Below are 144,179 nucleotides of genomic sequence, written 5' to 3' on the forward strand. Positions count from 1 at the left end.
GAATTACGCCAGTGTTGGAAGCTACTATGAAGCGGCCCTGAGCAGGATTTAAATTTTACTAATTGGCTTTGTATGTTTATCTGTGAGTCTGTCCTAGGCCTCGGCCCCTTGCCTGGCAATGGGAGCTGATTCATAGTAAGTGAATCTTTATGAATCACTGGTATTGGCTAAGGCCTATAGTTGCCTGCAAGGCCAGAGATACCACAAAGGGCAAGAGAGGGCCACAGTGAAGGACACCTTGGCTCCAACACTAATTAAGTAAGTAGAGACTGCAGCTGAAGGAATTTCACCCCTGCAGTCTCAATCTTACCATAAATGTCATCCTAAAGATACGATGGTTTTCCTAAATCATCATAATTACTGCTTGGAGAAGTCTTTAAAGTGACTCCCAAGGTCCTGCTCATTTCCCACACTTTCCTCAGTTTCTCCGCCCTTTGTTTTGGACCTAATAAATATGGGTGATCCAGAGAAGTCTTTGTCTCAGCTCTCAGAGTATCGAGCTCAGCTAAAAGGTTTTGACCCTCCTGGAGCCCTAAGATCATTCCACTTGTCTCATTTTATTTAAGTCTATGCCATATATTTGTTTGGGAGATTGAGGATCTAGGTCAGGACCCGATATGCCAGTACAATTAGTGGACTAATTTGGTAATCACACACTCAGAATCCTAGCATCACATGCTTTAGATCTAGCCACCTCTGAAATGCCCCACCTATGATCAAATGAGCCTTTAGGGGAACATCTAGACACAAGCCATGATAGTCTCATACTATCAAAAAGAAAAAATGGATATTTATAAATAAGTATAAATAGAGAGAATACTTGTGATCTGAACACTAAAAAATATTTGTGAAATTTTAAAAGATATCAGTAAATAGAAGGATATTGCATGCTCATGAATTGGAAGATTTGATATTTGCAAAACATCTTATTACTTTGATCTACAGTTTTTAAGCAATCACTATCAAAATTGATGCAACTTAAGAAAATACTCAGAAGTGAAATAAATCAGACTTACATGGGTAAACATAACATTGTCTCCATATAAAAAACTGAAAGAGTGGAAGATCATAAATGTACAATAAATATCATAAAAGTGGAAAAGGAAGAATCTGATCAAAAGGAAAGAAAAACTGGGATGGAGGAGAGGAGAAAAGAAAGAAGACAAAACAATGTATATATTCTTTTATAAAATTTGTATATAATTATACTACTAATGTCTATTAGTTCATCAAAAAGAACAGTTTGTGCTTTCACTATTTTATCAATTTTTCATGTGTATGTCTTGAATCTGAGCAATTACTTTTGAAGATAACAATAAGCAATGTAGTAATCATTATTAATCTCCAAATTATTTTGTTTTGAAATTATGTATCATTGTTTTTATTTTTTTTTCTTTAAAAAATTCTCAAGACATTTTCACATTTAAAGGAAATAGACATCTGTTAGAATTACAAGAACTACAAGTAAGCAAAATAATCTTGAAAAAGATTGCGCTAGGTTTTCATTGACATATTGATTATCATTTCTCTTCTGAAATCTTGTTGGAATCCTCCCTGGCACCACAACTTTTGCATTCTGTGTGACTGTAACACCAGGATCATGTGGATGATCTCAGCTTGATAAGTAGCCAGGACCTTTGTATCATAGTTACAGAGGCATTCAAGTGCCTGCTTGAAAGGGTGCTATAAACTGAACACCAGGGAGACAGTTTCCTAGGTGGCCCTCTAGAGCAGGGTGTCCTAGAGCTGCTGTTTTTAAAACAAAATCTTTTTGAGCCTGAGATGGGTGGGATCTTACAGACCTGTGAATGTTTTCAAGGCTTGTTTGCTATTGTTCTCATTCAGAATACCTTGCTTTGTATACTTTGCTAATCATTTCAGCAACCAAGTTTTCCCTGGCTAGATCTTCAGAACTTTGCAGGCAGTTCCTCTGGCCACAGGCAAAAGTTTTCAAGTCATTCAATTTGGCATTTGCTCCTATTCCTCACTGTAAACCTTACTAACAACATGCTGCAGCCTGAACATTAGGTTGTCTTGAAATTTACACTGCCATATTAATTAGTCCTCTGCTTTTAATCTCAGTCTCTCACAAATTCTCTGAGAATGAGCAAACTGTAGACAAGCTTTCTGCAACATACAATGTGCATAGTCTTGAGTCAAACTGTTCACAGTGTCCATCTTCCCAACTGAAACATCATGAGCCTGGCTTTTACTATGAAAATTTCTAACACAATTCTGGTCTTCTGAGGTCTGACCAGAATCTGCCATCAATTATGGCTAATAGCATCTCAGGGCTTCTGTTGGCAGCATCTCCAAACCTTTCCAAACTTCTCCCCACAAGCCAGTTACAAAGGCTTCTAAACCACACATTTAGGTATAGATTCCACTCCTGGTACCAAAGTCTGGCTTAGTAAATTTCCCCATTGCTGAGACACAAAAAATAATACCCACAACTTCAAAGAGAAGTGGTTTATTTTGGTTTGAAATAGAAGTTTCAGTCCATGCTTGGCCATCTCCAATGCAGAAACTGCGTGATGGGAGGACAAGTAGGGTAGTATTTCACATTTTATGGCAGACAGAAATAGAGAGAAAAGGAAGAAATTGGATAGGGAGGCATATCCTTCCAGGTCACACCCCCAGTGACCTGAATCCAAGTGAGCAAGAGTGATGAGGTTTTTTATTTTTTTTTAATCTAACCTATAACAACAAAATAATTCCAAATTAATCAAAGATATTAATATAAGATCCAATACAGTAGAACTCTTAAAAGAAAACAGGAGCAAAGTTTATGCTATTGTATTTGACAATGACATTAGAAGTCCAGGTAACAGAAGTAAAACTGAATGAAATTTGCCATATGAAAGTTAAAAACTTCAGTACATCGATGGGCACTATCAACAGAGTTATAGACCCAAATGAATTAAAAATCATGAACATATAAAAAATCTTACAAATCTAAAACCATAAAACCAAACAACTTAATTCAAAATGATAAAGGAACAGGAATGGACATTTCTCCAAAGAAGATATATACATGTTCAGTATCAAGTAATCAGAATTCAGAGGCAAATCACAATCTACAATGAGATACCACTTCATATACACTGGGGTGGGTGTTATTAAAAAAAAACACCAGAAGTAACAACTGATAACAATGAAATGAAGAAAATGGAACATGTGTGCACTTCTGATGGGAAGGTGAAATGGAGCAGTCACTCAGGGAAATAGTGGCTGATTCATCATCAAATAGCTAAAAGTAGATTTGCCGTGAAACACAATATATATATATATATATATATATATATATATATATATATATACCAATTCCAAAACCAATTCTTGTGCTCACTTGACAAATAAGTGCATAAACAAAGAGTTGTATATGGGATGGGGGCTGGGGATTTAGCTCAGCGGCATAAGCACCTGCCCTGCAAGCAGGCAGTCATGAGTTCAATCCCTGGTACTGATAAAAAATAAATACAAAAAAGAGTTGTATATGTATACAATACAGTGTTTTTCAATCTTAAAAAGAATGAAAATCTAGCACATGCCATAACATACATGAAACTTTGGAACATTGTGCTAGTTTAAGACAATCATAAAAAGAAAAATTCTATATGAAGTTATTTATAAGAGTTTCACAGAGTGATAAAATTTACACAGAAGGGAAAAAGAATGCTAGCTGGTTAGAGAAAGGAGGACATAACAGATTATTATTTAATGAGTAGACATTTAGTTTGAGAAAATTAAAAAGTTCTCTAGATGACTGGTAGCAGTTGAATTTTCCTATTTATTCTTGTCTCTGGGAAGTGGCCATAAATTCTACCTCTTTCCATGCAGACTCCAGGGTTCCAGTCATGGACATTTACAGTGTGTGTTTTGTGGTCTAAGTCTTTACCTTGCTAAATCCCTAAGCATTCAACCAACAACTGGCCTTGTTTAAAACACAATTATATTTTATCAGTAGTACAGAAATAGTCTTCTGACATCTTTTTATTCCTCCCTGTGCTCCTTCTCACAAAGCTTGTGACCCCAAAGGTATAAAAAATATCATGCTTAGATTCATAGTTGGGAACACTCTTTTTTTTTGAACAAAGGGTCACTTAGTATGCACCTCAGGTTGTGTAGGCCCTCTGATCTTTGTTGAAAGTACTCAGCTCTGTTATTTAGTGTAAAAGCAGTTATGGATGACACAGTAATGTAAATAACTATGTGTGCCTCCATGTCAAAAAAAAAAAAACTATTACCAAAGCAGGTCATTAACAAATGTAACCCACACTTGATTATTTTTAAGACTTACCAATGGATTTTCACTGTCTTTAGAATAAAATACAAGGGATGATAAAAATATAGTGTGAAAGTTTAAATTTTAAAAATCATTAAAAAGCATATTGCCATTAATTCCTCCAAAATACTCCTCCTTGTCTAGCACACACTTATCCCATTATTATTCATATACTCTGAAGCAGTTCTGAAGTCTTCTTTTGTACAATCTAAAAAATGCAGCGAACACTGCTGCCAAGTGCCATTCATGGAAAGGCAAACATACAACACTTCAGCACACCCTCACCCACCTCGCTCATAGGATCTGGCACTAAGCAACCTTCGCTCTTCCCCAAAGTACAAATCATCATGCAAAGTAAACACCTGCATTGATTAACATGGGTCGGTAACACAGTGAAACTAACATTGAAACAGACTTCTGGACTTGCTTTGGAAAGTGCTGAGAAGAATTGCGTAAGTGTGTCTGAAGCAGGGAAAGGACTTTCAGGCGGATTAGTAGAACGTTTCTTTTATTGTATTAGATTTTGTTTTTTAGAAATTACTCATTCACCATATCCACCTTTCAAAGTTCTTTAACTGTATCTGCAAGATTTACTCGACTTTTCTCTCTCCTTTTCACTGCTGGGCTCTAAGATGTCCCCTGATAGGATCATGGTGTTGAAGATTTTTTCAGGAAGTGATCATGTCATGTGATGCAAACCTCATTCATTTAGTAGTTAATCTGCTGGTGAGTCTGCAGCTGAATGGGCCCTTAGCAGATGGGGACTTGTTGAAGGGAGGGGTCACTAGGTGTTGTATCTTGTCCCCAGCCTGTTTTCCTCTGGTTCATTGCCTTTTCTTGCTTCCTGGCCATGAGAATATGGGGTGCTTTCCTCTGCCCCATCCTTCCACTGAGGTGTTTCTACCTTAACTCAAGACTGAGCAATCAAGTTGACTGATCACAGCTGAAACTGCTGAAAATGTCAACCAAACTGGACCCTCCTCCCTAATACTGATCTACTGGAGTAGCTCGTCAGAGCTCTGGATTGACTAACACAATTTCCCAAATCTTGCTCTACTAACTTTATTTCTCTCTATACAGTGGGCACATATTTCTTCTTCCCCTTCCAATTATTTTAAAACAAATTTATTGTCAAAATGAAGCATATCAACTCTTCACTCTGAGTGAGGCACTCTTCTTGGTTTGCACAGTTGGTATCTTATAATTCACTCTTTTCAAATAGTAGCATTTTAAAAAGACCATCCCAGACCACCCTTTTCAATGACCTTCAGCGCTATCACTCTCTGTCAAAACGATTTAGTTACACTGTATACTTTATAGTGCTTTCTTTAAATGAAGTGACGGTCTCTATGTGGATGGTCCAGAGTATATACTCACCAGTACTCCACCTTCCAAGTAGACAGTAAAGCCTTGAAACAACTAGGCCAGTCCATTTCCTGTGGCCAGCTATATCCTTCACATGTAGCAAGTCCCAGGCAGATAGTCAATGTGTGAAAACTTGTTAATAACAGAAAAAATATATAGATACATTTCTAGGAGATGTTCTTATAATTATTTTGTGCTTTCAAAATAGAATGGACCATTAATATCAAAGTTTAATATATCTAATGGGTAAATCCCACAGACCATCTCTACTGGCAGCTTAATAACCATGATAACAAACCTTGCATTTTTATGTAATTATAAATAAAAAATTATTTATTTTGTACATCAAATTGTGCAGTATAAAATTAAATTTCATTGTTGTAATCATTTATCTTATACACTTCTGATAGTCCCCAAATGTTATAGTTTTAAATATTTTGCTATTATTATGTTACAAAAAAACCAATAAAAATTTCATGAAGTATTCAAATACAATAAAGCTATTACTCTTGTTTTACTTCTTAAAAGTTGATGTCTATGTTATTATCATTTTTGTTTTATCTTCTTTTTCATTGTTTCTGTTTTACATTCTTTAATGTGTTATTATCCCTTCTTTATATTTACCTTTATGTCCTTTTCTATTGTAACATTGTCATAACTTCTATAGACGCATTTTAATTTACACTTATTAAAATAAGTACTAAATATTTGTTTGCTCACAGATTCTGACTTCAGAATAAGTGAGTGATCCTCAGTCTCATTTAGTTGTTTGTTTGTACAACAGATGGCAATGAGCATCCTTCTTAGGGCTGCCCCACATCCTGGGAGACCACTGAAAGTACAAGCTGTGTGTTGGGACTGCGTTAGCTTTTGCTAATGAGTAGCTACAGCAGGAGAACATAATCTGAAAGACAGCTACTTCTTATGGCCAAACCACTCCAACTGTCTAAAAAAATGATTTCACATTGAACAGCACAACTATCCCAACAACTTTTCATAAGCCGTAGAGAGCTTGGGATGCTCCATTCTTCTTGACTTTCTTTGCTGGCTTCCAACTAGTTTCTATCCTCGTTAAAATGTAAATAGAAACCACCCCTGATCAGTGTATAATCTAACCAGTGAGAACTTCAGTGAGGCTAATATCCAATTTTGTATGTGTGACATATTCCTATTAATCCACCTCAAAACTTTATTACTCTCCTTGGTTGGCATGTGACACTGTTGATTTAAAAAGCCTTATACACCATTGTTAAAAGACCACTATTGTTGCTCATACCTTCCATTGTGGATCCAGGGAAGATTTGCTCATTAACCCCACTTACGCTGTCAATGTTTTAATTCTCCATCTCCTCATGTTGATCGCACCTTGTTGGCTCAATCTTTTCATGGATCTGATATTCACTCTAAAATTTAGTCGCAGCAATTTGGTTACATTCTCTTCTTTCTTTTTATACAAGAAATTGATTTAAAAAATCTTAAAATGTTTTTAACTGAATAAAAAAAGTTCTGTAGTCCTGAGGTCTCAATGAGGCATATCTTTCTCTGGCATCTTTAAAATAAAATTGCAACTCACAACAGAATGGTGTACATCCATTTACTTGGAACAGTGTGAATGACAAAAATGAGAGTTTCGTCACCCAGAAATGTAGGGGGACCATGCCATCTCTGTAATACGGCACATGTGAGATGTGTTTAGATTCTCACTGTCCTATCTACAGTTTTCCGTATACAGCAAAACATCAACAATCATTTTGCCAGCAAAATAATTTTTTAAGCCATACTTTTAAACACATCATTCAACCCAGGCAAACTCATTAGTGTCTTGATTAGCTTCACTGATAAAAATTACATGACTAATACTTCATGAAGTCTTTTAAGTATTAGATTTTTGCCATCGCTTCAATGGTCCATGAGGAGTCAATATTCTCATTATCAAATTTTATAGTTTTAGCTGTATCCATGTTTTTCTCATTTTTTAGCTTAAAGGGTGAAGGAGACATCTCACAGCAAAATAAATCCCCATCAGTTTATGTCCTTCATATTTACAAAGGCAGTGCTGTTTAATTACAGTCCTGTTGGCGCCCAAGCTACAGTTCAGAATTATTCAGTATGAGGCAGTAACTGAGTCTTTGATGTAGAGCCCTTAACAGGAGACAATGCAAATGACATTTACTAGCAATTTTTCCCCCATTAATGAACAGTACTTCAGGGAGTGTAAAGGCAAGAAGCATATAATTTCTGAACTATTTAAATTGCTAATTAGATCTGTACAGGAGGTGTATTCCTAATGCAGCCGATTACAAGGGCTCCTAAGTGTTTGCCTTACAGTTGCTAATTACTGCAGAAGCCAATTAATTGCTGTTGACTTTTTGTATTCTTTTGCATATCGCCAGTTAATATTTACATTTATAATGAAGACAAAATTGGCAAACACTGTGTCATTTTGTAATGAACAATTCCAGTGTCTAAACAATGAACACATTATCCTCATTTGTGCCTGAAGAGTATGGCTGATTAGCATATGTTCTGTGCAGCTAGAACATTGTTCTTTCTTCTCAAGAGTGAAAACATCACTTACGTGCAGGACACGCAGGTGCAAAGTCTCCAGGGCTCTGGGAATTGGTTCCCACCATATGCCACATATGTAACAGGCAACAAGACAGCAGGCATATAAAAGTACAGGATTGCAGTGATCTGGGCTTCTTTACATAAATGTGTTAGCTTTCCATTACTATAACAAATTCCTGAAATAACCAGTTTTTGCATAGTAAAAGTTTATTTGGGTCCATGGTTTCAAGATTTTAATTCTTGATTTGTTGGTCTCATTGCATTATGTCTGACAAAACAATATATCATGGTTGAAACATGTTGACAGAACAAACCTGTCCGGCGCCGCGTCTGTCCCGCAGAATGAGGCACACGAACACTTTGTCTCTGCAGGCTCCTTTATTGACTGGGCTACAACCTCAATACACGTCCGTCCTTGACGGCTTCCTACGTGTTGTGCGTCGGGCACTTCCTATACTTGGGCTTATATAGCTAATGTTATCCAATCATGGGATTACACGTGGGGACAGGCGATTGGGCGGCAACAAGGAAGCAATCAATCATTACCATATATGGCGGGGACAGTAAGCCGAGCAAGAACCAGGAAGCAGGATGTGTGCGCCATCTTGGGCACACGATGAGCGGGGGAGCAGCGAGGCGGTAGGCGGACGCCATCTTGTGGCTATATTCTCATGGGTAATACGGCAGGCTCCCAACACAAACCCACCGACCTAATGGCCAGGAGGTGATAGAGAGAAAGATAGGTCCAGTTCTCACTGTCCCCTGTAAGGGCAATTACCTGAGGGTTTCCCTAGCTCTTAAAGGCATCCATCCAGCATCTCCCAGTAGTGACATGCTGAGAGTAAAGCCTTAAACATATGGGGCTCCAGATCCAAACTGCAGCAGTTAGTATGAAGCAGGTGCTATGGAAAACTACAATTCTTTAGCACCCTGTATTTCTACTCATACTTATGCAGAAGAAGTTCTCATACTCCTGCGATTTCTCATTATAGATGCTGCAAAGGGAAAAAACAAATTTTCTGGTTTCCTTCACAACCATAATTGAACATGAGTTAGGGTCCATCAGTTGAATGCAGCTTTCCAGGTCTGCACTCAGACTCATACAGGCAAAGAGCACAGGGAACATAGTGGCTTTCCTGGCTGTGATTGCTGTTAGGAAGGATGGCGCAGTGGCACTATGACATCCACTGTTAGGTGCTCAGAGTCCACTCAGAAAAGAACAGCAAATAGCCCAAGGGAGGGCACAGGGAGCATTTTTAGGTAATGAGTTTTCTGGCTTCGCAGTCTGATGCCCAGTCCAGATTGGTAATTTTGAGGGCAACTCAATCACTGAGAAATTTGTTTTTCTGACAAAACCAGCCAGTTTCTTTTATTGGCTACTAAGAAAAATTGCATGCATTTGCCAGTTTTACAAAGGGTAGAAGACACATCCATGGCTGAGAGTGCTGTGTTTTATGTATTTTTCATCTTTATTTAATCAAATAATTTATTCAGATGCCACCTATTAAGACTTAAAGAAAATGCAGAGGAATCCATCTCTAGCTTTGGATTATAATGAAAGGCAAACACATAAACCACACACACAATGACATATGCCAACTTTGTCTGTGTTTTACACCCGCCAAGAAAGTAAGCCGGAGATAATTCTTCTCTTAACCAGCATATTTTCAGGATATGTGTTGTAAGCAGCAGGGGCCCCAAGTGATTTTTTTCAACCAATTTTCCAGCAGTAAAAAGGTAACTTCACCTGGCACACTGCAAACAGAAGAGAGGAGAAAGATGATTTTCCCCAAGAGCAAAAGTCCCCCAGCTCATCCAAGGTGGTCATGTTGTTCTGTCTCCATGCATGTCAGTATTTCCTGTAACACTGTGGACAGGTACCAGAGACAGGGTTAAAAAAAAGGAATAAATACATAAATAGAGACTAAAGTAGAGACGTTGAGATTAAAAATCGAAAGTCTCCAATAGACAAAAATACTGAAAAGAAGGATCTCTACTCACTGCAAAGACTTTTTAAAAAGCATGGTAAATATTCCAGAACATAATCTCCAAAAGTAGAAAAGCAAACAGCTCTGATTTGTTTTTTCGCCTTCTCCTTAGTATAAATACCACTGCCATGGCTAATTTCAATTTAGACGAGATTTCGCTGAAGACCGAATTGGGATATGTTCAGTAGCACAACATATATGACATTTTACTATACAGATGCAAACATAAGTAACTGGAAGAACATAAACAGCCACAAAATGTGGTGAAATCATTGCTAAATACAAGTTTTTATATTGTTACTCATTTTAACACAGCTCATTTAATTATATAAGCTTGTATAATTTAACATACAGTTTTATTTTTAATAACTGTTGCTCAAAATTCCTATTTTTAGCATTTCTTTACTAGGGAGCTGGCTTTGGTATACCACTCCAGTGAGCCACAAATGAGTGGAGGGGTCGGGCTCTGCTCCTTATTCCACACAGCTGAGTTTTGTTCATTTTCAGCAAAGGTTTCAGGATATACTCTGCTTTGTTAATCCTTTAATGAAGTCACCCTGGGTGAGCGGTGTTAATCTGACAGTTACTTCTTTCTTTAAAATGCTTCTAGGATCACATGTACTACTACTAATACACTATATGCCCCTGTTATTATTACTGATCCCATGTGTAGTTACAGCATTTACTGTGATGAAGGCTTACCATGTGGATATTACATTATTTCCCTGTACAGGGGAAAAGAAGTTAGCTACCATGTACTTATAACCAAGTTTTTAAACATTTTCAACAATTAGTCAGCATGCAATCAAAATCATAATAGTCCTAATGATAGGAAGATACCGCAGCATCACTGGTCTCAACCTGATTAAAATGTTCACAAGTATTCAAACCAATACAGTACTCAGACTGAAAATAATACAAGGGAATAGAGACAGACAGAGGTAAATCTGTAGACTTCAATATTCAGCTTTAAATACATTATGACATGTTATGTGTCCATAGATGAGTACATTAGGGTTTGTTATACACATAAACACACACACACACACACACACACACACACACACACACACACACACATTCTATTGGTATTTTAGTTTTATTTTTCAAGGAAAAAATGAGGATTTTAACATGATTTGGAAGTCCTAGCATAATCATTTCAAAGCTACTCATACAGTTTTCAAGATGTATTTGTTGTCACTTTGCCTATTACAACAATTGGTCATAGCTTGATTATTTCATTCTGATGACCAATTTCTTAATATGGAAAAAGATTAAAAATCACAAAGTCTGGGCATTAATGTGATTTAAGGCCAAGAAAAATTATGAAATATGTTCAGAGTCTTGACCTATGGCAGTGGTGGTGAACCTATGGCACATGTGCTATTTGTTTTTCTTTTAAGATGCTGGTGCATGAGCTGGTTTCTAAGCCTCAGTGTTCAGGTTGAGCTGCAGTGTCTGCAGTGGGTTTTCAGTTGCACTTTGGGCTCCGGGTCTCTAAAAGGTTCATCACCACTGACCTGCGGTACGCAGAGCGGACCCACAAGAAACAGCAGGCCTGCTGCACACTCACCCGCAGAGCACACATGAGCAGCCTGGCCTCCTGGGGAGGAAAAGCCGGTCTGCAGCCCAGTTCCAGTGCTCCCTTTCTGAGCTGCTAGAAAGGCTCTGCTGATTATGCTTCAACTTCTTCCTTTCTCCACTTCTTCAAGTTTAATTTCATGCATTAATTGCTCTGAAATGTCTTGAAGCAATGATACAGCCTCATGTGTTTTCTTGCTATTTCCAGACAGCAAAACCAGAGCTTCTTAGGAATAGTTCCTCCTCTGATGAGGCCACACGGATGTCCTGCCTCTAACGTTTCACTGATGCGAGAACACTGTGATAAATCAGCTTCCCGTGCAATTCCAGAACCTAAATGTGCAACATCCATCAAACAACTGTTTCTGGTTTTTTGCCCTCAGTGCTGTCCTTGGTTCCTCCCTCTGAGCAATTAAAGCAGGCTGCACTTTACCCTGTTCTGGCGGCCTCTGTGTTTCTTTAGGTCCTAAGCTTCTGTCTACACCTGCTATGGGTTTCCTCCTGTGGCCCTTTTTCCCTTCATGAGTCACACACACTCTCCTAACCTGTTTGACGGGGCCCTTCAGCCTTAGTGGGAAGAGTCTACCTGTAATCAAACCTAACTTTACTATGTCATTAAATGAAATTTAAAGAAGTACAAGAAAAGATTATTCTGAAAGAAAAAAGAAAAATACAAAGAAATAAATCACAAACTTAATTGCTTCAAGCAGAGTCTCTGTCTCTTGCTCATGGGGAAGGCTTCTTGTCACTGGGCAAGCCTTTCTCACTGGACTCCTCCACCCTCTGCACTGATTCTCTGAGCGCAGGAAGAAGGATGACATAATTCGGGTTGAAACGAAGGTCGCTTGGAGAGCTCCCAGCTATCCAGCTATCTAAACTACCAGAATAAAGAGTCTGAGACTGCCTCTTGAATTTAATTTTCTGTGTCGTCACACATCCAGTGATAGATGTGTGAGTTTCTTGATGAGTCTCCCTGGCGTCCCTGTGCACAATGAGTCTCCCAGACATCTCATCTGTGCTTTGTTCTCACCATGCATGCGCTTTGTTTGGAGCTGGTGATGACGGATGCATGTGACACCAAAAACCTCTAAGGAATCACTCAGACAAAAGGAACAGGAGAAGATTAGAAAAAAACAACTGGCTAGAAAGAAATTGGCGGGGTCCAGCAACAAAAGTCTACTTGCCAACATTTAGTTTTCTGTTAGGTCATATGTTTCCTCCTAACTAAACTTTATTCCTGGCTATTTATAGATATAAATGAATTTTTACTCTCCATGATAGCCAATACCTTGTCGTTTCTGGCATTTGACTGTCAGTCATGGGGAAAAGCAAAACCTTGTACAGAGAACACTCAGATGTAATTGCCTATGAGTAGAAAACAGAAGATATACTATTTTTCTACACTGAAGACCAAACCAAAACGCAACTTTAGATAGTTGGCAGATATCCCACATATTGCTGGACAGCTGCACATTATTTACAAGGGTTTCCAAAGTTTAAGTACTTTCAAATATTCACACTTCAGTTCTCTACCTTCAAGTTTCCAGATTAGCTGGGAGGTCCATAATCACAGCTTCATCACCTGATTTCAGGTCTGAATCTCAAAGCCTAAGGCTCCAGGCGCAGTGCAAGCCCCTTCGCAGTTTGATTTTTCTTAGGCTTAATGCCTCTTCCCACCTCCCACTTTTGTGTGATTTTTATATCAAGTCTCCATGTGGTTGCATTTAAGTTCTATTCAAGTTCAAAGAAGTCAAAGTGACTTTCAGTTTATTGTCACTTAGAGCCAAATTTTGCTTGGTGTAGGGGATTTAGGCTTTAGTTTATGTGCATATGTGTTTTATGCAGCCATGGGTTGATATCCATGGACATGTATGTTTATAGCAAACATTTTACTTTTGTAAATGAAACTCATATTTTGTCTACGTTTCAATGACTTTAAAGGTCCAAGATCTGTAATAATTTGTATTTTTGCCGAACCATTCCAGCTCCATGGGTCACAAGTGGGATGAATAGGAGCAACCAGGTCAGTGGGTGCACCTGGGTGCCTGACTGATTTCAGACTACGCACCAGCAGGACCTTAGTATTTTCTTCTAGTCCTGAGGTGCTCAATAACTTTGGTCAAAAATTATTAAAATTCATCTGACAATACAAGTAACTGATATGTGAAATATAAAGATGTCTAAGAATGTTTAAAATATTGCTAATTTATGAGGTGAAAATATGCACAGGCAACATAATTCAGGAAAACCTAATTCAGACCTAGCTAATAGCTCACAGAAACAAGGACATTAGGAGACTGAAAGTACCGATTTTATCTCCCTTCAAAGTCTTAAGCAAAGGTTATAAACTGTAAAGTTCCCAAGACCCAGGAACATAGCAATATCCATGTACAAAGGAAATCAGGTGCCAAGGACATCCAGGGAGACCAGGCCAGGCAGAGGGGTCGTGCCTGCTCACTCTGCCCAAAAGGCAAAGGCATCCACACAGGGTGGGTCTCCCCTGTCACCAGAGAACTCTGAGAGCACCTAGGGCCACCTTCTCCCGCCTTCTCCGGAGACTCCTGCTGAGTGGTGGGATCAGGATGACCGTTTCCAGACGGCTTTCCTGGAGCGAGGTCCTCTGCCTGGCAGGAGGATGTGGTCTTCAGGGGCTTCTTGGTGAGCTCCTGATGGTGGTTTCCTCTTTGCTGTCCAGAGCAAAGCAGGTGCTGGGGTTTCCCACAGGTGCTGGAAACTGCTTCCCATACCTTGTGCTCTTGTGGCTGGAACACACACAGTGGCCATCACTCACGGATCAGAACTGATCCACATGGCACTTGAAAGAACGAGGCATGAAAACAGACTTCCTAGCTGAGTCAGGATCCTGTGTTACAGAGGAAGAAGAATGTACTCGCTAAAACCAAGTCCATTGGTGAGTGACACCAAGATATCCTTCCCTCTCAGACATTCCATGTAGGCTGTGCCGAGGTAAAATGTCACTCCTTAGCATGCTGGGATCCTCTCGAATATGCTGTGGGGAAGGCAGCTATCGGCAGGTTTAAGGGTGAGGGGTGGGAAAGTAAAAAATTACTCCAAGCTCTTCGGGACCACTTTAGAGGTGAGCTGACTTCCCCCTATACTGCTTCTTCTGTTTAGTTCGGTTTTTGCTACAGGTGGCAACAGTCAAAATAAAAGGTCACATGTGGACTAAGCACATTCTAACTGTTGAAAAGGAAACCCTTGCTTTGCTTACCCTGCACTGGGCCTCCTCCCGCGGAATTCAAGGGCGCCTTCTATTCACAGGCGCCCCAGGCCAGCAGCCTCAGGGTCTGAACTGATTCTCGGGGTCCCCTTCACAGTCATTTCGGTTTCGGGGACTCTGTGGCCTCAGGACGCCCATGCACAGCCCTGTTAATGCAGTGCAGCTGGCAGCAGCCTGCACCATACTGTTAACCATGCTCAGAGAGACACTCTGAGGAAAGGACTTTTGAACCACTGCGAAACACTGGGCCAACAGTGCACACTGCAAGGGCTGGTGTTGATGATGTGTCCTTTATGGTAACAGTTCTTTTTAACCTTAGTCACTGTAAATTTTGATCACTGCTTCATGCATGCACACAAACTGCCATAACTAATTTTAATTGTGATGTATTCTTGGGATAAGTATATTTTGGCTTTTTGTTTGTTTTGTTGTTTTTGTCTTTTTGAGACAGGATTTTGCTATGTAGTTCAGGCTGGCCTTGAACTGTAGAGGAGGTTGGCCTCAAACTCACAGCCTCTTCACACACAGCAAACTCACAGGCCTCCTGCCTCTGTCTCTCCAGTGCTGGGATTACAGGCATGGGCCATTCTGCCTGGGTTTTGTTTTTTTGTTCTAAACTATTTGTTTACATAACAAATAGTTAGTAAGCAGCTACTAGATAGCATTCATCTCTTCTAGGCATATACAACAGAAAAATAAGTCAACACTGCCCCGAATTTAAATTCTATCAGGGAAAAGAGATAACTGACAAATATAAAAGTAAGTATGTTATAAGCATGTAAGAGTCAAGGAAGGACTGAGATGGAAGGCCAGTCGGTGGCGGGCCAGGCGTATGACAAAGGCCTAAATAAAGGATCTATTAGAACAAACAGCAAGCAAGAAGGGAGGAAAATGTGTCCACTTAACGGAGGTGAGCTCCAGGAGAAAATGGACTTGCTAACAAGGCTGTGAGATTCCTTCCAGAGGGAGGAGGAGGGACAGGGCCTCTGCAGAGGAGAGATGTGATCTGATTTTCAGTTTTAACATAATCACTCAGAGCAGCTCTGTGCAGATGCCAGAGAGAGGTCAAGAGCAGAAATTTATCAAATTAAAATGGAAATTGTCTGCCTTTCTGGTATCAGGCCATAATGCTGTCAGGGCCTCCGTTCCTACGTTCCTAAGACAGGAAAGTGACTGATACTCAGCTCCGAGGATTCCAGAGGGGCAGGGGCTGGAACATTAATGGCAGCAGAAGAAGCCTGAGAACAGGTAAGACTTTATCTATTGGGATGTTCTCCACCCGTTGCAAACCATCACACACAGAGGATTTGCTTCCTTTTCAGCTGTGGGATTTTACATCCCTTTTTCCCTTTGAATCATCAGTTCTTTTTTAATTTAAAAAAGCAAAACAGAAAAAAGGATAGAAATGATATAGAATTTCAAAAAATAGGAAATTAATACTAACTAATATATTGCATATTATCTTAGAAATAGTTGTTCAGGTTACAAGATTTAGGCATAAAAAAATCAAACAATGAAAGCACAAACAGTTCTTTTGAATGAACTAACAGAGCTTAGCAGTATAGGTATCTATCTTGTACATATATGCATACATACAAACATGTATACACACATACATGTAATATTTTCCCTTCTTCCTCTCTCCTTTCCTGTATCCCAGTTGCTCTTTTGGTTTGAGCACTTTCTTTCCCTTTCATTATCAAAATATTTATTGTACATTTTGTATCTTATTACTCTTTCAGGTTTTTATACTAATGAGACAATATGATATTTACAAATATGAATCTGATATATTTCACTTATGTGTATGGTCTCAAGTTGCCTCCATTTACCTTTAAAAGCCTCAAAATTATCCTTATTTGTAGCTGAGTACTATTCCATTGTATAAAAATACAGCATGTTTTTCATCCATTCCACAGTATTGCTCAGTTTTATTTTTTGTTACAACTGCAAATTGATTTCCAAATTTTTTTCTCATAATCAAATTCCTCTGTTTCTCTCATGACTTCTGGCTTTTCCACGTTGCTTCAAAAAGCTTTCCATGTCAAAAATTAGTAATTTTACAATTTATGATTTTGGAGATTTATGTGTAGAATATACTGAATCTGATAGTCTAAAACACAGTTGATGGAACAGAGAGACAAGGATTGCAGATGAAAAATGCTCAAATCCTTACTAAGAAAGTGTTTTTACAGAATAGAAGTGTACTTCTCCTCAAGTCAGGGCTGTGGAAAGCACTGTGAGCACCCAGGCTCTCCCTCTCCACCTACTTGGCAGGCTGTGATTTTAACATATCAGCATCTGAGCAGAAGCAGCCTGGGCGCCCACAGTGCTGTGCAAAAGGGACCCTGTCAGGAAAGCTTCAGGTGCACACTGGGTTCTGAGAGAATCAGTGATCCTTGCACCCCGTCTTAAGGGAACTAAGTTGCTACTACATATGCAGAGCTGGTCCTTATTAATAAAAGCATCACAGGTAAGTAATCATATTACAGCATGGGGTTAACCTGTTTTTCTGATTACCTTCTTGTCTCCAAGACAAACTATCCAACACCCACAACCTAAAGGATGAGAGGCTCATTATCACAGTTTGTAGAGGTTTTAGCCCATCCTCCACTGACTCCAAGGCAGGGTTCCATGGCAGAGGAGAGATAGCTCATGGCATGGGAACAGGAAGCAGGGGCAGCAACCAAGGATGAGGAAGGGAGACAGATCCTTCTGGGCCAAGACCCCATGACCCCTTCCTCCTACCAGGTTCAGCCCCAACATCATGGGGAGACTGATTCACTGCTGAGCATCACACCTTCTCACCACCCCCCATCCACTAACCTCCTCACAGTCCCACCTATGAATACAGGAGCCTTTGGGAGGACACCTAGATATGAATTGTAACGTTTGCTGTATGACCTCTGAGGAATAGAAAACCATTGGCAATAATAATGAAAATGAATTATTGCATGGGGGAATTTAGGGATTTAAAAAGGAAGAAAATGAAGGCAATACAATATTGGGGTCCAGAAGCCTTATTAGGGAAAAAAGTGCAGTATTCTAGATATGAAGAGTAGACTCAGATGATTAATTGATATGCAGAAGCTAAGTGAGGGGAGAGACAGGATCTCGTGCCGCGCTCAGAGAGAGGCTTCTCGTGCATCTTGAGGAGGCGTCTCCTTTCCTAGTGATTTATTCTGGGCTATAGCTCTATGAGACACTCCTGTATTAATGGGGAGGGCCATACTGCCTTCCTCTGTTGACTGCTGTCCCTCCAGCCTCAGGGGACCCACTTGTCACCTCACAGTGACTGTGATATCTCCTACTGCAGAGGAGAAAAATTTTTTAGCTGTTGCAAAACATTTTCTAGTGATTTAGGGATCTAGCAGTCTACCAGCTCACTGCTGTAATGAGCTGCAGGGCTTCTCCCTTGGATTTTGCAGGACGTGCCCTTGAATTATTTATACTACAGCAGCCACCTGCCTGGGATGCTTTTCCATTTGTCGGTGCTCACTCGGCCTCGTCGCTGGCATTGCAGCCACAGCGGCCCCACCAGCCCCATCAGAGCTGTGCTGGCCTGAGCCCCTGCTCTCTGCAAGGCCTTTCCCACTACAGCCCAGGTCTACATCTGAGCAGCTCCGCAGGCTGCGTTCTGAAGAGCTGTACTGGTTTGGTTGTTCAGTCAGGTGTTGTTAACTCTGGTGCTGGGGAAAGTCTCTCTCTGCCCTTTTCCTGGAAAATTTATGTTGGTGAATGGATATGCTTCTGTTGACAAGAGATAATCTGGGCTATGGGAAGGAGACCCGAGCCAACTGCACTCACTCAGAGTGTAACCCTAGGCTGCTAATCGAGCACTGCCTTTACTCTTCTTCCTCCTCTTGTACTAAAAGAAACATTAAATGCATTGGTGGACAGCAAGAGGTATGATTTAGATTCAGGAAATTGAAAACCTAGACTGCAGTAAATTAAGAGAAGACAGTCACAGGAGAGTTTGTAATGGCTTTCCCGTGTCTTAGTGCAATGCTTCCGTTTTTTATTTTTTTTTTATTCACCTCACAAACACTGTTCACAAACAACGGCAAAGAACAGAAGCTGTGATTTATATTTATAGACAGGTGTACATGCACCCTAACTTCCTGCTGCCTCCTCCCTTGCGCTCCAGACCAGAAGCAATTCATAGAGGCCGGCCTAAATAAACATTAAGGAGGCAAGGCCACAGACTGACAGCCAGGAAATCGATGGTCTCCAGAAACCAGAGAGAAGGATCAATGAAAGAGATCAGGCATCACCAGCTCGGGCAAGTGAGGCCATTGCAGGTGGAGCTGGCTTGCTCTGCCTCGGCCAGTGCCCTTGGCGGCAGGGTAAAGTCTCTTGCACAGAAGCACACAGCACGCAGCTGGTGCAGGATGCACCAGAGCAGCAGGGCCTGAGCAATGACCCCAGATGAGAGGGATTTATGTGGAGGCCTTTGGGAATTTTCCATTGCTTTTCCAGCATCAGTGCACATAGCTGGACAGTTGCCCACAGGAAGTAGCACAGATGTGTGTTTTGAAAACCGTCTGTGTTTTTGTTTTTTGCTTAGTTATCTTTTTCTGGTTTTACTCATTACTTTTCCCTGGACACAGACCAGAGAATTTAGCCTTCTGTCTCCCCTTGTGTACATTCATGCAGGCACACACATAGACACACAGACACACAGACACACACTCACACTCACACACACACACACACACACACTCTCACACACACACACACACACACACTCACACACACACCTGTTTAATATTACTTTACTAAGAAGAATGTTTAGACCCAAATGCACAGTGAATATGCATGGAAATTGTTGCAGTGAAACTTGTCCATTTTCACGTGTCTCATTCACGAACTCTTGAAACATGGACATTAACTCACAAACTCAAAATGCCAAAGGAACAATGAAGGATAATTACATTGTTGGATTTGCAGGTTAACTCCCCTTTTGCGTATGAAAGAATGAAGAATACCTATGTTCTTACAAAATACAAAAACTAAAATAGGTAGGAGGAAAACAAATTAGCCTTGGCCTATCCATGGACTTGGTCAGTTAGAACCTGAAAACTCAAGTCTTCACTCCTAGGTACTGCCTACTTGAAAGACAAAGCCATGTGTTGATGTGCCTGGGGATTTCTGTTTAAGGAATGGGGAGATGGCCTCCGTCTGACAAGAATAAATTGAACAGCAAGTGAGGATGGGGGTAGGAATAGTGGAAGTTCAATTTCCTGGAAGACTAAAAGATGACTGGAATTTTAGGAACAGGGTAGACCTGAAACTAATACTTTTAGTTGCAAGAAGCTGAAAAAGCACGGCATCGCAGTGTCTCTTCTTCCTGGACTGATGGTGCCTCACTTTGTGTGAGCAAATTCCTTGTCTGCAGAATGGTAACAGCTCAGTGACTCAGTTTCTCTGCTCACTTTGAACAGCCAGTAGTTATGGAATATCCCCAGATCACCTGGCTGCCCATCGGTGCCCCAGCTGACCCCACATGCAAGAGAAAGCCAAGAGCATGCCAACTCATGCCCCAAGAAATGCTCACTCAAACCCTGGCTCATTACCGAAATACACTGCTGCTTGTTTCTCTTGGCGGGGGGGATTGTTTTGTTTTGCTTCCAGCTCAGATATGGGCTCTTTGTTTTTTTATTTTAAAGATAATAGAATTCAATAAAATACAAAAGAATAAAGCCAATCAAATCAAAGCAGTGAAACTGGTGCAGAACTTCGAAGCAGGATACTAGGAACACACAATGGCCACCATAGAGTATCTTGTTATCTTCACAATCATTGTCCATTCTATCAGATATAACAAAATCAAACCAAAATTAACCACAGTGAAACCAACCAAAACAGAACACTGAATAAGGCAAAACAATTAATTGGAACAAAACAAAACAATGAAATAATACTGGGCCTCAAAAACAAGATAGGAGGAAATCACCCATGTTTGCTATATTGTATACTGTCACCTTCCCAACAGAAGGTCAGACTGCTGGCCCCAAGCCCACAAAGTCAGCCAGACAATACAAGCATTCAGCTGCTATTTGGGCCTCAGTTGCTGTCAATTCAGCCTGTCCTCCGAACCAGCCCATTGTTTACGGTTGAGGGGTGGGAATTCTTGATTCTTGATTCTCAGCCTGTGCCAGTAGGCTCATAGAAGGTGCTATTTGATTTCTCTCTTCCTGGCCCCTGTGTGGCTTGCATGGCTTACCAGAAAGGCTGGCTAGGTGGCTTCTTGGTGGGCTCCTCCCAGTCCCAACATGGCCAGTTCTCAGGAGATGCTGACATCTCTCTTCCTGGGACCCACATGGCTTCCATTACTGCTGTTTTAAGTCACTTATGACGATCATTTATTGTGTAACAAAAACTAACAGATTCAACACAAGTAAAAAACCATTGTGGTCCTGGGAATTGCCAGGACATGGGAATTAATTAAATTAAAATTTAATTTAAATTTTATTTGCATTGTCTGATCAATCAGAAATTGCTGTGGAGCCTATTAGGAGATCTGTTTTTTCACTTCCTCTCATTTGAGCAGGGCAGGGTGGGCATAAACTCATGTGTGTTTTCTTATCCTCTTGCTGGTGCCTCCTCTTGGTCAAAAACAGCAGGAAGGCAGAGGACAAATGAACGCTGTGATCTACTCTGTGGAGCTGAGCCTCCTGGGGTAGAACAGAGGTGAGAGGAGAGTCAGGAGTGGTAGTAGAAGGAGTTATTATTAGGGGTTATTATCAAGTAAAAATATCCGATGCTTTCTAAATAAGGACCTTGCTCTTCCCTCTAACGTCTTTCTAGGTGATGTCTTTTCTAGGTGATGTCTACTCCCACACTGTAAGCGGTCCTCCATAAGTACACAGGGATAATCATATCTGCTTACATGTTGCTCTCAGCCCCTAAAAGTCTCCTTTCTTCTGGTCTTCCTGGAAAACATTTTTAAATTTGTCAAGGGCAAGAGGTCCAGCTCCTGTGGACTCTTCTCTAAACCTCCACTTTAAATGTTCAAATTATCAGGTAGCTTCATATAACTTTAGACTTCACTTCTTCCTTCTACACAAAGGAGAAACCATGTTCTCTCCCATGAACTGATCACTTCATACTTAGTAAGTAATCAATAAATAGTCAATAAATTATTATAAAGTAGTCTAGACGTATAGTGGCAATAAAAACACGCTGCCCCTGAGTGTAGATATGGAATAACTGGAAAACTAAATTCACGTATATATGTACTTAGGTATATATAGACATACACTGTATATGTGTGCACACATTGAGAGGTTGAGATGGAAGAATAATCTTTTTCTTTTATGAAGCCATTATAGTTTTTTTTTTTGGTTTGTTTGTTTGCAATGATTCATGCATATCCCTATAAGAGGATTGATTCTGTGCTTGCTGTCATGGGACCTATTGAACTTTTGCTGGGAGAAATGTATCCTCCCACTTCCGTGACCTCAGCTCTGTGCCCCATGGTGCCTGGCCAGCAAAACTGAGCAGAACTTGTAGATGATCAGTGGGGAGAAAAAGCAAGAAGAATGTCAGGTATTTTGCCAATCACCTGCCCTTTTCCTCTGTGTTGAAAATAATACAACTGCTTAGAGGCTGAACCTTCAACTTGGAATAAAACAAAACTTCTGAAAGTACCCAAGACAGCCATAAACAACAAATCATGTAATGAGGGACAAACTGTTGTTGTTATAAGCCATGAGATTTGGGGAGTTTTTGTTACCACAGCCTTCACCATAACAGCTAACTAATACATAAACTTGTATTTGTTTTCCCAATTGAATGCCAGTTATGAAGACAACATATTTCATAAATTTAAGGTAAGGCAGCTTCCCTCATTTCCAAGCCAGTTAGTGCCCCCTTCTTATACTGGATCCTACTGTAAATGGTTAAAAAGAAAAGACCACAGATTTGCAGGCTGTCGTTCTACAGTTAAAAATGAGGACAATGTCTTAAATATTCCCAGAGCTGTGAAGCAGTCCACCTCATGAGCACCGGGAAGCCAAACACCATTCTAAACCTCTTCACTGGCAGTATTTATAAAACGCTCCTGCTTCCGTTTCAAGGAGCAATAAAAATGATGGAGGGTGCGGGTTTCCCTGACTGTGAAAAGCACTTTGAGTTGATAAAGTTTTATGTAGTCTATCACTTCCCCCAAACACAGGAGTTTGTTGTTATGGAGGGTAAGCAGAGAGGTGACGGCTCACCTCACAGCCAGACAGCGTCTCCATCTACCTCAGGCTCCCTGGCACAGGCAAGGAAATGGGACTGCTTTCCTATGGTGCAGAGCAGTCAACCGAGGACATGCCTGCATTCTTCACTGAGAACTGTCAAAAAGTAAGATCATGGGACACCGGTACGTGCAGTCTGTCACATGAACAGGAATTCCCCAAAGCCCAGCAGCCCTTTGTTTTTGTGTGTGTTTCCAAACGGAGATGATTTGAAAGGCAAGAAACAGGACAGGGAGGCTTACATAGCACCCTGCTGTTTCTTGGAGGCTTACATAGCACCCTGCTGTTTCATTAGACTGATATGCGTTCATTTCCCTTCAAACCTTCTAGAGAAAGGAAGCAAGAATTTCCCTTCAGACCGCTGAGCCTCGCTGCTTCGTCTCCCCCTGTGAGCTGCCTATGATGCTGCTGTGGTTGAACCCTCATCCTTGCGGCTGTGGTCCTTCGCCTACCCTTCCCCAGTGCTCTACCTTCCAACTGCGCACCATCATCCGTGACTCCCTGTGGGCTCTTAGCAAACTGATTTTCTGTGCCTTTCCCTAGCATGAAGACAAACACGCCTCCCTTTATTTCAGGGTTAGTCTTCACAGGAGGCCAAGCCAACCGTGTACAGCAGGTGATCTGAAGAATGTACACAATCTGCTCTTCTCTGATCCATCCTGTATTCCCAAAATGAAACACAAAACATCCACCAGACATGGGCTTATCCAGAACTCCCTGGTGTGGAAAGATTAGGGGATATGCTTCTGTATTCTGTGATCTGCTTGGTTGGGGCCACCTGGGGGTTGTGTCGAATCCTTGTCTGCTTCTCTGTGATGAGGTCAAATCATTTCTCATCACATCAAATCACACCAATCTCATCCGACCTGGAGGTAATGCTTACTCTAAAAAATCAGCTGCAGACTGCTAAGCTTTCTGATCTATCTCAAACCCTCATTTTCAATATTTCATGAGATACATATCCGCAGGCTGGAAAAATGTAAAAACTGTTATGTTGTCGTGATCTAGGGCTTAAAGGGGCTTTTCCTGGCTGTGAGGAGAAAGATTGTCAACCTACAGTGCACTGACAAAGTTCTGGAATTTGTACTGAGCTCAGCTTTCATGGCAAGCCAATGCATAAGGCAAATCACAGCTTATTTTGACCTATGTAAAATTATTACTGATGGCACCTTTAAGTGTAGCTTTCTGAGATCACACTGCTTATTGTTCAAGCTTATTCTCCCATTCCCTCACTCGTAGATCCAGTTACAACAAAATTTTAAAGGCGTAGTTGGCAGTACACCAACAGTGTTTTAATAAAGTGAGAAAAATCACAATTTGCTCATGTGAAAAGCGTTTCTAAGGTCTACAGCTTGTCAGGTCAAGCTGAGCCACTCAACCTGTCCCCATCTTTCCTTAGAGGATGGAGATGCTAACATGTGTCTTACCTGCCTTGCAAGATGGCTGTGAATTTAAATGTACAGAGATAGTTAGAAGAAGCTTGAGATCAAATTAAAATGATTATTGAGTATAAAATACAAATAATCCAATTCTATGCATCTCATCATTTGACAAACAGCAGATAATGCCTGTGGCAAAACAGAAAATATCATGTGAAGATACTTGTAGATATGAACTTGGATCCTAGCTTCACAAACAAATAAGCAACATATTGTTGGAAGCAGAGATGGAGATCACCTTCTCTACCACTACTTTCAAAAGCTAATGCATACTAAGAGCTGCAATAGTTCAGGCCTATGACACATTCCTTATCCTATCTGAACCTCATGATCCTCTATAAGTATAAATTTAATCATTGTTACTACTGTACCCAAGGAAATTTTGAAGTTTGAAATATCGAGGCCAAGAGTAACACTGAAACTTATGACACGATATCACCATTCTGGTAAAGGGCTGTCATGAGGTTAGTTTTAACTATTTTGAGTGTGGGTCACCCCTTTGATGGAGGTCATCCAGAAGCAGGTCTAGAGTACTGAGGAGGACAATCTGAGTTGCACATTCAATGGCATCAGTGTCTGCCACACCTTCAGGGTTTTGTCTCCCCAAGGGAGTTTTAACGGAAAGAAGAAAAAGACCACTGTCTGGAGTGATCATTTCTGCAAGAAGAGCTGAACTTCCCAGAACTTGATTTCTGGGCCTTTCGGGAGTCATGCCTGAGATTTTGTCCTGGGAGGCCCACTCAGGAGACAAAAGCCTCAGGATCTTCTTTCATGTGCTTGCAGATATCCCATCCTTAGGGAGGAAGAGTTGCACTGTAAATCATCAGTTACTCCAAAGCTCAGAATTCCAGAAAGTTTTGTGACATCTGGAAAGTCTATCATGACTAGGGATTGATAGCAGTTAACAACAAAGGACTTTATTTGAAGGCATTAGGTATTTTGTATTGTTTTTCATTTTTTCATTTATCTTCTTTATATTTTGTAGAAATCATGTGACCTATGTTGCTTTTTATTTAGTAAGAAATTGTTCATAACAATCGCAATTTTGATGCTTGAATGCAAGATCCATTGCTGCTCTGTATAGACCTCTGAGAAGCCATATGCCAGTATGCCCATGCTGGACACACCAAACCCATGGGTGTGGAGTTCTCAACAGATTAACTTTGCAAATTCACTTTTGTGAAGAGTAGTAAAAGCTACTATGGCACCAGTATTCATTGATGAGGTCTATATAATGATGTAGTCATTTGAAATCATCACAAAACATTGAAGTATGTTTTATCTCTTCAGTCTATACATTCTGCTTTTTAGATTTACATGTCTGAAAGTGAAATGAGATGTGATGATGTAATTCTAGCTCTGGTAGTGTCATCTCACCAAATTGGAGTTCACTGTTGATAACCAAAACAGACTGATGTGTTTAGGGACCAGCGTTACCTAGATGGATCCCCACACCTCCGGTCCTAATTCGCAATGAACTTTCACTGACATTTGGATGCTCATTGCATTAGGGAATGGTTGCTACTGGCAAAAACATTAATTCATTCACAGACAGTAGCTTGCAAACAAAAATATTTAAATCTTAAATTTTCTTAGGCATGGATTAGCCATTTGCCACACTATTTTTTAAAATCATTTTAGCATACACTATAGTAAGGCAAAATGACAGTGTTCCATCTGTGAAATTCGAGGTGTGAAGGAAATGTGTTGTGCTTTTTCTAACTCATGTAAAAGGGATTTGGGATTGGCTTCCAAATGAAGGAACCATTTTTATTCAGCTGCAATGCCAGGATACTTTCACATGGACGAACAATACCTTGTTGCAGAGGGGCTGAAACTTGGAATACAATTTATTGCACTCAGCACATTCATAGTGAAACTCCCAGTTCCCTGTGCACTTCTGAATTCATTGTTTCTTAGTTTTACATGAAATTTATTTTTATCTGATACATTAAAACTTTAAACGTATTTATGAGGATACGACATAATGTTTGGGTGCATGTTTATATTGTACAATGTTTAAGCCAGGTAAAACACATTGATTTCTCTGAAATATTTGTATTTACTTATGATGAAAATATTAAAATTTCCTTCTTAACTTTTAAAAATATATAGTAAATTGTTTTGCTTTTAATCATCCTATTGTATTCACTATTTCTCAACTGTTCTTATCCAGAGAAAGATAAAAGTTACTTTTGATTTCTAAAATGAAATCTAGCATTATTTTCCATAGGTAGGAAGCTAATATCTGATTAAATGGGGAATATATGATCATTCAAAGAAGTTGTTTAAAGAAACTTAAGAATTCTTAATAGTGAGCCACAGAGATAAGCAACATAAATATTTCTGTGTTTACAAGAAATTAGTAATATTCAAATATACAAAGATTATGTTGTTTATAAATGGTTTTAACTGACTTTTCTCATAATTCATTATATTTTATGTCAATTAATAAGATATTGACATTTGTTTATCTTAAAATTAATCAATATTTAAATATGCTGTATCAGTAGAACTGAGGTTGTTAGATGGATATTGTTTCACTATTACCACAGTTGATGTGTATTACAAATAAATTTCTCAGGGTTAAATTCTACAGGAAAAAGCAGTTCTCAGAAAGAACAAAATGATAAAACGAAAGCTAAAAACTTACTGGCTAAATTTCTAAAGTATGAACATTCAGTATAGATACTTTCAAACCAAATCAAACAATATTTGGCTGGGAAATAAATTTCAATTTGTCCACTCTTACCAAACATAATTTCCTTTATAATTTCCCATTAGAAATACAAATTTATTTGATTTGTCAGAATCAACCTTATAACTGATAAAGATGGTTGTATTACTTTAAGCTTTAACACACAGTTCAGCTTTATTACTTTCTGTAACCTTTGGATTTTTAAGAAGAAATCAGCCAAGCCTTGGTTACCTTTAAAACATTCAAATTTGAGTCCAATCCTGATTTGAAATACCTTAAAATATGTCTTGGTTGTCTCTCTTATTTGTCTAAAGACCTGAAGGAAAGACTACCTCATGAATTCCTGCAGGGCTCCCAGGCAGTGGGTATAGTAGGTGTTCTCTTGTTCCCAGGAAATGGAGCCACTAGGAGTTTTCACGAGTTGACCAGGGTTAAAGACTGACACTGAGGAACAGTGACACTCAGAATTCAGACCTCAGGGATCGCTTTCCACGTGGCATTTTCTCTCCGTCGTGCATAACATTGCCATTCTGGTAGCTGACTCTTACCTGATCTTCTTTGCAGCAGAATTCAAATTAATATGAGTTGCTCGGTGCTGTGGTATTTATTTTAGATGGAGGCTGTGTATACTTATGAAACACATGAAATGCAGCTCTCCCAGTCCATTTATTTTGCCCTCTTAGTGATCTCTGGGGACTGTGCTGTGACTGTTATGACCACAGAGCCTGGTATTTATCATTAAGAACTCTGAAATGGCAGTATCTGCTCATTCAGAACTCCATCACTCACTCTCTGTAGACAAGGGCAAAGTTTAAATCAGCGGAATAAAAGGTCCCTCAAAGCTCTGACAAAGTTTGAGTCAGAATGGATGGTGCAAATTCTTCTAAAGCAAGTAAAGACAATGTTGAAAACACAGAACACTTGAAGGAAAAAAATAGGAGTTTCTTCCCTGAATTAACCACACCTCTCATGAATTTAAATAAGCTAAAAAGTTAAGACAATTTTTTAAGTCGTGAGCTTCTCTCCATTTGCTCCTGACACGAAGTCATTATCCCCTGTTCATGTCATCGTGGACATATTCCCAACTCAGGGTAATGTCAGATCTCAAGACAGGAGCTTCAGAAGAGAAAGAAATGATTGGGTCAGATGACCTCTAAAAGTAAAGCCTATGTTACCAATAGAAAAGAAATATTGAAATTATGGAAGTGAATGAAAAGACTGCACACACTAAAGGCAAATCACAATTAGAATGTGGACTCAGCTCGAGATATCTTTTCTCACACAAAGGATAGAAATTGGGAGAGAAATGATACAGATAATCTACCAATTAGAGAATGTTTTCTGGACTAATCTTTTGTTTAATACAGGAAGATATACAGTTCTTAAGCAGAGTTGAGAATGCTTTATGTTTGACATTCAGTGAAGAAAAAATTACTAGGATTTGCTGAATCTGCAGAAAAATTTTATTTTTAATAACTTTTTATTAGTATGTGATTTTAGTACATAATTATTACATCCCAGTGGGGAGATGATGCCTGGGCTTATATCTAAATTGTTTTTTTTATCCTCTTCCTTTCCATCCATCTCTTGGTCTCCTTTCGAGTCACAAAAGATTCATAGCACTATTTCACATCATCTATCTTCTATTTGCTCTTCATTTATATTTTAGATTCAAAATCATGTGATATTTAAGTCCCGGGGTTGACTTATTTTACTTAATATCATGGTCTCAAGCTGCATCCATTGTTATGTGACTCAAGTTTATCCTTTTTATAGCTGTGTTGAACTCCATTGTGTATAAATACCACAGTGGTTTTAACATTTGATAGATGTCTGTTTCCAAGTGCAACCACCACAGGAGTCACTATGGAGATACCTCAAAAACCTAAAGCCAGAAATTCCATGTGACACAGCTATGTCCCTTCTATGTCCCTTCCCAAAAGTATAGGAAATTTTTAATGGTGAAATTTCATAGAGATATTTTGAAAAAAATGTGGCACATGTGATACTTGTGTATAGTAATAATAGCATTTTACACGAATCACAACAGCAACTAAAGCTCGCATATTCTATCACTCACGATCTCTTGGTCATGCCATACTCAAACAAGATTTGCGTGTTTCAGATGCATACATCTAGGATAGTATCAAGAGATGTGGACTCACACTGTGCACAAACTAAACCTGTGGCCTCTCATTTTTTGTTGTAATACGAAACATAGGAAAGAAGAGGACAGTGATGCACACAGCTCCCTAACGGCCCTGAGGAGCCCTACTCCTTTGGATTACAAGTGTGTGTGATTCCATTTGGATGTTGCTGGAATTATCACTTCCCTTCCAACAGAGTGTGACAGGAGTGGTGGGATATCACTTCGGGGACGCATTTTGAAAGTACTTCGCTGTCCATCATGTATACGTCCAAAGCATATGAGTAAATAAATGCATGAGCACCTAAAAGGAGACAGAGAAATAAAGGATACAAAACTTAAAGAAGTACTTGCTGGAGATTGTCTAAATGTTGTAAAGTTATCAACCTCTTAGTTTATTCCTGAAGGATACACAACAGACATAATGGAATATTACTTAGCCCTAAAATAAAGAAATCCAACAACTTGCAATGACGTTATGCTAGGTGAAATAAGCTAGGCGAGCACTGTATTATCTAATTTCAATGTGGAAGCTTTTAAAAACTAAACTTATAGAAAGAAGGCATAAAAATATGTTACCAGGTTTTAAGAAGTGGGGAAAAGGGCTGGGGACTTAGCTCAGCGGCATAAGCACCTGCCTTGCAAGCAGGTGGTCATGAGTTCGATCCCCGGTACTGATAAAAAAAAAAAGGTAGGGAAAACCTGTAGGCATTGGTCAAATGTGCCTATGTAAACTTTCACTATAACGTAAGTAAAATCTGGGACCATGACATACAGCATGGTGACCATAGTGAATACTGTTTAGTTGAAGCTTGATAATACATTTTAAGTGTCTTTGTCACACATGTGTGTTCAATCCTCTGGACACACAAAATGATAATTGTGTACAGACGTGAATGTTGATTAATTGGACTGTGATCATTTGCCAGGGTACATGTGCATGAAATCACCATACACCTAGAACATATACAATTACTTTTGTCAATTTCATATTTTAAAATTAGAGAAGAGGCATTTAGAGTCCTGGGGAAGATCGTGAGTCTTTAATCACACTCCCCCTCCGTGTTCCATCATACAGTATTTTTAATGGAATCCTTTTGAGCGTTCACCTTTGCAAATCTGCATGAACATTTCCTCTCAAAATTCTTTAGGTCTCAGGAAGCCCATTTCACCCTTTAGATAATTGTAAGTGATTAGAAGGGCATCTACAGAGGCTGGAGATGAGGAGCAAAGCTTTCTGTCTTAACACCATGTAGCACTGTCTGGCCTTTAGCACTGGGGCTGGGCCTTCATGTACGATGGTTCCAGATCAGCACCCACCACACTTGAAGTCTAAGCCAGGCTATTATTTTGCAACCTCTTCCTTTAGGAAAGCAAATTATTTACAGTGCTGAGAATATGGCAGTTAGTAACCGTTAGTTTTTAATGCGTCCTTTTAAAACAAATCATTTTAAATGACGTGGTAAGTTTCATTTTAGAGATAGCATCAAATAAGTAGTATATCCTATAAATTTATGTTTCTTCTTGCTGTATAAAAATAGTATATGTAGCTCACAGTATGTATCAATGTTTCTTGTTTCAAAAGGAAAAAGTACTTCAAGTCGTCACACAGAGTGACCAGACTGCTGTGACTCCAGCTCTGTTTACCATCGAGCATTCAAATCTATCTAACCCTAGAAATACGCAGGACCACGGAACTTGGTGGTCCAGATGAATGTGAAGCAAAATTGGGTGATTCAAAGCTATTTGGAGTTTGTTACAGAAACCAATTGCTATACCCGAGTCTATGTACACTGGGAACTGAGGGTTTTCTAAATTAACTTCTTAGAGAAGTTAATTCTAAACATTAGAGGAGATGATCTTTCTGCATGTCTACATAATATAAATGTGAAAATTGAAGTCTAGAAACATACAAACACGCACGCATATTAAAACCTAAAAAGAGTTATAATCATTCTTTTGCACTGAGACTAAAGAACTGTTTTGGTGGAGGAGTGTTTTTTCATTGATGTTGCTTAGCTCTGTTGGCACATGTGATAATAAAACTAGGGCTAATAGGGCCCAAAAGGGCCAGAGCTGACTTTGCTCTACTCCTACTGGTCTACCCTTTGAAGCCCACTTTTTAAAACTGGGAAAAACAGAATTTCTCCAGTTAAAACCTGCATGGAGATGAAGTGTGTGGGAGAGATCAAGACCTGCCTGCAGCATTGAGACAGATGCAACAGGGCTGGGGAGGAACCTGAAAAACAGAGACAAATCTACTTAGTCCTGCGTTTACATACGTGGTGGGAGTAAGGGAAGCAAGCTTGCATGTGTAACACCGAAACTGCCCTGTGAACTTTCTTCAAATGTCAGGAAGAACACCGAGGTGGGTGGTGGCACATACCCGTGATCATGGATTTCTGGCAGGCTGAGACAGGATGATCAAAAGTTTGTGCCTAGCCCAGGCAGCTTAGCAAGTCAGCAAGAGCTTGTCTCACCTTAAAATATAATAAAAAGGCTGAAAGGAAGCTCAGCACAAAGTTGCTGGGTTTAAACCCCAGCACCATCAAAGAAAGCAGAACAAAACAAAACTATCAACTATGGTTAGGGCACGGAAGTTCCTTTCCATTTTGTGTATTTCTCTCTCGTTTTCTGTATATCAATATAAAATGTAGATTACATTGTAATCACTGCTGTATTGAAACATTTTCAGTCTGCCACCCAACATACAGGTTAAACGTTATCACAGGAGTGTGACCATGGCAATTGACTGCTAAAACTCTATGTTGTTTTCCCTCAACTTTGGGCTTTTTCTAGTGTTTGTTTCTGAAATTGAGGGAAAGCCTGAAAATCTTTTTATTTTGCATGCTTCTTAGTTACTTGTTTCTGTCACCAATTTTAGAGGTCACTTGACAGGACAGTTTAGCGCCATTAGCTTCACTCAGGCAATATCTTTTGTGTGCAGTTCTTCCTCTGGGACATATTCTTCAGGCCCAGTCTCAGGAAGTGGGAGCCCCTTCGTCTACCTCAAATGGATGAGACCACCAGTGCTCCACTGGGGTCCGCTCAGGGTCCCATTGGTGACCCTCTGCTGTGAGAGGGCAGAAAATTCCACCCTCACACTGTGCACAGGACACCATCTTCTAAGCGGGTGTTTATGAAAAATCACTGTTTCACACACGCATGTCCTCTGACTCTGGTCACTTTTCCCCACAACTGACCCCATTTTTCTACCCAATGAATGAATCCAAGCTTATGCTTGGGGAGGTGAATTTAGGTTTCTCAGTTTCTCAAAATGATAGCCTGCTCAATAATTCTCCCATGAGGGCCAGAAATACAGCTCAGTGGCAAGGAGCCTGCCAGGCAAGCATGAGACCCTGAATTCGATTCCTAATAAATAATAATAATAATAATAATAATAATAATTCTCTTCTGCAAAATTTGTCATTTCAGTGATAATGTACATGTAGGAGGCAAGAAGGTCTTTTTTAGCAGCATGCACTTCTTAAAACTTGTAATTCCTAAGTGGACATTAACTTACATGTCTAATTTTATTGTATTTGCTTAAAAAGAATCCCCAAATCACATAAGCTTTAAGCCTCATAGAATTTAGACCAGTGGTGCTGGAAAGCATAAATTTGTCCAATCTTCTTATTCTCTCCTGCCCTTCACTGCTTTTTTCATTTTCCATTCTGAACCCAGGGCTTTGTACAAGGTAGGAAAGCACTCTGCCACTGGGCTACATTCACAGCCTATTTTGTTTTTACTTGAAAAGCCTCGTTTTGCTGGTCTGGTCTCAGACTTGGGACCTTGTCCTCAGCCTCAGCCATAGCTGAGTGGCTGGGATGATGAGTATACACCACCTCAGCTGGCCTTTTCTCCTGTTTTTTTCACTTAAGGAAATAGATACACAGTAAGCTTATTCTGACCTCTTGCGGGCAGGTACCGGGGTGCCTAGGAATCCCTCCTTTTTGTGAACAGGTACTGGGGTACTTAGCTCTTGTTATCCTGTTCAGAGAACTGGACAAAATAATCAGGGGAAAGAAGTGGTGTGCAGAGTGAGCATGAGGAAAGACATATCCCTGCGTGCAGAATGGTCTGCACGAAAGAAGGCAGGGCCCCAGAGGCTGGAGGACACCGTCCCTTATGTCCCTTCAGATTCAGATCTAGGTTACCCTATCAAAACCCTGCCCGACTGTGCACCTTAGGGTTAGAGGTGATACTGTCTGATTGGCACCAAGTGAGAAATCAGAAGCTGTCCTGTCATGTGTGCTCCCTGGGACTCACAGGTCAACCCCATCTGCACAACTGGTCCCCCACACCCCCATCTCCTGCCTCACTCTGGCTTTGAAGTGTAGGATGGCAATATTCATATCTCCCTAAGACTAATTTTCTTCCCTTTCACTAAACTTTGTTAGAAAAACATTTACAAAGTCCTAGGACTTGAGTCCAGTGCCAACAAAATACTCCTTTCCTGAAAAAATAAGTTCCCACTTTCTTTAATTGTTTTTCATACAATTTGTGGCTTAGATCTATAAAGTATTAACCATTCAATTTTCCATTTTTCAGCATATTCTAGATTGCTGATATAATGCAGCGCCCAGAGTTATGAACCATGAGTTGTTCTGTTCCATATTCACCAGTTAAAACCCCACATCATCCTTCCTTTAGGCTGACTCCATTCTCTGCATTCCACTATGATTGTGGTTAGAGGCTTAGTTAGAAATGATAGGAGTCATGATATGAATGCTTAAAACCCTTGTCATTCTTTTAGGAAAGATTTTTATTTTCCAAAAGTGGCCTCAGTTTCAAGGTCAGAATTACCTGATACAGTCAGTGACAGAACAGCATTTAAAACATGCTATTAGGAAAGATAATGAATGCACAGTTGTATTATAGTCACAGCTATGTGAGGACTTTTATCACCCTCAAACCCCAGAGTCATAACTAGCTTGCTGTAGAGTTATCGTAACATGCATTAGCTAAGACACCGTAGCATCCAGGAGAAACACTGACGCTGGAACCTGAGTTTTGCACAGTGATTTCTGTCTGAGGTGCCCCATGTAAAGGATAGCTTGGAAATCAGAAAGCACTGCTAGTCATTCTAAAACTTCAAAATCCTTCCCTCTGTTAAAAATTTTCTACTGCCAAGAAAGCCCCCGCATACTTGCTTATCCTGGAGCTAAGACAGTTTCTAGTTTGACATATTTGCTTTAAGATTTGGTCTTGTTCTGACTGTTGAATAAGCCCACAGGAGTCACCTATGAATAGCATGAAGAAATTACATTCAAATATTTTTTGCAGTACAGATCTAACATATAGAAATTGACCTGGAAAATGAAGATTTAAAACTACAAAATAAGCTCGATATCCCTTGTCTCCAGGACTCTCCTTTGGGAAGGAATGGAATTTACAGTGTCCGTGTAGAATAATTTAGATGTCAGCTACAGGCCCCACATCGATGTGTGTTACACCCAAATGTGGGCACAGGCAAACTGTGTTGCATAAACATCGCATGACACTCTCCAGTGTTCTTTTTGACAAGCTTTCCTCAAATGCTACGGTGCCTCTGTATTCCAGCCTCATATTCTGTGAGCTTCCTCTGATTTTCTAGGAAAGTTTTTTCTGCAAACCTTTCTGATTTTCTCAGTCTCTTTGAAAGTTCTATATTCTCCATTTCCCTTTCAACAACCACTCCACAGCAAGTAATTCATCTCCAATATCTGCTCACCTATGTCTTCCTACCATGAAGATGCAGAATGGATCAAAGGGACGGAAATGTCTAGCTTTTATTTTAAACTCAACTCTAAGAAACCTGTTTTGTGCTATGAAGCATACATGCATCCACAAATATATATGTGAAGCAAAAAGACAGGTTTCATAAAATAACAAAGTAAGAGACACTCTATGATATATTCCATTTCATTCTATCCACCTGGCAACACTGGCCAGTCCTTAATAATTCCATACAATTAGTGCCCGTTATGGAGTCACATTGTTGATTGAAAAATCGTGCCACAAAGCAAACCTCAGCAACACTCTGTGGCCTGGGGCATAACAGTAAATGCACACTAGTAGAAACTATCATGACTCTTGTGGAACACATCAAGCAGATTTGAGGGTTTAAGGGAGCACGAAGTACATTTTCGTTCCTCCTTAGAGCAGCCTGTTGTTGATTCAGTCTTTCTGCTGCACTTGGTAACAACAGAATAACAACATATACATTATTTCTTTCTCCTTTGCCTGCTTTCTCAATACGTATAACAAGGATAATGTGTAGCACCACTGTCATTTGGTTAAACATGTCTGTTATAGTGAAGCTGTGGTCCTGCACTGCACTCAGGGAGGGGAGCCTTTGGTCTTTCTGAGTTTCTGATGTTGCATGTTCTGGTGATTTACAGAATACCAAGTGTCTTGTTGCAACAAAGGTCTGCTGTGTTAAATGCCAACCTGCTCCCTGCCCAATTTGTTCTACAACCCACACTAATTTTCCTGTGGCTCAACCCCTACCCTTACTGTAGCATAAGGATAACACGGCACTGCCTCCCAGCCCTAGTCCTAGGCACGTGCTTGCCACCACTGCTGAGGGCATGGCCATGGCTTCCAGATGAGCTTCTCTGTGTCCAGCCTTCCCTGCCTGCAGCTCCTGTTCACCCCAAGATCCATTCATTAATCTCAAATGCCAATTAAGTGAGACTAGCTTTGCTTAAAAGAAAGCAATGTCAACAAAGATGTGCATGTGAAGGAGTCTCTCAACTCTCTGGGTCTCATTTAAGAGAGAAATTTCACCGAGATACCTTGAGTCATGCAGATTTCCTCCTGGATAATTGTAGGATAATTGTAGGAGTTCTGCATAAATCCAAAAATGTGACTGGTAAAGTGTTGAAAAACAAAATCTCCATTTCATTGGAACTCTTTGTCATCTCTCTCTCCATGCACACTCCCATTCACACTCACATGTGCGTGCACACACACAGTGATCTGTGGCTTCCAAACTATTAATCTCACCTGTCACTTGGGATACGGCTCACTCTCAGCACCGAGCCCTCAGTACTACTCCCAGCACCAAGCCCTCAATACTACATGCTTGGTGCTCGTTGTGCTTCCGCTGTGCTCTGCACCTCCTCATCCTCCCAACACAGGGAGGCACAGTGTCACACACTGCTCCTTTCCAGGACCAGCACCTTCTCATCCTCCTTTGTCAGCTCCAGTGGGCCATCACAGAGGTCTTCCTGAAGCTGCAATTCCAAAGCTGGACGTTTCCTCCTCCTGGCTTCTCTGCTTGTTTATTTGCTTATTACTGCTTGTCTCTCTCCATTACTATCTGATTGTCTCAGGTGTGTTTTCCATGGAAATCCCACACTCACAGCAGTCCTTGTTAGATCCACAGCAGACTTTCAGTGAGTGTAAGGAAGTTAGAACCTTGCACTGATATAATAAGTTCAGAGGAAGCAGTGTGTAAGCCATCTTTGTCTGTATCAATAAATAAAAACATCTCCTTGTGCTCTGTGCTCTTCCAAATGACCTTGCTTTCATCAAATGTAAAATTGTACTTCGATAATTCATTATTCATAAATGGTGACTCCTCAGACATTGTGCCAGTAGACATTGATAAGAGAAAATGCAGGCTGTAGTTTTCCTCTTCATAAAAATAAATGCAATTTGAAGATTCCCACTTAGATCACACTAATATTCATAAATAATTACTTTGTGAAGGAAAATAGGAGTGTTAATTTGATCAATAGTCTTCATGTTTTCACTGGATAAGCAATATCTTATTAGTTAAATACAAAAGTTTTAGTAAACAAGAGTCCAGTTGAATCTTTGTCTCCCATCATTTTGTGGCAGGAATGCTTGTTGAGGACTTTTCAAGGGTACTTTGGAGCAACTCTAGCTTAAGAGATACCAACATAATCCAGATCTAAAATTCTTGGGCTTATCTCTCCATTCTTGCCCTCTTAAAATTCTGCACCTGCTTGAAAGTAGCACATCGTCTAGATACCCAGAGCTATTCAAAGGTGCTCTTCACGGTTCCATAGGAGTCTGCACTCTGCATTCCTCAATAGCACAGGAGTCTACAGTGACACCAGCAGTGTACGGGGGTTTCCTTTTCCCCACACTCTCATCAGCGTGTCAGTATTTGTTGGGCTGTAAGAGCAAACTCTTGCATCAGAGTGATTTCTGAGGAATTTTAAACTGTGCATCTGTGTCAAATAAAAATGTCATCTACTTTTTCATGCAGCTATTGACCGTTCTTCTGCTTTGTTTCAAGAATGACATCAGGTCTTTTGTACATGTTTAAATTGGGTTATTTATTTTTCCACTATGGAGCTGTAAAAGTTCCTTATAATTTTTGGATTCCAGGACTGGGGATTTAACTCAGTGGTGTAAGTGCCTGCCTGGTAAATGCAGCATCATGAGTTTGATATTCAGTACCAAAACAAACAAACAAAAAAACAACAACAAAAAAAATTTGGAGTCCAGCGTCTTATTGGATATGAGGCTTTAAAATATTTCACCACTCTGTAGGTCACCCTTTCATTTTTCCGTTTTCTTCACTGTGAAGAACTTTGTAGTCAGGTGTAGCCCCAATTACTTTTCCTTTGTACCCTAAAATTTTGATATGATACTGAGAAATTGATTACAAGGCCAATGTCAGAGAATTGCTTCCTTAGTTCTCTTGTAGGACTTCATGGTTTTCTAGTCTTACATTTACGTCCTTTATCCATTTTGAATTGATTATTGGGTATAGTAGAGGTATCCAATTTCAATATATGTTTACGTATCTGAGCTCTTTGTTTCTGTGTGTATACTAGTACCATACCATTCTGAGTACTGTAGCTTTAATAATTTATTATACTATTTAGTATAATTTTAAATTAGGAAAGGTTATATCTTTATCTTTCTTTTTCTTTCTTAGTATTACTTTTGCTATTTGTGATTCAATATATATTTCAGAAATGTCTCTTTGATTTCCATGAAGAATGCCACTGGAACTTATATATTGAGTCCGTACACTGGGTAGTACATAGACTTTAACCAATATGATTCAGTAATCTTTTTTGGGTACATATCCAAGGAAAATAGAATCACTACCTTGTACTAAAGATAGATATTTACACTCTCATGTTCACAGAAGAGTTATTTATAGTATCAAGACACAGAAACAATTTAAATGTCTGCTGACAGAAAAATGGCAAAAGGAATATATATGATATATAGCATATGTAATGGAATATATACACTATGTAGGTCATGCATGTTGCAATCTTATCTATCCTTTTAAAAAGTTATATTGCCTTTTGCCACAACATGGGCACTTCTGAATGGCATTATATTCAGTGAACTAAGTCAGACACAGAAATATACTGCATGATCTCTTTTCATGTGGACTCTGATCAAAAAAGGCTCACATACAAAGAAACAGAAAATTAAGTATTAATTGCCAGGCATGAGAGGGAGGAAATGATGAGATGTAGATCTAAGGACACAAAATAACATATATGCAAAATAAACCGATACAGAGGTCCAAGTAGAACATGAGAACTTTGGTTAATAAAATTGTGTTATATTAGGGATTTTTGTTAAGTGAACAGATTTTTGCTACTAATATATGTCACTGCTAATGATCACAGAATGCTAGTCTCTGTGCTTATCAAGAGTTATTATGATGATATGACTATTTTGGAAAATTCTTCAAGCAGCTACAATAATCATTCCCTTGCTGTAGATAAGAAACACAGGCCCAGAGAACTTACCTTGTGTTCCCAGAGTCATATGATTGTGATTCAAGCCCAGCTCTGTGAACCATGCCCTGTGCTCCTATGCAATCCATGGCAGTGCTTTCTTCTCATGCAGTCTGGGGTGGGAGTCTTTCCTGTCTTCTGGTAGCAGCAACTCCTCATTGTCCACTCGCTCCTGGCCCCTGTGTTCTATATGATGCCCACAAGTGGAAGAGTCCTTTCCTGATAGCCGTGGCACATGCAGGACTGTGAAAGACCAGTGTTCCTTGCTGTCACATCTCTGCTTGTTCATGCTTTCCTCCATGATTTCCTGTGAGCATAAGAGGCTCAAAGGAATACCTACCCTACTGGATCTCTCTTCTTTACCTGTTCTAGAGGAAGTGGGAAAAGATAGGGATCGCAATCACTTTGTCATTCCTGACTTAACAAAGTAATATCACTCATATAGTGCAAAAAGCACCTCATTTCAACTTACATCACATCCTCCATAACTTTCATAAGATGAATTGTCTCCAAGGATGTAAGTGAGTGGAATAATGTTTAAAGAAGAAGCCTCCACACCTTGCTTGCTCTCACAGCTTAAGACAACTCCAAGGTCAATTTTCTTCCAGGCCCAAGTTAATAACTACTTGGAACAGGGAGAGAAGAGAGGAGCAATCTATTTTCCCCATGCAGATAAGTAAGTGTGCAGGTTCGTGACTATTTAACATTTTGTAGTTGGATGCTGTTCTCAGCATAAAGGCAATAGAAATGGCTGTGAATTCATATAAGGACATAAATAGAAATGATATTTTAAGGTGTGATGGGTGAAAAACCTTCAGCTTCTGACCAAAGTCATTTTTAATGAAATATTGACAAATAATTCTTTACTAAAATAAGTAAAATGCATTTCAAGAGACAAGAAATCAAGCTTTGTCCAGCTTAAGCCATCCGGCGCCACATGTATATTCCTCCCATAAAGAAGTGTTTATCTCAGCCTTGCAGTTACATGGTTTGGCAACTTACTAAGAGCTCCACTTGTTTCTCTTCCTTTTTCTATTAGTAAATTTCTTTTACAAACTTTTTTTATCATATGCCTTAGTTCCCAATTTGTAAATTGTTTCACTCAAATAAATGCATGGCCATTTCTACATAAATTTGATTCATTATAGTTTCAAAGTTTCTAAAATATAAAAACAAATCAACATCATAAAGGAAAATTACTCTAGAGAAGGCTGCCTAACCAATGTTTTAGGTTGACCCAGTAACCATGAGTTCCAGCAGGCACTAAATCTTCCATTGTGCACACATACATACATATGGGTGCACGTGTATGTGTTAGATGGATGGGTGGATGGATGGATGGATGGATGGATGGATGGATGGATAGACATAGATAGATAGTAGTTAGACAAACTGACAGTCTTCATGCCCTGACATTTGGCTCACTTGCTTATAAGATACCAAAACATCTAAGTGGGCTTAAGCAGTTTTCCCTGTCAACTCCTGAGGGCAGCTGATTGTGGACATGGCCTTTTGAGATTTGGTGCTTTTGCCTCTTAATCAGAGCTGAAATGAACTTCTGCTAAATGGGATATGTAAGATTCCTATGGGAGAAGTGGAGCCATTTTAAAAAATAATGAATCTCTCTCTGCTCCTCTCCATTTCCATTTTGGACCTTTATTAAGACAGGACAACAGTCTTCATTTAGGTTACACAAAACAGTATCAACACATACTTTTTGTACTTTATAGGGAAAAATAGGATAGGAAAAGTATTGGGGGTTCTTAATATGTGACATCACAATGGGATCAAATGAGGAGAAATTATTTGGCTGCAAAGAGGTCTTGTGGGGATTTCAAGGTCCAGGACCATGGATTTGGGCATGGTAATGGATCGCCGTTGCCTGGGCAATCACCAGTGGGTTGGAACCATCCACACTGTGTCTTGGTACATCAGTATACTTTAGTGTGCAGTTGTAATTTCACAAATACTCATTTGATTGCCAGTGCGTTTCTCACAACCCATAATGTGTGTGTGTGTGTGTGTGTGTGTGTGTGTGTGTGTGTGTGTATTACACAACCCCAATCTCATTATATAATTTTCTGCCCCATCCTTCTGTGGAAATGAGCAGCACAAAGATGTAATTAGGCCTTCAGTAACAGGACCAAGTGGAGCCAGAGATGAAACTTCTTCTAGGGAAGCAATCAACACATAAGGTCTCCAGGACTGAAACCACTTTTAACAAGGTTTGGGGTTAGGGAATGTCAGTCTAGGTTTCTGTCACTTTCCCAAGAGGAAGCTCTACCCAGATACTAATCTTCATTTACCATTTCCACAAAATGGAGGAAAGCACATTAGCTACTTTATTGCACACATAATGAAGCAAACTGAGCTGTTAGCTTTTTTCCAGTGGTAACTCAACTGTTCACAAAAGCTCTGAAGAATAAATATGCATTTCAGCAGTGTTACGGTTTGCGTTTGGATAGTCCCCTAAAGGCCATCCTTTGCAGTTACAGGAGTGGCTGAGTCTAGTGCTTGTGATTGGTTTGTTGTCTAGTGCAGAGATTGGTGGTGTGAGTGCTGCACCCCCCAGGATAGGTAGCTAGCATACAAAGGCGGTGGGCTCTTCCTTTTCACCCTTTTTGCACTTGTTGCTTGGGGCCACCACTGAATAGTTGCCCTTCAGCAACAGCAGCCTGCCTTGTAGCCAGCTGAGTATGGACTGAAACCGCCAAAAACTGTAAGTTGAACAAATTTTTCAATCCTTCATTTTGCACAACTATTTTGTCTCAACAACAAAAGAAAAGTAACCATGACAATCAGTATTTAAGAATTATGCCCTGTGTTTTTATCACCAAGTTTTGGAAGAAGGTAATACAAAATCTTGCCAAAGAAGAGCAGACTTCATGCCTTCAGGAGCATGCTGAAATGCTCCACAAGGAAGTAAAATTTAGTCAAACAATATTCATGAAATGTTCATTTAAATAGTCAGTTTCAATAATTGCAGATATTTTTGCAGGTTGAAAACAACCTATTTGACAATACTCTTTTTTGTGATATACCAAAGTATACTTTAATGAAAGAAACTGTATATCTTACTTATAAACCAGAAAGCATTTTTGAAAAGTCTCAAATGACAGCTAAAGAAAAAAATTACACAATAACCAGAGTTAAACCTTAAACTTCCTCATATAAAACATACATGGTGCATTTGTTAATGAAATAAACATCAACTATGTTAATTACAATTATATGAACAATGGAATAGGTTGTATCTGGCTTTGTTGGTTACTGATATTGTTGAAAACTTTCAATATATATCACTCATTTTCAAAATCTGTTCAAACATAATGGATAACCTAGCAAACACATTACACTGTGAAAAAGTCTGACATAAAAGTCCATCCATATATTATATGACTGTACTTGTATTTAATGTCTAGAACAGGCCCAACTATGGAGAACAAGTAGTAGATTAGTCACTCCCTGAGCTCTGGATCCTGAGGAGATTGGAATGTGATGGCTGAGGATTGTGGGATTTCATTCTCATTCGTGGTGAGGAAACTGATCTCTAGTTGAATTGCTGAAATGGTTACATAACTCAAAATAGAGGGAGTCCCTCTTTGTCCAGATTTCTGTTTTCAAGTGATATGTTCCATTATCTGTGACTAAGGACAGTGTGAAAATATTAAATTAAAACATCCATAAATATTTACAGGTTTTGCTGGGGATTTAGCTCAGCAGCGTAAGCACCTACCCGGCAAGTGCAAGGAAATGGGTTCGATATCCGGTACCAAAAAATCAAAAATCAAAAAACAAAAACAAAAACAAAAAAACAAGCAAACAACAAATCCCCCAAAATTCACAAGTTGTAAATTGCACTTGACTGTGGGTACTCTGGTGAAGTATTCCATCTATCATTCAATGTTTTCCAAGACACATCATACTTATCCTTTCATATAGTGTTCACACTAATCTACTCACCTATTAGCCTGCTCAGTTTTCAGATAAGCTGTCAGCACACAACAGTGCTTGTGTTCACAGAATTCTTTGCTTAACAATAGCCCCAAACACAAGTGTAGAGATGCAGAAGAGTTAGGAAGGCTAAAATGTGGAAGGGCAGATAATCGTCACACTCCGTAGCAACCCTGCAGGCATACAGGAAGACACAATGTGTGTGCAGTCTGGAACTCCTCTTGGGTTCACACAGCCAATGGGGAGTTGTGTTACTTCACCTGTGATTGAAGGAAAACTAAATTTACTAAAATGCATTGAATGGAAGATTTAAATTGGTGAATTGTATTATGTGAATAATAACTCAGTAAAACTGTTATCGAAGAAATATGATTTTTACTCCAATTCCTATATACAATCTACGAAACTTTTTCATTTAACTGTGCAACATTATTTGGGCTGACTCTAAGTGGTTTTTGCATATACGTAATGGATGGTTTACTACATTACAGATTCTGGGAAGACCCCAACGCATAATGTAGGTATGACTCTGACTGCACAAACCTATGATCAAATGCAGATACTGAGTTGAAAACAGGAAGTTCAAAGAGAGATATTTAGCCCAGGTTTGCAAGGAGCAGAGATTCCTGGATGGTGTAATATCTAAGTTAAATCCTAGAGGACAAAAGATAAACCAAGCCAAAAAAAATGACAAAGGTAACAGTCTAGCATTACAAATTCCGAATTTTAAGACTGAAGAAAATGCCAAGTGTGGCTCTAGTGGATCTTTGTGAAATTAATTATCTCAAGCTAGAAGACAAGGAAGATTTTTGTTTACCAAAGACCACTTTGCCAAAGTTTAGTGTAGTAGATAGAGTAGGAGACAGAAAGACAGCAGACAGGAGCTGGGGTACTCCTGCACAACCTAGGCCACAGGGATCATGAACTCTTCTAGAAAAGACAACAGAATTTGAAACAAGAGCAAGTCAATTTGATAATGGGTCCTCTGACCAGACTTGAGTGAGTGGAAAGTGATTATGAAGGGTAAAAGAAATGCTAGGCACAAATCCCATATTTTTTACTTATGCTCTCACGTTTTATAGCTAACATACTAAAAAATTTTAAAAGATAGTGTGGAGATTTCTAAAACTTCCCACTCCAATTTCTATTATTATTATTATATGTCAATGTGATACACTGATTACAATTAATGAAATGATATTAGTAGTTCATTATTGCCTGAAAGTCACAAGTATTTTCTTTTACAGCTCTGTGGATGTTACATAATGCATAGTTACATATCCACCATGCAATTTCATGCAGAAGAGTTTCTGTGTCCTAAAAATCCCTTTTGACTCCATTCTGTTCCATTAATCTATTTATTTCTTCTTTACAGTGTATCAATTGTTACAGATACGCTAAAGTTATGTAGAATCAGTGCCCCACTCTTCATTAGGATATTGTTGGTTTTTCTGAGTCTTTTGGCTTTCAGTACAAACTTTAGAATCAGTTTGTGGATGCTCACAAAATAACTTGCTGAGATTTTGATTGTGATTTGGTTGAATTCATAGATCAGGCTGGGAAAAATTAACACTTTAACTGTGTAGAATTTAACCTGACCAGAATCGTGGAATATCTCTTCATTTATGTAGATTTTTCTTTGCTTCTTTCATCATACATTTTTGAATTCTCTTGCACAGATTCCATTTATTAGTTTTATATAAAACTATTGTATCACTTATGATGCTAGTGGTAATGAGACTGTGTTTGTAGGTCAAAATTCTAATGGCTAACTGTCAGTACAAGAAATTGTCTTTGTACAATGATTTTGTAACTTGCAATCTTGTTATAAATGCTTATTAATTCCAAGTGGTTGCTGTTGTTTTGAGATTTTTATATGAAAATTCATATCATTGTGAAGAAAAATATTAACTTGTTCTTTCTTGACCAAAAGATGATCATTTTCTTAATTAACTAGGAGTTATAATAGCATGTGGAAAACACATGTTCAGAGACTTTCTTGCCTCATTTAAAACTAAAGGGGAAGTATTTAGTTTTCCACTAGTAAATGTGCTGATATTTCAATGATATTTGCCAAACTTAGAAAGCTCTAATCCAGTCCAAGTTTTCTGAATTTTTTTATCATGAATGAATCTTGATTTTGTCAAATTGTCTTTCTTCACCTATCTGCATGATCATTGGTTTTCTTTAGCTTCTGATATCCTGGACTGATTTATTCAGTTTTTCAGTGTTGAATGAACCTGGCATATCCCACTGGCCATGGCATGTACTTTGATATGTTATTAACCGCTACCTTTACGCATCATTGAAATCAGTTCATTAGCATTTTGTTGATGAATTTTACACTTCTAATAATGAAAGCAATTGATATACAGGTTGTCTTTCTTGTAATGTCTGTATTTGCTTTACTACTCTTATTTATTAAGCTATAAATGTAGATTACAGTTGGAAATACTTGGAGAAAAGATGTGTGTATGTGTTTGCTTGTGATTGTTCACTAATTTTCTCTGTTTTTTCCCTGTGTTAGGAACCATCTGTGAGTGAACTGTCTTTCCCAATTTTCTACCTATTCCTGAAGTTAAAACGGGAAAAAGGAGGAAAGAAGGAAGAGAAATTATATATATGCTCATTGAAAGAAAGGTTTGTGCTAATATTGTTTGGACAAGATTTCATGACTGCATCTTGTACTCCTTATACTCTTAGTAAATACTTTGAAGATGCCAATATGCAGTGTATTAATTATTGTTACTCTCCTTTTACTTTGTCTTGATTTTTTTTTTAATCTTCTCATTTTATAATAAAAAAGTAGAGCTACTGACACATAAGATTCCTGCAAGCTGAGACTCTGTACTGGGAAGAGTTTATTTTCCTAAAGCAGATCTGAAAAAAATAGAGACATCTTTCTGAATCCAATTTTTTAATGGATCTCTCTCTCTCTCTCTCTCTCTCTCTCTTGCTTTCACTCTTGCTGTCCCTCTCTTTCACACATGCACACACACACACACACGAACACACATGCACACACCCACAGACACACATGCATGCACTCACAACAGATAGAGGTCTACAGTTGGCTGTCTCTCTAGTAAAACTGCTTTATTAGAAATCCTCTAAAGATTGTCTCTCCTAGTCTTTGAATGACCAAGAAAACTTTATGCTCTAGATTCCATGGACTCCATTTGCTGGTTAGATGGTTACCTCTACAAACTTCAAAGTAGAGGGAAACAGTATTGTTTCATTGGAGACAAGTAATGTGCTTTGCTTGCCATGTCTGCCTTTTATCTCTTCTGCTTATCTGTACACAGATAAGTTCAAAAAGCTGGAGTGATTTTGCTGTTACATTGCTCCAAGTCAGTCATCTTAGTAGAATACTGATGCCACAAATACAAACTACATAATATGAGGTGTACCATAAAGAGTAAGAATTGCCCTCCCTAACTAAACATGGCATCAAAATGTAGGTGCGTATCAGTAAACTCCCTTTGGTGAACTTTGCCAGTGTGGGTGGGGGACTGCACTGCAGAACATGCATCTTATACCCTGAGTTCCGTTTTTACTCAGAGTTTTAGAAGTGCAGTGTACCACAGAAATAAATTAAATTCAACACACACAAATCACAACTCATAAAGCTTAGACAATAATAAAAAGAAAACAGCATTTACTGGGGGGGACTAAAAAGCAAACAAAAAGATTCAAACAAATTTCTTATAAAAGCAGATGATTAGAGTTAACATCTCAATTCAAATCACCTGAAACTTTAACAATGTCTCTTTCGTGCCCATTATGCACATTGTCATTGTGCCTGGTAATCGTTCATGTTGCCTGGGAAGATTTCAATCACAGCCCATTGTTGCTGCCTCCAGAATGTGAGAGGTGAGTGGAGGAAAAAGGGACTTAAATAATCTCAGCTCAGCGCTTTTTTCAGAGACCAGGGAGTGCTCTGAGAGGAGGGTGCTGAGGGTTCAGAAATCTGGACAAATAAAGTGAGAAAACAACAGTGCTGTGAATGATCTGTTACACTTTCTTTCAAAGGATTTTTCTCTTTCTACTTCCAAATTCTTATTTTTAACAACACTAAAGATTTCAAGAAAAGTAGTTAAACTCGATTTCTTTTTTCTTTTCACATACACAGCAACTGATTGAGCATGATTCCTAACACTGAGGTTACAACTGAGGGCATTACTGCAGAGAAAAGTATCATCTTTGGATTTTTTTTAAGGATCAGAAACAAATTCTCTTTTAAATGAACATAAGGGAAAATGATAGTGTCTGTTAATTAACTATACTACTTATTTCTTCTAGTGGAAATATAACATATATACTCCCAGATTCAGGACTGGCGATTAGTTATGAAGGATTCCTGCATTGCAATTCTGAATTTCAGAGACTGAGATAATTATTTTTTTTAGGTTGGATTAGGAGAATGCTACTGCCCAGTACAAGCTCGGACTTGATGTATACTGTATTGTGTGTGCGTCAGTGGGGTTGCAGGTGGTGAGGGGTGGATACTGGAGTTCTTAATGAGAGACACTCTTCTGAATCTCAAAGAAGGGGCTACAAGATGTGTAGATCCCCATGTATATTTACTCTAATTTAAAAATGCTAGTCTTCTCATCAAATAATTTAAAGGGTAGCATGAATCCTCTGGTAGACCATGTATTTTGCTCTGGTTTTATTTACCAAGAAGTGCAATAATGTCACAAGTACTGTTTGGCTCTCTGTTTTCTGTGCAATATAATTAAATACCAACACCTCACCAGAACTGCCACTACAGCATTGAGCAATCCATTCCCAGAGTTTCATGGAAGTGGAAGTTTTACAAAGTGATGTCTTCTTCCATTATGGTACCCAAGAAATGCAGAAAAGCAAGTCATTAGGAAAAACGTGGAATGAAGTGGTCCCTGAAGTGCTGGAATGCATTCTCGATCCAGGGCACAATACTTAGAGGACCTTTACAGTGTTCTAATGTTATATCCATAAAGTCAGCTTTTGCAGGGACTCAGGAAACAGTTCACATTTTGAAGATTCTGACTCCTAGATTTCTCTTAAAATGTGGAAAGAGAATCAGTCCCACCCTCATAACAAAAATAAAGTTAATAACCTGCAAAATCACAAATTCTTCAGCATCCATTGGTCCATTGGGAAGGCAGAGTCCTGAGGTTAACAATGTGGTAGAAGACAGCGCCTGTGGGGCCCTTGGAAAGCCAGCTCTTGTTCAACAGGGGCAGAAGTCAGACACTGTATGTCAGGTAAGCTGTAAGAGAAAATATAGCTAGTCACATTACAGACAGCCGAATACAGACTAGCATGAAAGTGCAAACAAGCACACTGAGAATTTGCAGCAGCACACAACCGCATCTGTATGAACATCAACAGTGACTCAAAGAAAGATTGGGAGCAAGGTGAGAGCCTGCCAAATGCTCTTCTGAGGGAGTCTGAGAAGGACAGACACCAAGCCCTAGCTGGACTCTGCCTGCGTCTCTCCCACAGAAGACAACTGTACACAGCAGCCTCGCTATGCTTAGGGCGTAGGTAAACCGCCACCACAGCTCAGGAAAGGGAGCAAGACTGTAGAGGCTTCTAGATGGAGAAAGGGCATAAACATATCCTGGTGCTAGACAGCAAAGTCCTGAGTGCTGTGGGAGATGTGGAGTCACTGCTAGGATCCTCTCAGGGAGACCCCAGAACTAGAGAGCCTGCTCCTCTACCCAGCCTCATCACCTAACTAACAGATGTTCACCAAGAAGCAGGGGCATGATACTGCTGGGACAATACCAAGGACAGGGAGAAGCACCCTCTCTGAGACATAAGCACAGCGGAGGAAGGAAAAAATGGAAAAGAAAATCAGAAACCTCCTGCCAACCAACCCACAGTGCACACAAGATTACAATAATACCAGCTACCTCAGGCCCTACTCTCCTATAGTCATCAGCTTTCACCAAATGTTTCAAGGCAGCTAAAGAACTTTAAAAAGTAGCACAATAGCAAGAGACAAGGGATACACATAACTAGATTCAGACATCATCAAAGCATTTGAAACATCAGACTAATAATTTAAAATAACTGTGATAACTGTGTTAGTTATTTTCCTGGAAAAGGAAGCAACATAGATGAACAGATGAAAGTTCAAAAGAGAAATGACAACTAGGAGACAGAAAATACCAAAAACCTTCAAAATAAAATGCACAGTAAAAAAAAAAAAAAAAAAAAAAAAAAAAAAAGATAATCACGAATAGATTTATCAGGCGATTTGTCAAAGCCAAGGAAATAATTAGTGAATTTGAAGATTTCAATAGAAATTACCCTGTACTAAACACAAAAAAATACAGAACCATGAAAAAAAAAGTATCATCTAAGAGCTGAGAGATAAAATCAAATTTCCTAATGTCCTTATAACCGCAAAGAGAAGTTATAGAACAGAAAAAAAGGAATACATCAAAGGTTTGTCATTGAAACTTTTCCAAAATTAATCAGTTACTATTCTTCAAAAATTAATCAGGTAACTTCTCCTACATTAATCCAAAATTTCAGAAAATATTAAACATAGAAAATGTCAGTCATACACATGTGTGCAAATGTATATACACGTACACAGCACTGTTAAGATCAGAAAATGTGCATTAAGAACAAAAATATTATTTTGAATAACAGGCACACATTAAATAATGACCTTACAAAAATATAGCAATTTTAAACATATACATAACTATATCAGACAGCAAAAATACTAGAACTAGAGGGAAAAGGAAAAGAGAAGCCTATAACTATTGTTGAAGATTTTAATGGTTATTTCAATAAAAATCAAAATACACAGAAAATTGACAAGGATATAGAGGATCCAAGCAACACTGCAATCGAACTGGCTTAACAGCACTCAAGTAAACTTTACCCAATGAAAGAATGCATATTATTTAAAGTGAACTTCTACCAAGATAGACGATATTCTGGGTCAGAAAATGAATCTTATCACTTCTAAAAGACTCCATGTTTTGTAAATTAAAATTTTCTTGGACTATCCACATGATAGACCACTAGAACCTTGTTGGCACCCTGCTGCTAACTTGCCTAAGGCAGAATCTTTTTTTTTTTTTTTTTTTTTTTGGTCTTTTTCCTTTTTATCGGTACCAGGGATCAAACTCACAACTGCCTGCTTGCAAGGCAGGCGCTTATGCCACTGAGCTAAATCCCCAGCTCCCCTAAGGCATAATCTTTAACGGAATTGTCCCACTTTGTAAGACATTAACAATGGCGAGGCTGATTTCACTCTGGAGGTAAAGGCCACAGCTTTAGAACCCACACAGCTGCCATGCAGATTGCAAAATAAGGCTATCATAAGTTAAAATAGGACCCTGCTAAATCATGGACTGTTCAGACTTTCCCCTCATACCTGGAAGCAAGCAGTAGCTTCACACTGCAGCTACTCCCTGCCCATTGGTACTGTTCACAGTTGCCTCAGACTGAAACACCACATCCACCAGGCAGGCTGTCAGGAAAGGAGCCGCTGGGCTATGCTGCGTACATGCTGCTGCCTATGCTGCTTCAGTGTTTCCAACACTTCAGCCATAGCCACCCTTGCTGACAGAATATTGTCACTTCAGGCTGATGGCAAACTTCTTACAGGAGGCTGACTGGCTGTTGTAAATTCACAGGCATCTTGCAGAATGTAGCAGGAAGCATATGTCTTGCTGTTAGTCTGCTTGCAGTAATGCCCTTAATTTTCTATTTTGTCTCTTAAAATGCAGAACACCCCATACTATTAAAGAAGGACTCAAAGCCTTATGTGGGATGAATGCATCCTGGGCCGTTGGGATTGATATACCCTCAGCAGGAGGCCAAGGAAGCTGCCGCTCCATCTCTTCTCATTACCCAGTCACATGCATGCACGCCTGACTTCTTGATTAACAAGCCCTTATGTTTGAGGGATTTAAATTTAGAGCAATATCACCACAAGCCTACTGAAGCCCACACACATCAACTAACTCTGTGACAGCCTGGGAACGCCAGATAAAGGACAAACGTATCCATGGTGAAGGACCTTCTCATTCCAGCCCACCTGATTAGTACAATCCAAACAATTTGCACCCCACAATTATGCTGCAGTTTACTGCCATCTATATAATGGTGTCAGGGGTTGAACTCAGGTCGTTGTTTATGCTAAGTAAGAAGCCTAACAATAAACTGTGTCCCCAATTAACTTTGGAATCGGGTACCCTCACTCTTCTTGAGTTATCTCGTAGTCCTGCGTACCTTCGTATCCTTCCTCTGGAGGCCATGGTGCTATGGTACTCAGGATGAGTGAGGTGTAGTTCTCATTCACTGCTGAGTGGTGAGGGGAGAGAGACAGAGCCAGCCTCCCCTTTCCTGCCCTTCCCTCCATACCCATCCCTTCACATTCTCCAATAGGTAAGACTGCTGCAGTTACCTGCCCCATCACACAGATTCGGTCACATCTCAGCTGTACTCAGGATTGCTAGAAAGGATGTCAGTACTTACAAAAATGTTATTTAAGGAGTGAAATTTTTCTCTTTATCCCTTTTTGGGTTTTGACATTTTGCACTCAAAGTTATATCGGCGTGGAGACTGAAGACATATTCCAAGCAGGTCATGAAGTTTAATTAACCTTTTATCACATTCAACAACTTTAAGTTACATGATCTTGACTGTGTCCTCTAAATGTAACAATGCAAGTTCGGCGTCTCATTAATAAACATGACAGCATTTATTAACACTGCCTTGTAACTAAAGTAAAACTTCATCAATTCAGATCTCAAGGAACCAGAAGCAATCAAGCTCGACCTGAACAAGAACAAATTATCTGACATCATATTTTAGCAGCAAGAGAGCTGAGAAGCTAAACAACGCGCTGCTCCTGCCAAACAGTCTTGATTGCCTGTCACTGCGGACGGAGTTGGCAGCGTACGGATGAAAGGTTAATTTACTTGGGCTTATCCAACCTCTTCCTCTCTTATTGACAAATAACCAAGGTCATTAATTGAAGATTTGCAAATCAATTTTAATGAATTTGTAGCTCCTGATATCATGTAACTTAAGCTACAAATAAAATAATATATGAGATTATCCAGGCCAAAACATTCCATTTATCATTATTTTTATATGACAGCATCATCATTTAATATGTATGAATTTAAAGGTCTAAATTTCTTGCATCAAATTTCTAAGATCAATCTTTACTCATTTCTCCATTTACTCACTCATCAATGTCCCTTCTTCCCTTCTTTACTACCTCACTCTCCTCCTCCCTCCCTGCCTCTTTCCTTCCTTCCTTTCTTCTTTCCTCCCTCCTCCCTTCCCTCCTTCTGAATATAGCCTTTGTGAATAAACCATGTTGAAGCATTTTTAGGTACAAAGTACTGTAAGAAATATCATTTATGTCTTTTTTGTGTGAAATGTGTTCTTATTTTAATTTCTTCATTTGTACTAATGTTGGACATCCACACTGAGAACGTGCTAGTAACTAAGACAAAAGCAGCTGTTTTTTATTTGATATACTGTACATACATCATCACAATTAAATCTTACAGTAATCCTCTAAAGAAGATATTTTTATCTCTACGTTACAGGAATACAAATCTCCAAGAAAATTCAGCCACTATTGTTAAATGTCAGAATTTTCATCCAGTCTCTTTGCAATCCAAATAATCTATAACACTTCTCTATAAAGGAAAATCTGTGAAAGATTGACATCTTTCTTCCACCGTGGGTACTAGTTTATTGTTGCTGTTATTCTGTATACTGACTTTATTATAGAATAAAAGTTCTTTTCTTTTTCTTGTGTTCCTTCCTTTCTTCTTGGACTAGCCATGCCTTTTATCTTCTATAGTACAATGCGTTTCAGTATCTAGAGGCTCCTGACCTTGGAGGTAGTCAGCTCACTTCAGAATGAGCCGATTTATAAAAACAGTACACAACTCACCCATGAACGTGAATGCACCTGCAGTGGTACCATCCAGTCTTGATCGTGAACTTGAGAAGAGATCCTGGATTGAGCTCTCACTCTCTGAGCTACAGTTTACTTTCCCTTCCTCCAGGGTCAGTTACTAGACACCATAGATAGCTTTCTGACTGGAGAAAGCTGGAGTACTGTAATTCAAATTAGTCTGAATTCTAAATGTGCCTTCCCTATTTCCTATGGGGAAATGACAGTACATGTTTCTGTCTCCAAATCCTCCCTCTCCTTCTGTTTCCTGAGTGTCGGAGCCTGTGTCTGCCTGTGAGTGCCCTGTGGTGTGATGTGATGCCCTCCTGGGATCGGTGTGTGTTCTGTGTCTGTTATCTGTGTCTGTTAATCTGTTAGTCTTATTGTGACTAAATAAGAAAACCTGGTGAAACTCCTCACTCCTCTCTCTGTCTCTCCATCCTTGGAAAAGAAATGTCCTTCCCTAGCTCCTTCCATCCCTCCTTCCTTTCTTCCTTCCCTTCACTTCTTTCTCATTTTCTTTCTTCATCTTGCACTTAAGAAATATGTAGAAAATGGTAGCTATGTAAATGAACTGCTAACAAATTAGTAAAGTGTACTTTCTTGGCTGCACTATGTACAATAAATTTTAACAAAATGAGTACTATGGATTTTGAATAGACATATGTTCTTTCATATTTAATGATTCTGAGTGTGAAGAAATACTTCAAAAATTTCCCTTGAGCTATCTAAACTTTAGATGAGTGGGTCACTCTTTAAATACCATTAATATTTTTAGAAATAAGGGAAAATTATTCATCAGAGCCATCATACAACAGCATATGTTCTCTCCTTCTTATTAACTATAGGCAAATACCAAGTTTAAATGTAAACTTTGTTTGGCTGCTAAGACAAAATGTGGGTAGAAAGTGTTGAATCAGTGCCAACATGACTCCACACTTAATTTAGAAAGGTTAATGAACAAAAGGAGCTTAAGTCAAGGAACCCAAAGATAAATTAGCATTAAAATATTTCTTATACCTTAATAAAAGCCATTTCTAAATTGTATTTTTTATTCATTGCAGAGAATATATATGAATTCTATTTTATTTGAATTTCATAACTTCTTACGTGTTTATTTTAGCTTTTGCAGTTCATTTTAATAATTTTCTGCTATATAAAAGTTGTAATGCAATCCTATTTTTATTTTATTATTTTAAGCTTTCTATGTTGTCCTTACTTAGACCATCACTTATGTTTTAATTTCCCTACCTCCTATTTTGCTTTGCTTGCTTGCTGCTTATCAGCCTTTTCTCCTGGAGAAATTGCCCTCAACCCCACACCATCTCCTTTATTCACTTATAAAATTTGCTTTGGCCACTTTCCACCTACCAGTAATCATTGACAGCTATATCGATATAAGGATGACAAAGATAATTTCTTTTTGTAGGCGATGGAAAGAAGAATGGGAAAACAATAATTAACTGAGGCCAAATGTGAGCACTGTTGTAGAAAGAATAAATAGCAGATGCTAAGTGAGAAGAGTGGACGGCGCCCTAGACAGAGGGAGGAGTCTCGGACATTGCACAGAGGTGCCTGTTAGGGCATCGGGGAAGCAAGGCGTGTTTCCAGGGAGATGAGGATGGACAGCGCACCCATGACCAAGTTACGGGAAATGTAAAACAGTGAAAGGTCAAGGTCGTCCTAAGATGTAGCAGAAGGTAAGCTCAGAAGGGCTGGAGTACTACCTACCCTGCTCACCTTCTTCAGGCCGGTTCCTCAGTTCCTCTTCCTTGTCCTGTGTCACAGACAGCCGATGTTTTGCACTGCCTCTTTACCCTTCTTAACACCTGGGCTTCTGCTGGGATTCAGTGCTGGGTTAGCACTGGCAGGAGACTAGGAGGCTGCAGTCAGGAGAGTGTAGTTACTCAGGCTTCCTAACACAGAGCAAGAGTCTTCCGTGGTAGCCACACGTGCCACTATGGTGGGCTCCCTGGACAACATCTCCTCCAAGTAGCTGATGCTCACAGGGCTCCAGGAACTTCTCCCCTGCCTCTTCTCTGATCTCAGGGACACTGCTGACTCCCCACTGCTGGGGGTTCCCAAGTTTCTGTCTGTTCAAATCCTAGCTGCACCTATTCAGCAGTATTTTCAGTAAACAAATTGCAGTTTACTCATCTGAGTTAAATTTGTTTTCTTATTTTCACCCTTACATGGTAGGAAAAGTTTAATCATCAGTTACTCTTAAAATATCAATTCAAAAAAGTTTTGATCAGATTCAATATAATCTTGGCTTGTAGTATCTATTTGTACAAATCAGAAATAAAAAAAATCAGTAAAAGTGTAGTAGGAGATGGGAAAAATGATAGCGTTAAGAATTGCTGAATACCAGATACTATTTCTGGTTATAAAATATAGCAGAAAGGAAGCTTATTTTTCTCCATGAATAAACACACAGTAGAGCAGAAGCTGCACAGATTAGCTGTGGTGAGCTCAGGCAGAGGTTCAGGCCTAGAAACTGAGCAGAAACTGGAAGGAGGGCCTTTCTGGGGGAGAATCTCACTCTTTCTCTGTCCCCATCAAGGTCAAGATGAGATGAGATTTCTCTTCTCATCTTGACCTTGAAATAACAAGCATCTGTCCTACACTATTCGCTCAGAAGGGCAAGAAACAGCAAAAGTATCCAGAACTATTTGAAAACAAAAGAGCATCTTCTGGAGATAACTGAGATTAGAAACACAAGATAGAGCAAGCTGTTGGCGCTCCAGAGAACTCCTCAAATCCCACCAGTGAATTCAGTTTTCTTGAGAAAAATGTGTCCTTGTTACATGGGAATGGTGGGTAAAACGCACAGAGAAGCAGGCAGCCATGGCGGTAACACCGTCTGCACCAAACTTCTCCCTGCGCTCTCCTGCAAGAAGTCACTGTGGGTCCGGGGTGTAGCTCAGCGGCACAAGCGCCTGCTGGGCAAATGTAAGGTTGTGAGTTTGATCCCCAGTACCACAAAAAAGAAAAGAATAAGTGAGTGTCCTGGCCTGGTTCCCAACACGTACGACCATTCAAAGTAATCATAATAATAATAATAATGGGAAAAAACTGAAAGGTAAAATAGAAGTGCACGATGATACCTCAAATGTCAAGAGCGTATGAACCTGCGTGTCTACATAATATACTGAATAATCTAACCATGATGAGAGAAAAATAAAGAACCTACACCAAAGAAACCAGAGTTGGTGAACTAGACAAAGTAATAATGTAATTTAAGCATGATTACTTTCAGAGATAAGAGAATATGTTGAAAATATGAAGCAGGCATATTATTAAAAACCAGCTAGAACCATTGAAGATAAAAAGTACACATATGATTATTGAAATAAAGAAGTCAGTAGGAGTAGTACGTAAAAATATTTCTAGCTATGAAGTGCAAAAAGTTCTTCTTGAAACACACCTGGGACGGAGAGATAGAAGTGATAAGTGAATTGAAGAGGGAAACAGGAACAGCCACTTTTACACCTGCTGAAGTGCCTGCTAGGAGTGAAACAAGCAAGTCAAAGTTTACAGGGTGAAAATATTTGAAAATTAGTGTAAAAAATTTTACACTAATTAAAGAAAGTTGAGATTAAAAAATGCACACCTATGTGTACACACACATAGAAATAATGTAGTATAATAATATAAGAAACATCAAATAAAAGTAGAATACTTTGTATTCAGGCAGTAAAACAATTTTCAATAAAAGCATAGTTGATGCAAAAAGACAAAGTAATATTTATAACCTGATAATAAAAAATTACCTACAATTACAGTGGCATCTGTACTATCATTTGAAATGAAAGTAAGTATACTTTAGGGCTGCAAATATATGATACGTTTTTTCATTTCTCATAATGGTTACTCTGAGACTCCTGTAACAAAAGACAGGTTAATAAGAGAAAAGTGTAACAAATTTACTGAATGAAAGTTTTATGTGACCTGGAAACCTTCAAAATGAAGACTTAGCAATGCAGGGGCCACTGGATTTTTGATGCTTAGATTCAATGAAGCATGTTACAAAACTATGATTTTACAAAAATGCTATGTTATAATGCAAGTAGGCTACAGAGTGGAAGTCAGCAAGTCTTTTCAGCTTGGAATTTTCAGGCCTTTTCGTTTGACCTACAATCAGACAAGGTAGGTCAGGGAATTCCTTTATGGCCAATTGCTGCACAGAAGGGAGCCTCAAGGTTAGAGTGAAATGCTTAGGCTTTATGGCATGCTCTCAGGAACCAGGGTCGTAGATTCTGCATCCTGCCCTGGGGAAGAAGAACTCTTATTTCTGTGATGTGCTTCAGGAGACCCAAGAGTGAGATGCAACAGGGGAAAGGAGGACCCTGTCTTGGACCTTGGTTCCAAAGCCGGTTGGTGTCAAAGGAGCAAAGCACTTAGCAGTCCAGAGTGCTGCACCTTGGAGCATTGTTTCCTGAACCCCTGCATTACTGTTAGCAACCACACACGCACGCATCTTAAGAAGGCGAAGGAATGTGGGAGGAGAATTGGTTCCACAAAAGTTAACATAAAGTTTTTACACAACTTTGATCTTCTAGCCTTTCCTAGTTCCAGTGGTGGGGATGGACCCAGCACCATACACATCCTATATGAGGAATTATTACCCCTGGAAACCGCAGCCCTTGACCTCACATTTTATGGAAAGCTGAGAGAGTAGGTTACTAAATTCATGGTCCACTGATAAGCAGTAACAAAATGCAGGGCCACGTAGCACATCCACAAAAGTTCACAACTGAAATTACACACGAGAAAGAGCGGAGTGAGCTGAAAACAAACCGAGACATTCTCTATTTTGAGAGGAAGCACATATTCTTATGCATTTTAGAAACTGAGAGGAAAATATAAACACAAGTCTTATTGTAAAAGGAATCATCACTAATACAATATGGGTGGAACACAATTGTCAGACCAGCAAAAAAGCATTCAGAGTAAACAAATACAAAATAAAAAGGAAGGAAAAATTATATTAAACAGAACACATGATATAAATGCATAGGTTAAATTCTCAAACAATGACAAGTAAATCATGTTAATTTAGCTCATCAATAAATAAAACTGTCATGTTTAATGAAAATATATAATATACAACTGTACCTTATATCATATATAATATTCAATAACTATAGTACATAACATATATAATTGTATAATATATATAGTCATTGTGCCAGAAAAATAATGAGCTTATATTTTGTTTAAGTAAGTCATCATTCATATCTATTTAAGAACAGAAACAGTCATGAATGGTATGTAATAACTCTCCAGAAACACAGGATTTACTAGTGTGTGGAAAGGGCTGTGAAAGTTCGGATCTCTGTCAAGTCAGATCCCCAGTGTAACTCATCCTCGTGACCTGTCCCAAATTCTGCTTTCAGGAACTCTACATTATGTGACAGCAAACAGACACACAGAGAGACAATCCTGTACATGCACGATACATTTCACTGAGTTCTTTTGCTCTGCAATGTAATTTGGATTTTGTTTACTTATCTTAATCCATCGCTCCCTTGGAACAGGAAGATTATGTCACAAAGCACAAAGCACTGTCTACTTCAGACCTTTAGTACATTAGATTTGAATTGTGGGAAACTGAAAGTTAGGATTGGGGATATGTTTTTAGATTCAGAGAATCTTTCAATTCTCTTAGTATATAGTTAATTTTACCAGGTATCTATAATCACACTCACCTCAAAGATAGAGCTGTTCCCCAAAGTATGATGGTTGGATTTAGGATTTTTCCACCTAAGATGGTGCAAAAAAATGTATAAAACTGCACTTTGAATTCTGACTTTCACTCCTGACTCTGGGCTGGTGATGTGCTATAGTGAGCTCTCTGGGGGCAGCAGCCACAAGCACAGCTCTGGGTCAGCCCAGGATGTGAGTGTCAACACCAAAGTCTCAGCAGTTGAGCAGGTGCTCCAGAAGCTTGCTGGCTGTGGTAACTCTTTTTACACTTAACAACATCTTCTCCATTGTAAATTAAGGGACATTTATAATTCAATTTAATCCTTGTTTACAATGTATAAACTTGCTCTTGTTAAATAGATAGTAATTGCACTTAGGGGAAAGGACTAATTCTTACGTTTATTAATTTTTGAGAAACTTTTATTCTCTCAGTTAAATTGTAGACTGGTTATCTGGATAATGTTGCTTGTGTGGTGCTTGAAATTTGTCTTTAAATGAATATTTTCCAGAAACCCAACTCAGCTGTCACATGAAAGGCACAAACCAGCCCAGGGTTCCCGGTGCCAAAACCCTGCCCTCTGCTTCTCTCCTGGGGAGCTGACAGGTATGGCTGCGGCAAGATTGTTGTAAGGCAGTTTCTGTATCACAGTTGTGGATTCTCTGGTTGGTGAACTGAATTTGCCCACATTACATGTGCGGAGATCTCTCTGAGTTCAGAAATTCAAGAACAGAAAATTAGTCCTGACTACATGACCAGCTCATTTGGGCATCTCTTCATATGAATGATGCAAAGGTAAGGTAAACTTTTTTGCAGCTAAAAAAATAAAAGAGACTTTATTTGATATAATTGTGTAGAACATATATTCCATATTTGATTCGGGCTCAGTGCTCCCATCAAATTACATAACATTTCATATTCTGACTGTTTTAATGTCAGCTCTGGCAAAGAAGAAGACAAGCATGGCAAATATTCCTTCGTAGAGTGTTACGTTGAGCAAACTGTTCCCCAAAAAAGCCATACAAGAATTATCTAGGGGTACAAAATTCAATTTAAATAAGAAACATCAAAAGTTAGATTCTTACATTTCAAAAATTTATTTCTGCCCAAGTTTTTTAATGCTGGCAGATGCTATTAAATCATACTTAATTGAAACCATAAATTACTTACTGAGTATATACTTGATTTATATGCATTACTCCTCTGTCAATTCTCTGATAAAATTCATTGCTAAAATGTTTTATTGATAACCATCTTGGTATATGAATTGACCTAGCCCCTTTAATAACCTAACCTATGATTAGAACTCCTATAATCAATCCTTGACATAGAAATACTCCTTAATTAAGTATTCTAAGTAATGAGATGACATGACCAGGCAATTGATCAAACTTTAGTTACTTAGTACTTTCTGCAACATAGAGAAAACTTAAAAGTACAGGTTTGAATAAGTAGTGAAGAGAGCCTGTGTTCTCTATTTTGATAAAATTCTTTGCAAGATTCCAAGAATATTTATTATGTAAAGTAACAGTAACAGTGGCTGGTAACAATGGTTTCTCACTTGCAAGTGGAAATAACAGAATATTAAAATAAAATGTCCATACATCTGCCTAAATAACTCAGACCAACTGTCCAAGTCAGTTGAAGAAAGCCTCAGTGAAAACATCACCCAAAGTGAACCCTGCCTATGCCCAGTCATCGGAGGCTGCTGAGCTCAGTGTTAGACCTAGAAGACCAGGGAACCTTGCTGAGCTGGGTTGTGTGGTACAGAAAGAAGGAAGAGCAAGGCGCTCTGTGCCAGGAAAAATCAGGTCCAAATAAAGATGAAAAGACTGAAAAGGAGCTGTCTGGATTCAGTCCTTCACATTTCACAGACTCATTAAAATTCTCCACAAAATGTTGAGAAAATTCAATGTGATTTTTGATTCACTTATCATCCATATCATTGCATATCATGGCTATCTGGGGCTTTAAGAATCGTTTTTACACCTCTATATAAACATTTCCTGAAAGACACTGTTTTCATTCATGATTTTGACTCCAGCACTTGAATCTTAAACTTGGAAAATTCTGGCTAGTGAGACATATACTTACAAATCAGAGCTACCAATTGTATCACCGAGACCACTCCTTAACATTATTTCTGAATTTATCTGCAGTGTCCTCCATAACCTATGCTGGATACAGTTTTGTGTTTCCATTTTCCCTCTAAATTCTCCTTCTGTTATAGTCTGAGCAGATGCACAGGTAAGATTATCTATGAGCTTTAGAAAGCCAAAGATCATCAACAGGAAATTCTACTTATGACTCAGGACACATGTTTTGGGGGCAGCTGCTTTTGTGGCCAGATTTGAAGCACTTGCTTCAAACTGGTGTGTTCCAATATATGGAGAGATGATTCCAGCCAAATCATGTAAGTAGCAGTGGATCAAGGTGACCCGTGTTCTCTGTGCTACATGGAAGTGCTGAACACGGTGACAAAGTGAAGACAGGTGTACTTGCATGGTGAACCAGGTCCTTGCCCCTCCCCGTCTGGTCAGGACAATACCCAGCCTTGTTCCTACCATCTTCTCTTGCTCTGCCTTGTTGGACTCCACATGGACACAAGTAATAGACAGAAGAAAAATGCAAATATATATGGAGGCAAATAGCACAATTTGGTTAACAAACTTGCCTTTTCTAGGATGAATCTAAGGCAGTTTACCAGAAAGCAGAAAAGAAGGAAATATGAAAGCCATATTCTTGTTTTCATAAGAATAGGTATTCACGGCTATTTTTATTAATGCTTTTTAAAAGACTTCTTTCATAAACACCAAAAGCTCATTGAGTTATAAAGCAATATAACAAGAATAGAAAGAGGAATGTAGTCACAACCTATGATATGATCACCTGTTCCTTGACATTGTTCTAGTGTTAGAGACAAAATCATAAACATGATAAAAAAACACACAGAGATTATGGAGAAACAGGAGGAACAAAACGTCCGTTATGCTGAGAAGGTCATCTCATGGAAGAAATCTCTAATATAACAAACACATCACTCCATGTTACAGTTAATAACATTCTCGCCAAAAGAGAAGAGACCAGCAATAACACCTGATAGCTAATGTAGAACATGTTTCAGCAACGAATTCTGAAATTCCCTTGAACAAAAAGGATGAGAAAAAACAAATGTTTCCACAGTAACAAAGAAAACAAACAACAACAAAAACAACAACAACAACAAAAAAAACAGCTCCATTGGCCAAGATCTCCCTAAGTTGGCAGCATCCCTGTTTTCCAAAGGTAAGAACAGCAGAATTACCCCTCAGACCTATACCAGCAGACACACTTCACATTTTGTTAATGTCTATTTTTCTCTATTCCAAGTTTTGAAGCACCTAGCTCTGTACATAACTGTAATCAAGGAAAAGTTATTGAACCTTCAGTAATGATTATATCTCATAGAAAATTTCCCTGAATTTGTCCCAGTCTAGGGGAAGATGAGAAGTACACAGTATTTGGAATAAGGCATTAGAGGGTCCTGTACCAGTGCCTTCTGTTTAATATTTAAAAGCAGTGAAAACTTGATTTCCTTGATGCTGTTATAGCCTAATTACAGTTATTAAAGCGGTCGATTGTTTTTGACTATATAGTCCAGATAATGAGTTTCCTTGTCTTGCTTTGTATTTTTACTAAAAATGTGCTGGGCTCTAGCATTGTGCAGGCAACCTTGGAGAAAATCATGGGGTTATTTTCTAAGGCTTTGGTATTTGCAAGCAAACAATCTTAAGAAATGGATTTCATAAAAATCATTGTGGTTAAACAAATATTAATTACAGGAAAATACTCTCTTGGATGTACCAGGCGCATTTTGAAAGCAGTATTGAGAAATGTCTGTCTGCTTCAGGCAGCTCTTTGGTTCAGGGAGTGGGACTGGTGTTCTCTCAGCGGGAGATGCCATCCTGGTGACACTTCACAGCAGGAACACAGGGAGATGATGATGCAAACTAGGGTGGAAAAGAATGTCTTTATGTTCAGCAAGCATCCCAAATCAGAAAGATTCCAAGCTGCAGCAAAGCAGTCTCATGATTTATCTTCAAAGGCAAGCACTTTGTTAACTGAACAAGTTCTAACCAGATGTTAATTGAGCATAAAATTACAAAACTTGGCTAACTCCACAGAAGACTGTAAATCCACTGGATAGAGGATAAGTTGACCTCTATGTCCTACATTGCACATAGCATGATTTTAGTGGGCTAAAAATACAGTGTAAATGCAACTGAGAAACAGTCAGAGTTCAAAAATTCCTTCTGAGCAAAAACACCTTTTTTAGTCAAATGTTCTCACTAATATTGTATTATTCATCATTGTTACAGTATTCTACCCTTATATAATATTGTTAAGATACAGTAATGCATCTGTTCATTTTTTTATCTAAAGGAAAATAAAACAAAACAGTATAAGGGATCAAATAATACAGAATTTAAAAAAACAGTAAGAAATCACGAGTTAATACATTACATATTGTCATCTTAGAAATAGTTGTTCAAGTTACAGGATTAAAGCATACAAAGTGGACTTCAAACAGTGAGACTGCAAACAGTTGTGTTCAATGATCCAACAAAAACTTAGTAATATGGTCATCTATCTTAACACACCTAAAAACACTTGCAGTTGTATCCTTTAGAGCACTTTTTTTCCTCTTTTTTACAACAAAATTTACACATTTTGGGTTTTATTACTCCCATAGTTCTTATTACTTTTATTTTAGAAGAGAATAAAACCAAATATGACAAAACAAAGCAGTCAGTCAAAACAAAGGATAGACATAGCACATGATGTAAAAACAGAATACAAGGTGATCAACAATGGTTACCGTAATGCCTCTTGCTACCTTAAAAAGAACTGCCTATATCATTCGCTATAATAAAATTGAACAAAACAGTACAGAACAAGACCAATAAAACCTAAACTTTGAAAACACTATAGGACTTCAAAGGAAGATAATCGTCAAACCAGAATGAGCATCATAGTGAATCTTATTGCCTTCAAACTAGTTGCCTATACCCTTAAACTTGATACTATCAAACAGAAAAGAACAGAGTAAAACCAGTCAAAACAAGATAGTGGGAGTAATACAGGTCTTCAAATCAAGTTAATAGGAAAGCAAAAAGTTACTATAATATATCCTGCTAATTTTTTAAATTTTTCCCTTAATTAAAAAATAATTTTTTTAAGAAAAAGGGGGAGATTGAGATAAAAGAGGACATAACAATGTAGCAATACAGATCAAAGCATAACAATTTCAGCAACCTAGTGCTTCACTACAAGATAACCTGACTTAATATAGTAGTTACCATAGTGTCTCTTGAAATATTTGAGTATAACTTCGTATACTATAGCATGAAATATAATAAGACAGTGTGAAACCATTCAAGAGGATGAAAGTATTATAGGATATTTAGAACCAGCTTACGGAAAATAAACAATGGTTTCTATATTATCTCTCTGCATATAAAAATATTTGTTTATCTATCACATATAATAAAATCCAGTAAGATACAAGATGATAAAATCAATGGAGACAGAAAAACAAGAGTTTGGGGGGACTTCAAAACAAGATGATATTAAATCAGCACTAGGTATTATGATGTCATGTTTTCTTCAAAATAGCTGTTCATACCATCACAGGCAATAATATCAAACAGCCCAGAATAAAGCCATTCCAATTAATGAGTGAAAACTTTATAAGGCTTCAAAGTCACATATGGGGAATCATGATTACCACATACTTTTATATATTTGAATCATTTCTTACAATAGGGAAACTATTCGGTATTCATACATGTGAGTTTGATTTATTTCACTTATAAGTATGGTCTCAAGCTGTGTCCATTTATTTATAAATATCTCAATGTGATCCTTCTTTATAGCTGAGTAGTATTGCATTGTATAAAAATACCACAAATTTTTTATCCTTTCCTCAGTTGATTGACACTTGGGTTGTTTCCAAGATCTGGGAATTACAAATTGTGCTGCTTTAAACATGGATGCACATATATCACTGTGGTATGATGCTTTCAGTTCTTCTTGGAACATGCCTAGAAGTGGAATAGCTGGAACAAATGGGACTTCCAATCCAAGCATTTTGAGAAATCTCCAGACTGACCTCCACAATGGTTGCACCAGTCTACACTCCCACCAACAGTGCACGAAACTTCCCTTTTCCCCACAGCCTCTCCAGCATTTGTTGTTGATGGTTTTCTTGATCTTGGGCATTCTTTCAAAAGTGAGATGGAATCTCAGTGTGGTTTTAATTTGCATTTCTCTAATGACTAATGATGATGAACATTTTTTCATGTAGTTTATTTGCCATTTGTATTTCTTCATCTGAGAAGTGTGTATTCATCTCAGATGCCCATCGTTGGATTCAATCTTTGAATTTTGGGGGTCTGATTTTTTAAAAATTCTTTATATGTTTTAGACAGAAGTCCTTTGTCTGAGGAGGTGTTCACTAAGATTTTTTCCCAGTTTTTGGGTTTTCTTTTCACTATGCTGGAGATTTCTTTTGACATGCAGAAACTTTGTAATAAGAAGTGGTCCTAGTTATTGACTGTGGGAAGTATTTCTCGTGTGGTTTGAGTCCTGTTCATGAATTTTCTACCTGCCCCCGTGTCTTCAAGGTTTCTACCCAATTTGTCTTCCAATAGATTTAGTGTTTCTATTTTAATATTCAGATCTTTGATTCATATAGATTTTAATTTAGTACATGGTGATAAGCATGGGTCTAGTTTTAGTTTTCAGCATATGGAGAGACAGTTTTTCCAACACCATTTATTAAAGAGATTGTCATTCTGCCAGTGAAACTGTTTGGCCTATTTATCAAAGACAAGGTGGTTGAGTGTGTTTGTATTTGTGGTTGTATCTCCAAACAATTCCACTGATCTTCAGCTCTGTTTTTATTCCAGCACCATGTTGATTTTACTATAATAGCTTTGTAGTATAACTTCAAGTCAGGGATTGTGATGCCTCCTGCCTTGCCTTTGTTGCTTAGAACTGTCTTTGCTCTTCTAGGTCTCTTCTTGCCCCAGATGAATTTTAGGAGTGATTCCTCAAGATCTATGAGGTATGTTGATGGTATTTTTATTGGGATTGCATTGAATCTGTATAAGAGTTTTGGGATAATGGTCATTTTCACCATATTTATTCTTCCTATCCATGAGCAAGGGATGTCTTTCCATTTTCTGAGATCATCTTCAATTTCTTTTTTCAGTGTATTAGAATTTTCCTGTATAGGTCTTTCACTTCTTTCATAAGAGTAATTCCTAAATATTACATTTTTTGGTTGCTAGTGTGAAGGGTGTGACTTCTCTTATTTCTCTCTCTGTGATTTTCTTATTAGTGTATAGGAATGCTATTGATTTTTGAGTATTGATTTTGTATCCAGCTACATTACTGAATTTATTTATTATATCTACGAGTCTTTCAATGGAGTTTAGGGGGTCTTCTATGTAGAGTATCATGTCATCTGCAAACAATGATATTTTAACTTCTTCTTTTCCTATCTTTACCCTTTTTATTTCTCTCTCTTGTCTAAATGCTCTGGCTAGTATTTCTAGTACTATATTAAATAGAAGTGGTGATAAAAGACATCCTTGTCTTGTGCCTGATTTTAATGTAAAGGCCTTCAATTTTTGGCCATTTAGTATGATACTGGCTGTTGGTTTGTCTTAGATGGCCTTTATTATATTGAGGTAAAGACCATCTATTCCAATTTTCTGTAAGTTCTTATGAATGAATGTTGGACTTTATCAAAAGCTTTTTCTGCATCTATTGAAATAATCATGTATTTCTTATTTTTGGCTTTATTGATGTGGTGGATTACATTTATTGATTTACGTATGTTGAACCATCCCTGCATGCCTGGGATGAATCCCACTTGGTCATGGTGTATAATCTTCTTGATGATTTGCTGCATCATATTTGCCAATATTTTATTGAGGATTTTTGCATGTGTGTTCATTAGGAAGATTCGTCTATAGTTCTCTTTTTTAGTTGAGTCTTTCTCGGGTTTTTGTATTAGAGTAATATTTGCTTCCAGGAACGACTTAGGAAGGATTGCTTTGCTTTCAATTTCATTGAAGAGTTTGAGGAGTGTCAGCATTAGGTCTTCCTTGTATTTCTTGTAGAATTCTGCAGTGAATCCATCTGGGCCTGGACTCTTCTTTGTAAGCAAGGGCTTAATTACATTTTCAATTTCCTTAATAGAAATTGGATTATTCAGCAGTTTTACATCCTCTTGACCTAGCTTTGGCACTCCATACATTTCTAGAAATCAGTCTATTTCTTCTGTGTTATCAAACCTTTGAAAGTAGAGTTTTTCGAAATATGTGTTATCTTCTGTATTTCTTTAGAGTCTGTAGTGATTTCACCTTTTTCATTTATTATTGTATTAATTTGACATTTTTCTTCCCTTTTTAAAATAAGGTGGCTAGGGGCTTATTGATTTTATTTATTTTTTCAAAGAGCCAACTCTTTGATTCATTGAATCTTTGGATTGTTTTCTCAGTCTATATTGCATTGATTTATGCTCAATTTTTAGAGTTTCCTCTTTTCTTTTACTTTAGGCTTGACTTGCTCTTCTTTTTCTAGATGTTTGAGGCTTCCTCATATATTTTCTTCTATATTCATCGCTTGTAAGGTTTCTTTGGATGAGCTGGAAGTTTGAGATTGTAATTTGGTCTTTCGTTTTGTCTTTTTTCTATATTTCTGTTTCATGTGTTATTCTGAGGCTGACCATCAGTTAACTCATCACACAAGCCATGTTCATCTTATTTGCTCTAAAATCTTAACTCATGGAGTGAATGAGCATTCATCTTCTTCTTCTTCTGTCTTGTTATTCTCTTCCTTCCCCCACTTCCTTATTCTGTGGATCACTTCTTTATTCTATGGCAGCAGCTCCCTTGTAATCATCAGTGACCAACAGATCACCTCAGTCCTCATCTCTCCTGGCTTCCCTACGTCTTTGAATATTCTTGCTGAATCCTCTTTCTTTTGTTAACACTTTCTTTGGTAGATGATGTGTAAAATCTTGTTTCCTTGTGGTTCTGCTCTCTACTTCATGCTTTTGCATCTTTTACACCCACAATTGTAAACTGTTTCACTGGTGACAAAATTTCTTGTTAACTGTATAATCAGTTTTCAACTCTGTACCAAACTTACATTCTACAATGAACACTGAATTCTCTCATAGGAAACTCACTATCTTAGGCTATATTCCCCCTTACCTTTGGGGCTAAATTCATAGCTTCCCCAATTTTGAAAACCTTATATCCACAAGAATGTGTTAACCAGTTATCTGAATGGATTAGAAGTGCTAATTTTTCCATGTGTTCTTACATGATCTTGTGAGTCTGAAGTATTTCTCTTCCCACTAGAGTGCTGAAACACATGGCAGATTCTATTTAAAATACATGAATTAGTAGTATAGTTATCTATCTTGCACACTTAAACATGCATACAGTTGTATGTGTATACCTGAATGTTATTCTTTCCTTTTGAGTACTTTCTTTCCTTTTCAGTATGGTTTAATTTTGTAACTTGAACAACTACTTTTAAGATAACAATATGTAGTTTGTTAACTAGTGATTTATTACTGTTATTTTTTGAAATTCTGTATTATTTCTACTCTTTTCTCTGTTTTTCTTTTTTTCTAAATAAAAAATAACCTACCTTTTGGAAGACATGTAGCAGAGAGAGCAAGAGGGTCCAGAGAGAGAAAAATTAGCCAGGGAACAGAATGCACCCTTCAGATCATGGCCCAGTGACACGCCTCTCCTGACAACCATCTCTGAACTCATTAGTAGAATAACCCACTGGTGAGTGGACAGCACCCACAATGCAATTGTCCTCTGAAAGGCATGAGGCCAGGAGGACATTTTAGGTCTAAACCAATACAAATATTGGCTCTAAATTACTACTCATACTTTAATGAGAAGGATTTCCACTCACCTATATATTTACACACTTAGCACCTTGCGCACAATCATTTCCTAATTTTATATGCAAATAATTTCTGAAAGATACTCAAATTGGGTCATATAAAGAAAAAATACACGAAGAACACCACAGGAAGTAAAATTAAATGACCTAGGAACAAAAGAGCCTCATCAGGATGAGTATGGATATTGAGGTCAGAAAATTCAGAATAATTAAAAAAGTAAGGATCAATAAATACAGCCTTTAATGAATAAATGGATGAGAAGAGAAGAATAACCAGAAATAGAAGTCATTCAAACAGAAACCACAGGTAGGTATAAGTCCAAGAACTATAAACCAAGAATAAAGTTGTCAAGATCTCAAAGTCAACTAAAGTGTTAATCGTCTGGACTAAAACATCCAATTCAAACTTTTCCTGTGCAATTCTTTTGCTTCCTTGCACTCTTATAGCTCAAGAGTGTCAGAATCTCTTCCTGATGCCTGTTTTTTTTTTTTCTATTAGCAGGAATGGAGCTGATGATGTACTCATGCTCCACTGTGAACGAGGCCTGATGGCTGATGTGATGAGCTAAAGACACTGCACGTGTGATCAGCTGCTGAGTACAGCAGGGTCCAAATACTGTACCTGACACGATTTGACAATTAAAATGAATCCACCCAGTAGTTTATTTTTAAATAAACTGTGGTGAAAACCTGCTCCATAGTGAAAAACAAATTAAACATGAATCCTTTCTCATGGCACATGCAGGATATTGGAGGACACAGACACAGACACAGACACACATGAAAATTCCTTGCCTTGAGTGTTGGTAACTACAGTGAAGGAGGCCAGCTAGAATGCCGAAGCAACAGACAGGTGAAATAGATAAGCTGTTGCTTGGTGAGTGAAGACCTCTTTGAGGAGCTGATGTTTGAGATGAAATAAAGCATGGAGACTATTTGATACAGAGAGAATCCAGCCTTGTGAGAGGAAGCAGCATTGCAAAGGTGAGAAAAATGATGCATCTGAGCTACCTACACAAGCACCAGGTATGCACAGCAGTAAGCTGGGGTACAGTAGTTGTAGGTGAGGTTGGACAGAGGACATCTGTAGTAATGAGACTGACATTTTCAGAAACAACTGGCATGTGCACTAAAAGCCAAATATAATTTATAATTATATACAAAAATGATGTGAAGCTGACCTTTTAGGAAATTAACTTGAGAGAATTGCAGGAGTTCAGAGAGTCTTTAGTGGAATCCATTAAATGATCTTATAAACCCTAAGCATGTAATAGTGGTTGGAAATACTGTATTATTATTTCAATCATGACTTGCATCTTCCAAAACAATACTTATGCTGTCCTCAACCACTGCCAAACTTTACAATTGGCCTAATATCTCAATAATTATTTAACTCCTAATTTCTCTGAGGATGACACTAATTTTGCATCTTTGCTTATGAAACAAATACAGAATTCAGGGTCTCAGAGAAGTCATTTTGAAAAAACATTTTCTACCCCAGATGGAAATTCTAAATATATTTTGAGTTAATTATTTCCAAAAGAGAGGAAGATAGATGAGATTGTCCAATAAAACTTGGTAGAAGTATGCTCCTTTTTGGTAGATTATAATAAGCTTCTTATTTGGGAATTCTGTTTTTCCCACAAGTCATTGAGAAATGCATTTCATCTCTGGGATCATGGGAAAGCCGGTGAGGGACAAAGGCCAAAAAGGGAGACTGAGAAGCACTCTGCTTGCAATCCCGTCCACCCTCCCAGCAAGGTCCTGTGAATCACTGCCACTTCCTTCGTCCACCCGGGAAGAAGCTGTTCTCCATCCCTGCCACTCCTCCACAGGTTGCTGCAAGGCTGCTCTTCTGGCCTCAGCTTTCTTCTTGCAATGGTTTATTTTTCATTCTGATTTAAGAGGTAAGGGTAAATTCACTTACATCCAGTCAATGGAAAATGTGCAATCAAATTCCAGGAAGCTATTCACGTTACCTTCATCAGAAACAGTGGAAATTCACAAATTTCACTGAATATCATGTGAAATGGGGATCACAAATCAAAGTATTATGCAGAAATGAGCTATGAAAATTCCCACTCAGAAACTTTTCTTAGTGTCAGTCATCTCACAGGAAACAAATAATTTACTATGCATTAACTTTGGAGAAATAGCGTCTGTTGTATTTTATATACTTGTGGTATTTCTGTTTACAATGAGAAGATTCAACAGGGTTTATTTACCACATATATTATTTTTTGCACTCCATGGTGAGTATATGCATCACATACACATACTTACACTTAAATGCAAGCATGTTCTCTGTATATATCCAACAGACACTATGGGAAAACCACAGCAAGTATAAACAAATAAGTATTTTGTTCATCTACTTGACTATAAAATATTTTCGTTTGTCACAGGATGGAAAGAAACCAGGACAAGGAGAACATGGTGTCAGTCCTTGGGTCAAGTCCAGGGCCCTGCTTTCTAGACCTCAAAGAGAGATTGCCTTCTGTCCAGTGCCTGGCCCATGAGGACCGGGTTGCATTATTTTGACACTAACAAATAGGAAGTCCTGTGACACACAAGTTTGGACAAAAGAGGGTGCCACCCCTCAGCCTGATGCAGGTCAGAGCGGCCAGCAGTGAGCCCCCACAAGCTCCTCACTGCATGACACCTCTCGTTCCCCTTGTTCCTCCCCTAATGCCCTCTGGGGACACAGATCCAAAGCCCCCTATGTGGCATCACTCCAAAATGCTCTCTGCGTGTCCTCCTCGGAGCTTTTGCCTTTCTCTTGAACACATTTTCCTGCCCTTGTTGGTAATTCTGAGCCACCTTCAGATTTTCCGCATCCTCAGGGGAGTGCACTCCATGTGTCCACTCAGCATGTTTCCGCAGCAAATCCACCTGGTAGGACACAAAGTGCCTCTTCGGTATGACTCACCTGTTCACTTTCTCACTGTGATTGCTGAGTGCAGCATCCATGTTATTTACCTAGATATTTTAGGGGAACCGCAAATAAAATTTACTTCAAAGCAACTTTCTGAGGGCATGAGAAGTCAATCATTCACACGTGAACAGGGTGTCAGTGACAATGGTGGGCACAGGCACTGACGAGTGATCCAGTTCTGGGAAAAAGGTGGGCAAGTGGGTCAAGAGCATGTGTGGCAATTGTTCCGGATGGTTTCTGGGGATGGTTTGTGGCAGGAATTTAAAAGTAAGTGAAACCCATATCTGCTAGGCCATCAGGACACTCTTCCATGGACATGCTCTATCACTATCAGATAAAAAGATCCTAGAGCAGGGGTGCTGTTTATGTTACATATCCTAGGATTTATAATTGTGTGTGGCACACAGAAAGTTTCCATTAGAGCCATATTGAAATAGTGAGTAGGTGTGACTCTCTTAGGAAGGAAAGGAGGATGAAGAGTGAGAAAACTGAGACACTGGACACAAATATCTGTGCATTTACAAATGTGAAAACTCTACACATTATTTGTACACACAAACACAAAGATAAGCATAAGCACTGCGACATGGTGTAACTGAAACTCATTTTTAACTGGTAATAACAGGGAATACATGCTAGGCCTAGGACCTCTTCACTTTTGAGACTCATTCAGTGGAGAATTTAGCCCTACGCATCTAATAGAGTCAAGTACATTACTAACATTTCTCTTATTTACAAGCATTTGCTTAATGGGTTCTAAATTTTATGTCAGCTATAGTGTGACAACGTTCTGTCATACTTGACTTTTACATAGTCTCTCACTTTTTTAAATAATTCATTCAGTTTTATTTTTGTAGTTTTACATTTATTATCTGTCAAGGATGTTTGCTGAGATAGAGTAAGGCAGTGACCCACATGTTTCCCTTCTAAGAAGTCTGTATCTAGTTCCAACAATACTTTAAGAAAAATTGATCTTATACTACCAATTTCAATAGCTACCCTTATTTTATTGATTATGATAAACTCACATTCATATTTGAGTCTAAATATGGGTTTGAAATCTTGTCCCATTGAGTTTAATAATTAGCTGTAAAATCATTTGTATTCCATTTTAGATTCTGCCATTCACAAAGCATTATCACCTTGCTTTGGTTTTAACTTAATTTTCAAGATTTCACGAGACTAAAGACAAATTGTTATAGATTACAACTGACTGGAAAGTAAGTCAGAATCCTAGCTCAAAAACGTAAATACAATCATAATAGCAGTTCATAGATCTCACTGCCACTTCATTCATACATAGAAAATAATTCCACCTAGCCCATAAGGTCCCTGGGGATTTTAAGGCATTCTATTAACAATTTAGTCTAATTTAATATCTTCCTTTGTGTCCTACAACTTTGATCATTAATGTCTTGCAACCAAAAATCTCTAGTTGTGAGACCCTTTCAGCCTCTCTCTAAAATCTACATTGTGAATTACCTGTGAAGAATGAAATAGTTATTTCAGGATGTCAAGGAATTTCTGTTTTTCCTCACACATAACTGTAATAAAACAAAGAAAAATTGTGTATTTCTGCTTTTTTGGCAACTATAAAGGTTATTCATAATAATCATTTTCATAAAAGTATTCATATATAATTATGTTACCAGTTATCATATGAAATATTTCTGTAGTTCAATACATTAGAAATCTGCTGTTGTTGACAAGGAATAAGTGTTGAAGTCAATGAGTTTACCTAGATAATTTGTGCTCCAACCTTCTGATTACACATATAATGTTAAGACAAATGTTCTCAAGTATATAACTTGACTTGTCTCTTTGTTTTTCTGTCCATCTCTTCTTATTGAGCAAGACCCAAAGCTTTGAATGAGTCTGAAACTGATCTCTACTGGCAACAGAACTCCAACAGTTGCCCACAAGTTGCTTTCCTTCTCTCCCTTTCCCCTCCCAGGGTCATCCTACACACCCTCTTCAGAAAGCTCAGTTGTAAATAAAGGTATGAAAACATCTACAGGTTTGAAGAAATTATGACATAAAAGTGTCATGATACAAACAGGAACACATGTGTTTAAAATTTGTCATTTCTAATAAATAATGGAGCATGGTCATTTCTTTTTCCTCTTCAATCTCCTAGCATTAATCAGAGCCCACTGATATACACAGTGAACAGAGGAATCTAAATCCAGCCACGCCTGGAAGCTGCTGCGTGTGTCACCATGCATAACTCTGACTGACCATGAGATATCAGCTCAGAAAAGTAACCATAGCTTCAGTTTAGTATACATATAGTATACATTTAGTATACATACACATACATATGTATACACATCCATATATGTGTGTGTAAATATATGCAAGATAGATAACTGTACTACTAATCTCTGTAAGTTCATCAAAAAGATGTTTTCATTGTTTGATCAGTTTTTTTCAAGCCAAAATCTCATCATCTGAACCAGTACTTTTTTTTTTTTTTTTTTTTTTTTTTTTTTTTTTAAACCAGGACCAGCGATCAAACTCATGACTGAGCACTTGTAAGGCAGGCGCCTATGCCGCTGAGCTGAATCCCCAGCCCCTGAACAAGTACTTTCAAGATAACATATGTAGTATATTAATTAGTGTTAATTCCCTATTTTTTTGGAATTCTATATTGCTTTTATCATTTTTTGGTTTTGAAATAGCAAAAATTTTAAAAACCAAAGAAAATAGTAAGCGCATAGGGACGGGCACAGCTTCTAACTCCACCACCACTATCACCATCAGTTCCGTTTTGTTAGGCACACACTGTCTTCCAAAGAGAGTCATATTCCCTGTGAGTCAGAGACATCATTTCCTCGTCATGCTTGTTCAGCCCTCCCTAGAGGGAGAACTGGTATAATGTGCGCCCACACTGAACATACTCTACTAGTTGTTTCCCTCGTATGATTTCAACCTTGACCTCTGGCTTCAGAGTTCACCATTTTAACCTTCAGTGCCACCCTAGATCTTAAATCCAAAGCCACACACCCAACACTATTACATAGGATGACCTTGGTAGGATACAGATGCTGCCACATTAGCAATTAGGTTTATTTGACACAGTGTAACAGCAACCAGCATCAAATCAGAACCCACAAAGCAATAAATTGTTTTTGTTACCGGGCTGTTAGCAGGCTGCTAAGAATGCTAGGGCATATCTGCAGCAGAATCAGCCGGAAGCTGGAGCTGCATCTAAAGCGAGTTCTCTCAGCTAGGAAAAAAAAAAAAAAAAAAGATACCAGCTATATTAATGCTGTTCTGGGAAGGTGAGTTCACCCTGTCTCATATGCATTGGAAATTATCTACTCATTTGCTGAAAGGTTTGCGAGGCATGAATAAAAGGGCAGGCTGCTGTCCGCAGCAGCAATTAGCAGAATCACACAAAGCCTGGTGCAGTGGCCTATTTTCTGGGCCTGGCCATCAGTGTAATTAGGTACATTAGAGGAATTTTCTGAGCTTGAGGAGAGATTCATGAGCCAGAGGGAGCTGGAGTTCACTTGGAGGAATTTAACTAACTGACTTTAATAATTCCTCATCTTGAGTAATCTGCAGAGCATCAAAAGAAATCACTCCCTTTGCTGTTGAGAAGAATCACCCTTTCAGCTTTACTGGCATCCACAGAAAGGTGACATCATGAAGTCACTTCTGCATTTAGAGGCAGTCTCTGTGGGGAAACACACAGAAATCTGGTTTCTTCCCTTGAGATGCTGTTTCTCAAGTGAGGAAGATGTCATGGGTAAGGCAACACTGAGTGAAGTTAAACAGTGAAACAGGATAGATGTCATTTATGGGATGAACACACAACTGGCAACAATTTTCCATCTTTGATTTTGAAAGTCATGTTCTAGAATCATTCCAGGATCAAGAGAAAAAAAGAAATAATGGACTCAAATAAAACATTAAGGTAAGTGAATACGGTAGGAGGAAGGGAAAGGTCGGCTTTTCCTTGAGTTCTGACGTGAAGTGAGGACCAGTGGAGACTCACGATAGCACATCCATGTGGGAGATAGCGGAGGCCCGAGCAGGCTGTGGCCTGCCCCAAGTGGCACCAGAGCAATCTGCCTTCAGACAAGGTCATGTGGGCCAAATTTTCTCTGAGACAATTCCAGTGCAGATTCATTCCTGATAAGGGAGGTTTTGTCTGCTTGAGCACCTCATTGCATTAAACACTGAAGCATTGTGCACACAATTGCATAAGGAAAATGCACACCAAAAATGGAAGGTCAATAAATTAATGGGCACACATGGTGATATTTCAAAGCAACCCTTCCATTTTCAGTCTGATGGCTACTCTAACATATTATGTATAAGTACGAATGGTAGTCTGTATTTCACAAAATTAGTGAAAATTTATTTATATGCAAATAAGCACACATATATGAAGGCATCTCATGGCCCAAAGCAAGGCACTTGTGTAAAAATTTGCCAACCATGATATTTATCTTTCTCTTTGTCTGTTCATCTGGTTTCACATGAGAGTCCTTCGACTAAAGAAGAGACGAGAAATTCTAGGGGATAGGAGCTGGGATTTACGTGCACTCATATAGGTGTATGTGCATGCACATGTGTCTGTGTGTACGCACCCCTTCTGTTGATGCCGACCCCCCCAACATAATTAGAGTGGCTCAGCCTCAGTGAACACCGAAACTGCCCTTATTAGATGAGTAAAAGAGACCAATCTTTTCTTAGATTAGATGGTTAGATTTAGATGGGCTCTTTCCCAGGTATTTTAGATTGGCAATAGAAAAGCCTCACAGGCAAAAAGATTTTTCATTGTTCCCATTATATGTATAATAGAATGAAATGTACTCGTGGCCAATTTCAACAGAGCTCCATTGGCATTTATGTAAGAGACACTAGCATAAAGCCGCCTGCTAACAGTGCACTAGGTCAGGTCTCAGCCTAGCAAAGCAAAGTCCTTGAAAACCCTGATGCTCTGCCCCACCTGCTTCCCAGGAGGGTTTTGAGGAACCACCCAGATTTCACATTATGAGAACTAACCAAAAGCTTAAGACAGAGTTGCTCAAATCATTTTGTCCCTTTGTATCACCCAAAGTTTCCCTTTCTAACATTAAGTGAGGCTGAATAAATGGTTATAAGAGCAGGGAAGACATTCATAGGTTTCTATATGTTGCTGGAATTGTGTTGGTTTATACATCTAAGTGATACCAGAGCATAATTAAGCTCCACCCAGTAAGTGCAGTTTGGAGATTAAGTGGTCTCTTCTTTGAATACTAACAGCATTTTATGATTGCAAACAATAAAATTCAGTTGCAGATAAGAGTATCAATCCTGTAGTCCTGATTTTTTTAAATACTATCCTTGACACTGTCCTGTATATCCAACAATAAGAAAACATTGCTATGATGTCCACAGGGAAAAGGATTTATGAAGAAACCTGCAGCTGACTTTTGCATGCCAGGTCAGTGGACAGAACCTAGATCAGCTTATAGATTTCCATCTCATTGATATGCCTGAAATTCCAGTTCTTTTGTGTCCATTGTGCCTCCGATCAGCTTTTCCCCAAGTCACATGGACATTTTGTGCTCAGTTGACCATTAACAACTCTGCAATGAACACTCACCCACATACATGACTGTACACACAAAGAAAAATGAAATGCTCTGTGATCCCTGGAGCTCTCTTGATGCTCAACTAGAGGACTAAAGGACTGATTTAATTATGGCTGTCAATACTGGAATGAGAGTTGCAGTGATCACATAAGGCTTGTTGGAGTTTATCCAGCTATCAGTTTTCCTGAGTATGTTTCAGACTTGCAATGTTTTTAGCTCTATCAAAATAAGGAGAAATGTGCTGTCAATAAATATGCATTTTAGGAGGCTGGAACTATTTCCTTCACCTTAGTTTTAAGTGAGTTTGAATAAAGCCACACGATTTGGAAAAATTAAGCAATAATTACTATCTGAATCTTAGAATAACCCTTGGGAGGTACACTACCTTTATCTGGAGGCACAAGCAATGGTCAAACAGACTAACAAAGAATCATTGGTTCAAAGGGTACTACAGTAGCAAAGCAAGAAGATATGGGGGCCAAACCTCTCCCAGCACATTATGGAAAAGAGTGGCCAACAGTGATCTCAGAGACATGATTAGTGAACAACTTGAAACATTTGGGGGAAACGGGAGACAATGTTAAATTTCAGGGTACAGACTCTACGTGGGGCCCTGACAAGACTGACAGGTGTGGTATGAAGTAACTGTAAAGATTTCCCAGCAAAAGATAAACTTGAGCAGTGGAGCATTCACAGCAGCCAAAGCTAGGTCAAGCGAAGGAATAAATAAAGGTTCTGGGTGGCGGAAGGGCAGCACGAGCCCAGGTGTAGCAGTAGAAAGACTGAGGCTATGTGGAACCAGCCGTGCAGCACTGCTGGACGGTTGTCTCTTAGCCATTCTGGGTGCCCGGCCGCAGGAGACTCACCCAGGAACTTGCTATTAGGTATCTAAAAGTCAGAAGAAAAAGAACTGTATTTGAAGAAGCAAGTAGTACACATGTGCCAGCATGGTCAACCACTGTAAACAGGAAATGGAGCTTTCATTTCCCTGCACACCTATTTGCCTCTATCTGGATAAAACAATGGAAGGCAAGGCTGGCAAGCAGGGAGGTGCAGTTAGAAGTTATTTCAGAGGAAAAGAGCAATCAGCAACAGTGAGAAAGCATTGAACCAAAGTTTCAAATTCCACTGCTGGTATATCGAGAAGGTATTTCTTTTGGATAGATGCATGGTTATTAGAGGCCTAAAACTAAAAATTTTGTTCCTGAGTGTCCAGTCTAGAATTTTTGTATTCAACCAATGATGAAACTACATGCAAAAAATAAACCTTGATGAAAAGCAATGACCCAAAAAGCCCCCCTCTAATCAGACTTAACTGTCTGCATTTAACAGTGTGAAAGCTAAAGGGCATGCAGGAAGATGAAAGACTCATTCTTGTGCTTAAACATTATTTTTTCATTTAGCAGTTTTATTAGCTAAACATATGCCTCTGACTAAAGATTTTGAGTAACCAGTCATACAATAAAACTGAACTTGGTAAATGTATTTGGACAAATTTTCACTTTTCTCCAGGAAGTTACCACTTTCTCCAGGATGCCACCCCTGATCAAAGCCTAAAATGTTTTGAACTTAGCACAGATGTAAATAATACTTTCACTAATTGCTCCTCCATGATGAGTCTATAAACCATTTGATATATCTACAGTGATATACAAAACTCTTGACTTGTCTGGAGTTCAGCCAAGTCTTTTTCTTCTTTCTAAAGGTTTGATTTCTTAGACATTTTTGATTGTAAAAATGAAGCAAATAAAAATATTTAACTGTTTACCATTATAGGTCTCAAAACATCAAAAGGTGAGAAGTAGATGCCTTCATTATAGAAAGGCAATTGCCTTTCTTTACTATTCTATTTTTGTAATAGTGACTGTGCATATTCAGCTGATAAAAGGGAGAAAGTGAAAATCCTCCTGTTACCTTTAAAAGGGAAGCACTAAATGTGTCTGGTATGGTTTACGCCCTGTCCCCAGAAGCCTCCTGTGCTCATTCAGGGAGCTTTCAGGAAGTGACTGGATCATGGGATGTGAGAGCCTACAGGAAGTCAGTCCACTGCTGTGGCTACAGCTAAAGGAGCTGCTGGGAGCCAGAGCCTGGTTGAGGAGGAGTCACAGGGGTTGGGGCCCTGCAGGCTCCCTCTCTGTCCTCCTCCTCCATCTCTCTCTTTCCTTCCACCACACCCCAAGCAACTCTCCACTGGACTCCCCTCTCCCATGCTTCCCTGCCATGGAGCTGTGGTTTCTGGACTGAAGCCTCTGCAGACTGCAAGCCAGCATAAACTTAACTCCTTTACCATGTGGGTTAGGACATTGTCCCTTAGTGACAAGAAAATAACTAAAAAAAGTCTTAGAAGGAATCCATCATTGAAATGACACATTTGTAGATGCTAATCAACATTCAAACAAATTTCATAAGTATATTCTTTCCTCAATAATTGCAATATGATTAGAAATATTATGCATTGTTAACCATTCCCCAGCACACTTTGAGAGACCATTGAAGAACATATAGGAAAGAAAGAACAGATCATTCTATTTGGGAGACTTATAGGAGAGCAAGTCTTGGCATTTGTACATTGATTCTTGTCACCCTTGACTATAGGACACACTTTCAAAAAAAAAAAAAAAAAAAACTTACATGTCTTTAGGCAGTATTAGCCCTTCTTGAGAATTATGTTGGTGAGAGAGAGAGATAAAAGATATTTCAGTTCCTTGACCCAATTTACTGCAGCATGGAGAGTACCAGATTAAAACATCAACTGCTCATTGCTCTGCCTTGAAAACTCAAGTCAGTATCTCATAGAGCATTTGACAAGGGTCATCACTAATCTAAGCAAGCTATGAAGTTCCTTCCAAATATAAACCTATTATTTGTACATTTTGCATCTTATGTGAATGCTCATGGACTTGTGTGAATATAAAAAGGACTTAGAGACTGCATTTGCTGAAATCACTCTTGCTTTTCCTGGGCCTGCGGGTGTCCAATGGAGAACTGAAAACAGTAAAAAGCTGAGAATTTCTTCACATCTGTCTTTTTTGCTGTCTGAAACTTTGGGTCATATTCCTGTTCATCTCTAAATAGAGACATGTGATTGATTTATTTAAATTAACTTAGTTTTGCCTAATCATCCCCCTGCCTCTTCAAGGCTGACGACATCCAGATAAGAGCAGCTGATGTATTTTCAGGATTTCTAGGGACGTCACAGTCTGTGACACATCACATGCCAGCTTTTGCTGTGCTCTGTAACAGAATAGCATCTACAAGCCTCCAGCCATTGCCCTAAACCTGAACTGGGACCCAGTGCTTGCCCTGTTGAATCCCAACCCATCTTTCAAACCTGTGCTCACTGGGTCATCTCTCCTTTCTGACTTATCTCAGGTTACAGGAGCAGCAAGGCTTGTAGACAGTCTTCTCACCGGTCACCAAGGCTCATGGGATCAGAGCTGAGTCAGCCAGGTCTCTGTTACCAGTACTGCACAGGTTCATGAGCTGCTCTGGGTCTTCCCAGCCTCTTTTGTTCCATCCCTACAGGACTTGGGTGTGCTGGTCAGCACTTTCAAGACAGGGCATAGAAGACTGGCCCTCTGTTCTTCCTAGCATGGCCTGAAATCCCTTTCCTGCCTTCACTGCCTTCACTCTTCCTTTTCGTCATTTGAAGTGTTGGGCAAGACCAGGATGACCCTGCAAGTGGAATCAGTGGCTTTGCTGGCACGCCTTGTGCCAGCCCTCCTATGACAGCTATCAGCCATGTTTTCTTCACTTACTATTTTACATGGTATGATTTTTGTAAAACAGTTTCACTAGTGTTTGGAAAATCGATTCAATAAACTGCCACAAATTTTCCTAAAAATAAGTTGATACCATATATCATGAGTCCCAACACATCCATACCCATCCCCAAACTCCCACTTTGGGATTTTTATTCATTTGATCTCCAAATATTTATCATATTTCAATGATGTTTAAGGCACTGTGGTAGCTGCTGGTTTAACTAAATGAAGGAACCACATTAGACAGGCTTTCCACCCACATGTAATTTGTTGTGAAGTGAAAACTATCAATCAAATAATCATACTCACCAGTCTAATAATTATAGCTAGTCTTATGAATCAGATGCACTACTGCTTTGAGAAAATAAAACAGGCTCTGGCTTAGTTCAGGATGCCAGAGATGTCCCGGAGGAAGTGACACAAGTGCCTACGGAAAGGACTGAGGTACAGTTGACAAAACCCCTCATGAAAAATCAGCGCATTCAGTCCTCAAAGTAGGAAAGGTCAACACCAAACCATACCTGCAAGTTGGTACCTGGAGAAGAGAGTGAGAGCAGTGCCCAGGAAGACAGGAGAGGAGCAGACTGAAAACACTGCAGAGACTTTGTCAGAAGACACAGCTTTCCAGCCTCAGGTGAATGAGAAACTGCTGAAGCTTTCTAACAGGGCAGAGACACAGTCACATCCATGTCTCTTACAGATCCCTCTGAGTTACATTTGAAAAAGGCAATGATGGGGTCTAATGTAGATGCGAAGTGACAGGAACTTAAAGTAGACTATGTGGTGATGGGAAATGGACAGATCAAGGACTTCAAATATAATGTAAATAGCATATACTCTAGCTACAGGATGAAATGGCAAATGTGGATAATCTAATGCACATGAGAGCCTTTCACTAAGGTGCAGAATGCTTATGAAGGCCAAGGGGTATGTGTGCATGTGTGTGTGTGTGTGTGTGTGTGTGTGTGTGTGCAGGAGGGTCATTCATAATAAATTTTGGACTAGTGGACAGCAATTACCCTAGCAGTTATGGAGAATAATTGTTAAATAATTACATATTCCAGGAGTTTCTTCTCATCTAAAGAGAAAAATATGGATACTAAGGATACAGGTAATGATTGAAGACAGGTTTGAGTAGAATTTCATGACAAAAGAAAATGAAAGGAACATTAAAGAAAGAGCCCTAAGGAGCTCAAATACTGCTCATAAGGTGATTAACTTTGCTTATGGGCAAAGTTACAGAAGTTCTGTAACTTCTAGTTACAGAAGTAGGAGGAAAATTAGGAGTGCATTTTATGAGTAACAAGAAAAAAAATTTTCAACAAATAAAAAATATTCAGCAAATTTGATACAAATTCACAACAGAAGATTTAACAAATAAAGGCCACTGATAAACCTCTCAAAAACTATTTCACACTTTGTTTAAAATATTTTAATTTTAAAGGGAATAAAACAAAACCATACACAACAAAGCAAATCAGAACAGAACATTGCAAGCAACATAGAACTTCAAAAGAAGACAGCAGGGTATCAACAGTAACTACCATAACGTCTCTTGTTTTCTTTGAAATAGTTGACCGTACCTTCACACACAGTAATATCAAACATAACAAAATAGTATAAAACCAATCAAGAATGTAAACCAATCAAGAATGAAAGCATTACAGGACTTCAAAACCAGATAACAAGAAATGAACAGTGGTTACTATAATATCTCATTTTCTTCAAAAAATTGTCCATATTATCACACATAATAAAATCAAATAAAATACATCAAAACAAGATGATAGGTAATCAGCAATGGCTACCAAAATATCTCATTTTCTTTAAAATATCTGTTCATACCATCACACATAATAAAATCAAACAAAACAAAACAGAATAAAACTAATTAAACAAACGAATGACAACATTATAGGACTTCAAAACAAGGCAATAGGAAACCAACCATGATTAACAAGCCTCATGATGTTGTGCGTTGTCAAGAAGGGGGAAAGAGATCTTTTAAAAGGAAATGCTTTTATTTAATCTGGTACCAGTAGCATAGTGCAGATGTAGTTTTCAAAGCTGTGCAACTGGGTTAGAATTTTGACAAATTTTTACAGCACATTTATGATTTGCTCATCGACCACTAACTACATAGTGATGAGAAACAGAAACAAAGTGGGCCTTTGTTCTCCTTTGCTTGAGGTCAGAGGCATTTCACAGTGGGTGGTGAGCCAATTCATAGCCCATGGTCTCCCAATTCCAGAAACATTTGTCTCTCACAAAGGGAACAATGGTTGACACAGCATCATTTGTCTCTTCACAAAGGGAACAAAGGTGACACAGCAAACAGGTTACTCGGGGAAGAAGCATCAGAACAGCATGACAATGTGGTCAGTTAATCTATAACTATGTGGTTCGTGCTTTAATTATGTGGTTACTAGTGTAACAAGCATAGCAAAGAATGGCAATTCTGCAAATAACTATCTTTTTAAATATCTATTTTTGCTAATAACTAGCTTTTTAACTTTGCATTTTAGTTTTTTAGCATTTTAATACAACATTCCCCACTGATTTTTGTCAGTGAACTGAATCATTGGCTCATGGAGTTTTCAAGTATCTGTTCATAAACTTGTGTCCTTAAAATGATGAGTTTTACAGTTTGAACCCGATATTTGACATAATTTAGCAATTTGATTATAATTCAAGGTCCAATTGTTAAACAAGTAAGAATAACAGAGGTCTGGAGGCTGCTGTGATTAATGTTGTCAGCCAGGGAGATAGAGAAAACCATCATCCGAACCAACTCTGTTCAGTTTGTCTGGCTTGTTCTTGTTCCTGTAGCTGCCTTTTAAGGATGGCCATACTTTTTCAGATAACCTCAGAATGACTGGAAAACAAGCAACAATATTCTTCTAATGCCAGACAGAGGCCTCCTTGCTTTAGGAACAGGAGATCCAGACCATGCCAATTTTGTAAGGCCATCTCAGCCAGTGAACTTAAAGAATCATCTAATTTGGAGACAGAGTCACTAAAGGCTGCTAGATCTTGATCAATGAGTGCACTTAAGGGTCTATAATTTTGGTCTCCAACTATTAGGCTTGACACTCCTAAACCTATTGACCCTGCCATCCTAATTCCCAGTAAGACAGGTGTGAGTACAGGATTTCTCTTCAATTGGACCAGACTCTTTAGGTCAAAGCTAGGGAACAAATGAATCCTACCATTATCTCCAGAGTACCAGTACACTTGGGAAAAGGTATGGACTAATATGCAAAGCTTAGGGTGCTGGGTGAACAGGTGATGCATGGAACAAGGAGTTATACCACAAGTACAGACAAACCAGGTTCCATTGGGAGAAACAAGGTGCTGATTAGCAGGATAGGAAAAATTATGAATCAAAGCTGAAGAGGTAAGATTACAGAGTGGAGCATAAGGGGAAGTGCACAAGGAGTAGGAGGCAGAATAAACACAGGTTCCTGGAGTACCCTGTATAATGTCCAGTGTGAGCAGGGGCCTAGCACCCCACCAACAAGTGATGCCATCTGCAAAGGAATTTAAAAGTTGACTTGCCACAATAGTCACAGGTGTGCCCACATAGAAGAGAGGTCAAGATGGAAGGCATAGCCAGTAGTCAGCATTGAAGTTTGGGGCACTAAGATTGAGAAACTGGTAAGCAATGTCCAGAGCCAAGAAGTGGTTTAGGGATGGTGCAGAAATAGCAGAGGGCAAAAAGGTCTCAGGAGCACGAAGTCTAGTGGAGGAGGGTGGAAGATGAGTAACAAGAAGAGATCAAGGTGGCTGGGGAGCCTGAGGGCCTATGGGCCTGGTGGGGGCTCTCTGAACATGCCCAGGAATGAATTGAATGGTAAAGGCCCTACCCAGGTCATACCAGAGGCCCATAACCTAATACCATGTAATCCTGCTTTCCAAACAGGATCAGTTGGGATTTTGGGTCTGAAAGTCCTAAGATTACACTGGTTGAGGGTACAAAAAGATGGGGTCTCCTGAGTGAAGAAAATGTAACAATCCCTTTTGTTTCACTGCCAAGGAGATATAGATTCACAACCCCAATATCTACAAAAATATTCTGTCTCTATGAACTGAGAACACCTACTCACGTGATCAGAAACTAGCTGTTGCTTTTGGGAGCAAAGATACCAGCCAGTGGATTGTAATTTCTTTTGACTACGTAGGGCCCTGCAAGGCTCCATTAGCAACCAATCATGCAGCAAGGCATACAGACTGAACAACATTCTCTTCTGTCTAATTTTTGTTGGGATGTTATTTAATAGGGCACATAAATCTATTTTAATTGTCCCATGGACAGTAGTATTGGCTACCAATAATTCAACAGTGAAATAGTCAGTAATTTTCCAAGTTGCAAACAGTGAGTTATGAGGTATCTCTTTGGGATTTCCATAAAGAAGAACACATAAGAACAAGATTATCAGATACATTTGGCAATTTTAAGCTTTAAAGAATCCTTGGAGGGAACAACAGTCCACTTATGTGTAGGTTGATTGTTGTCAGAGGCTGAAACTGGCTTGAAGTGGGAATAATGAATCCAGGTAGGCTTTCCAGAACTTTGATGGTGGTCGGAGTGCTGAGGACCATGGGGTAGGAGCCTTCCCACCATGATTGGAGGGATTCACAGTGATGTCTCTTAATAAGGACTAGTGTCCTAGGTTCTTCTGCAGGGCGTTCTTCAGAGTGGACTGCAGGTGTGGGATGTTGATGCCAGAAAAATCAATGGATGGAAGTTAGTACTGGCTGGAGGGCCTGGAGGGTCTTCATGAGATCTTGATTAGGCAGATCAGCTAATTTTTCCTTAGAAATCTTAAGAAGAGGAGGTCTCTCATATAGAGCTTCAAAAGGGGAAACACTTGCAACATAGGGGGTATGTCACATACACAAGAGGGCAAAAGGAAGCAGACATTCTTGCCAGTTTCCAATGCCATCTTAGTTATTACCATTTTTAAGGTCTGATTTATCCTTTCTACTTGTCCTGAACTTTGAGGCCAGTAAGCACAATGGAGTTTCCAATCAATCTGCAAAGCTTGGGTTAGTTTTTGAGTTATCTGGGCAATAAAAGCTGGGCCATTGTCAGAACCCATGAATAAAAGGAGGCCAAATCAGGGAAACTGCTATCATGGCTGATTCAGACTTATTAGGAAAAGCTTCGACCCATGCAGTGAAAGTATCTATCATTATTAATAAGTACTTATACCCTTGAAGGCCAGGCTTTCCCATTTTTTAAAAATCTGTTCCCGAATGTTTCCCAAGCATAGTCACATGATAATAAGTGGTTTCCATTTGGTGCAGTCACTTTGGATTCACCAACTGGCACTGAGGGCATCTAAGGCTCACAGACTGAATAAGCTTTGATAATTGAGGGATAAAGAAATGATCTTGAAAAAGGGCAGAGTTTTGATCTTCCCATGTGAATGGGCCAATGAGCTTGTTGTATGAGTTCTCATCCCAAGGCCTTGGAGAGGAGGACTCACTTATCAGGCAGTTGGTACCAGCCCCCTGGAATATCAGGCTTCACTTGGAGTTGAGCTACCAAATGAAAGTCCTTTTGAGAGAAGGGCTCTGACAGAGTAGGTGGAATCAGCAGCAATGCTGGGGCTGTTTCAATCCCCACTGATTTTGTGGCCACTCTTTGGGCAGCAGCATCTACTAGATTATTTAATAGCCACTCTCCTTGACATCCAAATGGCAGCTAAAAAATCCAAAATTTGGGGAGTATTTTTGATCTTTTGGGCCCCTGAAGTCAATAAACCCTATTCTTGATAAATGGCCCTATGAACATGGACAGTAGCAAATACATATCTGCTATCAGTCTAACAACTTGAGGGCCTCAGTGAGGGCAATGAGTTCAGCCCACTGGGCCAATATTTCTGGATCCAAGGTTTGTTCCCATAGAATCTGAGAGTCCATAGTGACGGTGGCTCCCACAACCCACTTACCTTGATAGATATAACTGCTTCCATCGGAGAAATAGGATGGAACTCCAGACAGTGGCTCATCTGTCAAGTCTGGTCGAAGCCCCACAAGATGATCAATAACCTCCAGGCAGCAGAGTAGCTGGGTTTAAACCCACTGTCCCCTTGAAACTGATGATAGTTGGATCCAGAAGTAATGCCTAATAGTGCATGACTCGGGAGTTAGGCAGCCATTGATCCGGCAGAGCCTTGATGAGAGTCTCCAGTGAATGGGAAGGGACAATTAAGAGTTTCTATCCAAAAGTCAATTTTTGAGCTGCCTTTACTAGGAGGGCCACCGAGGAAATCACCTGCAGACAGGGTGACTATTCAGCTGCCACACTGTCAAGCCCCTTGGAAAGATCTAAAGCCCATGGAAGAGTTTGGGACAGTCCTTTCATGATTGCCCCTTCTCATTGCAATAAGCACATTGATTTTTTATCTAGGGTGGATGAGACTTCACATTGGGCTAGGTGACTTTTTTGGCTCGTATTCCCAGCACCTTTGTCTGCTTCTGGTCTTTAGGGTCCTCTTGCTTGTCAAATATCTTTTAAGCAATCTCTAATAACTAACTGAGGGGCATTCCCTCAAATCCCTCAAGCCTTTGCAATTTTTCACTTAATATCAGGGGCCTACAGTTACAAAGGCAATATTAATGGCCCTTGCTTTTCAAGTACTACCAGATCTACGGGTGTATAAATTTAGTAGGCCTCTAACAATCTTTCCAGAAACTCCAAGGGAGACTCATCATCCAATTGTCTTACCTCTGCTACCTTGGACAAATTGGTAGGTTTTCTGGTGCTGGGCTTCCGAGAACAACTGGTGATACTGATCGAGAGTGTCCTTACCTCTGGTTGTTTACAGGGTGAAGCAAAGGGAAAATATGGTTTTGGCATTCAAGATCAGAGGATGAGCTTTCATCTAGAACGTGCACTGCTTTTTATCCTACAATACGAATGTTCTATCCCTTCTGCTGTAAACAGAACCTGAAAAATCTGCTGGAATTTGTTCCAAGTGGGGCAATGAATGGACAAGACAGATTTCAAAAGAAAAATAAAACCCTGAGGGTCCTTAGGAAAACGGGTTGAGGAAGAGGAGTCCAGCGATTCTGAACACTGATTGCTCCTAGTCAAGATGGAACTGAGAATTACAGTCCTTTTTAATTTTTATTTTCATTGGCAAATATATTTTACATATGGTCAACACTGACTTTTCATCATTATATAAAGTTGGGATGACAAAGGGCTTCAGCCCCTTTTTGGAATATAATCTCATTTTAATGATATCATTTTGCAGTAAAGGTTTACTGATCCAATTCTATCAAATTCTGAACACATTTGTTTTTCTCTGTTTTTTAATTATTACCAGTCAATTACCTTTTCTCTAGCTTTTTAGAAAACATTAAAATTTTTAACAAAATCCTTGATGTGACTTTTTTAGTAGTCTAAAATATATTGAATCATTTTATGCCTTTTTACAACCTTAAAGTGTTATACTTTAAAAACTATAACTTTTTAACTATCTCAATAACAGTATGACCTGGTTTCACTTGGTAAAGTTAATATGATTTTAAAAATCATACATATATATTTAAATATATATGCATATATATTTACATTTTAACCAGAAAGAAAATTTACTTTTTAAAGCCATGCTGAGGTTGTAAGTAATCAGTTAAGGACTAAAACATTAAACAAGGCACCACAAAAGACAAGAACAACACTAAAGACACAAAGGTTTTTCTGTCTGCAGGTTGGTGACCTGAAGGGAAATAAATTTTCATTATGACCCTTAAGTCCAATAAGCCACATAGAACCTGTAACAGTAGTTTAAAGTTTATGATAAAAGAAACCTGAATGTTAGCACTGAGGTAACAGATTCAAACAAGCAAATCACTCCACAGTAAAAATATACCAAGCACAAAACCAAAAGACAAAAAATCCCAAATCACAAATGGGCTAGAAGCCCTTTCCCAGAGGGCATCCTGCTCCAGGGCAAAAGGAGCCAGCCAAGCTCATCTGCAACTTCAAATGTGCACACTCAAATTACCAAGAACAAATCACGCAGATACTTACAGATAGTTCAAGCTGATCAATTAGTGAGAAATAATGAGGTGAAGCCTCCCCATGTAATCCCACATGGGTCCCCAAATGTTGCACCCCCAAAACAAGCCCTGTGATGTTGTCTATTGTCAAGAAGGGGGCAAGACATCTTTTAAAAAGAAGCACTTTTATTTAAGCTGGTACAGGCAGCACAGTGCAGATGGAGTTTGCAAAGCTGTGCAACTGGGTTAGAATTTTGACAGATTTTTCTAGTTTATTTATGATTTGCTCATTGACCACTAACTGCATAGTGATGAGAAACAGAAACAAAGTGGGCCTTTGTTCCCCTTTGCTTGAGGTCAGAGGCATTTCACAGTGGGTGGTTAGCCAATTCATAGCCCTTGGTCTGCCAATTCCAAAAACATTTGTCTCTTCACAAAGGGAACAAAGGTTGATACTGCAAACAGGTTACTTGGGGGAAGACACATACAGAGCAGCATGACAATGTGGTCAGTTAATCTGTAACTATGTGGTTGGTGCTTTTATTATGTGGTTACTAGTGTAATAAGCATAGCACAGAATGACAATTCTGCTAATAACTATCTTTTTAACTATTTTTGCTAATAACTAGCTTTTTAACTTTGCATTTTATTTTTTAGCATTTTAGTACAACAACCATAGTACATCACATTATGTTCAAAATAGCTGCCCATACCATAGATAGTAACTAACAAAACAAGACAGAATAAAGCCAAAATTAACAAAACTGTGAAAACAATGCAAGAGTTCAAGCCAAGTCAATGAGAAATTAACAGTAGATACTACCTTTCTCTCTCACATGTTTCTTTGCCTGTGTCTTTTACAATAACTGCTTTGCTTTTGGATCCCATTAACTCCTTCTGTTTCTTATGCTAGGGTTCATGTGTATGAGTTCCAACTGTTTCATGCATGATCATGACCTCCAGTTGCATTCATTTACCTACAAGAGCCTTGAGAGTATTCTACTTTATAGCTGGCTAGCTTTCCTTGTATGAAAATACCATGTCTTTCTTATCCATTCTGTGGTTGATGGGCAAGTTACCCTTACTTTTTTTCTGGTCTCCCATCACATGGAACTATTTTCTCTCCTTTGATTTTCAGTCTAGGAATTTCCTTTCCAGGTAAATGTTTTTCTGTATACAGTATATTGATGGATCTTGTTTCTTAATCCACTCTCCCTGTGGTTCTTTTTATTAGTGACATGAGGCCATTTAGAATAATTGTTACAACCAGTATACATTGGTTTGTCTCTGCTATTCTATCCTCATGCTGTTGGCCTTCCACTTTTCCCCTTCATTCAATTGCTTGTCTTGTTTGGCAATCCTCCTCAGCTGTTCGTGGAACCATGGTTATCTTTATCTCTCTCTAGAATATCCGTTAGCACTCTTTGTAGAGTTTTTTTTTTTTTTTTTTAATGCTCATGAGTTCCTTTAGTTGTTCTTTATCGTGGAAGTATCTTATTTTTTCCTCAATTTTGAAAGATAGTTTTGCAGGATACATCAATCTGGTTTAGAAGTTTTTTTCTTTCAGGATTTGAAATATTTCATTCAAAGCTCTTCCTAATTTGGTGGTTTGTGTTTACAAGTCTGCCCTGATTCTGATTGGTTTTCCTTTATAGTTAATCTGTTTATTTCTGTTCTTTAATATTCTGTTCTTGTGCTGAATTTCTGGGTTCTTGATTATTATATGTCTGAGTATAGATCTATTTTGGTTATGGCTGGTTGGAGATCTATATGCCTCTTATCTGGATTCCAGATTCTTTTCCATGTTTGGGAAGTTTGATGCTATTTCTTCTGTAAGTAGACTTTTTAAAAATTTTTATTTGTGTTAATCCATGTTTATTTACTGATGCCTATCATTCTTAAATTATTTTACTTTGCATCATCTTATAGTCATTGAATTGTATTTCCTCATTTCTTGTTATTTTTAAGAGATCTTTCATTTCGTGACTGCTAGCTGAAATTCTGTCTTCAAGGTTTAAGAGATCTATCTTCAGCTTCTTTCAAGCAGTTTTGCAAACTTTATATTGACTTTTTAATTTTCTGGATCTCTCTTTGAATCTGTTTCATGCATTGTGATTCATTTCTATATTAATCATTCAAGGTTCTCATCATTTTCCTAGGCTCCTCTTTATATCTGTCTATGTCTTTTTAGATATGCTTAACAATTCTTTCATTATTTTTGTGATTTCTTCTTTTACTTGAGACATTATTTCTGATTTGATTGCTTTTACAGTCTAGTGAAGTTGTTTCTTTACATCAGTTGCTATCCTTTTGGAGATTTCAGGTGTGAGATTTCCATTTTCTTCCATGACTGTATCTTCCAGTTTCCAGCCCTCACAGACAGTCTCCCAGTTTGTGCGGGCTGAAGGTGTTAGATTGCCTTTTCCTCCTTCATTTAGACATTTTTCTGAGTTCCTCTGGTTTTGGGGACCCAGTAACTTCTCACATTGGCTGCCCCTCTGTGAGTGGGGTGCATAGGAATTACCTGGATCTTTCTGACTGTCCACAGAAAGTAGCCTGCTGGAGCAATGGCTGGCAGGTGGAGGTGGATCTGCTGGCTCTCTCTGCCCATGCTGGCTGCCCGTAGGAAGCAGCCTTCTGGGGGTAACCCTGTTTTACACTTTAATAGCAAGAGAATAGATTAAATTTACAACAATAAAAAATAACAGTAAGTCACTAAAAATAACATTTTAACATAAAATCTCTATAGCTGTAATACAAAATTTTAAATTCAATGCTTTCCGGATCTGCCAAAAAAATAATAGTAGGGCAATAAGCATTTAACATGCAGTGGCATTTTTTCTTTCTAATGTAGCACCATATAGAAACAATAAACAATATTTTTCACACACACACACACATACACAAACCCCAGTTACATGACTTTACAACATTCTCAAAGAGATACAGCAATAGTAACTCACCATGTGTATTTTTATTGATTTCATTTAATATTTTTCTACACCAGCTGTGCTAAACTGTTCCATATATCCTGAAGCATATTTCACAAAAAATAATAGGTCTTTTTGTCGAAAAGTTCATGAAATAGTAGTTCAATTTTGTTTTATCTCATAGCTTCCAAAGTATCTTGACTTTGCAACACACATTTTTCTAATGTATTATAATGTGCTATCTGGTAACATCTCCTAAGACACGGTATTGTTTACTTTTCTCTAATTGTTGAGGCAAAATACTTGACACTCAAAGTGAAGCAAGGAAAGGTTTATTTATCTTACAGTTTTTGGAGGTTTCAGTCCGTACTCAGCTGGCTCCAAAGCAAGGTGGTGTGGCTGAGGGCAGCCATTCATGGCAGCCACAAGCAACAAGAGCAAAAAGGCAAAAGAGGGAAAGGCATGCCTCCTTACCTCCCTTATAAAATATGCAAGCTTCCTGACCCTGGCTGGGAACAGTGCTCACACCACCAATCCCAGCACTAGACAACAAACAAATCATAAAAGCTAGATTCAGCCACCTCCATGATTGCCTGAGGCTTGGGAGGCCACCAAGACACAAACCATAATAGGCACCAAAGTATTAGAATACAAGAAATCAGTTTAGGCAATATCATGTACATTATTTTTATCACTTTCTGTTGTTATTCAAGATATATGTATTGCATACATATACTTAAATTATTCATATCTATGTAAACTTTGGTATCTACCTGTAGAATTGTATGTCTAGTGCAAGGTCAAAGAAATATCACAATTTCAAGTTAAAACATTCTATGAGTGATAAAATATATGAAGGAAAGGAACATTGTCTCTTGTAATAGAATTACCTAAAGATAATTATTTTGAACTTTTCAATAAATTTTCTGATGGGTATTTTCTATGTGTATTGTCATAAAAAATAAAGAAAGCAAGATAGAGAGATAGCTAGGTACATAATATAAAAGTAGGTAGACATTCCTCTTTATTTTATTTGGTGGCATTCCATGGAATGGGTTACACAGTTTGAACTTTTTTCTCTTCGTCCTCATCAGCATGACATTCTGAATACAATTAAGTGATTTCAAGACAAAAGCTCCTAGAAAATCCCTCAGTGAAGTAAGCATTTGAGTCATGCGTTTGATGAGGATCTGTCCTAAGTGACACTGCGTTCACAGGCTTTGGTGACCCTGGGGACAGGTGGTAGGAAGGCAGCCCAGACTCTACCATAAATAGGCCAGCCTGGGAAAATTCTTAATCAGCTGTTGACTTTAAGAAAAAAAAAAAAAGGATAAAAACATAAACCAGCCCCTTTCTTGTCATGCCATTTATTTAACGAAGTTTTAGAAAAGCTGAGACTTCCCTATGGTCAGTGATTTACTGCCCAGGGGAGTTCAAGAAAACTATCATGGGAGCTATTCATTTTCTTGTTCTAAGCATCCGAATCATCTCGGTGGGAGAGGCTGCATCCCTGACCTTGGCTGCTATCTCTGGTGTGTGTTTTCATTTGCTAAATAGGTCACAGCACATTGTTTGCTCTGGCCTGCAGCTTAGGCAGCATGGAAGGACTCCTTTTCTGCAGCAGGGCCCTCTGCTCTCCTCTTCCTTCTACCCGACCCATTGGTGCTCTACATAAGCACACCGGCATCGTACACCAGTTCAGCAGCTTCCACAGAACAGAATGGGATGGTCTAGAGTTCTGTTCAGGCAGAAAAATGACTGGAAAATACTGTCATCATGTGTGAAATCTGCCAGTGCAAAGAGAGGTTAAGCAGTCTGGTGGAATCCATTTTCACTTTCTAACTAACTCTACATGTGTGTTGACCAAAGGTCTTGTTCTCTCTAACCATAGAGTTTTATGGCTTCTGCCTTTTCTCAACTTTTCATTTTTTTTTTTGTCTCTGTTCACATTTATTCCCCCAACCTCCAGGGCCAATAACTGTATCAAGAGAATAATGGCTCCTGGCTTTCATAAGGTTAAAAATCATCAGTAATTTCTGGATGATTGAGCCTTATATTTCATCCCATGGTCTAAGAAGAGAATAAAAGTACAAATATCATAAAATTTGAAGGAATGAATTTGTTCATTCTAATTCTGCATCTTCCTCTCTGTTCAAATTGCTTTTTTTAGTAAGGTGGTTTCAGCTTTCAACTCTTTTCCATCCAGTCGACTTTCTTTTACTTTTTCTGACATCTCTTAAGTATTTTGTATGATTCCACTTTATCTTTAATCTTAGTGAATCTGTTATGTTCATTTAAAAAAAAGTTCAGCCTTCACTGTAGAGTTTGCAGTCCACAGGTTTACCTGGAAACAAAAATCTCAATGGGTAGCATTGATTCCAGGTTTAAACATCATCCTTAACACTAAGAAAGAAAGAAGAGTGTCAGTGGGAATTCACAGGAATCATGAGGGAAACAGGAGTAAAGGCTTAGCATGGTGCTCCTCTTGCTCTGGGTACAGAGAGTGAGATACCCTTAAAATGGTATAAATTCCCCTACAAAAAGGTCACTTCTTTTTTTCCAGAATGTTTTATGTATTTTCAGTTTCTCAAAATAGTCTTTATGTTAAAGAAATTTTCAGTATGACATATTTCAGTCTTCTATTGTTACAGACACCTAAGTTAGGTAGAAATAGTATAGGCAGTCAGACAGGACTGGGCCCTCAAAGGAACCAGTGCAGAAGATGGGGTGGCTTGCAACTGTGGGGGAGACAGGCACCTCTAGCTAAGGGACAGACCTCAAGACAAAATATGAAACCAATGCACCCACATACTTCTCCTAAGGAGAAACAACAGTGATTGATTTTCTAAATAGGTTTCCCCCACCGTGAGGAAGCCAGGAAGAGCCACTGACCCAAGCTCTATGGGAAAAGCCCTTGGTCCTTTTCATGCCCACTTGCTGCTGGACCTGCTTCCCCATCTGATCCCCATTTAATCAACTTTACCTGAGCAAGTATGCTCATAAACTTATAAGTTGACCATAGTTTTGGCCCACCTCATGCTCACCTTATGATTTCCCAGTTTTCCCATCTGGGCCTACCTCACCTCATTATTTGGCTCCATACAGATTCCTAGGAAAGGCACTTTGGTAACCCACTGGGGACCATTTCTGTCTCTCTCTTTTAGACAGAAGCTTTCCCTCACCAGTAAATACATTCTCTTCTTAACCTCTGCTGTACTTAGAATTCATTCTGTGGTTTTAGACATGAACTAATCCTGGGAAGCTGGCAGGTTGGGACTCTCTTTCCCTTTTATCTCTACGCAGCTAATAATGCAGTGTCTTAGTTCTTTTTATAAATCGCTGCATCGCTACTGTTAGTCTGAAGAGTTATCTCTTACATCAGTCAGAAAAACAAAGCTCGTTGTGGTACCAAACCCGCTAAGTCCACCCCTTCCTGGGACCTCCTTGTCTGTCCATGTGCACTTGCTCCTTGTTTCCTGCTTTGATCCCCACTTAGCACTACACAGTGACTATGCTGGTTCTGTATTTATTAGTCGGCCATAGTTATATCCCACCTCTCACCTATCCTGTGATTTTTCCCATTGGGTCAATATTACCTAAGACACTATACTTGTAATCTTATTGATTGGTGATAGTTCTGTCCCACCTTTAATCCTCCTTCCCTCACGGCTTTGCTCAATAAAACACCCTTGAAATGCAGGGTGGATGGGGAACTCATTTTCTGTCATCTTCTGGGTCCCCACCCATCCCTTTCTGACAGAAGCTATTTCTCTCAATAAACTCTTCCCACTCTTAGCCTCCATTGCTCCTGGAATCAACACCTCAGTTTTAAAGAACATGAATTCAGTGTTTTGGACTTCTAGAGGTTGGGAGTTTCCTTCTCCCATATTGGTAGTAATTGGTATTGATCTCACCGCCTCCTCTCTGAGCTAATTTCCCAACTCTGTTTTTATTTTTTAAGACAAAATCTCCCTCAGATGCTAAGTTGCCCAGCCTGGACTAGAATTTGCATTCTTCCTGCCTCAGTTTCCCAGTTTCTAGGTTTGTATGTGTGTTCCCTTGTACTCTGCTTCCTCTGTGCTTTTTGAAGTATAATTTCTCTTCATGTGTAATTTAAGTTTGGTATGGTTTTTTTTTTCAACATTTTAAATATTTGTTTTTTTTTTTATATTCGCAAGATTTCAGAGATTAGTTGTGTCTAAGTTTTTTCTTGTATGAAGTATACGTAAAGTAGGTTTCTTTATGTAAAGTAGGTTTTCTTCCTACTTCTTTCAACATTGTCTTTATTTGGGGTCAAAAAAGGGACATGTTTTAGTCCTTTTTGCTTTGTTCTGCTTTGTTTTACTTTTGTGGCTTTGTGTCAAGGATTCTTTTGTGGATTTAGGAGCCATAATATTCTCTAAGCTTCTTGTACTTATAGTTTGGTGCCTTTCATTAATTTTGTAAAAATTTCAGCCATTGTTACTTAGATATTTTTGTTTTGTTTTGTTTTGTTTCTTCAGTATTCTTTTTCTGGTGTTCCACTTATTACTGCATTGCAGTTAGAGGATACTCACACTTAGGAAATTTCTATTGATGTCTCTTCCAACTCACTTGTTTCCTCAGCTGTGTCAAATTTCATGATGGACCTTCTGAAGACATTAATTATTCTTTTCTCTTACTGAGTTTTGTTTCCTTCATTTCCTTTAAACTTTTCCTGGGATCCTCTATTTATAGAGGATCAAATGGATACATTATTCAAGAAAATTACATTTTTCCCATTAGAACCCTTACCAGAATAATGAATAGTGATTTTAAATTCCCTACTAATGTCAGTTTTGGCATTATTTCTGGATCTGTTTATGAGCCCTGCTTTGTCTCCTCAGCTTGGGTATTGTTTCTTGCCTTTTCTAATGATGACCATGTGTCATTAGTGGAAGTTGGGTAAACATTGCTGGGCTTACAGGTGACAGAGCCTTCACCTCTGGGCTGCGTGTCTCTGTCTCATCTATGTTGGATTCGGACATCTCTAGGTTCCGTTCCTACTGAGAGGGGTCTTACAGCTCTTTCAGCTTGTAAGAACATGTGGAACTGTAGGTGGAAAAAAGGACAAAGGCCTCCTTAGGAAACTTGGGAAGCTAACTAAAAGCAGTTTCTGCCCTCACAGGTGGACTCCTCAGTCAGGGTAATTATAAAGACAAAGGAGGAAAGTCTATCTAGACTTGGGAGAGGTGACAGGCAGCTAAATTACCAGGAAAGCCAGCTCCTCACCCACCTGACCAAATGCAGGACAATAAGCCATAACTACCTAAGGACTCTTATTTAATATGTAACATGAACACACACACACATGTATACATGTTCTCACCTTAACAGTGAATATTGAAGCAGATGTAAACACACTCCCTTTACTTAAACATTAAGTAAATTGTCTTCCTAAGTGGCCCTCATCTTCACTAGGTGCTTATTATGAAAAGACTGACAGAAACCATATAGCCAGAACATCTGGGTTAGGGTCAAAAGCAGTCAAAGCAACAAATCACATAGTAGCAACGCCCACCTGTGGAATGGGGAAGACAAGAGTCCCCAGTAAAAGGAGCCAGGGATAAGAAATCCTGGACTTGCATCTCTGAAGCACCCTATGACCTCAGATAGCTATCTATCCTCTCTCTTTGCCATTTTTCCCTAAATAAACAGTCCTTTGTTACACTAAACTTTGCCTTATTTCAGCCCGTGGTTGGACTGTGTGTAGGACCCCTGAGAGCTTCATTTTCAGCAGAGCAGTCTGACTCTGATGGGCCAAGCTGTAGTCCAGCCTTCCCGCACCGTCAGTGGCCCACAGGAGTGGAACTGAGGGTAGAGGAAGCACTTGTCCTGAAACCTTCTGATTAATCCTTAGTCTGCTGCAGGTCGGCCATGTGTGCTGTGACCTTGCAAGGGGATTCCTGAGTGTATGACTGCTGAGACTCACTGCCCCATACTCCTTCGTTGGTTGCTGAACTTTAAATCTGTTAAAATGGCCTTAAAGTCCAGGGCCATTGTTCCTACACCCTGTACCCCTTGTGGGGCAGGAAGGTTAGAGGAATGGGAGGGCAGCTGGTTTCTTCTCCTCGCTATGACAGTGCCCTGGCGGTGTCATCACCTACAGGATGAGCGTCTGTTACAGAAAAGTCTGGATATATTTCACAATATTCTATTCTGTTCTCAGAAGCCAGAGATACACCTCCCAGGACCTTGATTCACTGAGAACTTGGTGGGATTCCTAGAGGAAACACCCAGAAACATGTGGGGTTACATAAGACAACAGGCATCAGACTTTAATTTTGTGTGATTCTGTACTCCAGCAATTTGTCAGTCACTGTGTAAGTAGTCCCACTTGTCTGGTTCTAGCCATGTTGACTCTTGCTAAGGACCTCTAATCTTGGCTGTAACTACAAGAATGCATTTACCTCTCCAGGTTCCTGGGCCCAGCAGCCTACTCTGCAACTTTAGGTCTCTTAATTAGCCAAGAAAATGCATCAATTTTTAATTGGTCTGACTTATCTTGTAATCACAGAGTGATGACTTCCAAGCTTCTGTAGAAGTTAGAGCTGAGTACTCCATAATGAACTTTTATTGCTTTGTAATAAGGCCATTTTTAGAAATATACAGTACTCCATAATGTTTGATTAATCATAGGTAAAGCTTGCCATTGTTTTTCAGTTATGTAAGTCACGTCAAATGTCTCCGACATACTATGTATTCATCTTTTTTTCTAGAACAAATATTGATTGTTAATCTATGTTTCCATAGGATGTGCCTGGGTCTTCTCCTTTTGGTGACTTAAAAAATGTTTTGAACCTTCTAAGTTTGGTCAGACAAGGCCCTGTTAAGTTTTATCACAAACACTTTTTTTTAAAATTTTATTTAAAAGGAAAAAGAGAAAAGACAAAACAAAACGAAGTGGTGTAAGGGTACAAGTAATACAGAACTACAAAAAAAAAAAAAGTAAGAAATCACCAGTTAATAGATTATACACTATCATCTTAGAGATAGTTGCTCAAGTCACAGTATCAAAGCATACAAAGTAGACATTCAAACAGTGAGACTGTAAACAGTTGTGTTCAATGAGCCAACCAAACACATTAATATGGTCAACTATTTAACACCCCTAAACACATTTGCTGTTGTATCCTTTAGAGCTCTTTTTTTCCCTTTCTTTGTTACAACAAAATTTACACATTTTGGGTTTTATTACTTCTTAGTTATTATTACTTTTTTTTGGAAGAGAATAAAGTCAAATATGGCAAAACAAAGCTGTCAGTCAAAACCAAGATAGACATAGCATATGATGTAAAAACAGAGTACAAGGTTATCAACAATGGTTACCATAATGCCTCTTGCTTCCTTGAAAAGAATTGTCTATCTCATTAGGTATTATAAAGTTGAACAAAACAGTAGAGAACAAGACTGATAAAACCTAAACATTGTAAACATTACAGGACTTCCAAAGGAGATAATAGTCAAACCAGAATGGGCATCTTAGTGAATCTTATTGCCTTCAAAGTAGTTGCCTATATCCCCAAACTTGATACTATCATACAGAATGTAACAGAGTCTAATCAGTCGAAACAAAATAGTGGGAGTATTACAGGACTTCAAAACAAGTTAATAGGAAATCAAAAAATTACTATAATATATCCTGCTAATTTTTTTTTATTTTTCCCCTGATATGATACTAACTTAATAGTTGCCCATTGGTTAGTGTAGTCCATATCCATTGGCCAAAAATAAATAAATAAATGTTAAAACACATAGTATCAGAACTCTGTTAAAACCATCCTATCCTACTTCTGTCAAACACTTATATAATACACTATACAAACAATGTCCAAAAGTATACTACAGGACAAAAACAAATCTTTGATGTCAGGCCCATTCATTCCTCTCAGTGAGTCCCAATCCATCCTCTCTAAAAATTCCTACATATAGTCCTCCTTATCTGAAACTAAAAGGACTTCCATAAGCCAGAGGAAATAGTCTTGTCAAATTGCAACTGTAAACATATCATTTTAGAAAAAAGCTGGTGCTCCTAGAAGATCTAGGAAGTGCTAGGTGATGTGGAAAAGGGCATTCTTTAGATAATCACATTTTCTAGACTATTCCTGTGTCCTCAAATGCTTATGAAAGCCCTAACTGCTCACCATGATGGTGAGCATGCAAACTTACCTGCTGCCACTCTTGACAGCACAGTCTGACCTCATAAGCCCTTTGTTTATCTTGGCCTTCTTTAGGTAAATTCTTATACCCAGCACATCGCTGGCCCTACCTATGCCCTTCCAGGGCAGTTAATAAGTCAGGAAGATAAAGAATTGTGGTATTTCTATTCTCTTTCCCAAGGAAAAGATGGATCATCGTGAACTCTGGTGAGAAGATTATCATGTTTTGATTTTGCAGTGGCAGATGAAAATTCTAATAAATTTTGAGTTATCGCTGGAAACATAAACTCAGTGGAATAAAAACAATGCTTGACTCTGTCTAGTGAGGGTATCAATTTCCACATTAACAAAAATGAACTTTTCTCCTTTCGATTAAAATCAAGTAAAACTCCTCTACTGGGGATGCAATAGTTCAAAAATGAACTGGAAAACTGAAAGGATCTACACACTTCACCTGAACGATGAGTTCTTTTTGATAGCAAATAATATATTTGTTTTGATTTTGTTGTGATCTGATGCATCCTTTCATTTAGAGGTCAGGCTATGGATCTTTGCAAGTAAAGAAAATACAAAAGTTTTAGTATTTATCAGGTACAAACAATGTACCATTCAATAAAATTATTCCAAGCAAACAAAGAAATGTTAGATCATTGCAGAACCGAATTTTCATCATGTCTCCACCTCTGAGTTGCACCCCCACCCCATTATCTCTTATGAATAATGACTGTATTTACTCTTTGGCATCTGACTGAAAGGGAAGCTTCCATTAACTTTTTTACACAGCATAATGGAAACCACAATAGTCTTAACTTGAGCAATCTGGGAAAGTTTACATGTGAAGGTGTGTGTTCTCCTGGCCTGGGAATGGCACTTCAGAATATGATCCAGGTGCAATTCTTTTCCTCCACATTAACTTCACTGATGTTACTCTGAAAAAAATTTGAAACGAAATATTTTTGGGATTAGTTCTAGCTTAGTAACCATCAGAAATACTCCAGGGTGTGAGGATCACAACTGTCAAATGTTCAAGCAACTCCTGCAGATTTAAGTGTATTTGATCAAGAGTGATATACTAAAAAAGGCATAGAACAAAAGGCAAAAAGCTGGAGGCTATTTCAAGTATTATCTGTGGCTTATTGTACAAAGCAGAAAAAGTCTCATCTACTCTCCCTGTCCACAGCTCTGATTATTACTCCTTTAGTGTAAATAAAAGCTGGTTTCTTTACAGCAGCAGTTTGTCTGTTAGGAGGTACATGCATTCCAATTTTCCCTGGAGGAATTTTAACTGCCAAGGCCCAAGACGCTAATCATTTCTGCTTCAGTTTATAGTTAGCATCTCGGAAATGAATCACAAGGCCAGCAAAATGTAAGTGAGTTCATGAAGTGTGCTAATTGGAACAAAATTAGTAAACTATAAAATCAGTTTTCTTGGGGGGAAATTTAATTCAGAGGATCACAGAAGTGTATGCAGGGTCCTCTGCGTCTCATCACCCAGTAGCTTGGAGTATATGTGCACATTCTTCTGCTAAAGAAAACTCGACATGATGTCGTGTTCACTACCATAAGAAGTCGCGGCTTTTTGAAGGAGGCTGTGCCTGCGGGGATAATTCAGGGAGGTTATTGCCAACAATCACATAGCAGTGATCTGTCACCACCTTCAGTGGGAATAATTTATAGTTTAATCTTACATGCAGGCGTATTAAATTAGTATTACTCATCAGAACTCGCTTATTAATAAAACAAGCTGAATTAGTCACCGGAGAATCATATTTGGAAATTCAATGACAATTTTACATTTTTAATAAAGGCTCAGAAATATTATTGCAGAACAGGTGGTACAGAGAACCATGGACAAATTTGACATTCATTAAAAATTGAAGTGCGGAACGTGACAGAGGTGAAAATTGATATTGATTTCTTTCCTCTAATATTTGGAGGAGTACTAAAAGGTAAATAAAATGAGATAACAAGACATACCAAGTCTCACTGGTTTCTTTGATAGTCCCCACCCAACAGGAGAACACGTATCACTCCTTTGCCTACCGCGTATTGAATAATTCAACACCCATAGAATTTCCAGTTCAATGCATTATAATGCATACTCAAGCTGACTTTCAATCACATTAGACTGAAAACTGAATTTTTTATGAAGGATTATTTAAAACAAAATGTGTCTTGGGCCCAACAGGCTTTGAAACCAAACAATCCTGAGAGTTCAGTAAGGAAATGTCAACATCGTGGAAAAGTTTTTGATTCAGGAAATTACAGGAACCACATATCAATATTAACAACTTTCCTCAGCGCTGATTGAGTGCCAAGGTACTGTTGGGCTTGTGTTTTAACTCGTTGTGAAATCACTGAGCGCATTGTTCTTGGGTTGAACTTGACCTGCCTCTGGGAATTCTTTCTGCTCCGTCCATTGTGAAGAGAGTTATTCAAGCAGATTTCTCTGTCTTCTTCTCTGTCTGCATGCCTCGGGAAAAGGAAAAGTGTTCAAATAGAGACGTTAACACTGTGGGTGCTTTGTTTGGAAATAGTGTCTCTCGGCTTTTCATTTTTAAAACGGTATCACGGACTACCCCTTTAGCTCAAAAGCAACTCTTCTTTCAGAAAGACGTCTAGATTGGGATGCTAGGAGAAAGACTAGTCGTTTCAAATTTTATTTTTAACTTCAAGTCATACCCTCCTGGGGGCACTTGACTTGTTCAATAGTCAAGTTCCTTTGTATCGGCCTTTAAATGATAAAATAAAATAGTCCTCAGTGGATTCAAATAAGTAGCAAACAGAATGTTTCTGATTATCATTTCCTTTCCTCTCTAATTACCAGCTAGCACTGGAAAGTAGAGGAAAAATACTCAAGTGGGAAGGGTTATGAGAGTCCAGGATATGAGCACTACCATTTTTCCATTGGTAGTTTTCCCTGTGCCAGGATTGAAATAAAAACAGTTTCCCAACAGCCTGTGTTCTGAGGGTGCTTGGATTTCTGGTGAAGGTGCTCCATAGGCCAGCAGCTCAGTGTGCTGCCGGAGGCAGGAGCCCGGCTGGAGGTGGGTTAGGGAGGGTATGACCTGGCAGGTGTATACTTGTCCCTACTTCTCTCTGTTCCTGCCCTATATCTTCTCCAGCTGTGATGGACTGAGCACATTTTCCTCCTCAGTATCCATCGCCATCCAGTTTCTGCTTTCCAGGGGGTGAAAGCTTGAGTCAAAACAAGCCTCTGCTCATTTAAATTGCAGGTTTTGGATGCTTTGTCCCAGTGACAGGAAAATGACCCAGAAAGTTCACTTTGTTAAGTCAGCCTGAATTTTCAGACCACTGACAAACTCATGTGAATTATTTTTTAGGATTGTCTTCTTTTCACTAAAAAATGATTGTCATTTTACAAGTAAAATTGTGAAAGATAGTCACTTTAGGAAGAAGGAAGGAAGGGAGAGAGGGGAAGAAGAAAGAGAAAAACTAGACAGATGAGTGCTCTGTGACAAATATTTATCTTGGTGCAGTGAGCAGAGGCTTGTTTTTCAGGAACAGGGAAATCATCTTACAGTTGAAGTAAGATTATACTTCTCAGTAATTTTACTTAAACATGTCTAAATAGTGGTCTCTCCTAATAATCTGCCATTTTCACACAATGGGGTCAGTTTAGTAATGATCTTAATCAGGGTTTTCAGGGAGCACAAACTGAGGAATTGAGACACTGGCAGCCCAGAAGAAGAGGAAGGAATACTAGAGGAAGGGAACCTAGGGTTCATTTCTCTCCAATTTCCATGCTTAGCAAGGTGCCTCTGTCCATTTTCTGTTGCTGTAACAAAGTCTAGAGACTGGAAAATTTATAAAGAAAAATGGTTCATTTTAGTTTATGATTCTCAAAAGTGGTCAGTACCCAAATGGGTGACTGCGTGTAACACTGGCTCATTTTGCACTGCAGCAAGGTGAGGGCACCCACGATGAAGCATGCTCAGATGTTAGCAAGCACACATGGAGAGAGGAGGGGACAAAGGTGCCCTGGGGCTTTACAACAAATCACTTTCACAAGGTCTAATCCATTCCTACAAGAACGAATCCCAACTTTTACAAATTCCACCTCCAAATACCAGATTTCAACATGGTATTTCTAAAACCCATCCAAATCACAGCACAAGGAAGAGACATGCTAGTCTGAATTAAAGGGTTTTATTTATTTATTTGAGACAGAGCCTCACTGCATTGTCCTGACTACATCGTGAACTCATTATGTTGCCCAAGTCATCTTTAAACTTGTGATCCTGAATACAGAATTGAGATTATACGCATGTACCAAAGTGACAGACTTTAGTCTGAAATCTTTTTATTGTTAATATTAATGTGGGACCAAGTTTCTAAGTGAAAAGAACTTATAAAAATAAGTAAGTTTAAAGTTAAATAATTTTGCATTTAATATTTTAAGAGGCATCTCATATAGGAAAGGTAACTTTTTATAAATATAGTCCCAATCCTCTCAATATAAACAAATAAGCACTAAAATATGCTCACAAAAAATATCAAACACCCTAACCAATGCAAAGCAAAAGGCCTATTCCACCAGATGGGGTAGAACCCAGCTCAGCTCCTAGGCCATGAAATGGTAATAGGCCACTATTTTCCCTATGACATTTCCCCGAATATGAAATATAATTATTTATTTTATATGGAAATATAAGTAAATATAAAAAAGTAAATATTTCCTAAAATTTAAATTTTAACCAACATTTTAAAATTATTTAGTCAGGATGATATATGTGTGTGTGTGTGTGTGTGTGTGTGTGTGTGTGTGTATATATCAGCTTTTTGATCTTTACTGTTTCACCTATGGTAGATATGACTTGCAACTTTGCATCTAGTTTTTCTCTCCAACTGTAAAACAACCACTGTTATATATGTAACTGTTGTGGTTAATTTTGTCAATTGGAGGAGCTTAGAAGTTTAATTAAGTGACTCAGCAATTCTGCATTCTAGAATGCAGAGGACCTGCCCTAGCATAGCTGCTACATCCTAGGATATAGATGATCCACTCTAGGGCAGCTCATTGTCTGGGTTGTTTGAAAGGGAAATGAGGAAGGACTAATCGATGGTTCTTTGGAGGACCTCTGGTGTTTACCTTCAGCTTGGATGCCATCTCTTGGCTTTTAGCAAAGACCATTTGGCTTCTGCCTAGGATTCTTCAGTGTTCTGGCAGACTCTTCAGCTTTCTGTCCTAGACTCTTCAGCATTCCAGCATATTCTTTTCAGCCTTCTGTTGCAGACCCTTCAACCTCCTCATACAGACTTGCAAGGATCATTGCAGTGAGCTCCAGATCTTAGACTGGATGCTTTAGCCTTCAGCATGCACACTTTTTCATCCAACTCTGTGGCTGGCCATCATAAGCCAATCTTGTAATTTCTTACATATTTATATATCTTGTGTTATATCTGTTTCCTCTAACAAATTATGATTGATACAGATGATGGTACTAGGAGTGGGATCATTGCCATGATTACCTGACCATGTTATTTAAGAGCCTTTGGAAATGGCTTGTGGGAAGAGTTTGGAAAGGTTTGTGGATGTCATCTAAAAGATTATCACTGGAATGCTTTAGGATGCTTTGTATGGGAATTTCTACTCAGAACCCAGAAGACCAGGAGATTGATAGAAATTCTGCTGGTAAAGACTAGGTCTCAGGAGGTTTCTGCTGGGAGGACTGCATAGGCTATTGTATTCCAGATGATGTGTATTATGGCTTGACAAAAAAGTTTGTCTGCATTTTGTCTATGTCTGGAGACTTTGCATAAGACTGAGCCTAAGGTCAGTGAAAAAATTAATCTGGCCCAAGAAATTTCAAGGCAGTGGCATGGCTACTCTTGGGTGCTTTTAGCCAGATTTATGTTGAGGATCAAGAGCAGAATTATTTAAAGTGTTATGAGTTTGGCCAGAAATGAAGTTCCAGTAAATCTGTAAATTAGGAAGACAAAGTTGAGGCAATCTCCATTGCTGAGAAGGAACAAGAGAACATAAAAGATGGCCTGAGGGAATCACAAGAAGCAGCAAGTCTCCAACCTTTGCAGTCTCAAAAATGCAAAAGTAAAAGACTTTGCTTTGTAGAAATAGCCAAAGGGTACCATGTTCCAAAATGGCAGCAGAAGAGAAAATTTCTTCCTCAGAATTATATTTAGAATGTCCCATGATCCAGGCACTCAAGACTTACAATCAAGAGACAGGAAATCCTGTTTAGTGCACTAGATGACAGCATATTTTAGCATCATCCAAAGACTGCTGCCAGCTGGACTTTGGTGCTGATTTTAGGCACATGCAGAATGTAAGAGTTATGGGGTAAGAAGGCTTCTATCTAAATTTCAGAAGACTTGAGAAGCAGGCAGTGTGCCTCCAAGAAGGCAATGTGTGAAGCTGCGAGAGTGAAGCCAAAGATGTGGTAGAGACTCCAGAAGTTAGGAAAATTCAGGAACATGGACCATCTGAGGAAACCTGCAAGGAGGAAGCAGTGCTGACCCAAGAGAGAAACTGTGGGTGCTACTACCATTGGGAGTGTCAGTGAAGACACCCAAGCCCTTTGAGCACATAACTGATCACAGATTGCCTCAGATACTGTACATGGAATTATAGGACTTAATGTTTTCCCTGATGAAGTGTGGACTTGCTTTGGTCCCATTCCTTTATACTTCCTTGCTTGTAACTTTTGTAATGAAAACTGTACCTCATGACATTAAATGTTAGAAGTGTTTAACTTTTTATTTGGTACAGGGGATCAACGCTAAGAGTTTGCTTTAAAACTCTGTAGAGACTTGGGATTTGGAAAAATGCTAAAACTACAACGATTGCAAATGTACTAAATCTCTTTTGCATAAAGGGATGTACATAAGTCTTTGCAGGTTCACCAGTGGAATGATGGTTTTTGTCTAGATGGACCCTCAAAGCCTCATGTGTTCATGGGAGGCAGGCATTTTGAAGGCAGCTTATTAAACCTGGCCTTCTTGTTTCCTGCCCTCACCTCAGGACATAGAATTACAGAGTTGTCTGACTCAACTCAGCAAAGAGCCAGGGTCCTCATTTTGTAAACATGCTCAGCCTGTACAAGAGAAAGGTTACAGAGATGGTGGCGTGCTACACCCATCCTAGGACAAGTAGCTCACATTCAGTATAAGGGAGGAAAAAGAGGCTTGTTCCTCCCATTTTGCTCTTGTTGCTTTTTCTGTCTTCCACCACTATGAACTATTTCTCCTTTGCCATGCCGCTTTGCTCTGGAGTAAGCTGATTATGGACAGAAGCTTCTACAAACTGTGAGCTAAATAAATCTTTCCTGCCTTAATTTTTGGCACTGAGTATTTTGTCTCAACAATAAGAGAAAAGCAACTAAGGGCACCAACCAATCAAATCAGAATCCTTCTTAAATTTTAGCAAAAACATTATTTTGTGATCTCAGATTAATATCTTTGTTCCTAAATGAACATATATAGCATTTATTTCTTAAATTATTTGTAATAGATAAGTCTACTTAGTGTTTAGCAGGTGAGTATTTATGTAAGTTAGAAAAAAATGCTGACACAGAGCACTCATTTCATAACAATAAGTTTAAATTAACTTCAGTTGCCAGAAGAGATGAAATGGTAAAATGGAAAAATGTTACAAACATACTTCACAGGATATTATAATTAGAGATGGAAAATGCATGATTTTTAAAATATGCTACATTCCATTACAGTTAAATTTCAAATCTATGAATATAATTAAAAACTAAAAAGTATTTCCTAGACATTTTATTATATATATATATATATAAATAAAATAAATTTATAATATAATATAAATATATATTATATATAATATTATATATAATATTATATATAATATAATATAAATATATATAATAAATTTATTATATACTGAAATAAATAAGAACTCGTATAATGAATATAATTTGGAAGCATTCATGTACAAGTAAATGCAAAATATCTGTTTACTTATAGGTATTTCTATCAAACACTGAAGAAGTACTGCATTCCACCATCATGGCATTATTACAGAGTGAGCACACATATAACTAAGCTAAAGAGAAATGTCTACCACAGTTATGCCTGAATATTTTAATCATTATAATGTGAAATTATAATCTAAAGAAAATAAACAAAATAAAAGGCACTCACATTAGTTCTGTGTTTCATTCTACATTGTAATAAATTATAAACATTAAAAATCTAAATCTCGTCAGGCAGCATGGCACATGCCTGCCATCCCAGAACGTGAAAGTAAGGGAGGAGAATCACAGTTTCAAAAACTACACAGATAGACCCTGTCTCAAAACAAAACAAAACAAAACAAAACCTAAGTCATTACAGAAATGTATAAAAAAAAATATTTCTTGGCAAGGCAGTGTATGCCAAAATTATACAGAAAAAATATATTTAATTTATAAAGTGCAAAACAATGTTGATAAGAGATTATTCACACAAATCAAAAAATGATGGGGCTGGGTACAAAATCCGAAGCACACTTTGTCACCCTAAACATAAACAAAATTTATAGACTAAGGAGAAAAATAACAAGCACCAAATACACAACCAGGAACTAGGAACATATAAGTCATAGAAAAAGGCAACAAATCAATGAATTGCAAACTAAAACAATAAGTATCTTTTTGGACACAAAGGTTAGCAAGAAACGAAGGTACTATTATTAGTCTAATTGAACCGAGACTGTAAGCACCGTACTTTTATAAAAATTAATGGATCTGTGAATTATGATGTTTGTATGCATAGTGGCAGTAATTTTTGAAATCTAAAGGCTGCCTGTTTAGGACCTGTGTTTCAGGTCATGGAGCAGTAGCGGGCACAGCACTCAGCTTTTCCCCAGCAACCTTTAAAAGTCTGGATCTTTTACACTTTTCAAGCACTGAACATCAAGCAGTGCAAGGGCAAAGGCGCACGGCTAGGAAGCAGAGAACACAGAAGATGAGTTCCGCCTTCACGTTGGCCTGATTTTTAAGGAAATGTTTCCCCGAAGTACAGCACAGGAGGAAAAGCCCTAAGGAAAGGGAGTCACGGTTAGAGAAAGAAACAGAGATCAAAGTCTCCAGCTGTCAAAACAACAGGCAGGGTGCTGATGAGAGGCCCGCACTGAGGTCACGGTTCCCTGGGCGACCCAGCTTTGTGATGTGCAGGCACCCAGGACCACCGGGCTCCCTAGAAAGCAGCTGCCAGGATCAAAGAGGGCGGCGTCCGCGGGTCACGTGATGCTGGGGATGAGGGCGGGGCGGGGTGCTGAACTTCAGCTCCCCTGGAGCAGAGCCTTGGCAAAGGGTCCAGACTCTCAGCCAGACCTAGGAGTCTGCAGCTGGGAATCAAGGCTGAGCCCTGTGAGCCAGGATCCCTATGAAAAGGCAAAGGGAAATTAAACAGTTGCAAGCAAAGCCCAGCGGCTTCTTTGACTTGGTGACTCCTCAGGCTTCTATTTGCCAACCACAGCCAAATTTAATACTTTTATAAGAAAGCAAAGTACTCTACAGTCTGTGTGATAGACCATTCCAAACATGTGGCATATGATACAAATCATTAAATGTAATAAAAGCAGGCAAATTGATGAAAATTAAAAAGTAACAGTCTTAGACTTCACATTGAAGTTATCAGACACAAATGTCAAAATAATTCTAAAATTTTTAAATAATTTAGAGAAAAACATGGAAAAATAGATGAAAAGATAAATTATTTCATCTGAGAATTACATATCTTAAAATCAAATTCATATTCTAAAATTACAAAATCAAATTTCTAAGGTTATGAAGTAGACAATACAAGGAAAGAACAGAGAACTCAAATATATGTATGCTGAAAATATCAAAAACAAATCTCTAAGTACAGAGAGGAAAATTAATGGAGAAAAATGGCAGATGATGTGAAACGTCTCTGTGATGTCATTAAACAATATAGTATGCTTATGATCACAAATACCACAAGAGGAAAAAGAGATCATGGAACAGATAAAATAACTGCAAGGAAAACAACCGTTTTTCCCATCTGCTGAACAGATTTCAAAGTCACTGAATGTTAAGGAAAATAGTTCAAAGTTACTCTCAACTACATATGTTGCATTCAAATTGTTGTAAACCAGAGTTGAAAAAGAATGCAACAAACTTCTAGATAATAAAACATACAATACATTCATTACAATAATAATAATATAATCAAAAAAAGCATATGTAGTATTTCCATTAAAACTTAGTTAATACAAGAAAATAAAATGGAATATTTGAAAGAAAAATAAAATAGTAGCAACCTTGAATTTTATTACTGGGAAAATATCTTTGAAAAATAAATGAAACACTTTTCCTGTTGATAATGGTAGAATAAAATACTAATCAAATTAATCTTTTAAAAATCAGGAAAAGATAAAAATAAATAAAAGATAAGTGGAAAATAATCAGGTAAGGTTAACTCAAACATAGCAATACTTATATCAAGTATAACTGTGTAGTAATTAAAAGGCAGAGATCATTTGTTTTCAAGAACAAACAAATTCTAAATACAGAGGAATAAGAATTACAAGAGCAGAAACAGAGGGCTGGCATTACAGCTCAGCAGTGCAAATACCTGGAAAACACAGGTCCTCAGTCTGATCCCTGGTACCCAAACAAACAAACACCTTACCAGCCTTAGAATGGTAACAGGTAGCCATTCCAATACTGAACATTCAAAGCCTGGGGTGTTTGTACCCATGTTCAGCAAAATATACTTTGTGTAAGAAATGCTCCAGTGATGAGGAAGATATTTCTTAATGAGATTGGTGTGAGTTCATCAGGAATATATAAAATTTGAAACTGTGTATTGGACCAGTAGGAAAGATTTAAATTATATAAAGACAAACCACGAAACTGGAAAATAAGTCCACAGGTCCACAATTACAGTTGATTATGTCAAATTAACCTGTCAAACTACTGAAACAGATATAAAATCAGCAAGGCCATGGAAAGCTTGAACAATACTGTAAAACTTTGGTGATAGTGAACAGTTACACAGTGCCATTTGAAAAGGCTGTGGAATGCACGTTCTACTGAGGTGCACAGGTCAATCAAGGTAGAGCATGCATGGGAAATAAAAATCAGTGACCAGCAGGTGAAACACAGTCACATTACTGGAACAAAATAAACTAGAAATCAATGTGATATCTGAATAATTCCAATTATCTGAAAACTAAACAATATTTTTTCTCAATAGTTTGCGCTAAATAAGAATAAGAGAAATGAGAAAATATTTTGAATCAAATAGTAAAAACACAACATATGAAATATACCGGATTTAGGGGCTGGGGATATAGCTCAGTGGTACAGTTCCTACCTGGTAAGCATAAGGTCATGAGTTCAATTTCCAGTACATACACACACACACACACACACACACACACACACACACACACAAATATATATATATAATAGTAGCAACCTTGAATTTTATTACTGGTAAAATATCTTTGAAAAATAAATGAAACACTTTTCCTTATATTATGTTAATATATATATATATATATATATATATATATATATATATATGTTAATATTTAACATAGGGTTTAGGTAAACAAATATTTGTAAGGTTAGTCATAGCTTTAAAACGTTTTTATTTTATTTGTATTTTGTTTTACTGAGGACTTGAATTCAGGGGCTTGAGCATTTCTGTCTCTTATTGAGTTCGAATTTTTTTTTTTCTTTTTTGAAACATGGTTTCACTAAGTTGCCCAGGCTGGCCTTGAATTTGTGATCTTCCTGCCTTCCGACCTCAGCTTACGGCATAGCTGGGATTGCAGGTGCCTACATAGCATCACAAATGTCCTGAACATTTTCTCTTACAGAGAAGAAACATTAAAATCAATGAATGGAGCTTCCATAGTAAGAATATAGAAAAATAAAAGAATAGCAAATAAGTAAAAAGAAGGGAAAAGTAAGGAATAAAGATCAATAAAATGAAACATCAAATCATAAAGAAAAACAGGGAAGTCAAAATCTGGTTATTTGCAAAGATCAATGAAACACGAGTTTCTCATATCAAAAATAACATTATGAGGAAACATCACTGTAATTCTTACAATCAAAAAGGTAAGCAAGGATCTTTGTGAACAATTTCATCTCTAAGTTCAGTAATTTAGGTTAAATATAAAATTTTAAAAGCACAAAATTTTTCAAAATCAACATTAAATGCAATGCTAACAGCCTTATTCCATTACAAAAGTATATTCTTAATTAAAAAGCTTCCCCCAAAGGTGCCAGTACTCCAGAACTTTATTAGTAAAATACATCAGACGTAAAGGAAGAAATTACGTCTATTTTATATAAATTGCTTCAGAAAAAAAGAGCCATTTTCATCTCATTTTAAGAGCTCACAGGACTTCAAAACTAAATCTTCACAAACATATAATAAAATAATAAATTTACAGACACATAATACTCAGGAAAATTGAGCCAAAGCATCTCAACCAACATTTTTGAATCTAAAATAGTACACAAAACGAAAAATGCATGTGATCAAGTGAGGAGGAGGGCTGATCCCAGAATGAAAAAGTCCTTTCACACTTTCACAACCAGATGGAAAGTGCCTAAGAAAATCTTGTGTCTTTATGCTAGAACTGCATTTCTTTCTGATACAGGGAACAAGTCAGAATATTTTTACTTCTAATTGCTATGGTCTTCAAAGTTGATAGATTAGAAAATAAGCAGAGGAAGATAATGAATGTGTAGTAGAAAATACTAAGAGTTCATAAAACTAAAAAAAGTACTGGACACAAATCAGTTTAACCAGATCACAACGTATAAGATTATTGAATCAAAATCAGTCTGGGCTCAGTGTATGAACATACTGAAATGAAAATTAGAAAATAAATAGAAGCCCAAACTGAAGAAAAAATACCAGACAGGAGAGTGCAAAAAGATAAAAAAAAAATTTAAAATGTGGTATATACACATACCAAGTCTCCATAATGAATGTTATCATTATGTATACAGACATGTACTATGAAAATAAATGTTCAAATAATTCTTAAAAATGTATAAAACAATATCAACATAAAATGATTAGGAATAAAATTGACAAGGTTATTGCAAGGATTACTTAAAAGTATAAAACGTTGAGAAAGTCAAATATGTAAATAAATTCAGAAATATAATACCAATTTAATATTTTAGAAAACTCAATATTATCAAAATACAAACTGCTAACACATACTCTAAATTTCTATAGAGATTCAACATAACCTCTAACAAAATAAAGTAAAACAAAAATTACTTTTAAGAAGTTACTAAATCGTACTCTATCATACAGTGAACTGCTACACAGAAATAAAGGGAAGTATGACATTGGTATATGTACCAGTGTGGATAAATAGTAGAAGAATTGTGCTGGTGAAACAGGCTAGAAAATAAAGAGTATACTGAGTATCATTCTATAAAATTAAAGAAAATGAAGACTCAAAAGTGACTGAACTCATACCAGAATCCTCTCTGAGCAGAGCAGGAAGAAAAGAGGAGCAGGAGAGAAAAACTACAAAAAGGAGGAGGAACTTCTGGGTTGATGGATATATTAAGATTGTTATGCTGGAGATGATTTCATGAATGCGTATATATTCTATGAGTTACTGGTTAGCTTTGCAATGTGTATGGAGGTTTATATATAGAGGGAGATGTGCATGCATATATTCAAAGTGACTAAGCATCTAATAGCATCAGAAAAACTTGGAAGTAAGGCTAAGGTTCTTTCCTAAGTTGCAGTGACATTTGATTTTAATAGCCTTGAGCCAACTAATGATTACCTCCCAACAAGACAAATTCAAGAGTCTTATCTACCTTGTAATAAAACAGCTGTTTATCTTGATATGTTCAATGGCAAAATAAGATATAGCAGTTACAGACAGAGGAATGATAAGTGTGAGTATAAGCAAAAAGCATCTCAAGGCAAAAATGCAAAATATACATATATATGCATGTATTTATATGTGCGTGTGTCATAACTAATTGTAAATATAGGAAATTTATAGTGTGTTGATAAATACCTTATCCCATTCAATGAAATAAAACAATCTACTGCGTTCACAGCTTTCTGTTTTGAGATCAGTTTTAGCTTAAAAGTAAAAATTACAGTAAAAATTATAGATCCACTCAGGATTGGTCGCCTGTACAGAATCTCCACTGAGGAACCTCGTTGTTGAAGTTTCCCATGCCATCACACTTATGCCTCCTTCATTCTCAGGTTTTTATCCCCAAATAAACAATGATGAATGACAAATTGGGAAAAAAAGTTTAGGCTTACTCAACAGAAAGAGAATATAACACATTCTTAAACATAAGGCTTCATGACTTAAAGGTACAGTGGAGAATCCTGCACATGTTAAGTGACTTCCATAAGCCTTTTAATTCTTTTTCTTTAAAAATAATTTTTACACCAGAGATTTAAGGATAAGATTTAATCACTGTAGATTGCAAAACTACCAGTCCCCATTTGGCCCTTTGGTACCACAATAAGGAAAACAATTTGACTCCCAAGATTAGGGACATTAAGGTGTTTAGACCACTAGCCGACCAGTCGTTGGGAGACTGCGCTAGCCAGCTACCCGCTATGTAAGTGTAGAAAATATACACATTCGATTTCCAGGAGAGGTAGATGCTTAATATTTTTGCCCATGGACCTAACCGAATCTGGAAAATGGTATGATGTTATGTTATTTATTTTTATGCATGAGCAATTACAAATACTGACATTTAACCTGGTTATTTGCCTATTAAGATTGTGATAGTTCAATGAATTGAACAAGATTGTGAGTTTTATGATACTACTACGTGATATGTATTCATACAACACTGGCTAACCACCAAACTTGGAAGGCAGAAAGCCAAAAAGTATGGACGGAAAAAGCAGTGTCTGCTTAAGAAGACTCTTTAGATAGCCCAGAAGCTAAAACTATGGCTCCTAAATTTTTGAAGAAGGAATCTAATCATAACTCAAATGATTTGCTAGGAGATTGGTTCCATCAATAGCAGCACAAGAACACTCCATTGGTGAGCTCAGTTCCTTATCCTTAGTATCCATCAGAAATGGACTTTTTAATATTTTGTGTATTTTTTCTACTGGTTTCTAGTTTTGTCTTCTTTTTCATTGTCTGTAATTTGTAAACATTTGTGTTTATCCTTAGCATTCATTCAGTTAAATATGAAGCTAAAAATGTTAAAGAATGTTATACACGTGCAAGTTTCTCCTTGAAATTATTGCATGAGTTAAATACATAAGATTCAGTCTTTGGTGCATAGTTTGGTGTTTTGTGATCAAAACGTGCGGTGAATGCTGGGGCTGAGAGTTGCCCAGTGAACAGGGAGAGGTCTTCTGTACAAGGCGAAGCAGCTGACATTTCAAATTTTCTATTAGTGAATATTTACAGCATCTAACCTTTAGATTTTCCTTGAGTAGATATCTGTGCTTAATGCATCTTAATTTTTTATCCCCCCCCCCAATCTCTGGATGCCCTTCTGATTTGCCGAAGATCTGTTTCTTATTTGGAATATTTTATTTTTTTAAAGTTATTTATTTTAGTAAGAGTACGTGGCAAGCTTCAACTTGTTTGGTGCACTGAGTTGTGAGTCCAAGTTGCAAAGGGTTTTGCTTTAAAGTATGCCATAAATCATGGATCAAAATGGACTTCCTGGAGTTGTATTATTCTGCCACTTCAGATTCCAGCTTTTTTTAAAAAAATGAACCTTGGGCCTGTGGTTATGCTGCTAAGACCAAGTTGATAGTTCTCAGTAGATGCCACACAGTTCCCTGCCTGCAGAACAGTAACAAGCATGTCAGTCACAAGCCAGCATCAGGGCAAGACGGACTAGCTTTTTGATCTCGAGCAGGACTCAGAGGAACTGAGCCTGCACCCAGGAACAATGTGGCCAGCTGTGAATATCACTGGGCTCCTCCAAGCCTGCGACCAACAGCTGCTTGGAAAGGGGCCTGGGAAACGGGCTGCACAGATTTACCCTGGTCACACGTCCTCCAAGCACAGAGATACCGGGCAAACACACACTGCACAGGGTTCCTGGTCCACCCTCTTCACCACCTGCTTCTGCTTCTTTCCCACAGTCAAAATGACGGTGGAAGGGCACCTGATTGATCATTTCAGGACATCTAGGCAGCCAGGGCAGAGCAACTAAAGCTACTGGGAAAGAGGACTTGCAGAACTGCTTCACAAAGAGCCAAAGGCAGGATGGGTGCTTTTTAAGCAAGGGACGGAGCGTGTTTGGGCAGGGATGGAGGACAGTGTGTCTCTTACTGTAGCATATTGTTAGAAGCTCAACACGCTTGGCATTTTTGATCAAAACACAGTGCTTTTCTCCAATCCAAATAATTCCCTCGTATTTCTGTTTACCTGCTCCTTCCTGCAATCCAGGTTTCTAGCAGCCACTAACCTGTTTTCTTATGCTACAGTTTGGCACCTTTGAGAAAATCTTATAAATCCCAAGAGCGAATACAGATCCTCTGAGCCTTACAGTGTGAAGGTTAATATGATGACAAAGCCCAACTCTATTTCTAATTAGTAATAGTCCTAAAATTGGGAAAAGCAGTCATCTGCTTTTACTCTCCCTCGATATTTGTTGACTGTTGTGGGTCTTTTGGCTCAAAATAAACTTTAGAATCATTTTGTCAAACTCTACAAAATAACCTGCTGTGCTTTTGATTAGAATTTCTCTGATTCTAAAAACTATTAGGAAGAGCTGACATCTTGACAATACTAAGTCTTCCTATATGTGATCATGAATTATCTCTCTGTTTACTCAGTTTTACTTCGTGGCCAATTTATAGAATTATATACGTATGTCTATGGGGCATCTCTTTTGAGTGTGTTACAATTTTTCAGTTCCATCTTCTTGTCATTGTACCAGTTTTTTTCTCTTGTATTTTGAAATTCAGTTATAATGTGTATATATATTGCACCAGGAATCAAACTTAGAATCTTGGGCTTGCCAGGCAGGTGCTTATGCCACTGAGCTATATCCCAGTCCCAAGGTGCATAAATATTAAACTTTTTCATTTTCTGCCTAAACTGAGCCCTTTAGCTTTATGAAATGATTGTTTTTGTTCCCAGTAACACCGTCTGCACTGAAATTTACCGTCTGATGCAGCTGTCCACTTTCACCTACAGTTGGTACAGCTTCTTATTCCATCCTTAATTTTCAAATTATGAGTGTCCAGTGTCTAAAGTGCTTTCTTCTGTAACATGTGGTAGAGTCCTCTAAGTCTCACATCTCGGTCTCTGCCTTATGATTAGAATTCAAAGCTATAAAGTCTCCCACCCTGACTAGGAGCTGCCGTTCTCCCCAGCCTCAGGGTCACCCTCACAGGGACCAGCAGATACAGGCCCTCTGCAGGTCTCAGAGAGATCTCTCTCTCCCTCTCCTCTCTGACACCGCACCCTGTAACCTCAGGTGCCCATATTTTATGTCATGTTTAATATTTTGTGTTATGTGCATAGATAAACTGTATTACTTATTACATACTGAGCATCACATGCTTTCATATATGACAGATTAATAAAATGTCATGGTCGTGTTCCCTGTATGTCAGGTATTTTTCTCTGCACAGCAGATAGTACAGTTAGGCCCAACTAAAACAAACAAAAAGTGTATGTTTTCATCACTGAAATAATGCTGCTCTAGGAAAATGTTTGAGGGAACTAAAAAGTAGAATCTTAACTTTTTATCACATGCTTTTGAATTTTCTACTTCTAATATAAATGACCTTTTTAAAAAAAGTCATGGTAGCAGCCCCTTGGGTCATTTTTTTATTTGAGAGTTCACTTTGTTTCAAGATTGAGTTAGTTGTATATTTAGATATTTTTTCATGTTTTTGAGAATATTTTAAAAATTTTCTATGCAGAGTGGGTTGTGTATTTTATACATCCTTTGATGTAGAAAATAATTGAATTTTTCATATTAACTTTTAATTTTTCTTGATGGTTCATACTAAAAAAATAGTAACTTTCAAAATTTTATGGCATGCTGCATCTTCTTCCTGTGTGCCTTTTGGTACTAGGAACTGAACACAGGGCCTCAGCACATGAGAGCCATAGACTCTACCACTGCGTTACAGTCCAGTCTTTTTTATTTTTGAAACAAAGCCACAGGTTGGCCTCAAACTTGACAGATTCCTCCCTCACACCACTACGGAGCTGGCAGAAAAAGTGGGGGCCACTATTTCTGGATATTTTATTTGCTTATGGTATCTAATACCATCGAGAAATCCAGTGTTAGTTTCTTTTCTGCTTTGTATACAATCTCTTTATTTTTCCATCTAAAATGTTATGTAACATTTTACTTTTCTCTTACCTTCTGAATATCCAGAAGAATGAAGACTTGTAAAGTAATATTAGTACGAGCACTTTGTGAAGTAACTTCAGCAGACGTGGTGACAATGTGAGAGCGTTTTGCTTTGTTTTTTTTTTTTTTCTTTTTCAACATGTCAAAGGTTCTTTACCTATTTAGGAAGATGCACAGGAATGTGGATGTGTAGATGCTTATGAATTTGTATTTGATTCCAATTTAATAATTAGACTTTTTAAGGTCCATTTAAACAGTTTAGCACATTACTATAGTTTATTTATAATTGGATTTATAAAAAACTAGATTTTATTTTTATTCATTTATTTTATTTGCCTTTATCTTTTTGTGACAGGTTTCACTATGAAATTCAGGCTGTCTCTGAAATCAGTTAGTGGCCCAGGCTGACCTTGAACTCACAGCAGTACTCCTGGCTCAGCCTACCAAGCGCTGGGATTATAGGTATGTGCCACCACACCTGGAAAAACTATATATTAAAGACGAAGACAAATCATTCTATTTAATGAAAAAATAAAGTTCATATTTTTAAGATATGCCTTAGGTCATTGGTCCAAAGCTATCTACAAAAACATTTGGATATCAAAATCTCCAGGGTTTGAGAATTGTATAGCTTTGTATTTCCACATTTTCTTTGTTTTGTTTTGATACAGTAATCAAGGGATAAACATTTAACAGATTTAGCTTACTCGTTTATCTACTAACTTACTTATCATTTGAAGCTCCCATAACATTTGGTTACTTCTGTTATCAGAGCTATTATATTCTTGGTCTGTTAATACTCAGCTTGCTAGATGGATGAACACTTTGTAAAGGGCATTGCTCAGCCCCCTTCATCTGCCCAACCCCAAGATCACTCAGTGCTGTAAAGAGGGCTTCATTTTGTGTTTGCATGTGTGTGTGTGTGTCCATGTGTGGGTTTATTTTTTAATAAAAGGTGCTCAAAAATCTGGTTTTGCACACATCAACAGTTAAAATTGGACCCATATCTTTCACCATGCACTAAACTAAATTCAAAATGGATCAAAGATCAAAATTTTAAAACATAAACACTAAATTTACCGGAAGATAGAATAGGTAAAACTCTTGAAGACACTGGCTTAGGCAAAGACTTTATGAAAAAACTCTGATCATACACGAACTATCACAATGAATAAACTATTGGGACCTCATCTTATTTAAAAAAAAAACTTGTACACAGCAATAGAAACTACCAAATGAATGAAAAGACATCACGCAGTGTGGGAAAAAATGTTTGTCAGTTATTCCTGAGACAAGAGATTACTGTGAAGAATGTATAAAAAGCTCAAAAAAATCAGAACTCCAAAATTCAGACACAATCCAAAACTGGCAACTGGAGGTGAATACATACTTCTCAGATGAAAAATGCAAACAACAAATAAATATATGAAAAAATATTCAACAACAGTAGTCATTTGAGAGATATAAGTTAAAACAAAGCTAAGATTCTATTTCATTCCAGAAAAAATGGCAATTATTAAGAAATCAACCAATAACAAATGCTGGTGGGGCTGTGGGTTAAAAGAAATCATTCTCCACTGTTGGTGGGAGATTAGATGGTATAACCACTATGGAAATCAGTATGGAGATCCTTTTAAAAACTAAACTTAGAGGCCCCATAAGATCTAGGTGTCCCCCTTCTGGGTATCTTACTAGACTTAAAAACATTGTACCACAAAAATGTATGTGTACCCATGTTTATAGCAGCACAATTTGTAGTAGAAAGATCTTGAAAGCCACCCAAATGCACATCAAACAAGAAATACATTAAAAATATATGGTCTTTTTATACAATAGTGTATCATTCATCCATAAACAAGGACAAACTGGAGACTTCTTTAGGTAGATGGATGCAGCTCAAGACCATACTCATAAGTGAAATAAATCAGACTCCTACATGTAAACATCGTATTTTACTCCTAGTGTGAGAAGTTGAATGTAAATAAGATGCAAATTGTGCAAAAGATATTATGAAATGATAAGAAACTGTTCAAACTGGAATTGGGGAAGGGAGAAAGGATGGAAATTAAAAGCAGATCTATATACATATATGCACAGATGTTATGTATATATGTGATAGCTAAGATAGGTATACTACTGATTTCTCCTAGTTCATTGAAAAGAAAGGTTTGTGCTAATATTGTTCGGACAATTAAATGCATATATCTAGTACTCTGAGTAACTAACTGAGAGATAACAATACACAACCTATTAACCATTGTTACTCTCCCTTTATTTTGTTTTGAAATACTGTTTTATTATTTTCTATTTAAAATAAAATTTTAGTAAAAGAAAAAATATATAAAATAAAAATGAGTTGCTTTCATTTTAGAGTGACTACTGAACTGTGTTCATGAAACTAACCCTGAAAGCATTTTGCAAACACATTACTACTTCTCCAGTTTTAGCTTTTTTGTGTTCTTTAGCAAAGAACAGCAAGATATGGTCTTCGTGTATTGAATCACTAAGGTTTTGGTTAAAGTCATGCACTGGTGAATGTCTCCAGTTTAGGAAGAGCATGGGTTCATAGTTTTTCTTCTCTGTGCAGCTTGATACCACATAAACAAATTTTAGATAGATGAAAGTTTAGTGGGGTGTCGTGATGCTTGACTTTAATCCTAGCACTTGGAAGGCTGAGGCAAGAGGATCACTGCAAGTTTGAGACCAGCCTGGGTTGCAAAGTGAGCTCAAGGCCAGCCTGAACTGTGTAGTGAGATTCTGTGTCAAAAAAGGAAAGAAAGAAAGAAAGAAAGAGAGAGAGAGAGAGAGAGAGAGAGAGAGAGAGAGAGAGAGAGAGAGAAAGGGGAAGGAAGAAGAAAAGGAAAGGAAAAGAAAAGAAAGGAAAGGAAAACAGAAAAGAAAGAAAAAGAAAAAAGAGGAAGCTCTGACTGCAAGTTGGGCCAGAGAGTGCTGCCACTGTTGAGTCCTCTGTGTCCTGAAAATGTGAAGAGGGAACAGCCAGTACCTAATGATTATCCTTACATGGATGCAGCTCAAGGCCCTGCAGACCAAGGCTTTCACTGTTCTTTTTCTTTTGGGTTGAAGAACTAGGTGCAAAATCCTGCTCTAAGTTTCACTCTTTTAATGCTCTTTTGATGACTGGCCACCTTCTCCACTAGATGCTACCACTCACCAGAAACAAAACTGAGTACTCAGGGGATGGTGGACTAAGTACTTTTAGTGACAAAACCCCTGTCCAAATGCACTAATGCAGCAAGAAACACATAGGAAAATGAACTGGGAGAAAGGATCAGAATCAACTGAGTAGGACAGGCACCAGGAGACCAGTTGTGCGCATAGGGTCCCCTCACATGTCTCTTAAGGAGTCTGTATCCTCTACAAGAAAAAAGCGCAGACTCCAATTTATGTAATTAATATCGGAATCCACACAAGACTGCATGTGTCTCCATAAGCACAAAAAGGCAGCACTACGTGGACTTGTGTTCTTGTCTCTCTCTCCTTTTATGAAAGTGTTGCTTTCATTACTTTACCTTGAATATGGCTTTTTCTGTATAGCTGGAGTTTCAGACAGTAAGAGAAGGAAAGATCAAGTGCACCCTTCTCAATTAGCCTTGCTATGCATTCCTGTTCCTCAATTTCTTTCTGATGGATTTGCAGAAGGCAGTCTGTGGGAGAGTCCCCATGGGAAAGGACAGGCTAGCCACCCGTGGGAAAGACTCTGGAGCTCTCCGTGTGCTCTTGTGCCCACATCAGATCCTGGGAGATTTGTGCTGGACTGGCAATCAAATGGGAATGGAAAGGTGGGACTGGATGGATAATTACTTTCACTTTCATACTTTTCTTTTCCACTGTGTAATAAAAAGTCACAGAAAAATCAGGAGAACAAGAGTGACAGAGAAGGGGGCTGGGGATTTAGCTCAGTGGCATAAGTACCTGCCTTGGAAGCAGGCAGTCGTGGGTTCAATCCCTGGTACTGATAAAAAGGAAAAAGACAAAAAAAAAAAAAAAAAAAAAAAAAAAAAAAAAAAAAAAAAAGAGCGACAGAGGAAGTAGAATAATCTATTATGTTAAAGACAGTCAGCACTTAGACTCACAGATGTACAGAATGGTAGACCTGCGCAGTGAACGCCAAACTTGGTCCAGGGGAGAAACACAGATGCTCCCCCCATCCAAGCAGGCAGCGAGGCCCGAGGCCCGGGCCCTCCTGACTGGTGGAGGGCAGGGTACTAGCAGGGCACTGAGTGCCCCTTTACCTAAGGATGTTGAGTTTACTCACAGGGCTTAGCGCTCTCTCCTTTTCCTTTGTTTAGATTTTACCTGTACATTCTCGTGGCTGTGTCCATTTAGTTACTTTATGAAGCTGGGTCTACAAGAAATTTAATTTAATCCTTACTTTTTTATTATAGATAAAATTTTTATAAAGTGGGAAAAAAGCTGAATGTCAGAAAGTTAATGAATTGTTACTAAAGAATATTGAGATAATTCTAATGCAATTTCTATGGGTATGCTGTGTGCAACTCAGTACTACCCACAATTTCAGAATGGATAAATGTGGCCATAGTTTACCACCTACGGGTTCAAAGCACTGACTATAAGTCAGATAGCGTGGGTCTTTTTCACAGCTCCGTCCCTTACAGGTGGTCATTTCTTCATTGGAAAACTAAGAATATTAACCGCACCCATGTCATAGGCTTCTCCTATAGAAAGAGTTGCTGTACACAAAGCACTAGCACTACGTGGTGTTTGAAGTCTTTTACAATTGTCCTTATTGTTGCTATTTTGTTAGTTGTCCCTGAAAAAGTCCCTCAGCAGAACTGATTTGAGTTCCTTTATGCTGCAGATTCTCTACAACCCACTTTGGATTTCTGCCACATTTTAGGAGGCTGTTTTTGCAGATATTTTATACCCAGTCACAGGGAATGTGTAAGGAGTGCTGAGTATACCATGTACACTGGGGAGCGGAGGTGTGTTGGTGACTCTGTGGGACTTTCAAAGGGCCACAGATAAACGACCTCTGTGTGACCCTATGCTGCCACGCACACGTTTGGTCTTCTAGAGAACCAGAGAATTCCAGCTGAGCCATTATTATTTCAGGAATAAGAAGTTTGCTTTTTTATAACTAGCTGAACTTACAAACTTGACAAGAAGAGAGAGAGAGAGAGAGAGAGAGAGAGAGAGAGAGAGTTTGTAGCACAACTTCCTGAGACATTCAGAGGTCTAGGAGGCAGCAGACACTTCCCACCATACAGAGCTCTTAGAGTGGCCGTATGCCGTGGTCACAACTGTGTGGTTCCCCTTATTCTCCAGAGTTTCTAACTGGAGAGATTTGAAGGAATGAGTTGAAGTATCTTGAAGTATCTTCTGAGACAATCCCTGGATATCTTCACTTCTATATGCCTTCAATAAAAGGCAGGACAGAACAAATTACTTCTGCTATAAACGGGCCCACAGTAATAAGCAGCAATGAACTGACTCCTTGGTAGCACTGTGCTCAGTTTGTCCCGAGTAACTTAGGGGGTGCTGTGTCCAGTATTCTCTGGGAACAAGAACAAGGAGCAAAGGGGAAAGCACTGAAGGAGAAGATGCTGGGTAAATCAAAGAGTTGGCTCAATCTCAGCCCCTGACAGGAGCAGACTTCCAGGGCCCTGTGATCTGTCTGAAGACAGTGAAGGGAGTGCATTGGCAGGAGTCCTAGGCAGCTACCAAAAGACCTGTCCGGGATGCTATGGGAGGCAATCCTGCACTGGTCATGGGAATCGGCAAGACTGCTCCAGCTTTGTGCCCCATTCTACTCCAATCACTCAGCCCAGCTGTCATTAAGAGTAACCTCAAGGAATCCCCAGTCCTTCACTGTGCTCACATGTTCCTTTATATACTCAATCAACAAATCTTCAGTAATCACTGTGTGCTGGGCACTGTTCCAAGTGTGGCATGGAACAGGGAATAAGAAAGTTAATGCCATCCCTGTCACTGTATGCTGAGCTTGGATTCCCTGAGAAGTTCACCTAACTACAAAGGGAAAAAGACAGATAGTTGCTATTTCTGATTATTGTATTACTGTGTTTGACATATTGCTAAGTTCTCTGCAGGAAATAAAGCAACATAACTGTCACTAAGTCAGTTTCTAGATCATCCAGAAAATGTCTACCTAAGAGAGAACATGCAGCAAGGCAATGAACAGAAGGAAATCATTGTGACAAAATTACCTGGAAATTATATTCTAGAGAAATATAAAGGCCCTCAGGCAAGATCAGGCTTAACCACAATATAAGAACAGTAACAACAATAATAACAAAAGAAAACCTAAAAGATTAGGTCACAAAGTAACTTAGATTTTAGCAGCTGGACCCCCAACTCAGGTATACACAGATATTTTCTTGTGATAGAGACGTGTATCATCCAAAAGCAATATTTGGTTTAAAGTCTCACTCAAAATTCTGCCTGACTCTCTTGACAAGAACATAACCCTATTAAAGACTCAGACTTCATTTTCCAAAAGCTCAGCTCTGAGGGTCACTGGCAGATACCTAACCCCTCTTGTAGATACTGGACAGGAGGAGCAAATGCTCTCACATAGCTTCAGTATGAACTTGGTGCCCTAATCAGGTGAGTGCTCTAATCAGGGTGGATGGAGCTCACCCTCCTGAGTGCCTTCCAGTGGCCAGGACTTCAGACCTTCAGTTCCTGTTGTGCGTCTGTAGTTGTGCTTATGTCTATTATACACTTGCATGGTAGTTTTGGTGCAGTGAATGTGCAGGTGTAAGTCAGACTGTGCCAGGGACCATGTCCAGGTCTGGTCTTTACGGCTAAAATAGACATCTCTGAGTATTTGAATCTCTGCGCATGCCACAATTACTCTTGTGTAGCTAGGTCCATTTTGCTCCAGCAAAAGACATTTGAAAATTATTTCTCCTCACTTACACATTCCCTTTCCCCTGTTGCTTATGCTAAATAATTCAGTGCATTATTGTAAAAGTGAACCACCTGAACCATTACTACACTCTGTCAGGGTAAGAGGAGGTCAAAATATGCAGGAGAAAGAATCTTCCGATCAGACTTACAGAAAAGCTCGAGATATCTCAGCAGAGGAAAACAACTGCTGCATCTGGACTCTGATTTTTATGTCATCTTATTCTGATCTTTATCTCATTTCCTAAAACAGAGACACAACTTTGGGAGGCTGCTTAGACAAGGGAGTAAAATATTCATTGCATCTAGCCTGTTTCTAAGTCTCTTCTGAGCTCAGATTTTGAAACCTTTGCAATTATGACTTGGAAATCCATGTGTTATATAATGCGTTTCTGGAAAAATGCCCAGGACACATACGCACTCTTCAGGTCTAATGGTAACATTAATCTAATGAATGGTGTATTAGAAGAATGATTTGTGTATATCCTAATGGAAAGCACACTTTCTGAGAAGAGCTTCTGGATTGAAATGCCAAAAATAATTCCACCCCCTGAACCCACCTCGCAGCTGCTGTGTCAGCCAATGAGGTCAGGTATGTTGGTACATCTTTACAGAAGGCAGAGGGACTGTACTGCATTTGCCTGCGGGACACATTTCCAAATCTCATGCAGGTAGGTATGTGAGAGAGACTACCTGAGGAAAGGGACTTGGTCCTCCTTTTCAAGAGCTTGGATGACTGTCTTCATATATAAATTTATTTTTCAATACCAGTTATTTTTCAAGAGCAATGAACAATAAGCTCCTGTTTATCCCAGAGGGGTAATTTGGTTAAACCCGACACATCAGGCTGAGCCTGGCTTACTGTTTTACTGCCAAAGGGGTAGCATCTTTTATCTTTTATTTACAGTGCTGTTCATATTCATTACTCAGCTGAGGCAAGTACTTAGGGAGAGCTGGCACTGATGGCTAATCTTTTTCACTCCCTTTGTGTAATGTGTGCTTTGTGACCCTAAGAAACAGCACTGACAGTTTTATTTATTTATTTATTTTTTAAACAAGAAAAACCAGAGTTTTGGGATCCTAAGAAGGAGACTTTGTCACCCCGTGGGTGACTTGGCTTTAGCTAACAATCAGTCTCCTGTGCTTCAAGTGTATTTCTCTTCAGAAAAGAAGGAACCTGAACAGAGTACCCCATGGTACAGGCTTCTGATTATTAACAGGTGAGAGCGGGAGATTTACTAAGGAGAGGTTTAAATGACAAGAGAGCTGAGAAATTAGACACACCTTGCCAATCACAAATGAATTCATGGGTAGAACCTAGAGTCAAGGGCAACAGAGACATAATCGCATTTTAAGGAATCTAAATTCCGCCTACTTGCTTGGAGACACAACCAGAAGGAATTGCAAATCAAGGTACAAGCAGAACTCTGCTTGCTGGCTGCATTGACTTACAGCCCTGTACCACTTATCTTGAGCTGACCTTAGGAACAGAGAAGAGTTTGACTCTGGGAATCCCAGGAGTGTGTACCCAAATTGAGACTGCAGAGATTTGCATAAAATGACTGTTCAGCTTTACTTATTATTTTGGGATTAAACTGTTTCTCATTAAGCCTTATTTTCTCCAAAACTAAAAGCCTCCTTATACAATTAACGTTTTCCTTTTATTCCTTCCCAAATTCCCTCTTGGGCTCTGGTCACTCTTCCTCCTCCTATCTGCAGGAAAAGATGAAAAATGTCCTTTGTGATCCAACAGATCAAAGGTGGCCATAGATGGTGTCTTCTGAACTTCATTATAATGCTGCACAGAGATCTTCAGTTTTGTGCAAAGATCATCTTTTACTGCTTTGGGCATGATTTCAAATTAGTGCTACAAAGCACAAAGATGAGTGTTGCATTAGGAACCTTTGCCATGAGAGGTGATCAGATAAAAAGAACTCAGCTTGGGACAAAGGTCCACATGCTGCCATGTTTCAAGATGGCTGCAAATGTGAGCAAACACTAAGCTCCGTAGTCTCCTGTCCTCCTGTAAAATGAGGTGACCGACATACATAATTCTTGGAGTCCCTTTGTGTCACAAAAGTGCACCACTCACTAAAGAGAAGGGACGCTGGTTCATCAGTGTGTCTCCTTTTCTCTATCTGGTAATACAAAGGAATCTTGACTACATCATGCCAAGACCAGTCTTTCAAAATCTGGGCTTCAGAAAGATGGTGCAGATCATACAGGGTTAATTTGCTTAGCTTTTGCTTTAGGCTCTTCGGGAACATTGCATATAGCCTTAATATTTTACACTATAAGCCAAATCATCTTTTATCTTTTATTTATAGTGATTCTCATATTAATTTCTCAATAGCAGCTGGTGTGGCAGGAGGGACAAGTCATTGATCTACCAATTTACCCGCTACTCTTACATATCCTGAGGTCGAGGCAGCCTGGAGAGATTGATGGAGCTCTGGCACGCGCCCAGCAGCTGTGTTCTGCTCTTGCATGAAAATCAACCACAGAAAACTGAAATTCAACAATTGGCAACAATATCCGCCACCTCTGTAATAAATATAACAGGGCGTCCGTTAATAATTGAGGGGGGTGTCTGGGATTCAGTGATGAAAGGCTCCTGTGCGCCAAGACAGAGCAGCTTCTGGCTGAGCAGAGGGAGTTCATTTCAGGCTCAGAGTGGAGGTGCGGGAATTTCTCATAGCACAAAGGTTCCCAGGCTGCCATGGCACAGAGTAAGCAACACTTCCTTCATTTTCTCCAGAGCCAAGTGCTCTTCGCGAAATGTTTTTAAATTCTGCGTGAAAAACAGCAGGTCCTCAGATTGTATTATTACTCTTAAAAGCAATGGTCCTGTGAGTGACACTGCGTTACAGCGGAACAGTTGTGCCCAGAGCTTTGAGCCCCTCACAGATTCTCCGGGGGACAAAGCCCTCACTGACTCCTGAAGGAGGGCCTTCCACCCTGTTGGGTCTGAGAGGTGGCCATCACTGTCCTCCCCACTGGCTGGAGCCCCTGGCTACAGTCTGCACCTGAAGGAGGGGCCTCTTCGTCCTGCCTGCACTCAGCCAGCGCTTCCGGCTCAAGCCCAGGTGCTGAGGTCGGCAGGACCTGCTCATTCACCTTATGTCTCCGGATTAAAGTTCACCCTGTGAGGCACAGCTTGCTCTTGCCCCCTCATTCTCTGTGATTGGGAGGACAAATGCTAAGCGCAGCCACCATTTCCCTGCAGGCCACACATGCACACATACGACCGTGGGGCAGAGCAGCAACCAGCCCACAGCTGCAGCTGATGTGGAGCTCCAGGAAGCCAAAGCTCCGCGCTGCTAGGCTGTGCGAACATGCCCTCCCCTCAGCCACTGCCCAGCGTGCACGTTGCACAGACACACAGATTATCTCCACATTTTAAAAAATAATAGAGTAGCTAATAATGCCCTCCAGGGATGAACTGGAGCATCAAGCTGCTCAGAAATTTCAGGCACAGAATTGCTAGAGAGCTACTTACTTTTAACAGAAAGTGTTAACAGATATTCTGCCTGTGCTTGGATTTGAGCACTGTTATAATTTTCACAGATAGAGCCGCACAGAGGGCTCTGCCTTGTGCATATTTAACTTCCCCTGATGGGCAGAGGCTGAGTCAGTCCTTGTAAGTGATGAAACCACAGCACTCACATCATATGACTCAGCCCATGCAACACTGTTATACAGCGAACAGATAACAGAAATGTACAATCCCTCCAGCAGGAATACACAATTCAGATACTTGCAAGATTTTCTCTTTGCTCATCCATGGTTCATCCTGTTTCTTCATTTGTTGTCTTATCAGTCTTTATAGTTACTTATCAAAATTAATAAGTACCGTTTTAAGTAGAAACAGACATGCAGACAGAACAGAAGATGTATAAAATACAATGTTTTCTCAATGCACCTGTTTCCTGGACAGTGCCTCCCCCGGCATCATCACTGACTGTGTGGTAGGAAAGGTTGTGAGAGAAACAGTAGCGAGGCAGTGTAACAATGCTGTGCATTTATGTCACACATAATCATCTTAACAGCATTTCTAAGTTCATCATTTGCTTCCTGAAACAATTCCATGGAATATACAGGCCTGGTATTTCTGTTTCCATTTTTATAGATGAGGAAACTGTATGCACAAACATGGATTCACACCAAGAAGTCAGAGAGCCTCTGCTACTCTGGTTCTTCTGTGTGAACTGGTGAAATGTGTTATAAAATAGCAGCACTTAAGAAGAAGGAAACCAAAGCCAACAGGTCTCCAGGACTCTCCTGGCAAGAGGAATTTGGAGGTTAGGTGTTGTTTCATGGGTATTTGACAAAGAATTTTGAGACCCAGAAAACTGTGCCAAGTGAGGATGGGTGAAGGTAAATTTCCAAAAATTGAAATTCCAAGATATTGTGGAGTTTGACTTTGCCTGAAAGTACTTCATTTTTGGGAAGGGTGATGTTTCCTAACAGTTTAGAAATGTGTTCCCTAAAGAACAAGCCTGCATTCTCCGCCCAGTTTTTTCTCTCCTTAGCTGTAGAGTTTAATGTCAATTTTTTTTTTCCTGTTTGGCATTTTCCATCTAAAATGATCAATATATGCTTATTTTTAGGAAGCAGAGTGTTAGATGTGGGGCCTATCCATGAGCAAATTACTTAACAACAAGCACACAGTGAGGACTAGTGCAGTGTGACTGGTCACGAGGGACAGTGTCTGTCACTGGATGTTAGAGGCTCTACAGTGGGGACATGATGCCCACCAGCCACAACTCTCTGAGCCACCCCAGCACCGCAAGCCAGTGTGCTCCAGGTATCACCTCAGCACAGGTCCTGGAGTAAGACCCAGAGGCCCTGACCAGGCAGGCAGGCTCAGTCAGGGGCTGGGTCAGACAGAGGGTCTGTGATAAAGGAGATCAGGATTCTAAGTGCTTGATTTAGACAGTGATGAGGTCATCCTCAGGGAAGCTTTAAATAGGTTAACCAATCCCACAAAAATACATAAAATATTTGGATGCAAGTATCTAGTATTTTAAGTTCATTGTCTCCAAAACTGTTTACAATTTAATTATGTATACTTCCTTGATATGCAACCTGATATTTCCAAATGAAAAAGCTTTCAATATGCCTGATGAATTAAGTGGAATAGACAAGTTAAAATTAAAATTCAGCAATAGGCTGGGTATGTGACTCCATGCAGAGGTGCTGGGTTTAATCCCCAGTACGCCAGTCAATGAATGAATCAATATACATTTTAGGAACAAATAGAATGGTCAGACAGCCCACTTGAGAAGCAGGGGAAAAAGCAAACAAGAAAGCAAGAGTACTTATCACCACTGCCTATTAACAAAATCTGCATTGCTGCTTATTTAGGAATTCAGTATATTTTCTTCACTTTTTGTGAACTAAAACCACCTTTATAAATCCCAGAACTGCTGAGCAATGTACTTGTCAAAGCTTCACCACAACTTGGGATTCCATTGTCTAAACTTTGGGAGAGTGTTAATCTGAAGTAGAAAGTCCTATAAATAGCTGTTCTTATCTGTTTTGGGATACTCATCCCTGTAGTGCAGTTGTGATGCACAGGACATTAAATAATAACAATTTTTAATGCAGTTGAGAACACATTGCACTTCACATGGCTTAAATTGTGAGAATATTGCAAATATGAGGGTTAGGATTACCAATAAGGTTTCCTAATCTCCTGATTATTTAGGACAGAGGATACTTTCACGTTCCTGTCCTTTTAGAATCACTTGAAATTGATATTTCAAGCTAAACATAGCAAATTACAACACTGTCCCTTGAGAAACAAAAATGTGAAAGCATAATATACTGTCTGCTCGTGGTTGATAAATTTGTCTTCAATCAACCCAGCTAAATGTCATATGTAAAGGAAATTTGATGACAATCATTTAGAATTTCTCTAAGTACTTATGTCTTATAATCATTACAATACATTAACTTGTGGAGGAATGGTGCTTTGCATGTTTAAAGCATGTTAAGCACAGTGATAATTACAGAGGGATGATGCAGGACTTCTAAATGACATAAGGAAAATATTATAACTTAGAAGCTCTTAGATATCAGATATTCCAACTTCAAGTTCTCCCAAATTGAAGAATGAACTACGAGAACAGCGGAGGTTACACATAGGAAATATTTACTTAAGGGAGAGACACAGATCCTGAGAGACAGGAGGGGTCTGAGTGGGCTGCCAACAAGCCCACTTCTCAGGGGAAGTTTATACAGCACCATGTAGGTATAAGGTGGGCAAAACTATGATTAGCCAATGCGATGCCAAGCATGGCCACTTAGGTAATGCTGATCTGATGGGGAGGCAGGTCACCTAGCAAGAGTAGTGGGCAGAACAAAGAGCTTAGGAAGGGATGGCTCTGGGGGTTTGATCACCCACTAAGGTGACCAATATCTAGCTAGACCTTACTCCTTTAGCAGACATAAGTGCCCCATCATTTCATCTTTATCTTGAGGCAAACCATGTATCACGACTGTGCCCATACTATCACCAGTACACTGTTCCCAGAGACAAGCACCAGTGGTGCTGAGGGATGGCAGCAGGTTTATGATCTCAGGTGCTCGGCGCAGCAAAGTCACAGACAGCCTGGGTCCATGTGGTAAGGCTGTGTTTCCCAAATGTGATATGATGTTTCAGAAATGTCAAAACTTTGCTGAATGTTAATAGCTACCAGTATATTATTTTTAATTAAGATAACTATGTTTCATAAGAATCAGTGTGTATGTTCTTAAAGAAAAAAAAAAACACAGACGACTTTAATAAGTGGTAAAGTGCACACGATTTTTCAGTTCTGCGCTGGTATACTTGCTGGAACGTTTCTGTGGCTCACTTTCTGTTTTTTCTTTAAAAAAGTTTTACTAACGTATAATTGATATACAGTAATTACATGTACCTAAAGTATATATTTGATATTAATAAATGTATATTCCCATGAAAACTTTTGCACATGTAAATACACAAGTTACTTTGTAATGCATGAACATGTTCTTACACCTTTGCATACGCCCTGCCTTCCCCTTCCTGCACCTGGTGCCCAACAAGGGCTCATCTGTTTCCTGCTACCACAGACCTGCTGTCTTTCCCCCAAATGTGTACAAATGAATTCATACAATATGGACTTCTACGCCTGGCTTCTTTCACCAAGCATAATTATTTTGAAACTAATTTATAATTTTGAATCAGTTGGTCTATTGTTTTGTTCAGGAATATTTCTAGGTATGAGTCTACCACAGTTCATTTATTCATGCAGCTATCAGTGGGAGTTTTCATGAGAATGCTCAGTTAATGAAGACAAAGCTGGTGAAAATATGGTTTAAAGTGTGTGTATGAACATATAAGGGAATGGAAAGGCTAGATTATATGCTGAGTATATGGAGAAAGTTTTAAATAAACTGCCAAACCGTTGTACAGTTATTATACCACTAGCAATGCCCAAGAGTCCTATTTCATACAATTGCACATCAAGGTTTGGTATGGCCACACTTTTTAATTTTATCCCTTTAAATGCTTTAACAGTGGTAACTCCTGCGATCTGAATTCTAATGTAGCTAGTGGCTAAGTATAATAAGCGATTTTTCATGTCTATATGCCTCCCTTAGTGAAATCTCTTTTCAATTATTTTACCTATCTTTTTACTTTTTAAAAATTTTCTGATTGTTGGACTTTAGACTTCTTTATCTAGTACCAAATATTTTTCATATGTTTGATTTGTAAATATCGTCTCCAAGCATGTGATTTCCTCTTTTCATTCTCTTAATATCTTTCAAAATCAGCAGTTTCAGTTTTCAATGAAATCTAATTTGCATTTTTTCCTTTATGGAGCTTTTATTTGTTGCATAAGAAAACTTGGCACAAAGATTTTGTCTTAGATTGATTTCATAGATTTGCTTTACATTTTGTTCTTTGCTCTATGTCGATTTAACCTTTATATAGTTAGAGGTAAGGGGAATAGTTCATAATTATTTACATGGCTTTCTACTGCTGTACCTATCTGTATAATCAATACATCCAGCATTATTTATCAAAAAGTTTATCCTTTCTCTACTAAATTTCATTTGGGTTTTTGTTGAAACCAGTTGTCTATTAGAGAGTTCTATACTGTTCTTTTCTACTAATCTAGTATGTCTGATTCTTGGTTATAGTAAATTCTCTCACAGACATCTTGTCAGTTGCTCAAATAAACAGATATCACAGCCTCCTCAGTTTGCCAAGCATACCAAGGCATACTCAAAATATATTTTGCAAGACGAAGCACCTTGACATGTGAAAACCACTATGTAAATGCAGAAAATTAAAAACTGTATTCTATGGTCTTCTATGCACAACCAAACTTAATTTAATTTGTTCCAAAATGTGATTTGGCAACTGTGTATGCAAGAGCATGTAGGAAATATTGAGGTTAAAGGAGGGGAAAATTCCTAAAAGATCATTTTAGGACAATGGAATGAGAAACAAATGGGAATCCTTAAGTACTAAATGTTTAAAGAAAATAATACATATCTGTAAGTGTTTTAAAAATCACTTTGCATTATGAGGTAATCAACCAAACATTTTTAAAAATAGAAAAACCTTTAAAATATTTAAAAATGCTTTTGTTTGTCAAATGCACTAAAGTATCATGCATGATGCAGCAGAATTTTCTAGAAACACCTTGCATTTTATTTTTTGCTCCCACAGGGTAGTTTGCTGTATGTCACTGAGTGTCACACGTGCAACTGTGAATAAAACCAAACTTCACTCTGAGAGAGAAATGAGTGAAGAATGTGTGCTGTCAGCTTGTCTGAGACGTTTTTCATGTTCTGACTCTTTTTTCTTTGTGTTGGCTTCCTGGGGAATTTTGTTTATTAAGATGATAATAATGAAAAACTTGGCAATTTAAGTGAAATTCCATGAAAATCATATAAATGACTCTAGTGAACGGTGAACAGTTGCATATGGAATCCAGTGCTTGTACATAGCTTGACAATATTCTTCTGTGTAATTTGTACAAGTCACAAATCTTCCCTAACTTGACTTTCTGACCCTGGGTTTTCATAATCTGCTATGAGGAAACTGGTTCTTTTTTTTTTAATTTTATTTAAAGAGAAAAAGAAAAAAAAACAGAAAAGGGGTACAAGTAATACAGAATTTCAAAAAAATAAACAGTAGGAAATCACTAGTTAATAGATTACATATTGTCATCTTATAAATAGTTATTCAGGTTACAAAATTAAAGCATACAAAGTGGACATTCAAGCAGTGAGACTGCAAACAGTTGTGTTCAATGATCCAACAAAAACTTAGTAATATGGTTATCTATCTTACACACTTAAATATACATGCAGTTATACCCTCTAGAGCACTTTCTTTTCTTCTCTTTTTTACAATAACAACTACACATTTTGGGTTTTATTACTCCCACAGTTCTTGTTACTTTTTTTGAAGAGAATAAAACCAAATGTGACAAAACAAAACAGTCAGTCAAATCAAAAGGATGGACATAGTACATGATGTAAAAACAGAATACAAGATGATCAACAATGGTTACCATAATGCCTCTTGCTATCTTAAAAAGAATTGCTTATATCATCAGTTATAAAAAATTGAATAAAATAGCACAGAACAAAACCAATAAAATGGAAAAACTGGAGACATTAAGGACTTCAAAACAAGATAATAATCAAACCAGAATTGGCATCATAGTGAATCTTATTGTATTCAAACTAGTTGCCTATATCCTCAAACTTGATACTATCAAGCAAAACAGAATAAATCAGTCAAAACAAGATGGAGAGGGCAATGCAGGGGTTCAAATCAAGTTAACATGAAATCAAAATGGTTATTATAATATATTCTATTTTTTAAATTTATTTTTTCCCTTAATTAAAAATAAATAAATAAAAAGGAGATTGAGATAAAAGAGGACATAACAAGACAACAGCACAAGTCAGAACAAAACAATTTAAGCAACATAGTGTTTCACCACCAGATAACCTGACATAACAGTATGAACCATAGTGTCTCCTTGAAATAATTGCGTATAACTTCATATACATAGCATCAAACATATCAAGACAATGTTAAACCATTCAAGAGAATGAAAGTATTACAGAATATTTAGAACCAACTAACAGAAAATGAACAATGGTTTCTATATTCTCTTCTTGTCTATAAAAGTTTTATTTGTATTATCACATATAATAAAATCCAATAAGATACAACATGATAAGACTGATGGAGACAGAAGAAAAAAAGCTTGATGGGGCTTCAAAACAAGATGATATTAAATCAGCACTAGCTATTATGATGTCTTGTTTTCTTCAAAATAGCTATTCATACTATCACAGACAATAAAATCGAACAATCCAGATTAAAAACATTCCAATTCATGAGTGAAAACATTATATGGCTTAAAACCAATATAATTGGGAATGATGATTACCACATAATTTATGTATTCTTATCATTTCTTACACGAGGGAAACTATTCAGTACCTATACATGTGAGTTTGATTTATTTCACTTATGAGTATGGTCTCAAGCTGCATCCATTTATTTATAAATATCTCAATGTGATCCTTTTTATAGCCGAGTAGTACTCCATTGTATAAAAATACCACAACTTTTTTATCCATTCTTCAGTTGATGGACACTTAGGTTGTTTCTAAGATCTGGTGATTACAAATTGTGCTGCTATAAACATGGGTGCACATATATCACTGTGGTATGATGCTTTCCGTTCTTCTGGGAATATGCCTAGAAGTGGAATAGCTGGAACAAAAGGGACTTTGAATCCTAGCTTATTGTGAAATCTCCAGACTGACTTCCACAATAGTTGCACCAGTCTACACTCTCACTAACAGTGCAGGAGAGTTCCTTTTTCCCCACAGCCTCTCCAGAATTTGTTGTTGGTGGTTTTCTTGATCCTGGCCATTCTTTCAGGAGTGAGAAGGAATCTCAGTGTGGTTTTAACTTGCATTTCTCTAATGACTAATGATGATTAACATTTTTTCATGTATTTATTTGCCATTTGTATTTCTTCATCTGAGAATTGTGTATTCCTCTCAGATGCCCATTTTTGGACTGGATCTTTAAATTTTGGGGTACTGGTTTTTTAAAATTCTTTACATGTTTTAGAAGTCCTTTGTCTGAGGGAGAGTTCATTAAGATTTTTTCCTAGTTTGTGGGTTTTCTTTTCACTATGCTGGAGATTTCATTTGATGTGCAGAAACTTTGTAATAAGAGGTGATCTCAGTTATTGATTCTGGGAAGTATTTCCCTAGCGGTGTTAGTCCTGTTCATTAATTCTCTACCTACTCCTATGTCTTCAAGGTGTTTACCCAATTTGTCTTCCAATAGATTTAGTGTTTCTGTTTTAATATTTAGATCTTTGATCCATTTAGATTTTAATTTAGTATATGGTGATAGGCATGGGTCTAGTTTTAGTTTTCGGCATATGGTGAACCAGTTTTTCCAACACCATTTATTAAAGAGACTGTCGTTCTTGCAGTGAACCTGTTTGGCCCCTTCATCAAAGATAAGCTGGTTGAGTGTGTTTGTAGTTGTGGATGTATCTTCTAATTTATTCCATTCATCTTCAACTCTGTTTTGATTCCAGTATCATGTTGATTTTACTAATAGTTGCTTTGTAGTATAACTTCAAGTCAGGGATTGTGATGCCTCCTGCCTTACCTTTGCTGCTTAGAACTTTCCTTGCTATTCTAGGTATCTCTTGTTCCAGATGAATTTTAGGAGTGATTTCTCTAGATCTATGAGGTATGTTTATTTAGATTGTATTGAATCTGTATAACAGTTATGAGAGAATGGACATTTTCACAATATTTATTCTTCCCATCCCTGAATTAGGGATGTCTCTCCACTTTCTGAGATTCTCTTCAATTTCTTTTTTCAGTGCACTATAATTTTCCCTGTATAGGTCTTTAAATAAGTAATTCCTAAATATTTCACTGTTTTGGTAGCTAGAGTGAAGAGGGTGGTTTCACATATTTCTCTGTCAGTGATTTTATTCTTAGTGTATAGGAATGCCATTGATTTTGTATCCAGCTACATTGCTGAATTTATTTACTATATCTAAGAGTCTTTAACTGGAGTTTTGGGGATCTTCTATGTAGAGTATCATGTCATCTGCAAATAATTATAATTTAAGTTCTTCTTTTTCTATCTTTACCCCTTTTATTTCTCTCTCTTGTCTAATTGCTCTGGCTAGTATTTTCAGTACTATATTAAATAGGAGTGGTGATAAGGAAAATCCTTGTCTTGTGCCTGATTTTAAAGTAAAGGCTTTCAATTTTTGGCCATTTAGTATGATACTAGCTGTTGGTTTCTTATAGATGGCCTTTATCATAAGGGCCATCTATTCCAATTTTCTGTAAGGTTCTTATCAAAAATGAATGTTGGATCTTATCAAAAGCTTTTTCTACATCTATGGAAATGATCTTGTGATTCTTACTTTTGGTTTTTTGATATGGTGGATTACATTTATTGATTTACATATGTTGAATCATCCCTGCATGCCTGGGATGAATCCCAATTGGTCATGGTGTATAATCTTCTTGATGATTTGCTGCATCCTATTTGCCAATATTCTATCGAGGATTTTTGCATCTGTGTTCATTAGGGAGATTGGCCTGTAGTTCTCTTTTTTAGTTGGGTCTTCTCCGGTTTTGGCGCTAGAATAATATTTGCTTCCAGGAACAACTTAGGAAGGATTGCTTCCCTTTCAATTTCATTGAAGTGTATGAGGAGTTTTGGCATTAAGTCTTCTTTGTACTTCTTGTAGAATTCTGCAGTGAATCGCCTGGGCCTAGGCTCTTCGTTTTAGGTTAGGACTTAATTATATTTTCAATTTCATTAATAGAGATTGGGTTATTCAGCAGTTTAACATCTTCTTGACCTAGCTTTGATGCTTCATATGTTTCTAGGAATCTGTCTATTTCTTCTGTGTTATCAAACCTGTGAGAGTACAGGTTTTCAAAATGGGTGTTGATGATCTGTATTTCTACACACTCTGTAGTGATTTTGCCTTTTTCATTCCTTATTGCATGAATTTGAGCTTTTTCTTTCCTTTTTTTATAAGATTGGCTAGGGACTTATCAATTTTATTTATTCTTTCAAAGAACCAACTCTTTGATTCACTGATTCTTAGGATTGCTTTCTTAGTCTCTATTGCAGTAATTTCTGCTCTGATTTTTATAATTTCCTTTCTTCTTTTGGCCTTGGGCTTGACTTGCTCTTCTTTTTCTAGATGTTTGAGGAAGAACATCAGGTTTTTATTTGTACTCATTCTGTTTTCCTGATGTGTGAACTCAGTGCAATAAATTTTCCTCTGAGGATAGCTTTCATTGCATCCCACAGAATCTGTTAAGCTGTATTTGTTTTTTTCATTTGCTTGTAGGTATTGTTTAATTTCTTCATTAATTTCCCCTGTGACCCACTGATTACTCAAGAGTGTGTTATTCATTTTCCAAGTGTTTGTGAGATTTTTGCAGTATCTTTTATCATTACTTTCTAATTTCATGGCGCTATGATCCGATAACATGCAAAGCATAATTTCAACACTTTTGCATTTATTTAAATATGTTCTGTGAGCTAATATATGGTCTATTTTAGAGAATGACACATGTACTGCTGAGAAGAATGTGTATTCTGATGTTGTTGAATGGAAAACTCTATATATGTCTATGAAATCCATTTGTTCACATATATGATTCAGTTCTGTTATTTCTTTGCTGATTTTCTGTTTGGTTGATCTACCCTTTGGTGTTAATGGATGTTAAGGTCTCCTGTTATAATTGTGTTACTGCTAATTAGGTTTTTCATTTCTGTCAGTACTTGTTTTATATAACTGGGTGCTCTGGAATTTGGTGCATGTATATTTAAGATTGTTATGTCTTCCTCTTGAAATTTTCCCCTAACCAATATGTAATGACCTTCTTTCTCTCTTCTGATCATTATTGGATTAATGTTCACATTGTCTGCAAACAGAATAGCTATTCCCACTTTTTTTTGTTCCTGTTGCATTAAGTATTGTTTTCCATCCTTTGACTTTCAGTCTGTGAGTATCCTTTTTGCTTACATGGGGTTCTTGTAGATAGCATATGGTTGGATTTTGTTTCTTGATCCATTCTAGCAGTCTGTTTCTTTTAATTGGTGCATTGAGACCATTTACATTAATGGTTATAACTGTTATTTGTTGGCTTATCATTGACATGTTATCTTTCTGCTGTTGCATCTTCATCTTTCTGTTCTGTTTAATTGTCTGCTTTGCTTAGTGGTTTTTTTCCTAAGTATAACTAAACTGTCTTTCAATATTCTTTGCAGGGTTGGCTTGGTGATCATGAAGTTCTTCAGCTATTCCTTGTCATGGAAGTATCTAATTTCTCCCTCAATTTTGAAGGACAGTTTTTCAGGGTACATCAGTCTAGGTTTAAAATCATTTTCCTTTAGGGTCTGAAATACTTCACTCCATGCTCTTCTTGACTTTATTGTTTGTGCTGAGAAGTCTGCTGTGATTCTGATAGGTTTTCCTTTATAGGTGATCTATATTTTCTCTCTGACAGTTTTTAATATTCTATTCTTTTGTTCAATTTTTGGGATGGTGATTATTTTATGTCTGGGCGTAGTTTTATCTTGGTTATGGCTATTTGGAGTTCTGTATGATTCACTGATCCTGTTATCAGTTTCTAATCTCCTGTTTGGGAAAATTTCAGCTATTACTTCTCTAAATATCCTCTTGACATCCTTTATGTTGTCCCCTTCTTTTTCATTTATCCCTATTAATCTTATTTTGTTTTTCTTTGCATCATCTTGCAGCTATTGAACTGTTATTTTCTGATTTCTTGTTATTTTGAAAAGATCTTTCCTTTCCTGTTCACTAACTGCAGTCCTGTTTTTGAGGTCTGAAATTCTATCTTCACTTTCACTGAGGCGTTTTTACAGCTTTCAGTGTAATTTTTGATTTCCCGTATATATCTCTTTGCATCTGCTTTATGTATTCTGTTTGCTTCTTACATTGTTCAGCCAGGGATTCCACCTTTTTGTTTAATTCCTCCAATATTTTAACTGTGTCTTCTTTAGATATGTTCAGCATCTCTTTTATTTCTTTTATCATTTCTTATTTTACCTGAGAGATTATTTTTAGTTTGAATTCCTTTAAAGCTTCCTGGAGTTTTTTTGTTTGTTTGTTTTTGTTTTTGTTTTTGTTTTTGTTTCCAGTTGCCATTATGTTCAATATTTCAGGTGTATGGCATACATTTTCTTCTATGTAGATAACCCCTAAGGTTTCTTGGCATGAGCTGGAGGTTTGAGATTGTAATTTTGTCTTGCATTTTGTCATTTTCCTATATTTCTGTGTTTCAAGTGTTATTCCAAGGCTTCCCCAGGGCCTGTTGGAAATCCTCTTCTATGACTTCAGCTCCTGGAACTCTGGCTGCCCAGTTCCCCAGATTGAGAGAATATCACTCAGGGTGGGGCAGGCTGGATCAAGACCCACAGAGCTGGTCTAGTGCAACAGGAAGGTGCAAAGTTCCCTGTCCAGGGCTGAGCAAGGATCACAAACTAGGTGGGCTCAGGGAATAGTGCGGGGACACTCACCTCAGGCTTCCCAGCCTCTGGAATCCATGGCTCTGGCAGGCCCAGAACTCCAGAATCTTCCAAGCCCAGCAGGGAGCAGTGAGACCTGTGCAGGCCAGTTCAAGACCCGCCAAGCTGGTTCAGTGCAACAGAAATCTCTAAAATTCCCTGTCTGGGGCCAAGGGAGGGAGTCAAACTAGCTGGGCTTGGGGCATGGTGCAGGGACACTCACCCCACATCACCCAGCCTCTGGAAGGGATGATGCAGGCAGGCCCAGAACCCCAGAGTCTGAAGCCAGTTCTTTTGACGAGCGATTTTTGCTTTGATAAGCATTGCTTCTTCCCACATCAGAATGATCATGGTCATGCTTTAGTCAGACCATCCTAGAGGGTGCTGCATGGGTGGCATTCAGGTTCCAGGAGAAAATCAGGGTGTTTGCCCATTGTGAAATTCAGCCTTGTGTTCCAGAAGGCAACAGAGGATTCAAGTGTTTATGCTGTTTAAATGAACATGTGCTCCAAGATGGCATCTTCTAGTCTAGTCATATTAAGTAGTAGAGGGAAAAAACGAAATCTAAAAAATATAATCCAGTCTACAGGATGTTTAAGGGGTAGCATAGAAAAAAGCCTTCATGCCTAAAGATGTAGGTAGTCTAATGATCACACTTTAATAAACTTTGCTCAAGGTCAAGTGAGTCATGTCCTGTAACATTGAAATTGCTGTGTCTAAAATCCTTAACTGCAGGAACTGTACAATTCACCGTGCTCTTTCTAAACTTTCCAGACCTATTGATGAGCCACTAACTAGTTCTTGTGATTCCAGCAGAACCCAACCCAACCTGCAGAGTTACTGAAGGAGAGAAGGCTGCCTGGCATGGAGATAGCTCCTGGTTTAACCGTGTAAGGGAAGTTCCAAGAGGACACTGCAAGACAAGACACTGAAAGTGATGAACATGTGAGGGAGATGGGAGAGCTGTAGTAGAACATTTTTATGGTCTTCAAAAGACCATGCACCCAGTAAGACTCCAGTAGAAAAGTCTCATGCTTCTTTTTTCTTTTTCTGGGCTTGGTTTAAGATGCATCTCAAACTATCTTGAAATTCTTGATAATCTTTGAACTTGTGATCTACACATCAGTGGGACAGTGGATTTTGCATTTTATCAGAGGAGACATGTGGAATACACATGTACAGAACCACCCCACAAGCCCACTTAAAACTAGTGTCCACTGCATCTTCTGTACCTTCCATAACATGTTTACCTTGGAGTGTTGTAGAACACCCAAACATTATGGAACCAACAGAATTCTGTGCTCATTTGCATGTGAAGACACACATGAGTGTCAGAATGAAGGTGCTTCCCCACCATATTTCCCTTGCGTATGTTATTTTCTTGTATCGATCAACCACTGAGCATGACGACACAGGGAGAGTGAACAAGAGAGCACCTCACAGTTCTCTCTCCTTTTGTTCCCTCTGTACTCAGACACAGGGGTTTTGGCAGAATGTTTACACGTCAAGAATTGAAAGAAAACCATCAAGGTAGTTGGTATAGTAGTTTCTACTTCTGCCTTTTTTCAAAATGATGTGTTTGTATGTGCAAGGTACAAATTTGAAATTGTATCATTTTGGGTTTTTTATAACAGATAAATGTGCTTATATTTACATGTAAAATTAATATGCCTGGTACAAATAAAAATGTAAAATTCATGCCAGCACTTTTAAATTCCTATTTTTTACTATGTGTAACAAATAGGAACTTTTAAAAAATTGAGACAAAGAATGAAAATAAAAAAGTTTCTTAATTTCATGTTTATCTTACTTTGTTAAGTTTTCTGTGTTAAAGTACCACCAAATGTTATCGTAACAGTGATGACCCAAACAACAGGAGTGCATTCTTTAATAGTTCTTTAGAAGTGCAAAATCATGTGTCAGCAGTGTCATGCTTCTTTCAAAGAACCCAAGGAAGAATCATTCCCTGACTCCCCTAGATTCTGGCATTTGCCAAAAATCTTCGGACCACTTCACGTCAGCCTCTGCCTCCACCATTCTACAGCCAACTTCCGTTTGTCTCTGGGTAGCCAAGCACTCTTTGCCTTGTAAGACTAAACACTGGTTTGAGCATCTGAATCCAGTAAGCCTGGTTTTAACAATTAAATTTTTTAAAAAAATCTTAATTCTATTTTATAAAGTGTGATTCCCAAGTTACATTCACAAGTTCCAGGAGAATAATGAATTGGGGAAATACTACCTAACCTAGTAAAAATCCCTCTAACAGTACATTTACCCTGAAATTAGATAATAGCACCCTACATATTCAATTTGTGCTACTCCTCCCATGTGATAATTATATCATGAACACATGTTATAATTCATAGCTTTCATGGCAGAGACAAAGGAGTCTGGTAGCTGAACCATAGAACCATTGACTTATCCAGCCTAGTGGACCCAGAATGTACCAGATAAGCCCACATGGGAAAGGAATGGCTCCCAATGACGTTTCAGTGCCATCATTTCTGTATTTAGTAAACAGCACTGCATTTGAAAAGCTGCCTCTAAGGATGTAATTATGATAAGGGCCTTGAGATATGGCTTTCATTCTGGAGTGTCCATGAGGGCCCTAAGTAGAATCATGAGTGCTCTTATAAGAGAAAGAGAACTAGGGAAGATGTTGCAGATGTGGAGCCAAAGGTAATGTGACAACGCAGAGACTGGGGTGGTGTGGCCACAAGTCACAGGAGCAGGAAAGCCTGGAAGCTAAAAGGAGCAAGGTAGTGTCTTCCTGCAGCATCCATAAGGAGGTTGCCCTGCTTGATTCCGGACTATTGGCCTCCAGGATGGAGAAAGAACAAACTTCTAGAATCTCATGCCACCATCTTTGTGGTAAACAGGTATGGCCTGTAGGGTGAAAATGATACTGAAGACATTGGCCATATCCAAGGCTTAGCAATTAATCACTACATCCTGTCCACACTAAATGAAATGTATACAGTCTGCTAAGCTCAAAATACCCAATAATACCTTAAGGACCATGGTACAAAGCCATCTTCCCTG

At 38.4% G+C, this 144,179-nt stretch overlaps 1 long non-coding RNA gene across 1 annotated transcript; it reads right to left on the reverse strand.

Annotated features, from left to right (window-relative positions):
- Window positions 1-46,875: 46,875 nt before the first annotated feature.
- On the reverse strand, window positions 46,876-51,093 carry LOC134471295 (uncharacterized). The gene is made up of 2 exons (XR_010040657.1): window positions 50,627-51,093; window positions 46,876-48,493 (listed from the first exon to the last, which is right to left on the reverse strand). It is a non-coding gene; the product is annotated as an uncharacterized LOC134471295 (long non-coding RNA).
- Window positions 51,094-144,179: the final 93,086 nt, after the last annotated feature.

This window comes from Cavia porcellus, unplaced genomic scaffold, assembly GCF_034190915.1.
Source record: "Cavia porcellus strain 051 isolate PalLab524CR breed Dunkin Hartley unplaced genomic scaffold, mCavPor4.1 scaffold_1, whole genome shotgun sequence".
Taxonomy (NCBI): Eukaryota; Metazoa; Chordata; class Mammalia; order Rodentia; family Caviidae; genus Cavia; species Cavia porcellus.